Source organism: Xenopus laevis, chromosome 1L, assembly GCF_017654675.1.
Source record: "Xenopus laevis strain J_2021 chromosome 1L, Xenopus_laevis_v10.1, whole genome shotgun sequence".
NCBI classification, from domain to species: domain Eukaryota; kingdom Metazoa; phylum Chordata; class Amphibia; order Anura; family Pipidae; genus Xenopus; species Xenopus laevis.
Genome location: NC_054371.1, coordinates 26,531,076 through 26,664,085, shown reverse-complemented (window position 1 = coordinate 26,664,085; position 133,010 = coordinate 26,531,076). Strand labels below are relative to the sequence as shown.

Sequence of the window (133,010 nt, the reverse complement as noted above, 5' to 3'; positions counted from 1 at the left end):
TTTTTTTTGGGGTAACCGGGCTCCCCCATACATTTTCTAACATTTGGAACATTAACTATACAGTGGGCTCATGTGTAGGGAATTATAACAACTCTATTGTCTTTATTAAGGTTCCCTGGACTTGTGCAGTGTAATGTATTTGCTGCAACATATACGTCCATTAAACATTAAATTTCCCGCCATATGCAAATTAACCTGAACGCAAGACCTCTAGCGAATTTGCTCTAGCCAGAAATTAACCCTAGCGCATCTTCGCTTTCAATTTCTAGCAAAAAGTCGCCAGCGTTCGGTGTCCACGGCGAAACTCTGCATTTGAGAGAATTTGCGTTGTCTGAGCAAATTTTTGCCTGGTGAAGTAAAGCGATGGGTGCGTAGCGGTTGCTGGCGAATTTTTGCCCTCGAGTAAATCTGCCCCATAGACTTCCACATAGACGGGAAGGCCATCTCACATAGGGGCAGATTTACTAAAGGGCAAAGTGGTTAATGCTAGCGACTTTTCGCCAGTGTTGCTACCACAGGTTTACTAATGGGCACAGGCGCCAATTTGCTAGCGAAAGAGACTGACGCTAGCGCTCATTCACACTCTATCACCAGGCGACTTTTAGCTCTGGCAAATGGACGCTACTCCACAAATTCAATAAAATGTGGATTTTACTGAACATTACCTCTTTCGCCTTCGCCACCTCAGACCAGACGAAGTGCATTAAAGTAGCTAGATCTTCCTCAATCTTCTGTCACTTTTTCATTATATTCCGTGAGCCGAAAATGCAACAAAGTCCAAAAAATGCTGGCGTCTTTTCCTTTTTTCAGCCTGATTGCCTGCATAACACCTAACAAACTTTTTTGGGGTAACCGGTTTTCCCAATTCATTTGCAAACATATGGACCATTAATTTTACAGGGGGCTCATGTGTAGGGCATTAGAATAACTCTATTGTCTTTATGTGTTTTTAAAAGTGTAATGTGTAAATATATGCACCAACATTTAACATAAAGACGTCCATACAACCTTAAATTTCACGCCCTGTGCAAATTGACCTGAGCTCAAGATTCCTAGTGAAGTTTCACTAGGCAGAAATGAACGCTAGTTCATCTTCACTATCAAATGCTCTCATTGCCGAAGTAATGCCCGGGACGAAACTCCGCATTTTAGAGAATTAGCGTTGTCTGAGCGAATTTTCGTCTGGCGAAGTGTTGCGCTGTGTGCGAAGTGGGCGCTGGCGACTTTTCGACAGAAAGTAAATCTGCCCCATAGACGGGAATGGCCATCTCCCATAGGGGTATATTTATCAAAATTCTGCCACTCTCCATTCATTTCTAATGGATTTTTAAGAGTATTTATCAATGAGTGAAAGTAAAAGTTCATCCTTTTAAAAAATACGCCTTTCAAAATCCCATAAAAAAGAATGGAGAGTGGTGGAATTTCACTCTAGAGGACTGTGGTGATCTCTAACTTCACTTTTTGATAAAAATACCCCATAGTCTCCATTCTAAGTAAATAATATTTTTTTTTTTTTTTTTTTAAATTATTTCCTTTTTCTCTGTAATAATAAAACAGTAGCTTGTACTTGATCTCAACTAAGTTACAATTAATCCTTATTGGAGGCAAAAAAACAAACCTATTGGGTTTATTTAATGTTAAAATGATGAAGTAGACGTAAGAAATGGAATTATGTAAAGACCCCTTATCCGGAATACCCCAGGTCCCGAGCAATATGGATAACAGGACCCATACCAGTATTACTAAAATGGGTATGTGCAACTGAGTTGAGGGTAGACAATATTATATATATAAGGACAATATTATAAGTGACTTTTTATGTAGTGTTTCTTATCCATTTTATTAGAATAAAACTATATTTTACTAGTTTAATCCCTTTAAAATGTGTATCTGTGTAGCCAACTTCCAAATGGATCAGCTTAGATGCCACCTGCAGCCAACCAAAGCATTAGAATATTTACTTTTCAAAGCATTCAGAAATATATGGGATATATAAATATGCTTTTACAGCAAATTAGATTCCTGCATTAATCTTGTTTATCTTGGCATCGCTGGAAGCTAATAGACTCCCGGCTGTAAGTGTTATTATGGCAATGTGAACTCAATTAAATTCTCCCATTTTTGTACTGATGCTCAAATGTAATAATTCCAGGCCTATTGTTATATCACTTTTCATGTTTCCACACACTTTAACCAGTCTGATGTACTGAATTGTGCAAAACAATATGGCTGATGATGTTTTCTGATTTTCTCTTGCTTAATTATAGGCTTGGTTATTTTTTTCTGCCTTGTATTTGACAAAGAAAGCTGATTTCGGTTGGATGAAAATGTAAAAATATTCTAATTTGTAGACGTTAAATACAATTTTAGACTGGGATATAACTTTATTATATGTTAAAATACCCATAGAGCCTTGGGTGGCTGAAATCTCTGTATCTAAATCTCTGCATACAACATACATGGTTCACCTTAAATTAACTTTTAGTAGGTTAAAGAATCACTAATTGTAAGCAACTTTTCAATTGGCCTTCATATTTTCTTTTTTATAGTTTTTTTTTTAAAATTATTTCTCACTAGGGTTGCCACCTTTATGTCTTGCTGAGACCGGGCGGGCCCATGACATCAGTGGGCGGGGCTATGACGCACCGTGTCAATCAAGGGAATCCCACCCAGTTTTCCTTATTTGGAAAACCGGGCAGGAAGTATAGACGCGGGCAGCCCCTCAAAATACCGGGCTGTCCGGGTCAAAACCGGACAGATGGCAACCCTATTTCTGACTCTTTCCAGCATGAAAATGGGGGTCACTGACCCCATCTAAAAAAATAAATGCTCTTTAAAACAACATTTTATTGTAATTGCTTTTTTCACTACACATTTTTTTCTGTGCAGGCCCTCACTTATTCATATTCCAGTTCAAATCAATGCATGGTAACTAGGGTAATTTGGACCCTAGTTACCAGACTCTGGAAATGGCAATCTGTAGAACTGCTGAATAAAAAGCTAAATAACTCAAAAAACACAAATAATAAAAAATGAAAACCAAATTGTCTCAGAATATCTCTCTCTACTAATAGTTAATTTAAAGGTGAACAACCCCTTTAACACAGCTATTATTTATAGCAGTATTTCATGGTAGAACAATAGAGGGTACACCCCCCTTTCTTTGAGAGAAGAAGGGGATAGTGAAAAATAATTGCTATCAGATAAATGTGATGGAGGGAAGACACATGGAGATTAGTGCTGGAGCAAGAGGTACTTGAGACCAAGGAGCACCATATAATAATTGTCCAACACCCGTAGCTTTGCCCTAGACAGCTGCCTATACTGCCTACCCCATAGTTTTGGCCATGAATGGGGCATGCCTTTGGGAGGGACAGGGGTCTCAAAAATATTTTGGCAGTACTCTAGGTGTACCTGGGGACATTACTACACCCCTGTAGAATTGTATTATTTCACAATTAAATTACCTATTCAATCACTGTATAGCTATGTGCTTATTATTATTATTATTATTAATAATAATAATGTAAGTTTAAATGAATAAAACGACAGTAACCATGGTGAAAACAAACGTGCATGAAATTTGCCTAATCAGCACTGTGGCCTTTCCTTCTGGTGTTTAGTTAAACAATGACTAAATAATTCATTCCCATGACAGGTTATATAAACCATCGCAATAAGCCATGTATTCAATTTCTACTGACCATAAAAATGTGTGGTAATAATTGATGAAACAATGAATGAGGTGGTTGCAGCAGTGCGATCTGTTCTTGCATACGTATTTCATTGTGGCGGCGCTGACGTCTGGTATCTGAGAACCAATTATCCTTCATTCAAGTCAATCAATAAATCAGTGCTCAGAGTACAATGCAATTCAGCACATCCCCGGCCCTCAGGAGAAACATGCAGTTCCCTGCAACCTCACTATAGCCACACTTGGTAATTAATATACTAATGTCATGTTTTACTTTACTTAACAGCTCTCAAAAGTATAATTTGGAAATCAGTTTTATTGACATGTATGTCCATATGCAATAGCAGGTATAGTAGGGAGAGACAGTGCCTTTAGTAACAGTGGGATAATAGTCTCTGGGAAGGGAGTGTGACTGTGGGATAGCAGGTATAGTAGGGAGAGATGGTGTCTATAGTAACAGTGGATAATAGTCTCTGGGAAGGGAGTGTGACTGTGGGATAGCAAGTATAGTAGGGAGAGATGGTGCCTATAGTAACAGTGGGATAATAGTCTCTGGGAAGGGAGTGTGACTGTGGGATAGCAGGTATAGTAGGGAGAGATGGTGTCTATAGTAACAGTGGATAATAGTCTCTGGGAAGGGAGTGTGACTGTGGGATAGCAAGTATAGTAGGGAGAGATGGTGCCTATAGTAACAGTGGGATAATAGTCTCTGGGAAGGGAGTGTGACTGTGGGATAGCAGGTATAGTAGGGAGAGATGGTGTCTATAGTAACAGTGGATAATAGTCTCTGGGAAGGGAGTGTGACTGTGGGATAGCAGGTATAGTAGGGAGAGATGGTGTCTATAGTAACAGTGGATAATAGTCTCTGGGAAGGGAGTGTGACTGTGGGATAGCAGGTATAGTAGGGAGAGATGGTGCCTATAGTAACAGTGGGATAATAGTCTCTGGGAAGGGAGTGTGACTGTGGGATAGCAGGTATAGTAGGGAGAGATGGTGCCTATAGTAACAGTGGATAATAGTCTCTGGGAAGGGAGTGTGACTGTGGGATAGCAGGTATAGTAGGGAGAGATGATGTCTATAGTAACAGTGGGATAATAGTCTCTGGGAAGGAAGTGTGACTGTGGGATAGCAGGTATAGTAGGGAGAGATGGTGTCTATAGTAACAGTGGGATAATAGTCTCTGGGAAGGGAGTGTGACTGTGGGATAGCAGGTATAGTAGGGAGAGATGGTGCCTATAGTAACAGTGGATAATAGTCTCTGGGAAGGGAGTGTGACTGTGGGATAGCAGGTATAGTAGGGAGAGATGGTGTCTATAGTAACAGTGGATAATAGTCTCTGGGAAGGGAGTGTGACTGTGGGATAGCAGGTATAGTAGGGAGAGATGGTGTCTATAGTAACAGTGGATAATAGTCTCTGGGAAGGGAGTGTGACTGTGGGATAGCAGGTATAGTAGGGAGAGATGGTGCCTATAGTAACAGTGGGATAATAGTCTCTGGGAAGGGAGTGTGACTGTGGGATAGCAGGTATAGTAGGGAGAGATGGTGCCTATAGTAACAGTGGATAATAGTCTCTGGGAAGGGAGTGTGACTGTGGATAGCAGGTATAGTAGGGAGAGATGATGTCTATAGTAACAGTGGGATAATAGTCTCTGGGAAGGAAGTGTGACTGTGGGATAGCAGGTATAGTAGGGAGAGATGGTGCCTATAGTAACAGTGGATAATAGTCTCTGGGAAGGGAGTGTGACTGTGGGATAGCAGGTATAGTAGGGAGAGATGGTGTCTATAGTAACAGTGGATAATAGTCTCTGGGAAGGGAGTGTGACTGTGGGATAGCAGGTATAGTAGGGAGAGATGGTGTCTATAGTAACAGTGGATCAGTGTCGGACTGGCCCACTGGGATACCAGGAAAACTCCCGGTGGGCCCAGGGGTCAGCGGGCCTCTTGCTTCTAACCATTTGGCTTTTTTCATGGTCATTTCCTATTTCTTTATGAGAACTAGAGATGTCGCGAACTGTTCGCCGGCGAACTTGTTCGCGCGAACATCGGGTGTTCGCGCTCGCCGGAAGTTCGCGAACGTCGCGCGACGTTCGCCATTTTGGGTTCGCCATTGTTGGCGCTTTTTTTTGCCCTCTCACCCCAGACCAGCAGGTACATGGCAGCCAATCAGGAAGCTCTCCCCTGGACCACTCCCCTTCCCTATAAAAACCGAAGCCCTGCAGCGTTTTTTCACTCTGCCTGTGTGTGCTGAAGAGATAGTGTAGGGAGAGAGCTGCTGCCTGTTAGTGATTTCAGGGACAGTTGAAAGTTTGCTGGCTAGTAATCATTTTGATACTGCTCTGTTATTGGAGGGACAGAAGTCTGCAGGGGTTTGAGGGACATTTAAGCTTAGGTAGCTTTGCTGGCTAGTAATCTACCTTCTACTGCAGTGCTCTGTATGTAGCTGCAGTGGGCAGCTGTCCTGCTTCTGATCTCATCTGCTGACTGCTGCAATAACAGTAGTCCTTGTAAGGACTGCTTTTATTTATTTTTTTGTTGTTTTACTACTACTACTACTACTACTATAAGAGCCCAGTGCTATTAGTCTAGCAGTGTTGGGGAGTGGGACTGGTGTGCTAATCTGCTGCTCCTAGTAGTTCAGCAGCACCAACTTTAATTTTTTTTTTTTAATATTCATTTTTTTTTTATTTTACTTTTTTTATTTTACTACCGCTGTAGTAGTGTATAAGTTGACCTTTTAGGCATTATTTGCCCTGTAGGCATTATTTGCACACTGTTTTCTTCAACCCGCCATCTAGCTGTGTGACCTTGTTCACATTCTGTCTAAATATCCATAATATTACCGTCTCCAGAAAAAACACCGGAGTGACTTTTTTCAAGCAGCCATAATATATTTTACGTAATCCGTATCCACCGCTGTAGTAGTGTATACGTTGACCTTGTAGGCATTATTTGCACAGTGTTTTCTTCAACCCGCCATCTAGCTGTGTGACCTTGTTCACATTCTGTCTAAATATCCATAATATTACCGTCTCCAGAAAAAACACCGGAGTGACTTTTTTCAAGCAGCCATAATATATTTTACGTAATCCGTATCCACCGCTGTAGTAGTGTATACGTTGACCTTGTAGGCATTATTTGCACACTGTTTTCTTCAACCCGCCATCTAGCTGTGTGACCTTGTTCACATTCTGTCTAAATATCCATAATATTACCGTCTCCAGAAAAAACACCGGAGTGACTTTTTTCAAGCAGCCATAATATATTTTACGTAATCCGTATCCACCGCTGTAGTAGTGTATACGTTGACCTTGTAGGCATTATTTGCACACTGTTTTCTTCAACCCGCCATCTAGCTGTGTGAGCTTGTTCACATTTTGTCTAAATATTGATAATATTATCGTCTCTAGAAAAACCACTTGAGTTACTTTTTTTCAAGCAGCATTCATATATTTTACGTAATCCGTATCAACCGCTGTAGTAGTGTATACGTTGACCTTGTAGGCATTATTTGCACACTGTTTTCTTCAACCCGCCATCTAGCTGTGTGTATTATCGTTTCCAGAAAAACCAACTGAGTTTTTGTTGTTGTTGTTGTTTTTTTAAAAATAATGCCAGGCAAAGGCAGGCCGCCACGCAGAGGCCGTGCTAGGGGCCGTGCTGCTATGCAATCCTGTGGCCCTAGCAAATTGCCCAGTTTTAAAAAGCCAATGACCCTGAACTCCCAAAATGCTGAAGAGGTAGTTGACTGGCTTACACAGCACACCCCATCCTCTACCGTTTCTAACTTTACCACAACATCCTCCTCATCCTCCACTGCTATGGCCACCCCACGTAACACTTCCTCCACCACCGGTGCCCCTTCTTCACTGGGGTCAGAGGAGTTATTTTCCCATGAGTTTCTTGAACTGAGTAATGCGCAACCATTATTGCCAGAAGAAGATGAAGGAGATGAGGACCTTACACCAGATTTAATTCTGGCAGAGAACACGATAGAGATGGACATAATGAGTGATGAGGAGGAGGTCCCCGCTGCTGCTTCCTTCTGTGATGTGTCAGAAGAAATTGATGCATCTGAGGAGAATGATGATGAGGAGATTGATGTTTTGTGGGTGCCTAGTAGAAGAGAGCAAGAGGAGGGTAGTTCAGATGGAGAGACGGAGAGTCAGAGAGGCAGTAGGAGAATAAGACTTAGAAGAAGCAGGGAGGACAGCCCGCAGGGATCAGTAGGGCAACAACATGTATCGGCACCTGTGTTCAGCCGGCCAACGCACCCGCCATTGCCGCCAATGCCGCCAACTTCTACTGTTACCGCCAGATCGCACACTTCCAAAAAGTCAGCAGTGTGGGATTTTTTTAATGTGTGTGCCTCTGACAAAAGCATTGTAATTTGCAATGAGTGCAGTCAGAAACTGAGCCTTGGTAAGCCCAACAGCCACATAGGTACAACTTCTATGCGAAGGCACATGAGCGGCAAGCACAAAGCACTTTGGGAGCAACACCTCAAAGGCAACAGGCAAACTAAAAGCCACACTCCTTCTGGTCCAGCATCTTACTGCTCTACCTCTGCTCTCCTTGACCCGTCTGAACCACCCTCCACTCCGCCTTCCACCTTGACCACCTGTTCCCATTCCCAGTCATCTGCCACCAGCCAAGTTTCTGTGAAGGCCATGTTTGAGCGTAAGAAGCCAATGTCTGACTGTCACCCCCTTGCCCGGCGTCTGACAGCTGGCTTGTCTGCACTCTTAGCCCGCCAGCTTTTACCATACCAGCTGGTGGACTCTGAGGCCTTCCGCAAATTTGTAGCAATTGGGACACCGCAGTGGAAGGTACCCAGCCGCAATTTTTTTGCTAAAAAGGGAATACCACACCTGTACCAACATGTGCAGAGCCAAGTTACCGCATCTCTGTCACTTAGTGTTGGGCCAAAGGTCCATATGACTACAGACGCATGGTCCTCCAAGCATGGTCAGGGCAGGTATGTCACCTACACTGCCCACTGGGTGAACTTGGTAATGGCTGGGAAGCAGGGAATGGGTAGCTCAACAACAACAGTGGAGTTGGTGTCACCGCCACGGATTGCACGCGGTTCTGCCACCACCTCTACTCCTCCATCGCTCTCTACCTCGTCTTCTTCTTCTTCTTACTCTGCTGCTGGGTCCTCCTTCTCCTCCTCCACACCTGTGCACCCCCAGCTCCCCCTAGGCTATTCGACGTGCCAGGTACGCCGTTGTCACGCTGTCTTGGGGATGACGTGCCTGGAAAGCAAAAACCATACCGGATCTGTACTCCTGTCATCTCTGCAGTCACAGGCCGATCGGTGGCTGACCCCACACCAACTGCAGATCGGAAAAGTGGTGTGTGACAATGGAAGCAATCTGTTGGCAGCGTTGAGACTAGGCAATTTAACACATGTGCCCTGCATGGCACATGTGTTAAATTTAATAGTCCAACGTTTTGTCTCCAAGTACCCAGGATTCCAGGACGTTCTCACCCAGTCCAGAAAGGTGTCGGCCCATTTCAGACGTTCCTACACAGCCATGGCACGCCTTGCTGACATTCAGCAGCGCTACAACATGCCAGTCAGGCGTTTGATTTCTGACAGCCAGACTCGCTGGAATTCAACGCTCCTTATGTTGGAACGTCTGCTGCAACAACAAAGGGCCGTCAACGAGTACCTTTTTGAACTGGGTGGTAGGACTGGATCTGCACAGCTGGGGATTTTTTTCCCCCGTTACTGGGTGCTTATGCGCGATGCCTGCAGGCTCATGCGACCTTTTGAAGAGGTGACAAATATGGTCAGTCGCACCGAAGGCACCATCAGCGACCTAATACCCTTCACTTTATTCCTGGAGCGTGCCGTGCGACGAGTGACAGATGAGGCTGTAGACCAGCGTGACGAGGAGCTGGAAGCGCACGATTTCTGGTCGGAATCACCAGAACGAACCCAGGCACCTGCTGCAACGCAGGGAGAGGTGCCAGAAGTGGAGTCAGAGGAGGAAGGTGGCTTTGTGGAGGAGGAGGAGGAGGACCAACAGGAGCAGGCTTCCCAGGGGGCTAGTGGTGACCTTTTGGGGACCCCTGGTCTTGTACGTGGCTGGGGGGAGGAGACCGTGGATGATGCAGTCCTTGATAATGAGGAAGCGGAGATGGATAGCTCTGCATCCAACCTTGTGAGAATGGGGTCTTTCATGCTGTCATGCCTGTTGAAGGACCCCCGTATCAAGAGGCTTAAGGAGAAGGACCTGTACTGGGTCGCAACGCTACTAGACCCTCGGTACAAGCATAAAGTGTCAGAAATGTTACCAACATACCACAAGTCCGAAAAGATGCGGCATTTACAAACCAGACTGCAAAACATGTTGTACAATGCTTTTAAGGGTGATGTCACTTCAGGAACTCATCAACATTCCAGGGGCAGAGGTGCCAGTAATCCTGCCACGAGCACACCTGCAAGGACAAAGCCCTTTGGCCAGTCTGTAACGTCAGACATGCAAATGTTTTTCTGTCCAAGGCAGCGCCACAACCCTTCTGGATCCACCCTCAAAGAACGCCTCGACCGGCAGGTAGCGGACTACCTGGCATTAACTGCAGATATCGACACTCTGAGGAGCGATGAACCCCTGGACTACTGGGTGCGCAGGCTTGATCTGTGGCCAGAGCTGTCACAATTTGCCATGAACCTCTTGTCTTGCCCAGCCTCAAGTGTGCTCTCAGAAAGGACCTTCAGTGCAGCAGGAGGGATTGTAACTGAGAAGAGAACTCGCCTAGGTCACAAAAGTGTCGATTACCTGACCTTTATTAAATGAATGAGGGGTGGATCTCGGAGGGTTACTGCACGCCGGAAGACTTGTTCTGACTTCTATGCAGCTGTCCTTCTCTTCAAGCCTCATGACTCCACACACAGCTGTCCTTTAGCGTCCTCCTCCTCCCTCCGCCACCGTTACAAACTAGGGTGCAAACCCTACTGGTTTAATTTTTTCTGGCCTCTGTGCTTCAGTGGCTGCAACCAAAAAAACTGGGCAAACAATGTCTACAAGGTCAACGTATGGCAAAAAATGACTATTTTCAGCATTTATATGGCATATTTTTTCTGGCAACTGTGCTTCAGTGGCTGCGTCCAAAAAAATGCATATTTTCTGCATTTATATGGCATAATTTTTCTGGCCTCTGTGCTTCAGTGGCTGCAACCAAAAAAATGCATATTTTCAGCATTTATATGGCATAATTTTTCTGGCCTCTGTGCTTCAGTGGCTGCAACCAAAAAAATTTATATTTTCAGCATTTATATGGCATAATTTTTCTGGCCTCTGTGCTTCAGTGGCTGCAACCAAAAAAATGCATATTTTCAGCATTTATATGGCATAATTTTTCTGGCCTCTGTGCTTCAGTGGCTGCAACCAAAAAAATTTATATTTTCAGCATTTATATGGCATAATTTTTCTGGCCTCTGTGCTTCAGTGGCTGCAACCAAAAAAATGCATATTTTCAGCATTTATATGGCATAATTTTCTGGCAACTGTGCTTCAGTGGCTGCGACCAAAAAAATGACTATTTTCAGCATTTATATGGCATATTTTTTCTGGCCTCTGTGCTTCAGTGGCTGCGGCCAAAAAAACTGGGCAAACAATGCCTACAAGGTCAACGACGTTGACCTTGTAGGCATTGTTTGCCCAGTTTTTTTGGCCGCAGCCACTGAAGCACAGAGGCCAGAAAAAATATGCCATATAAATGCTGAAAATAGTCATTTTTTGCCATACGTTGACTCAACGTATATGGCAAAAAATGACTATTTTCAGCATTTATATGGCATATTTTTTCTGGCAACTGTGCTTCAGTGGCTGCGACCAAAAAAACTGGGCAAACAATGCCTACAAGGTCAACGTATGGCAAAAAATGACTATTTTCAGCATTTATATGGCATATTTTTTCTGGCAACTGTGCTTCAGTGGCTGCAACCAAAAAAACTGGGCAAACAATGTCTACAAGGTCAACGTATGGCGAAAAATGACTATTTTCAGCATTTATATGGCATATTTTTTATGGCAACTGTGCTTCAGTGGCTGCGTCCAAAAAAACTGGGCAAACAATGCCTACAAGGTCAACGTATGGCAGTTGTTTAAAGAGAACAGTAGATTACTAGCCAGCAAAGCTACCTAAGCTAAAATGTCCCTCAAATCCCTGCAGACTTCTGTCCCTCCAATACAGAGCAGTATCAAGCAGATTACTAGCCAGCAAACTTACTATCATCTGTCCCTGAAATCACTAACAGCTCTCCCCCTACACTATCTCTTCCAAGCACACACAGGCAGATTTTTCAGATACATTTTTGCCCTTGATCCCCCTCTGGCATGCCACTGTCCAGGTCGTTGCACCCTTTAAACAACTTTAAAATCATTTTTCTGGCCAGAAATGTCTTTTCTAGATGTTAAAGTTCGCCTTCCCATTGAAGTCTATGGGGTTCGCGAACCGTTCGCGAACCGCTCGCGTTTTTGCGCAAGTTCGCGAATATGTTCGCAAACTTTTTTTCCGACGTTCGCTACATCCCTAATGAGAACAAAGAGCCTTAATAATGGAAGAATAGAGAATGTATGTAGAGAAAGGGCCTAGGAGAATAAAGAGGTTGAGTCACGAGAGGAGGTATAAAAGTTTGGAAAGTGGGCCCTCAGTCTAAGGTTTTCTGGTGGGCCCCTGGCATCCCAGTCCGACACTGCAGTGAATAATAGTCTCTGGGAAGGGAGTGTGACTGTGGGATAGCAGGTATAGTAGGGAGAGATGGTGCCTATAGTAACAGTGGGATAATAGTCTCTGGGAAGGGAGTGTGACTGTGGGATAGCAGGTATAGTAGGGAGAGATGGTGCCTATAGTAACAGTGGGATAATAGTCTCTGGGAAGGGAGTGTGACTGTGGGATAGCAGGTATAGTAGGGAGAGATGGTGCCTATAATAACAGTGGATAATAGTCTCTGGGAAGGGAGTGTGACTGTGGGATAGCAGGTATAGTAGGGAGAGATGGTGTCTATAGTAACAGTAGGATAATAGTCTCTAGGAAGAGACTGTGGCTGTGGGATAGCAGGTATAGTAGGGAGAGATGGTGTCTATAGTAACAGTAGGATAATAGTCTCTAGGAAGAGACTGTGGCTGTGGGATAGCAACGGGGGGCAGGGTGAATTAAGGGAGTTAGTGACTAGGGAGGGGGGCCCTGAAGTGATAACCCTGGTGAGCTGTTAAGCCACTCTTTAAGGCATTAATAAAATGTGCTATTAAAACATTACCCGGCAGAACTTATAGTTCTACAAAATTTTGTATCATCTGAGCGAAGGTGTATTCTCATAGTTAACCAGCGATACTGCTAAGATTCATTAGAGATTTGTGTTCCTTCGAGTGGGCTTGCCGCCGGGATAGGAAGAGCAGACTGAGCCCTGTGTGAATGTGTCAGGTACAAGACTCTTCATACAAATATGGAACTTATGTTGGTGCTTTTTCAGTATCATTAGCTGCACAGTAATCTGAACATTTGTGACAGTTCCTCATCCATCATCCCACCAATGAGAAGGGAAAAGGCTTGAAACTTGTTGACAAACTAATTACTTTTTTTTCCTTTTTTCACTGTCCCAGTGCCCCCCCTCTTATTAATTTCTTTTACTTTCATGATGTCATTAACTGACATTAGAATATATCAGATATTCTGCTCTTTGACAGTTTATTGGATGAGTGTCTAGTATCCAGTTTGTAAGGGGTATCCTAACACTTCACTGCATTTATAAAAGGCTTAGGACCATCCCACTGAGGTCTTGAGGAAGATGCAGAGAAGGCCTGTCAAGCAATTTAGTACAGGTATGGGATCCCATTATCCAGAAAGCTCCAAATTATGGAAAGCCTGTCTCCCATAGAGTCCATTTTATCCAAATAATTGGATGATTTCCTTTTTCTCTGCAATAATAAAACAGTACTTTGTACTTAATCCAAACTAAGATATAATTAATCCTTATAGGAAGCAAAATTAGCCTATTGGGTATGAAGATCCAAATTACGGAAAGATCTGTTATCTGTAAAACCCCAGGTCCTGAGCATTCTGGATAGCAGGTGCCATACCTTCAAAATGTTGCAGCCTGGGTTTGGAGTTCAAGTCCTCTTTTAACCTGCCATCTGTCACTCATAAAAGAATTAAAGATATAAAAACATTAACCACAATAGTATAAATGTTAAGACTATATAACTGTGTTTATCTCAGATCTTGCTTCACACTGACAGCCCATAATCCGAGTACCATAATACAGCGCAGTAAATGTGCCACCTTGACAAAGAATGTTTCCTTTCAAACAAGGAACCCGGAGAACAGAAACATACCTGGAAAAGATTAGTACAGTCCTAAGGTAAAGGAGTTGGTGCAGTGGTGGGTCAATCTTTATGCAGAGAAACCAAAAAATATGCAAACAACAATACAGAATAGGGAACGTTGGGACACAAAATTCCCAGGGGATATATCCATGCCAAGGCTGTCAGAAATGGGAAGGGGTGGAAGGGGTAAGATAGTAGATTTACTCAAGGCCATCTCCACGCGGGACCACCCACATTTTATCCAGTTCCTTGATATCTTAATTTCCCCACAGGCTACTGTATGAATGAATACACACAAGATGTAGCTGACAGCCCTCCCACCTCTATGTGGAACTTGCAACACCCCCAGCTGCTCCTATTTCCAGCCCCCCCCCCCCATTCTGCCTAAAACTGACCCTCTGTCCTTGCAATAATCTCCATAATTACAACATCTCATTAAATGAATACAGAAGCAGTTCTGGCCAAGATGAATGATCCACAGGGTTGTACTTACAAAGCCACAGAGGCCCAGCAGACCACAGACCACATGGTATACTGCCCCACGCGCTTCACATCATGAGTGAGTGCCAGGAGGTGGGAAGCGCGTGTGGCGGAATACCATGTGGTCTGTATGCCCAATTTTTTAACATGATTTTTGAATAAAGAGTATTTTTATATAATGTTTAATTTTGGGAAAAATTTTTTTTGTTATTTGATGGCTAATATATGGGGCCCCTTAGCAGGAGGGTCCTGTTGTATGGGGCCCCATGATTACTGAGAGCAGCCTGCGCACTCACCAGTTCACATCATTAACTAACAAATATGTTAAAGGGGTGGTTCACATTTAAAGGACATGTAAAGTCTAAAATAGAATAAGGCTAGAAATGCTGTATTTTGTATACTAAATATAAACATGAACTTACTGCACCACAAGCCTAATCAAACAAATAATTTATGCTTTCAAAGTTGGCTACAGGGGGTCACCATCTTGTAACTTTGTTAAACATCTTTGCAAGACTAAGACTGTGCACATGCTCAGTGTGGTCTGGGCTACTTAGGGATCGTCATCAACAAAGCTGCTTGAGTTCTGCATGGCTGGGAAGTAAGGTGGGGGCTCCCCCTGCTGTTCATAAGTATGATTGTTTCCCTGCTCAGCAGTTAGGGACCATCTGACAATTCCTATCCACAGCAGTAAATGAAGGGAGAATTTCACTGCATACAGTCAAGTTTCTTATAAAAACGGTACACATTTTTTAATTAAAGTATATTGGAGATAGGTTTCTTTTTCATTGAAGAAAGTAAAAATTGGATTTTATTTTTTTGCCTTTACATTCCCTTTAAGCTAACTTTTAGTATGTTATAGAATGTTTAATTTTCAATAGGCCTTTACATTTTCTTTTTTTTTTTGTTTTTGAATTATTTGCCTTCTGTCTCTTTCCAGCTTTCAAATAGGGGACACTGTCCCCAAGTAAAAAAACGAATTTTCTGTAAGGCTACACATTTAGGGGCCGATTCACTAAGCTCGAGTGAAGGATTCGAATGAAAAATACTTCGAATTTCGAAGTATTTTTTGGGTACTTCGACCATCGAATGGGCTACTTCGACCTTCGACTACGACCTTCGACTTCGATTCGAACGATTCGAACGAAAAATCGTTCGACTATTCGACCATTCGATAGTCGAAGTACTTTCCCTTTAAAAAAAACTTCGACCCCCTACTTCGGCAGATAAAACCTACCGAAGTCAATGTTAGCCTATGGGGAAGGTCCCCATAGGCTTGCTAAACTTTTTTTGATCGAAGGATTTTCCTTCGATCCTTGGATTAAAATCCTTCGAATCGTTCGATTCGAAGGATTTAATCGTTCGATCGAACGAAAAATCCTTCGATCGATCGAACGAACGTTTAGCGCTAAATCCTTCGACTTCGATATTCGAAGTCGAAGGATTTCAATTCGAGGGTCGAATTTTCGAAGTATTTTTTACTTCGAAATTCGACCCTTAGTGAATCTGCCCCTTATTGTTATTGCTACTTTGTAATACTCTATTTTATTTTCTTCTACTCGATGTAACTGAATGTGTGGTCATTTGGACCCTAGCAGCCAGATTGCTATCACAAATGATAAAAAATTAAAACTAATTGCAAATTGTCTCAGATTTTCACTTTCTAAATCATGCTAAAAGTTCATTTAAAGGTGAACAACCACTTTAATTTGTCTAATGTATTAACCTGACACCACATAAATATATGGTAGCCGTCTCTGTTGTTACTTCCACACTTGCATTAATCCTTAAAAGGATTCTGTCATGATTTTTATGATGTATTTTTTACTTCTAAATTACACTGTTTACACTGCAAATAATTCACTCTATAATATAAAATGTAATTCCTGAACCAGCAAGTGTATTTTTTAGTTGTAATATTGGTGTGTAGGCGCCATCTCAGGTCATTTTGCCTGGTCATGTGCTTTCAGAAAGAGCCAGCACTTTAGGATGGAACTGCTTTCTGGCAGGCTGTTGTTTCTTCTACTCAATATAATTGAATGTGTCTCAGTGGGACATGGGTTTTTACTATTGAGTGTTGTTCTTAGATCTACCAGGGAGCTGTTATCTTGTGTTAGGGAGCTGCTATCTGGTTACCTTCCCATTGTTCTTTTGTTTGGCTGCTGGGGGAAAAAGGGAGGGGGTGATATCACTCCAACTTGCAGTACAGCAGTAAAGACTCACTGAAGTTTATCAGAGCACAAGTCACATGGCTTGGGACAACTGGGAAACTGACAATATGTCTAGCCCCATGTCAGATTTCAGAATTCAATATAAAAAAATCTGTTTGCTCTTGAGAAATGGATTTCAGTGCAGAAGTCGGCTGGAGCAGCAGATGCGTTTTGAAAAAAAACATTTTTCCCATGACACTATCCCTTTAAAGAAACTGCTGTTGGAATCCTTGAACTCCTGCTATGACATCACCATGATTGTTTCTGCATAGTTTTATAGCTGATTTCACTTTGTATAATCCATTACATTAATAAAAGATATGTTATTCTAAGGAAACCACCACGTTCATCTTTCTTTTATGTGTTACTGTGACATCACCTAAAAGCTTCCTGAAAAATTAAAACTGGGTCCTTTAAGCAAAGCTCACGGATCAGCTTCATGTTGGTGATATGCTCCTTTAAGTCAGTAATTCAATGTTTCTTCCTATAGGGAAGACTTTGCCCTAAAAATTAGGGTAACACTCATGAACTTTCTGGAAACAAAGGAGGGAGACATTTTAATGGCTAAGAAAGTAAGCCTCTTTTGGTTGCTAGGGGTTGTGGGGGTACTACCGAAGCACATGAGTTGTATGCCGTATTCAAGGACACAGATTTAGTTTTACCATGGCAACAATAAGTGTCAGTCTCAGCCTTGGCCCGTTATTAAAAAAAAAAAGATTAAGTCTGAATATGGTAATTGGGTAGTGAGTCAGAGCTTTATCTTATCACTAGAATTTAGTTGTGGACTGTCTAACCTCATATAGTACTATCAAGTAGCCCCTTTTGTAATATATAAGGATATTGTAAGTTACCAAGGTGACTTCTAATATTTTGCTACGGGGGTACATTATTTATTATGATACACAAGTTTCAGTGAGTCATGTGACAGAAATGACATCACCAAGCTCCAATTATAACCGATGACATCACTAAGGTCCGATTATAACTTATGAAATCACTAAGCAACGTTTATAAGGATATAATTTACAGGATATTCATGGCTCTTGTGTATTATAATAAATAAAATATCCCCTCTTATAAATTATAAGGATTTTATTAATTACCAAGGAGTTTCGTGACCATATAAAAACACGAGGCTGAAGGCAGAGTGTTTTTATACAGGTCATGGAACTCCGTGACTCGTGAGTCATGTGACAGAAATGACATCAGAACTCACCGTTTATAACTGATGACATTAGAACTCACCGTTTCTAAGGATATAATTTACAGGATATTCATGGTTTTTGTGTATTATATATAGTGAATAAAGTACCCCGTCTTGTAAAATATAAGGATATTATAAGTTACCGAGGAGTTCGGCCTCGTGTTTTTATATGGGTCATGGAACTCCGAGGTAACTTCTAATATTCTCATATTTTAAAACTGGGGGTACTTTATTTATTATAATACACAAATTTCAGTGAGTCATGTGACAGAACTGACATCACTAAGCTCCAATTATAACCGATGACATCACTAAGGTCCGATTATAACTTATGACATCACTAAGCAACGTTTATAAGGATATAATTTACAGGATATTCATGGCTCTTGTGTATTATAATAAATAAAATATCCCCTCTTATAAATTATAAGGATTTTATTAATTACCGAGGAGTTTCGTGACCATATAAAAACACGAGGCTGAAGGCAGAGTGTTTTTATACAGGTCATGGAACTCCGTGACTCGGTGAGTCATGTGACAGAAATGACATCAGAACTCACCGTTTATAACTGATGACATCAGAACTCACCGTTTATAAGGATATAATTTACAGGATATTCATGGTTTTTGTGTATTATATATAGTGAATAAAGTACCCCCTCTTGTAAAATATAAGGATATTATAAGTTACCGAGGAGTTCGGCCTAGTGTTTTTATATGGGTCATGGAACTCCGAGGTAACTTCTAATATCCTCATATTTTACAACTGGGGGTACCTTATTTATTATAATACACAAATTTCAGTGAGTCACGTGACAGAAATGACATCAGAACTCACCGTTTATAACTGATGACATCAGAACTCACCGTTTATAAGGATATAATTTACAAGATATTCATGGCTCTTGCGTATTATATAGTGATGAAAGTACCCCCTCTTGTAAAATATAAGGATATTATAAGTTACCGAGGAGTTTCATGACCATATAAACTCATCAGAACTCACCATTTATAAGGATTTAATTTACAAGATATTCATCGCTTTCGTGTATATACAGTATTTATATATTGTACATATATATATATATGTTAAATAGAGATAGAGATATATGAGAGAAAACCTCTGTATGGTATAAGTTTAGTGCTCATTTACACAATTAAATACCCATTGATCCAACAAAGTAGCAATTAGTTCTGATAGTACAAAGCAACTGTCTATTGGTGCATCTACAAGATGAAGCCCTAGCAACCAGATAATGTTTCATAATGAATAGATGACTGAAACAGACTCTCAGATAGGCAGCAAAATGTTTCCAGTCACTGTGTCTCCCTGTTGAAGTGTAACATTGAACTTCACATGAACTAAGAAACCGAATGGGTCTCAGGCGACTATACATCTCCTTGCATTCCCACCATGGCGGCATTAATCACGAGCATGTTCCCTTGCCTTCATTTCCCCCTTGCCTTGTGCTTGTATTAATCAAGGGGGCCACAGATACCTTTATTTAAGGAACGCGTCCTATTGCTGTCGTGTGAATCTAAAATTGGGTTACTATGGTAACCTTAATGTGACCTACACAAAGGTGATGGAGGCTGAACCAGGGAAATCGTTAGGCTTGCAAACAGCAATTTAAAGCTCATTTATTCACCATTACAGATTATTATTATTATTGAGTATTTATATAGCACCAACATATTCCATAGCACTGTACAATAGAACTCTCTCTATGCCATTTGCGCAGGCTGATCTGGGGCCATTTTTTTTCTAGTTTTTCATTATGGGGCTTTTTTCAACTCACTAATTTGGAACAATTTTTTTATATCAGAGATGACACCCTTATTTATCTGGATTACACAGAGAGTTACTGAGCTGTATCAGAGAGACAGAGAGCCTGCATTAGCCTAGGGCATAAGGTTATTGCAAGACAATACTAGGGGCAGATGTATCAAAATGTGAGTTTAGATTTTAATAAATAAAAACGCACCCATGCGCTATTCATTCCTATGGGATTTTTAGAAGCGTATTTATCAATGGGGGAAAGTTAGAACTCACCATTTGATAAAAGCACTTCCAAAAATCCCATAGGAATGAATAGAGCATGGGTGCGTTTTTATTAATTAAAAGCTAAACTCGCATTTTGATACATCTGCCCCCTGGTGTTGAGGCTAAGGAATGGGAACCTTGATCATATAAGTACAGATATGAAATAGAAGCCAACGTCTGGCTTTATTAAAAGCAGTAAAATAATCAGTAGCAGAATATGAGGTATTGTTCAATTAAGGGCCTAATGGGCTTGGGCTGAGAAATGAGTGCATCCGTGCAGCATGTAACCAAATTAAACCCTTATTAGCCATTTAATGTGTAGTAAGTATCCAGGGTTACATGGACAGGTCTTCTGTTGGACACTAATCGAATTTCTTTGTTTCTCAATGTCTTGCTTTGGTTGTAACCCCTGTTCCCCCTGTAGGTAAATATCTGGCAGACCCACACCCAGATCCAACCAGACACCAGAGACACAAGCACTGGTGTACCGTTTTTATAAGAAACCTGACTGTATGCAGTGAAATTCTCCCTTCATTTACTGCTGTGGATAGGAATTGTCAGACGGTCCCTAACTGCTGAGCAGTGAAACAATCATACTTATGAACAGCAGGGGGAGCCCCCGCCTTACTTCCCAGCCATGCAGAACTCAAGCAGCTTTGTTTATGACGATCCCTAAGCAGCCCAGACCACACTGAGCATGTGCACAGTCTTAGTCTTGCAAAGATGTTTAACAAAGTTACAAGATGGTGACCCCCTGTAGCCAACTTTGAAAGCATAAATTATTTGTTTGATTAGGCTTGTGGTGCAGTAAGTTCTATTTTAGACTTTACATGCCCTTTAAGTTAATTTTTAGTATGTTGTAGAGTGGCTAATTCTAAACAACTTTTCAATTGGTCTTCATTTTTTCTTTTTTTATAGTTTTTTAATTATTTGCCTTCTTCTGACTCTTTCCAGTTTTCAAATGGGGGTCACTGACCCCCATCTGAAAAAAAAAAGCTCTATAAGGCTACAAAGCATTTTATTCAAATCGGTGCTTCATTGCTAGGGTAATTTGGACCCTAGTAACCAGCTTGGTGAAAGTTAAATAACTCAAAAAATCATAAATAATAATAAAAAAAAAAGTCAGGTTCTAACCAATGTAAATTTTCTGAAATTTTGCCTTAGGGAGCTAAATATATGGCTGAAGTTTTGGTGTAGGAATGAAGGGTTTTTGTTTTTACAGCACTGGGCTGATTTTTCCTTGGGGTACAATCTTTTTAGTCGTGCCGATTTAGCACATCCACCAGCCAGGGCTATGTTAGCATCCTTCACCCTGTTTTTAACTGGGGTATCTTAGTGAGATCTGGGGATTCCTGTCTCATATACTGCTTCTAGATGAGCAGCCAACCAATACAGAACCTGACAATATGACTGGACTGCTACAATCATTATATAATAAGAATAAAGCAATTAACAAAGCCACTCAGATGTATGAAATCTCTAGGAAGGTTAGTACATAGGGAGCAGGACTAAAAGGTCAAGCACTGTGGTGAATACGTTGTCTCATGTTGTGCTGCATATAACAAATAATATGTATTTTAATGGCCCAAGGGTAGCCATAATATACATAGACGGCCTTTCTGTAACCCAGAGCTTTCTGGATAACAGGTTTCCGGATAACGGATCTCATACCTGTATATATATAGAGAGAGATCCATTATTCGGAAATCTGTTATCCAGAAAGCTCCGGGTTACAGAGAGGCCGTCTTCCATAGATTTTATCATTTATCTACCATAGATTTTTATCATTTTATATTCAAATAATCCACATTTTTAAAAATGATTTCCTTTTTCTCTGTAATATATATATATATATATATATATATATATATATTTATATATATATATATATATATATATATATATATATATATATAGTAAATAATTCTTATATATAATAAATAATTCTTTAGAGGATCCCCTTCAATTCATAAGATTTCACAGTGGTCCACTTGACCTTTTAATATTAATTATCCCTTGATCCAGCTAATTATTCTTTATTATCATGGCACTGGGCTAATGCACAGCTAATATTCCTATGTGTAATTAAACCTGGTGCATGGTAGCTCTGCATTTTAATAGGTGACCCTTGACTGGCATTGAGCACTTATTCATTGCTCTTACAATATAATGGCATGGGCTATCTAACAGGACCTGGTTATGCTGCGACCCCTCTTCACTTCTTCATCTGCTGAAGCATCGACCACCATAATCTGCTGAAGCATCGACCACCATATATGTACCAGTCCAGTAATCATACATATTGGTATGTGTTTGGCCAGCTGGAGTGTACAGTCACTGAAGATTCTACTTAATTTATTATATATTCCATAGAGATAGTGGAGGCCTCCCTTAAATGCACCGTAATATGTCCTCAATGCCTATAATGATAAATGAGGAGCTCAACCCATTGTGAATTCACCTGGGAAGGTGTCAGGTGCTTATGCTGGAAGAAGCCCACCTTGTGTAGAGATCAGGGTATAGCTGATATACTGTGATACCTATGAACCATTATTTAGTGAATATAGTACCCCCTCTTGTAAAATATAAGGATATTATTAGTTGCCTCGGAGTTCCATGATCAAAGGGTTTTAATGCAGGTCATGGAACTCCGAGGTAACTTCTAATATCCTCATATTTTGCAACAGGGGGTACTTTATTTATTATAATACACAAGTTTCAATGAGTCATGTGACAGAAATGACATCACTAAGCTCCGATTATATAGTGAATAAAGTACCCCCTCTTGTAAAATATAAGGATATTATAAGTTAGCGAGGAGTTTCATGACCATATATCATGTGACAGAAATGACAGCAGAACTCACCGTTTATAACTGATGACATCAGAACTCACCGTTTATAAGGATATCCTTTACAAGATATTCATAGCTTTTGTGTATTATATAGTGAATAAAGTACCCCCTCTTGTAAAATATAAGGATATTATAAGTTACCGAGGAGTTTCATGACCATATAAAAACACGAGGCCGAAGGCCGAGTGTTTTTATACAGGTCATGGAACTCCGAGGTAACTTATAGTATCCTCATATTTTACAACTGGGGGTACTTTATTAATTATAATACACACATTTTAGTGAGTCATGTGACAGAAATTAGATTACTACTCACCGTTTATAACTGATGACATCACTACTCACCGTTTATAAGGATATAATTTACAGGATATTCATGGCTTTTGTGTATTATAAGAATATAATTTACAAGATATTCATGGCTCGTATGGATTATATAAAGTATAAATGTAATATGTTGGCCTTGCCTGAGGCTCAGTCTCTGAGACTGCAACTGGCTATGGGATAAATGTTTTACTTGGTCAGTAAGTAATTGTATTCTCCCTGCTCAGCAGTATCAATTTATTGCAACAGGAATTCCTGTCATTATTAGGAATCCTATTATTATTAGGAATCACAAGTTAGAAGAGGGATGTCCGGCCTGTCATCCTCCAGCTCCTGTTCAACTCCAGCCACAGGATCAAGACGACCAGTTTTAATTTATCTTTAAAGACAAACATTTATTTCAGATGTGGTTCCACTGCAGATGAAGGGGACTCAACAGTAAAATAATAAAATGTCACATGCTGGCCCTCATTTATCTTCCACTGCTTTTAATATCCATTGGTGAGAGGTGGTGAATGTTCCTCGTTAGCCAAATTATCCGTTGACCTTAGGCTCTGGCTGACAGAACACTAGACAAATTGTTTGCAATATGGGGCCAGTTTAATTATTTTCTCTAGAGAGCCAAATGTGATTCTCCGCATGGGCTGATTCCATAACCCTTAAGATCTTGATGTCCTACACATTGGTCAGCTTTTTTTAAATGAACAAGCATTATAGGTGTCTTTTATCACAGCATGAGAAGAGAACGGTGAAAGGGCCGCAAACACAGCCCTGACTGATAAAGGGGAATGTTTATATTAAAGGGGTTGTTCACCTTCAAACAACTAGTTGTTATCAGATAGATCACCAGAAATAACGACTTTTTCCAATGACTTTCTATTTTCTATGTGTCACGGTTTTTCTAATATTGAAGTATAAAGTGTCATTTCTCTCCTTCTGAAGCAGCTCTGGGAGGGGGGGTCGCCGATCCTGTAAACTGTTCCAAATTGATACATTTAGTTGATACATTTCTTATCTTTGTCCCTGCTGAGCAGAATCTCTGGGTTTCATTACAGGCAGCTGTTAGAATTGATACAATTGTTGCTAATAATCCAGAGATGCTGCTGAGAAATGTATCAACTAAATGTTGCAAAATAGTAACAGTTCAGAGTCTGCACCTGAATTACTGAGCTGTCAGACTCAAACACCAGAGACACGAACATTCAACTTTAAACTTATATTTTGGAAAAAACTTAAAAAATAAATAATGGAAAGTAATTGGAAAAAGTCATTATTTCTAGGGAACAATCTAAAAACAACTAAATTGAAAAAAGTGTTTGGAAGGTGAACAACCCCTTTAAGTTCATATACGAAAAAGCAAATACAGGTGTAGGATCCGTTATCCGCAAACCCTTTATCCAGAAAGCTCTGAATTACTGTCTGACAACGCTAATACAGATGGATTTGAGTGCAGATTGGGCCAAATACCAACTATACTATAAGTTTATAGTAGTTTCTACTAGTTACATAGTTAAATCGGGTTGAAAAAAGTCCATCAAGTTCATCCCCTCCAAATGAAAACCCAACATCCAGACACACACCCCTCCCTACTTTCACATAAATTCTATATACCCATACCTATACTAACTATAGAGTTTAGTATCACAATAGCCGTTGATATTATGTCTGTCCAAGAAATCATCGAAGCCATTCTTATAGTCATTAACTGAATCAGCATCACAACATCACCCGGCAGTGCATTCCACAACCTCACTGTCCTGACTGTGAAGAACCCCCTACGTTGCTTCAAATGAAAGTTCTTTTCTTCTAGTCTGAAGGGGAGGCCTCTGGTACGGTAGTCATGATTTTAGGCAGCGCCAGATTTCTTTGCCGGCCGCCTCTAGGTCGCACGGTCCGACCAGGCGGCCGCGCGGTCCTAGCGCCCGCCTACACTTCCCCTTCCCAGCGCGCCGGCGAAAAACTGCCGGTGCAGCTGGTGTAATTGAATGGGGATGCACACGTCCCCATAATGCGGCTGGGCGGCATGCCGTCCCTATTTTTTGCCGCTTTAGGCCTGGGCCTATGTGGCCTTGCCGCAAATCTGGGCCTGGTTTTAGGTGCTTATTGTAACTCTGTTGTAGTGATCCTACTGCCACTAGTCACAAAAACAGATGTTTTTACAGTCCAGACAAGCTGCCCTCCTACTTAAAATACTCTGGGCTCCTCTGGCAAGTGTATGACTTGGAGCAGCTGCTCAGTTCTGCCTGAGGAGTAATAGTTTAGAGCCAGTCCTAACACAAGGGGGCAGATTCACTAAAGAGCGAAGTGGCTAAGGCTAGCGACAATTTGCTGCCCACAGGGACATCGCCAATTCACTAACAGACACACTACCAGACAATTCACTAACAAACCGTCGCTAGCTCCGTTTTGGACCCTATCGCCAGGCATATTTTTGCTCCGGGGGAACGGGATCTACTCCTCAAATTCACTAAAGTGCAGATTTTACTGAACGTTATCTCTTTTGCAAGAGTTGACTTCACCGCCTTCTGTCACTTACATCATATCTTTTGTGCCGAAAATGCAAAAAAATTCTGGTGGCTTTTCCTATTTTTAAGCAGGATTGCTGCAAAAGTCCTAACTTAGACTTTTTTTTTGGGTAAGCGGTTTTCTCCAGACATTTTATATTATATGGAACATTCATTTTACAGTGGGCTCATGTGTAGGGCATTATATTAACTCTCTTGTCTTTATTAAGGTTCCCTGGACATGTGTAATAAAAAGTGGTAACTTCAAGTATTTGCACCATTTATAATAAAGACGTCCATACAACTTTAAATTTCCTGCCTTATGCAAATTGACCTAAGCGCAAGATCACCAGCGATTTTTCAGTAGGCACAAATGAATGTTAACGCATTATCGCTATGAAATGCTCACACAGCCGAAGTAACGCTAGCGAAAAGTCGACAGAGTTCGCCACCCAGGATGAAACTTGGCATTTTAGTGAATTAGTGTATTCTTAGCTCATTTGTGCCTGGCGAAGTGGTGCGAAGCTGACGCTGGCGAAAATTCGCCCGTTAGTGAGTCTGCCCCAAGGAATCTTCCGTCTCCAGGTCCTTTAGGCATATGTTTTATGGTGGGCACGGTGCAGAGTTCCAAATGGGGTAGCCTAGCAACTAAATTCCTCAGTGAGGCAACTAGATTGCTCGATCTGGACTGTTAGAAACAGGCTAGGGGTTCAAGTCCTGTAATTAGGGCCATTGTCAGGAGGATACAGGGGGTATTGTAATCAGGGGCCTCTTGGAAGAGAAGGTCCCAAAAGGATGTAAAAATGCAATTAGCAGATCACAGTTGGTCTTTGTTTTTCCATTAGGACCTCATTCTAATTGTTGGCAGGGCTCTCTACCAGGGGTCCAGGTGACCAATGAATTAATAATTGGGGCCTTCTTAGAAGGTGCACCCCGCTAACACAGTAGTATACGGCCTGTGATCCTGAAGGCAGTCTGTCTGCAGTGTAAATGTGGGACGGTACATGGTGCTTAGCAGTACTGCCATCAAACACCCAAATTATTGCTATTTAGTACTAACCATGGCTGAGGTCCTCAGCATCTATTACTGGTGACACCCATTAGGTTTTCACATGGTGATTGAATCCCTTATGGACATCCTTCAATTGGTTCAAGAGCAGCCAGAGGCGCCAGTCCAGAAACAAAGAAACATTGGGAGATGGATGTCCATCATAATAATAACTTAACCTATAACCTAGTCCCATGAAATCCATGGTGCTGACACACTGGCAGTTCCATGTCAAAGCTGTAGATTCTACAATATATGGTACAACAAGGGGCATTTCAGTTTTAGATTAACTTTTAGACTGTTATAGATGTACCAGTTCTAAGCAATGTATGAGCTGGTCTTCATGATTTCAGTTTCTGAATTATAAACCTACCGTCCAAGAGGGATCCTGGGCAGTGGTTATACCTGGGCAAGTAAAGACCTAAAAAAAAAAAAAAAATCTGTTCTGTTGGGAGAGAAAGTTTTAGTGCAATTGAAGGCATGACCCTGCCTAAAGCAGATGGTGAACCCAATGAGAGTCCAAAAGCATTTTGTTTCCAGCAAACACAAATACAAAACAGACTTCTGTCTTGAACCACTAGATGTCACGCTTCACTTATATAATGTAGATGCTATGCAGCTGTAACATTTCTGGTGCAAACCGAATAAAATGACACCAGATTAACATGCTGTGCTCAGTGTCTGGAGAACAACCAGTAAATGCCACAGTCCAATCAGAAATGTCATGGAACAGGGATGTAAAAATAAAATGTTTGTCTAAAGAAAGAAAAAAAGTAAGGCAAAGGTATTGTATGTCTGTCCCTTCTGCGCTGCTGGTTCTGTCTCTTGAAACAATATAGCAGAAGCCAGCTCTCCTCCAGCCAATACAGCAGTGTTAATCAGTAGGCTTCTGCTACATTATTTCAAATGTCAGAACCACCAGTGGTGTTACAACCATTTCTCTATATATTTGTTGCTAAGAGCCAATGAGATTTGACAAAACTGTAAACTGTAAAATGAGACCTGAGCCCAAAAAGACCTTAGCTATAGTCCCAGTGTGGTTTCCTTTTTGTTTTTGTCATCATTCATTAAAGAGGTGGTACACCTTTAAGTTAACTTTTAGTATGATTTGAATGATTTGCCCTTTTTTTCTTCTGACTCATTCCAGTTTCCAAATAGGGGTCACTGACCGCATCTAAAAAAGCAAATGCTCTGTAAGGCTAAAAATGTATTGTTAGTGCTACTTTTTATTACTCATCTTTCTATTTAGGTCTCTCCTATTCATAGTCCAGTCTCTTTTTCAAATCAATGCATGGTTGCTAGGGTCATTTGGACCCTAGCAACCAGATTGCTGAAAAGGCAAACTGGACAGCTGTTGAATAAAAAGCTAAATAACTCAAAAACCACAAATTATAAAAAATTAAAACCAATTGTAAATTTTCTTAAAATATCACTCTCTACATCAGTGATACCCAACCAGGAGCTCGTGAGCAACATCGTGAGCCCAACAACCCATTGGATGTTGCTCCCAGTGGCTTCAAAGCAGGTGCTTATTTTTAAATTACAGATTTGGATGAAACTTTTAGTTGCATAAAAACCAGTTGTACTGCTAATAGAGCTTTCTGTAGGCTGCCAGTCCACATAGGGGCAACCAAATAGCCAATCACAGCCCTTAGTTGGCATCCACAGGAACTTTTTTCAAGCTTATGTTGCTCCAAAACCCTTTACATTTTAATGTGACTCATGGGTAGGGGTGGGAGACCAATGTGCCTACGCCCTCCAGTCCCTCATGAATGTAGCGTTGCTGAATGCAGAGAGTCTTGGAGTGTAGAGACCTGCTCAATTTTGCAAGAGAGGAGGGCCATTGTGGCTGCACTTTTCACACTGCATTCCAGTTAATAAATGACCACTTACATGTGTGGTGTATGAGAGGGAGAGTGAAGGTTTGGAGTTTGCTCCATGTCTAGTAACCCATAGCAACCAATCATTAGGTAGCAATTGTTGTTCTGCTGTAAAAATGTTAGCATCTGAGCAAGTTGCCAGGTTAGGAGCAAACCCAGCCCATATATTGCATTATCTCCAAATGCCAGGTTTCTCCTTAGTGGAAATAATAGCTCTGCTTCTGTTGCATGGGGCTCTCTGTGAGTTTCCTTGGATGGTCTGCTTCACTATAATCTCCATGCTCACCTGAACTCCATTCATAAAACAGAGGCTGGAAAAAGATTTATGTATATAAATGATGTGGTCCAATTGGAATTGTGAACAAAACATATTCAATGGTGCCCTTTGAAGCTCCAGTCCTGTCCATTTGCTCGTGGAATGGGGTAATAAGAAAGGACAGTGATAAGGATAATATTGACCCCTGACCCTATACCCAGGGGAATCAGTTTACGCAGTTACGTTCATAAAACTCTGGTATGGCATCCTTCATGCTGAGTGGAATTGTTTGGAAAGGCATTGAACCACACAACTGTGGCCGAGCACATTTAGACTGGACAATGTCATAATATCAGATTATCTTTTGTGTTATACACACACTTAAGAAAGTCCAGAACAAAAAGGTGGGGCTTCAGCAGCAACATCTACCCTATTAATAAACAGAATGTGCACCAACTTTACCCAACACAATAAAGAGCTGAGGTCATATTTATTTTCAAATGGGTTTCATGTTTCATTCTTTATAGTAGTGACGTCACAATTAACAGGTTTTTCTTCAGGTGTACAGCATTTCATAATAAAAAAAAAAACTCACAGTACTTAAAATTCATTTTTTTTAATTATCCATATTTTCATAGATATACTAGAGTCATAGCAGGATTGTTTCTGTACAACAAGTGTTGAGTCCATTTAAAAGCAAAATTGTTACAAAACTCATAATAATATTAAATCATCTGGTGCTTTTGGCCCAGTCCCTGTAATTAAAAATAAATAGTGTGTCCCATTTTGGCAGTTGCAGAAGAGTCAGATGTGCATCCCATGTGCTCTTTTCAAACCCTAAAAAGCAAAGAGAATATTCAGTAGAAGCATTGTAGGGCTGTTAACTAAACAACAGTACATTTATATGATATGATCCATTTATATTTGTATAATGAATTATTTTATTTGGGACAAACTAGACATGGAAACAGGGATGAGGAGACTACTTCATCAACTTGCTTAGAATATAGCAAATGATTACCTTGATTAGTCTGCTACTAGTAAGAAAATGAAAGGAAGGCTGTGATTGGCTGCTATGGGTAATTGCACTTTTATTTCCCAAACAACTGGGGAGCTTGGCATTAAAGGGATGGTTCACCTTTAAAGGGCATGTAAAGTCTAAAATAGAAGAAGGCTAGAAATGCTGTATTTTGTATACTAAATATAAACATGAACTTACTGCACCACAAGCCTAATCAAACAAATGATTTATGCTTCCAAAGTTGGCTACAGGGGGTCACCATCTTGTAACTTTGTTATACATCTTTGCAAGACTAAGACTGTGCACATGCTCAGTGTGGTCTGGGCTGCTTAGGGATCGTCATAAACAAAGCTGCTTGAGTTCTGCATGGCTGGGAAGTAAGGCGGGGGCTCCCCCTGCTGTTCATAAGTATGATTGTTTCACTGCTCAGCAGTTAGGGACCGTCTGACAATTCCTATCCACAGCAGTAAATGAAGGGAGAATTTCACTGCATACAGTCAGGTTTCTTATAAAAACGGTACACATTTTTTAATTAACGTATATTGGAGATAGGTTTCTTTTTCTTTAAAGAAAGTAATCATGGAATTTTATTTTTTTGCCTTTACATGCCCTTTAAGTTAGCTTTTATTATGTTATAGAATGGCTCATTCTAAGCAACTTTTTCATTTGGTCTTCATTTTTTTTTATTTTGTATAATTTTTTAATTATTTGCCTTCTATCTTTGACTACTTTCAGCTTTGAAATGGAGGTCATTGACCCCAACAACCAGGGTCGGACTGGGCTGGCTGGACACCAAGTAAAAACCAGGTGGGCCCGTCAGCCCAGACCCGTGCCTACCTATGGGCCCCAATCACTGCGGTAACTACAACACAAGTAGGCATGGGGCCCCCGGAGGGTGGTTGTGGCTGGGGCCTCCAGGGTAGTGGCCTCAGAGGTGGGGGTGGGCCCTGAGGGGGATCGGGGGGCCCTCTTGCAAAAGGCCTCCAATCCAACACTGCTGCCAACTAAAAATCAAATGATCTGTGAGGCTACAGTTTCATTGTTATTGCTATTATTATTATTATCATTCATCTTTCTATTAAGGCCCTCTACAGTTTGTAATCGGGACCTTAGCAACCAGATCTTTGCTAAAATTGCAAACTGGGGAGCTGCTAAAATTAAACTACTCAAAAACCACAAATTATAAAAAATGAAAACCAATTGCAAACTATCTTAGAATTTCAATCTCTATATTATGTCAAAAATTAAGTCAAAGTTGAACAACCCCCTTAAGACCAACTAAAGTTAAAACTGAGGATGACTGCTTATTTACAGTCTTGTATATCACTGGGACTATAGAAGAGGGGCCATAATGAATTGTTTCATAAATATGTAACCTCTATGAGCTAAAATGGGGTCTGACCAAATGTTTCTTTGTCAGAGGGCCCAGAACCAAATAAGTCTGACGATCTCTGACCTATGATGGGTTAATAAATCAATTGCCATATGTTTTGTCCCATTTTAATTCACAACCCCTCAATTAATGTTGGATGAGGTTCATTCAGACTTAGCATGAGTTGGATGAGCAGATATTTCACTGAGCTAAGAATCAGATAGGCCCATGTATGTGGTCTGTTGTTTAGTACCAATTATGACTAATAACTGGAACATGGATCTACTTGAAATATAAATAGTTTAGAAAAAAAATTGCTTAATTTTGCAGCATCCCTAAGATTGTCCCTGAAGGGAATGTCCCTAAGAAGGTTCTAGACTGAGACTGAGGAGGTCTCAGGTACGGGAAACCTATTCATGGGGGTTGGGAAACAAGAACCAATGTGACCCATGAAACGTTAGATACAGAACTGTTATGGGGGCCCTCTTAAAAGTTCACACACTTTGGTGAAACACCCAATATCATGAGGAAGGCAGATAAAGAAGGGTTTAGTGTCTCCTTTGAAAATGTGTCTTCCTTGTATTGTGGTATGGCCAATACAGGTTTGGGAACTGTTATTCAGAATGCTCAGGACCTGGGGTTTTCCAGATAATGGATCTTTCTGTAATTTGAATCTTCATACCTTGTCTACTAGAAAATCATGTAAACATTAAATAAACCCAATAGGCTGGTTTTGCTTCCAATAAGGTTTAATTATATCTTAGTTGGGATCAAGTACAAGTTACTGTTTTATTATTACAGAGAAAAAGGGAATCCTTTTAAAAGTTTGGATTACTTGCATAAAATGGGTGACTTTCTTTCTGTAATTCAGAGCTTTCTGGTCCTTTATATGGAAAGTCATATATTTTAGCATATATTGGGGCAACAAAAACCATGAATTTTGGAAAAGCTAATTTTAGTGCCTTGAGGGCTGCCCTACAGAGTATTGATTGGGGCATTAAGTTTTCAGCTAAAAACACAGAACAGAAATGGTTGTCATTTAAAATTATATTAAATCATTACTGTTCTCAATTTATTCCCTTAAAGGGGTGGTTCACCTTCAAACAACTAGTTGTTTTCAGATAGATCACCAGAAATAATGACTTTTTCCAATGACTTTCTATTTTCTATGTGTGACCATTTTTCTAATATTCAAGTGTCAAGAGTCTTTTTTTACCTTCTGAAGCAGCTCTGGGAGGGGGGGGTCGCCGACCCTGTAAACTGTTCTAAATGGATACATTTAGTTGATACATTTCTTATTTTTGTCCCTGCTGAGTTCCCTCTGGGTTTCATTACTGGCAGCTGTTAGAATTGATACAATAGTTGCTAATACTCCAGAGATGCTGCTGAGAAATGTATCAACTAAATGTTGTAAAATGGTAACAGTTCAGAATTTCCCCCCAATTTACTGAGCTGCCAGACTCAAACACCAGAGACACGAACATTCAACTTTAAACTTAGATTTTGGAAAAACAGTAAAAAAATAAATAATGGAAAGTAATTGGAAAAAGTCTTTATTTCTGCGGAACAATCTAAAAACAACTGAATTGAAAAAAGTGTTTGGAAGGTGAACAACCCCTTTTCAAGAGTAAATATAGAAGCTCCAAGAATCATCCTGTGTGGCTTAATACAAATGTAAAGAAGTTAATGGGAAAGAAGAGAAAGGCATTTAAAAACTACAAATCTGTTGGGACAGAAGCTGCATTTAATGAATATAAACACTGTAATAAATGTTGTAAATCAGCAATCCGGAAGGAAATGAAGAGTTAATTGCGGTGGAGGTGAACTAACCCTAAAAAGCTTTTTAAATATATTAATAGTAAAAAGATGCAGGTTGAGAGTGTTGCTCCATTAAATAATGGTACCAGTATGGTTGTAACAGATACAGAAAAGGCAAATGTGTTAAATCAGTTCTTTTCTTCAGTGTATACAATAGAGGAGTCTGAGTTCCCAGGCTCACTTCATAGCTGCAGTAATGGCTCAGCTCAATCTAGTCAGTGGCTGACTCAGGATATGATTCATAAAGCTTTAATAAAAACTAATGTAAACAAGGCGCAGGGCTAGATGGCATAAACCCCCAGGTTCTACGAGAGCTTAGTTCAGTTTTAGACCAGCCCCTATTTCTGATTTTCTCAGATTCGCTTTCATCTGGTATGGTGCCTATGGATTGGAGAAAAGCTGATGTTATTCCAATATTTAAAAAGGGATTACGATCTCAGCCTGTCAATTATAGGCCAGTAATTTGACATCTGTGGTGGGCAAATTATTTGAAGGCTTGTTAAGGGATCACATTCAAAATGTTGTCCTAATGAATGGCATTATGAGCAACAATCAGCATGGCTTTATGAAGGATAGGTCATGTCAGACGAATTTGATTGGTTTTTATGATGAGGTAAGTAAGATTCTGGACAGTGGGGGGGGGCAGTAGATGTGATCTATTTGGATTTGTGGGGCATTTGATACTGTGCCCCACAAACGACTGTTTTCTAAACTAAGGCTTTATGAAGTCGTTTGCACATGGATAAGAACCTGGCTACAGTTTTGGGTACAGAGGGTGGTTGTTAATGGGACATTCTCTACTTAGTTGGGTCCCTCAGGGCTCGGCATTGGGTCCACTTTTATTTAACTTGTTCATTAATGACTTAGGGGAGGGTATTGTAAGTAATGTAGGTTATAATGTAAGTAATAAGTGATAGGAATTTATACAAAAGGCACGCAGCATAACAAATACAAACCATGTATATCTGCTGGAATTGATCGTCAAGGCCACAGAATGAATGCTAGTGAGAAAAACAAAAAAAGGAACAAAAACTATAAAATAAGATACAAAACAAAACAGAAAAAAGAAAAGAAGAAATGCTGTGAGCAGTGTAAAATGATTTGGCATTACTTTGTATATAAGATTGTTAGACATAAGAAAGGCAATCTTGCAAAGAACCAAAGAGCAAAATGGCTAGTGTGCATGCGACTGGACAGACGGTCTGTTTATTGGACAGACAGAAACTACTGCACATAAAAGACTTGTGTCCTACAGTACAAACAATCTCACTCTATCTGACCAATAGCAGCTCTAACCTTGGGAATCAAATGTTGAAAACCTCATGGACATCTTGACTTACTACCTTCTCCTTCCATACTTTCCATTCTTCCATTCTCTACTCCTTTTCCTTTTCTATAATTATATTTCATACTCCACATCCTTCCATCGTTTCCATTCTCTGCTCACTTTTATCTTCTGCTACTCCAATCTCCGCAACCTTTCATTTTCTGCTACAGGTATGGAACCTGTTATCCCCATCGGGACATGGGGTTTTCCGGATAAGGGGTCTTTACATAATTTGGAACTATATCATTTAAACATTATTTAAACCCAATAGGATTGCTGTTACTTTAATAAGGATTATTTGTATTTTAGTACATGGTACTATTTTATTATTACAGAGAAAAAGGAAATCATTTTTAAAAATTTTATTTATTTGATTAAAATGGAGTCTATGGGACATGGCCTTTCTCTAATTCAGAGCTTCCTGCATAACGGGTTTCCGAATAACGGATCCCATACCTGTATATTCCATACCCATTCTTACCATTTCCATTCCTGCTACTACATCCCATTCTCTGCATCCTTCCACTTTTTGGTACTCTGTTCCATTCATACACCTAGGGGCCTATTTACTAACAATTGAATTTTTTTCACAAATCAAATTTTTTCTTTAAAAATGTGTGTTTTTTTATTCCTCTAAAACTCTTACATTCGATATTTAAGAAGTGTAAAACCCACGAAAAACTCTAATACACAACTTTGGAAAGTAAAAGAAGTCATGGTCCTATCCTATCGGCAGGCCTGGATTTGTGGAAAGGCCACCAAGGGGGTGACATGCCGCCCAACCACACCCCCATTGGTTCAGAAACACTGGGGATGCGCTGGAGATACAATCATTTTTTTTAATTTCCTGTGCGCCAATCCCCATTGCTCCAGTCCTGATGATGAAAATATGAGCAAACAAAAAGGGAGGCGATGGGGGGCAATGAACGACAGTAGGCCTAGGGGCCCCCACTATGTAAATCCGGCCCTGCCTATCGGACATTTTTTAGCCATTCAGAGTTTTAGAAGTTTTCTTAATTGTTTACGCTAGTGATTGCCCTTCAATTTTTAGAAGTTTTCATAATGTTTAGAGCATTATTCAGTGGGTTTTTTTGTGCTTTTTAAATTAAGAGTCTTTTTTATAAATTACAAGGCATTGGTGATTTTAGAGAAATATAGTTTAATCATAGTTTTAAAAAAAGTGCCCCCATTCACTACTCCCTTCCATCCTCTACTACCCCGTTCCATTTTCAACCCATTTCAACAACCCATTCTCTATAGTCAAACAACCAAACCTGGTTCATTTTTTTTGCAAATTAGTTCTCATTTTATAGTACATAAAATTACACATAAATGACATAACATTATAGTTGTAACGTTTGCTCCAGGTCTAGTTACCGATAGCATTTGTCATTTTAAATAAAGAATACATCTCTATAGAGTCATATTGCTCAAAGTTCATAATTGATCAATACATAACCCCTGTTAGGCACATTACCTTAATATGATTATAATCAGCACAGAGCTGAATGAGTGAGTGTGTTTTTCATTTGCTAAGGAGAAAAGGTTTGGGAGCCCCATTCTTTATGAATGAAGCCCCACGTTTGTGCTGCTGTACTGTTTGGCCCTAAGACTGATTGATTTCTGTAACCTCATAAGGGGATTTTCATCTTCCTCTGACCCAGCTCAGCATTTATTTGCACAGTTAGTGCACAGAATACTGATGTGCCCCTTCCCTTCATTACCTGCTGTACAATACACAGTGACTTACTGACTATTCATACAGAACTGCTATCTGTGACTTCCCATATTCAACAGGAATTAATAGAGAACACTTACCTTTTCTTCTAGCTCTTTAAGTTGCCTTTTCTGAAACTCTATTTTGTCTTCAAGTTCCCGGATTCTCTGTGTAAACAGGAAATATAGAGCTGAATGGAGCCGCTTCCCCCAATCTCACAGCAATTAGGTCAAAGCTTCTTTAAAAAGACGGAGGCATGCAGCAAGGTTAGAGGATCACTATTCTGAATACTCTTGCTTGGGTTACAAAAGGCAAGTGGTTTTTTTGCACCTTGTCCCTGGAATATTCTTCTAACAGCAACTCTGAGGATTTTTTGGCCTCAGAATGTAGTGTAAAGAGATGCACCTAATATTATACTGTGCACTCAGTCGAGCTGCAAACAGAATCATACACCCATAGTCAGTTCCAGACTGAGAATTAAAATAGGCCCAGGCATTTCAGGTACACAGTGGCCCAATCAGCCCACACAGAGGCCTAGATAGCCCCCACCAGCCCACTAAATACTGACTTTCTATGGGACCTTATAGCAGCCCCTCTGGCATTTGCCAGAACCCACAGATTGCCAGTCCGGGCCTGCCCATAGTCTCATATGAGCACTTAATCCTGTCTGTCACATGACTTTCAGGTTACCAAAATTCTCCCAATAACCCCCAGGAAACCCATACCTTCTGACAATAGATTTTTCCTCCTCTTGAAAACTTTTAAAATGGAAGGGTATTCTATATAAATTAAAAATATGGGGTATGACTTAAAGCAGTAGAACACCTTTGAATTAACTTTTAATATGATGTACAGAGTGTTATTCTGCAATTGGTTTTCATTTTTTTTTTATAATTTGGTCCAAATTACTCTAGCCAACATCCACTGATTTGAATAAGAGACTGGAATATGAATAGGAGAGGCTCTGAATAGAAAGAGGAGTAATAAAAAGTAGCAATAATAAAAAATGTGTAGCCTTACAGAGCATTTGTTGTTCAGATGGGGTCAGTGACCCCCATTTGAAAGCTGGAAAGAATCAGAAGAAGAAGGCAAATCATTCGAAAACTATAAAAAATAAAAACTTGAAAAGCTGCTTAGAATTAGCCATTCTATAACATACTTAAAGTTAACTTAAAAATGAACTACCCCTTTAAGGTGCATTATAAATTTACTAAATTGAATGTCTATAGCAACCAAATATAAACTGTATTTGCTTTAATTTTCTTGGTACAGGTATGCGATCAATTATCCAGAAACCTGTTTCGAGAAAGCTCTGAATTATGGAAAGGTTGTCTCCCATAGACCCAATTTTATCCAAAAATAATAAAAAATTTAGAGATTTCCTTTTTCTGTGTAATAATAAAACAGTAGCTTGTACTTGATCCCAACTAAGATATAATTAATCCTTATTGGAAACAAAACCAGCCTATTGGGTTTATTTAATGTTTACATGATTTTCTAGTAGCTTTAAAGTATGAAGATCCGAATTACGAAAAGATCCGTTATCTGGAAAATTGCAGGTCTTGAGCATTCTGGATAACAGGTTCCATACCTGTAGTATATAACACATATGTAAAAATTATCTTTTACTATTCTATACTTTATTTGTTTAACTATAACTGCTCCTAATTTGACCAGAGCCCTCTATTATTATCGGGCAGTTCATTTTTAGTATGTTAAACTGTAGAATGGCTAATTCTAAGCAACTTTTCAATTGCCCTTCATTATTTCTTTTTTTATAGTTTTTGAATTATTTGCCGTATTCTTCTGAATTAGATTTCAAATGACCCCATCTAATACAAATGCTCTATAAGACTACTTATTTATAGTTATTGCTACTTTGTATTACTCATCTTTTCATCCAGGTCCTCTCCTATTCTTATTCCAGTCTCTTATTCAAATCAATACATGGTTGCTAGGGTCATTTGGGCCCTAACAACCTGACTGCTGAAACTGCAAATTAGAGAACTGCTGAATAAAAGCTAAATAACTCAAAAACCACAAATAATAAAAAATGAAAACCAACTGCAAATTGTCTCAGAATATCATTCTTTACATCCTACTAAAAAAATAACTCAAAGGTGAACAACCCCTTTAAGGGGTTGGTATTTGTTGTAATGCAGATCCCTGCTGCCAAGACATAGAGGTCAAATTTCGAATTCGTGTGAGTTTTTAAAAATGTATTTTAAAAAAAATTTAATTTCCTTAACTCGGGTGAATAGGATCAACCTGAAAACTCGAATCAAATTCGGTTTTAAAAACTAGATTCAAGTTTTTTCTCCGAAAAAAAACTTGAATGTCAGGAAGACTGTAAACAACTCATAATTCCCAGGATCTCTCCCATTGACTAAAACAGTCATTTATCAGGTTTTAGGTGGCGAATAGTCAAATTTGAGTTCTTAAAAGGCCAGTGTATTCTAAATCTCAAAAATCTAATTCAAATATTTTTGAATATTTTTGAATTTGACCGTTTTGGCCATAAAAAAAATTCGAATTTTCAATTCAACCCTTGATAAATCTGCCCCATAAAGTGCACCTGCTGCGCCTGCTGTAAAAGTTCCATGCGCTCATGTAGGATCTGGCAGTCAAACTCCCGGCTTTGCCTCAGGATCTGCCTTCGCAGCTTCTCCACTGCCGCCCGCAAGTCTTCCCTCTGGTTCTCGTTTAAGCATTCGCTGACCCTCCTCCCTGGCTCCTGCTGCAAAGCGTTATATAAAGTAGCTTCTAATTCCTGGATTTTCTAGCACAAGTCACACCATTCACAAGCGATTGTGCATTTTAGGGAGAGAAAAAGAAAATGTAAGGACAAATTAGTACACAGGAATATCACTGTAGGCAACATTCAACACAGTGCAGATATTCAATCACATTAAACCCTTTACCAAGTTACTTATTACAAGTGTTTGAGTTTTATATTCTCATAGAAATGCCCATGCATTGATTTGCTCAGCTAATAAAGCCGTTCCTCTTCTCACTAATTTGATTTTCAGACGACTGTGGCCAGTCGGCCAAAATGGTGTGGTTTTAATTCATTACCTAAGCAGTATAAAAAAATGGCAAATATCTTAAAAACCAGACAGCAAACTATGTAAATGGCAAAAGTGCTCAGATTTTACATTCATTTATCTACAGGGTTTTCAATTTCTTTCATTTGTATTTATGTTAATGTGTGTGTGTTAAAGTTTTTACGTTGCTGCACACTTTTGTAATAGTCATAACGCGTAAAAAACATGGCAGAGGTTCACCAGGAGGTTGATTGTGATCATAAAAGTAATAAATATAATATATAAATATATATATTCCTATGGGTAAATGAGATGATAGGACCCCCTCAGTTTGTGAAACAGCTAAAAAGGCCTACCATATGTGCTTGATCAAGTGCCTGCTTCCGGTAGTCCAGTTCTTCTTCTAAGTAGCCTTTCTGTTTGCTGAACTGGTCCTGAGCGTAACAAAAAGAGGTGTGATGTAAGTTTCCAACACTAAATATAAGAAAGCAAATTCTTAAATGTATCCAGCCTCATTTACTTAGAGGGAAAATGCTAAGGAAAAAAGGGAAGATGTTTTATCCCAGAATTCCAGCATCATTGCACCCTGGATGCTAGATACCACATAGACCAGGTGCAAGTGTCTTCTGTATGGCACAGTGGAGTTTTTTTGCTCTTTAACAACCACAAATATAAAAAGAGGTCTAGTATGTGAATAAGAATAAAATTCTGTGTATGCAGATTCCCCCATGAACCCCCCTGACTTCAATGGATTCTGTTCTTAAACTTTCCTTGGTCACTAGTAAACTGGCCTTGAGGGAAGAGCCACCTGTTTGGCTGAAAGACCAGTTCTTTGTTTTTCTGTGGTGTGGAGAGATATCTCTATGCTCTCCCACCGGTAACTCCCTTTTTACAAGTCTATAAAAACTCTGTGATTCCTTTCTTTAGGGTTCTGACTCTTTGTGAGTTCAGAATCCGTGGAGCTTGTGTCAAATAAAGTCAGAGGAATTAGACTGCTCCAAACTCACCCCACATGTGTGCTCCTCAAAGTGAACTCCACTGGATAGCCGGGGTGCTCTGCCACCAGCGTTTCCACGGTAATACACCGTACTTAAAGGGATACTGTCATGGGAAAACATGTTTTTTTTCAAAACACATCAGTTAATAGTGCTGCTCCACCAGACCTCTCAAAAGAGCAAACAGATTTTTTCATATTCAATTTTGAAATCTGACATGGGGCTAGACATATTGTCAGTTTCCCAGCTGCCCCAGTCATGTGACTTGTGCCTGCACTTTAGGATAGAACTACTTTCTGGCAGGCTGTTATTTCTCCTACTTAATGTCTCAGTGGGACTTGGCTTTTACTATTGAGTGTTGTTTTTAGATCTACCAGGGAGCTGTTATCTTGTGTTAGGGAGCTGCTATCTGGTTACCTTCCCATTGTTCTTTTGTTAGGCTGCTTGGGGGGGGGGGGTGATATCACTCCAACTTGCAGTACAACAGTAAAGAGTGACTAAACTTTTATCAGAGCACAAGTAACATGACTGGGGGAAGCTGAGAAACTTACAATATGTCTAGCCCCATGTCAGATTTCAAAATTGAATATAAAAAAATCTGTTCGCTATTTCGAAAAATGGATTTCAGTGCAGAATTCTGCTGGAACAGCACTATATCTGATGCGTTTTAAAAAAAAGATGTTTTCCCATCACAGTACCCCTTTAAAAAAATAGAGCAGGTGGTAATCCGGATAAAAAAAAGGTGGTTTATTGCAACAGACCAACATCACTTGACATGCTTCGGGAATAACTCCCTTAATCATAGGTAAGGAGTGCTCTATCTTTTTAAGTATGTTGTGTTAAATAAACTTGTCTTTCACCTAAAGTGATCTCCAGTTCCTAAAATTCCACAACAGTTCTTGGTGGAGTTAATGCTGCCATGGGAAGATCCATACTCCACTAGCCACCACAAGCCCAGAAAGTCTAAAAGGTTATTGGCCTGTGCCCTATATGATGTCCCTAGCACTGGTTACATGCAATGCTGTTGGTAATACAGGTATGGGACAATGTAATTGGTAATACAGGTATGGGACCTATTATCCAGAATGCTTGGGACCTGGGGGTTTCCGGATAAGGGATCTTTCCATAATTTGGACGTCTTATGTATACTAGAAAATCATAAAAACATTAACTAAACCCAATAGGCTGATCCAATAAGGATGACTTATATCTTAGTTGGGATCAAGTACAAGGGTATGTTTTATTATTACAGAGAAAAAGGGAATCATTTCAAAATTGGGTTATTTGATTATAATGGAGAGAAAGCCTTTCCGTAATTGGTGCTTTCTGGATATCGGGTTTTCGCATAACGGATCCCATACCTGTAGCAATTTGCTCCACCACCAAGTATCAGCCCACTACCAGTGCTCATCTGAATTATGTACAGTTGGTGCTATTGTAATTTGTACTCTGGCTCATATGGCATAGACAACATTTATTAATATGGGGAAAATGGCCCAGTTATGTCTGCCGGGAGCAGATTCACTATTGATGGTGGTGGCTTTATCTATACAATGCTAGGCACAGGTCAGAACCAAACAAGACAGAGAATTTACCTACAGTATTCCCCATTCAGTACTTCTAGTGAGCCACAGCCCTGGGGAACCAACAGGGAATTTTTGCAGTCTTAAAAGGAAAAATATACATGCAGAAAATGGCAGAGAACCATAACTTCTACTAAACCCATGTTGGAGGGCTGCATTGATTATATACATAGATTTTAATCAGTGTAACCCTTCTAGTTGTATTTTTAGATGTGTCTGTGATTTTTCAAGTCATATGGTAACCCTATATAATATCTTATAGCTCCCTTTGATATTACGTTTCTGATGTTTAACACTGAAGATTGTGCACCCTATACCCAGTGGTGTGTTTTCCAGTCTGGCGTCCTTGGACCAGTATCTATTGCAGGAGCAGGAGAGCCCATACTTTACTAATGTGAGGTCTGCTTTTAGTGATGCTCCCATTATGATCTACATCCATAAAAGCATTATTCGCATTCTGTTCCATAGAAAATATTACTTAAATATTGATTAATGAGTAATTGTGTATTGTTATATTTAAACATCTATTTCTTATGTAGCTCTAACGTAAAAAATATCTGAATGAAACAGATGGGTGATATAGACAAGCTGTGGACAGAGTCTTAAAAACTACTGATCACCAGCTAAAGGTCTAATGGTAGATCCCAATCTACCTTTCGGGCACCCCTGCTGTAGATACACACAAATTCTTGACCTCACCCATTGCCAGAGACTTCTATTGGTGCAATATAATTTCTGTAATGCCCAAATGCTGAACTGGTACCAGAGGGGCCTCATCAGAAGTTGGGTTTAGAGCAGCAGCACAATAAATGTCACTGGTCTTTATTGTTATATACAACTGGAGGGGATATACAGTAAGTTACATGTTTTATTTGCTCCCAGGAACCAGAATATCCAAAAACAATAATAAAGACAGAAGCATTAGAAATTTAGATTTAGTTTATCTTTCTGTGTGAAAAATGTCAACCCAACCAATTATTTTTGCCTAATAAAGTAAAACATAATTAAGCATAAAACATAAGCAGCTTTGCAATTTATATTCATTACAAGTGTTCTAAAATGTATTTGTATATGTCAATTAAAATTGGAGTAACTCCAATTTCAATTGATTTACTCTACACCTGAGGTGGGGGTGTACACTGAGATGGAAGAAGCCTATTAAACCACTCTCCCAGAGCGCAGTCACTTCTATAGTGTGGTATTTGTATATGTATTGCTATTGAAAGCACTGACTGTCCCTTTCTATTCTCTGACCTGATGGCTCGGACTGTTGATACAATGTAAGACAAGGCAGCTGATTAATAGACCTGACTTTGCTGGGGAACTAAGACTTTTGCAACATTGTTTAAAAAGTAACAACCAGGAGTTAAGCCAATGCTGCTTTCAATAGCAATTGTTTTAACAAATAACTTTACAAGCACTGAATTTTTTTAATAAATGTATATTGGAAAGTTGCTTAGAATTATGTTTTCTTTTATTAGGCACATTTTTATTTTGGGGTTGACTTGCCCTTTAATTAACCAGGGAAAAAGAAGACAGGGCAACATCATTTTCCCCAAGAAACGGTACCTTCCAGAATAAATGATGGCTTTTAAACCATTAGGAATTCAGAACATCCCTTTTCTGGATGAAAGGCTGTATTTCACCAGTTAATCTACATAAGGAATCTGGGATGCAAGGGAGACTGCTAACAAAGGGACGCACCCCAGAAACTTTGTTTGACGTTCATCCAATAAATCACATGGGGGCAGATTTACTAAAGGGCGAAGTGACTAACTATTAGCGAAAATTTGCCAGTGTGACGTCATTTCATTACTTCGCAGATTTACTAATTGGCGCTGGTGTAACTTCGCTAGCGAAGGAGACAGACTCTAGCGGTAATTTGCTCCCTTATGCCAGATGAAGTTGCGCTCTAGCAAAGGGACGTAACCACGCAAATTCACTAAGATGTGGATTTTACTGAACGTTACCTCTTGCGCCAGAATTGCCTTCGCCACCTCAGACCAGGCGAAGTGCAATAGAGTAGATAGGACTTCCTCAAAAAATAGCTGACAATTTTTCTAAATCCCAAAAAAAACGCTACAGACTTTTTATTTTTCAGGGTGATAGGCTGCAAAAGATCGTACATTTTTTCTGGGGTACCCTGCTTCCGCCCTACATATGGCACATAAACTATACAGTGGGCACATGTGTAGGGCAATATAACAACTCTATTTTATTTTATTAAGGTTCCCTGGGCTTGTGTAGTGTAATGAATTTGCTGCAACTTTGGATTTTAGTGAATCACCGTTGTCCTGGTGAATCTACGTCTGGCGAAGTGTTGCGATGTGAGCGAAGCGGACGCTAGCGCAAATTCGACACTTAGTGAATCTCCCCATGGTCTTGTCCTTGTTTTGCTACAGCCATGCCTGTATAGGTTTCTGTATGTATGTGGTACTTGCCCGAATGTACCATGCACTGATAAATGATCAGAAGGACGTTTACTGCTATTCTTACCTTCTCGTTTTCCAGGTCAATCATTTTCTGTGTGAGGGCAGCTTCTGTGACTTCTATCTGTTTCAGCCACTACAGACGGAGCAAACACAGAGACAAGAAATGTGTCATAGATAGGATTTGTCTTAATGGGTCTTTGTCTCAATGGGTTTTATTGAGTTTAAAACTAATAAGCAATTATAGTTGTGATAAGTGTGTTTTAGCATAGAAATGTCCAAAATATAAAGGCTGCCTTTCTAACAGGTGAATTGACTAAAGTCTGACAACAAGTGAGTAAGGATTAAATGGCATATGGTACAAGCCCATCAAACAAAGAATAAAGAAATTGGAAATGGTCACTGAGAAGTTACAGGAGAAGCAAATAAAGATCATTTTGCTCAATGTATGATAACCTGATGCGATTACTTTTTTTACATCACATTTAAGAGACTGAATAAAGGTCAAATATTTCCATTCAACCTTCTCAGAAATGGCATAAAATCATGTCATATTAATCAGTCTGGTCACTGACAGCAAATGTCACATGCACTGAAGTCCAAGTACTAAGTAGATGTCATGATATGGCCATGTAAGCCCCCTTCTAACACAGGTGCTACTATGAGAACCAACTGGAACGGATGGAGGGTCCACCAGAAATTCTAAAGCAGTGGACCCAACCAGTGGCTCGTGAGAATGTTGCAAAGAAGGTGCTTATTTTTGAATTCCAGGCTTAGAGGCAAGTTTTGGTTTCATAAAAACCAGATGTCAATCACATTACTTATTTTGCACTACCCAGGAACATATTTCATGCTTGCGTTGCTCCCCAAATCTTTTTGCATCTGGATGTTGCTCACAGGTAAAACAAGTTGGAGACCCCTGATGTAAAGTGTAGTCAGCTGGATAAGTAGCATAGTTCAAGGTTGGTCAGAGGTTTTGGAGGTTTTAGACAAGATAAAACTAGCTATGAAAAGGAAATAGTAACAAACAGCCCTGAGCAGAGACCAATGAGATTCAGTGCATATCTAGACAGATGTATGTATGTTCTCCCTAGGTCTCCCTAGGTCAAACCATTTAATCTGAACAGTGGCAAGAACCTCTGGGTAACAGGTGTCAGTTTAACTGATTTGATAATTACTGATATTTGTCATCATCTCAAGCCTCATTAGTTATTACTGACTAGACAAAATAATGCTCTGGTATATTCAATTCCACAAAAGGCAACTTAGGGGCACATTTACTTAGCTCGAGTGAAGGAATAGAAGAAAAAATACTTTGAATTTCAAACGTTTTTTTTGGCTACTTCGACCATCGAATTGGCTACTTCGACCATCGAATTGGCTACTTCGACCTTCGACTACGACTTTGAATCGAACGAATCGTTCGACTATTCGAACATTCGATAGTTGAAGTACTGTCTCTTTAAAAAAAAACTTTGACCTCCTACATCGCCATCTAAAACCTACCGAGCATCAATGTTAGCCTATGGGGAAGATCCCCAAAGGCTTTCTAGCAAATTTCTGATCGAAGGAATTTCGTTCGATCGATGGATTATTCCTTCGATCGTTCGATCGAACAAATAGCGGTAAATCCTTCGACTTCGATATTCGAAGTCAAAGGATTTAACTTCTATAGTCGAATTTCGAGGGTTAATTAACCCTCGATATTCGACCCTAAGTAAATGTGCCCCCATATGTTATCACAATCTTGCTGCTGTTAATTCAATAACCATTGATCAATATTTATCAAAGTGACACTTTCCTGGTGCATTAACCACAATTTGAGCAATTTATAACAAATTAATCAATGCGACTGAACTAATTATTCAATCCAAAACAGTTTTTGATAAACCAGCCACCAGTTTAAATCCACTATGTATTGCTGCAAAGCATGTTCTCTACATAGTAGTTCCCAAACTGTGGGACTGGAGAATTGAAAGGGGGCTCAGCCTACAGGCCAGTTGGGGCATGAGTTGGGAAGAGTTGGCCATTTGCTTTCTTAGATAAATATAAAAGCCCACCTTGAATATCAGAGTAAGATTTTATCTTTGTATCTGATGCCCTAATTCTATATTCCTTATGCTATGGCTGAATCACAACAATATAGTCTTATATTTGCACCAATTTCATGAGCTACTTGATGCCCTAACCAAAGGTTGGACCTTCAAGGAGGCCCTGGCCAAAGGTCAGACCTTCAAATGAGGCTTGAACTGAAAAAACTGGACAATAAATAGTCTCAGTTATAGAACATTTTGCCTGGTAAAGAATGAGGAAAAACCCTGCCAATCAGTGTATTTATTACATAGTACATTTCTTCAACAATGAATGCAAACTTGTCCGTAGCTCATCTGAAAATATAAACTTAAACGTGTCCAGATTTTGACTTCACTTCACAAATGGAGTGCCCCTTGGACCTGTCTCAGTGACTGGAGTTCGTTTGTAATCACAATACTTGAAAGCAACTGGTAGATGTGTAGCATATTTGGTATATCTCTATAATAAACCATTGATTTCGGGTATAAGATGCCACAGAGTAGTACCATGACCAAATACGTGTATGCTGACATCACTACACAACATAAATAACTGATGACATCACTAAGCACTGCTTTTAATTACAGGTTCTCAATTGCTCTTTTAAATATAACCTTATAATAGGTGCAAATGTTATCTTAATACTATGAACATATTATAAACTGACCATATAAAACTTTTTATTTAAGTACTTGTAAAAACAGCCTCCCATTTCCCTTGTATTCCTTTCCCCTGCCATTAGCAAGAGAAAGCAAGAAGTCCTGGGAGAATTCAGTTAGTCCAATTAGAGTGCTTAACTTTCCCTTCTGCAAATAAAAAGGCTGATTGAAGGCAGCTAAGCAACAAGCAGATGGCACCATTTTCCCTAAAGGAGATTCATGTTCAGATAAAGTCACACCAGATCTTCCTCTCTCAATGCTAATCCATAATTAGCTCCTAAATCACAAATAAGTGACTACAATTATACAATGAGAACCGCAAAAGCTGAGCAAAGCATTATAAACAAAAATATACCTTCCCTTTTCCAATTGGAATCATAAAGCACGGCTGATATTTCAAAAATATCCAAGATATGTAATAAGCACAATTCTAATAATAAGCACAAGTCTGCCTTTTAAAATGAAGGTCAACATAAAAACTATTTAGTGTATAAGTGCCATGGTGGAAACAAACCTAAGATGTAAACATATCTAAAGGGGGCCATAGACGTAACAATTACGATCTTTCTTGGAAAAGATCTTTCGTTTCAATACACACGTGTAGAGCTGAATTGTCAGATATACAGATAGAAACAATAGAATTCTACCTGTATCTGATGATTTAGCACAATGGCTGATTTTCAATTGCCTTTAAAGGTGTTCGATCAAAATTTTCTGCCCAGCCCGATGAGCCGACTGATATCCAAGTCTTCTGCCGATATCGGTTGGCTCTTTTCCCACCATACACGCACCGAACTTGGTGCGAAAATTGGTTTTGTGCAATATAATCTGTGCGTCTATGGCCACCTTTAGGCCAAATGTTCTGTGACTAAGGGTACTGGCACACAGGGAAAGTGCATGGGAAAGCATTTCATATAGCACAGATTTAAAAACAGGCAAAATAGACTAGGGATGCACCAAATCCAGGATTCGGTTCGGGATTCGGCCTTTTTCAGCAGGATTAGGATTCTGCTGAATCCTTCTGCCCGGCGAACCGAATCCAAATCCTAATTTGCATATGCATATTTTTTTCCTTAAAAGGATGAACACATCACAGACCATCCCTTTAGACTAGAGGAAAAGAACTTTCATTTGAAGTAGCATAGTTGGTTCTTCACAGTGAGGACAGTGAGGTTGTGGAATGCACTGCCGGGTGATGTTGTGATGCTGATTTTGTTAATGCCTTTAAGAGGGGCTTGGATGATTTCTTGGACAAGTACAATATTCAAGGCTATTGTGATACTAAAATCGACAATTAGTATAGATATTGGTATATATATATTGGTATGTATATATATATATATATATATATATATATATATATATACCAATATATATAGTTTATGTCAATGTATGAAGGGGTCGGTTTGAGTATGTTTATGTATGGGCACTGGGTTTCATTTGGAGGGGTTGACCTGGAGGTGTAACTATGACAAATTTCCCTATATGACAGTACCATAAATATCTAAGTAACACCCTGCTTGGATCAAGTTTTCCTTGTTCTTGGTGGTAGACTTAACAGTTACAGCAGAGTTTTCCTAATCTACTATTTAGATTTGAGAAAGTCTGCTTAAGGGTTGGGGCAGATTCGGGGAGATTTAGTCGCCTGGCAACTAATCGCCTCTTCTTCCGGGGCGACAATCTTCTCGAACTGCCTGCACGCACGGCACGGAAGTCACCAGAAGTTTCCTCGTGAGGCAACTTCGGAAATCGAAGCGCCGCGAGTGCATTAGTGCGAGCGATTCTTCATTCAAGCAGGTGGAAGGCAGTTCAGGGAGATTGTCGCCAGGCGACTAAATCTTCCCGAATCTGCCTTCCGTCTGCCCCAACCCTAAAGGGTCAGTAAGATAGATGTTAGATTTGCAATGAATGTTTTTTTTGAGGGGGGGTCCTAAATTGGCCCAGTTTAAAAGCCTATTAGAGAGATTAGGGGTGATCATATATTTGCTGTCATAGATATTGTTGGAGATACAGTACGGTGGCACAATTTGTTCCGATATCTGTATAGTTGTTAGAAAGAAAGGAAAGTCCAGATCAAACTTTATCTCAAAAAAGAAGGGCCTTAAGGTCTGACAATATGGGCATTAAAGTGAGTTTTTGTTGTACAGGTGGGTATGGGACCTATAATCCAGAATGCTCGGGACGTGGGGTATTTCTGTATTCGGATAATCATAGCTTAAGTCTACTAGAAAATCATGTAAACATTAAATAAACCCAATTGGCTGGTTTTGTTATATCTAAGACTAGATCAATAATTAATTTACATAATTTGCTTGAATGAAAGAGTATAATGTTCTATTATTTTGCCTATTCAAATGCAGCAGTACAACTCCTGAGTGCTTGAATGCCTCAGATCCTGGGAAATGTCTCTGGGCAAGGATTTATTGGTCATGGATTTTCTAGCATCCTCACTTAAAAATAATCCCTGATAATCACTTTTTGGTTTCCTCACAGGGCATAAATGAACATAGGGCTAAGCAAACAAACTGCAGCCTCTCTGGCTCAATGGGCTTTATAGTTCATTGACATAATCCCCAGGTAATGACAGATGGTATGTCCCCATGGGCACAATGGAGTTCTGATTTCACTGACAAACACTGGGCAGTATCAAGATTCAAGGACAGTTATTTAAAATAGAAATCACTGCCTTCTGTTTATATCATAATTGGTTAAAGTTCTTAGCAGGATAACTCATCCTATAGTGAAAGCATTAATGGTGAATATTATATTGTATTCACTCCGACGTGACAATGGGCAGCAGCCAAAGAGGTACAATAAGTATTGAAACAGTATTATGCATTGTACAGTAATATATACCTTCTCACAGAGAGACAGCACTGTCCCTGCTTGTATGACTGCCACCTGTTCCTCATTCCTCAGGTTCTGCAAATACAAATTGTGACAAATATATGATCTATACATATTGGGTAATGTAAGAATAGACAAAGTTGTACGAGGTCTATTAACCCAGAGGAATCAACGTGTTTACTGTTAACAGTAAATACTCCCTTCTAGTGATGAGCGAAATTTTTCACACTGCGAAAATGACGCCCACCTAATGGGTGAAAAAATTAGTAGCACAAGCCTTATTCTATTTTAGACTTTACTTCCCCTTTAATGCTCATATAAAAAGCACTTGCATCTAGATTCTTGCTTCTCCCTCTGTCTAGCGCCAACAGGTAAAGGACAAGGCAGTCGTGACTTTTCCAACTGCCATAGAGCGGTTGGTAAGTAAAGAGATTAGTTATGGCCTTTGCCAAAAAGCCAAATACGGGACTCTAAGTAATATAGGGGGAAGTGAAGTATAATATATTTACCCCATTATCTCCAAGGATATCAAGCTTCTTCATGAGTTCTGAGATATCCACATCCTGCAAAAGAGAAGCCAGACAATGAACAACTCAGTGTCACACAGAATAGGGCAATGAATGATCGTGTGAATCCATTATGAATGTAACACAATGCTAAGATTGAACATGGTGTGCTACATATGAGAAGACTATTAGTTAGTGCATGCAGTTACCCTAAAAAATTATTTTAACACTCGGTTGGCCAAGATCCCTACTGAGCCATGGATCTAGAGTATGGCCTTTGATATACAGTAGATGAGCATTTTTACTGACCTATCTGACACACAATAGCAACCTTTTTTTCATTGAAATGGCAGTGGTGCCATAGGCTTCATGAGATGCACCAATCAAGTCTGCTCTATTTGTAATGAAAAACCCAACTTCAGGTCCCCTTATATTTTAAACATCTGAAATATTAAGGCATTGGTATAAATAAAGGATATAAACAGTCACAGTATTAATTGCTATTAAATTAAAAAAAATACAATTGCGCAATTATGACCATCTGTTTTTGTTTGTAGGTGCCGAACCAATGGTAACTATCTCCATATTTCAGTGTATGTTTAATAAAAAGATGTTTAAGGTCAACTGCTTATTCCGTGGATGAATCAAAGCTACACCGATGGGAATGGATAGGGTGAGGAAACACTGTTGAGTCACTGGGGCTCATTTATCAACACTGGGCAAATTTGCCCATGGGCAGTTACCTATAGCAACCAATCAGTGATTAGCTTTCTGAAGCCAGCTGCAAGTAGAACAATGAATGCAGCAATTTGATTGGTTGCCACGGGTTACTGCCCATGTGCAAATTTGCCTAGTGTTGATAAATGATCCCCACTGATTTCTCTGATGTCATGGTATGCTCTACTGTCTGACAGCATGAGTCCGTTTTCTGGCTAGTGGGAAACAGATATTAAATATCCACTACAGCTCTGCAGATTTTTTTAGGTATTATTTTCCTTTTTAAACTATTATCCTAATCGACGGTATATTTATGTTTGATGTTGTCAACTTGAAACAAGGAAGGTCTCCATGCAACATTCATATTTGTCAAATTACTGTGATTGACTTTGGAGACATTTAGCTGTAATCCTAATGTATTCATTTAGGGTGTTATGTTTCATTCAAAGCCCTCCAGCTGTCAATTTACATTTACCAGATATACTAGAATGCTTGGAAGAGCAGAAGTTGAACAGGTGAAGGCTGGGGATGATGCCCAATATTGAAAACCCAATTGGTATTAATACCAGGCCCCGGATTTGTGGTGAGGCCATAAAGGCCTGGGCCTAGGGCAGCAGAATAATAGGGGCGGCATGCCGCCCAGCAGCTTAGTGCAGGCGTGCTCCACCGGAAGGGGGGTATGCGGGCGGGCGCTAAGATCGCATGGCCGGGCGCCAGGACAATGCGGCCTTGAGGCACCCACCAACTAAATCCAGCACTGATTAATACAAAATTGAGAATAATCAACTGGAGTGATAAGCTCTCTGAAATGAAGGATAATAATCACTCAAATGTTCTGACTATCAGGGTTGTAAATATATAAGGCCATGAATAAAGGTGGGTGGAAATGAAGTCCCAACCACAGTAGTAGAAGGACAAAGTTTTCTTGTTTAGCTGTTGAAGAATAAGCTGCCCTTCCTGCTTATTTAGATTTTTTTTCTTGCACTATTCCCCTGAAAAATTTGTCCAATGTAGAACAAAACCAATGTAATACTGTAGTATCAGCTAGATCTTTTAACTATGAGAACAAACTTCAACAAAACCCCTCAAAAAATGTATAATTGCTCAACACACTCTTCCAAGCATGTCTGCAAATTTCAGGATATTAGCATTTTTTCAATCAATATAATGCTATGGTCGGCTACGAGTCTCTGACCTCTCTCTAAGCAGAGTAACAGCACAAGATTTTCCTTTGCCCAGGAACTTAATTTTCATATAACTGTAGCTGTATAACACTGATTGTGTCTTCCTAATGATTGACAAGATACAATGGAAAGTTGCTGGCAGCTGTTGGGCATTTTGATTGAACTTCCACCAGCAACTTGAATGAGATAAATCAGCTGACTGTAGCTCTATACATCCATTGTTCTAGACCCACTAACCTCTAGGTAGGAGGTTTAAATCAATAATAATGGACTTTAGTTCTTTTAAAGCCAACATTTGTTCTATCTTTTAGGTAATAATCTACAAAACGCTGACAATGTACGTTGTACATAGGTACTCATAAAACCAAAATCGAGGTCCTGTAAAGTTGTAGTCATTACTCACTGCATGATGGGCTGTGGGTAGCACAACATGGTAGAAACAAGTAGGTGAACTTTTTGTGGAACACTGCAAGGAGTGGGTTTATTATTGACATGGAATCATTCATTTATGTATGCTAGGAATGTTTCTTTCACTATAGAAAAGCTCCGCCAACACACCTTTAAAATGTTAGGGCTTTTTCCTATAATAACTTGAAAAATTTAGGCCAACCCCCCCCCATTTCCTTTTAATGGAATATACTGAAAAACTGTGAATCCCCTAGATTAAAAAAACAACTAAATCTTGACACCTTAGACATGAAGTTGAACATGCACAAGAGTATGGAATGGGAAGCAAATTGTTTCCATCTCCTTAATGATGGCGGTTTCCCAAAGGGTTAATGACAATGAAACACAAGTAGGCCACTAGGTAAGTGAAGCTGCATCTACCTTAATTCCTTCCTGCTGACAGAAGAGCTGCAGAGCACTTCCACTGTTTTCTGGGAAGTTGGCTATTTGGAGGTTAAAAGCTGGAGACCTTCGTTCTCTCTCCTGAAGAAAAATGGGTTATTTTACAATTTTTGTTTCCTATGAGAAAACCTTGGATTGTGCACACACAGATATTACCATAGGTTTCCCCAGGTTCGTGCTAAAGACAACATTATCTTGCCGGATGGTAAACCCTACAACCCCAGGACTGTCGCTGGAGAACAAATACAAGTGGTAATTTAACCACCCCAAGGGTTTGCCATCCCTGTGATAATGTATCATGGGGAAGACCCTTGTCTATTTCAGAACCACTGTGCCGTTATCCTTATTTATGTCACACTTTGTGTACAGAACAATTAAAATCTTCATACCGTTGGATCCTGTTGTGCAATAAAAGAAAATCTACATAGACTGGGTAAACATTTGGTACAAAACAACAAAGGCAATGAATATAAGGAGTAAACGACTAGACACATAAAGGAAGTGCAAAACATTTAGGGATTTTGCAAAAGAAAAAGATGTAATATGGTTAATCATACCAAAATAGGTGCACAGGTTGTTACATCACAAGGCACAAGACCATCTGTTTGTGTTGCAGGTCATACCAAAATACCACTGTTGACAGGCTGGAGCAGCTATGGGTAACTAAGCAATCTCCAGCAATGCTCCACCTTCCAGCCTCTCACCAAAATCTGATTTCTGCCAGTTGCCCCTAACTAAACTGGAGAACTTAGGCCCACATACATGGAGAATTCAACATGTATCTCTTGTATAAGTAATTCCTGAATGGCAAATATTGGACAATTTACCTACAACATCATGTACCATCTCAAGATGTTGGAAGTCAACTGTCCAACTTGAAGGTCAGAGGACCACCAAGACAGATTAAAGGCCTTCAGCAATTTGTAATTTTTTTTGTAGACTTGAAAATTATTTCTTCTAAGAAAAAGATGTAATATGGTTAATCATACCAAAATAGGTGTTGTTACATCACAAGGTACAAGACCCTCTGTTTGTGTTGCAGTTCATATCAAGATGTTGGAAGTCAACTTTCCAACTTGAAGGCCAGAGGACCACCAAGACATATTTAAGGCCTTCAACCTGCTCAAGCAATCTGTAAATTTTTTTTGTAGACTTGGAAATGTCTTCTTCTAAGAATCTGCCCTATGAATGTGAGTTATAGTGGATAATCAGCCTATCAGCGTGGCTAAAGTTGGGACAGCATAGAACACAAAGCAACTTCTAATATCTTTAACATTGTTCATTGCTGGGTACATTATCTGTTACTTATACATGAGAATTTTTTATAGTTATAATAATCTGAGTTTATGTGTTGGCCTATGCGCTTCACCCTACAGTCAGTTTGGAAGACTCCAACATGAGGTGTGCTGACCAAGAATATTATCATTATGCCAAAAGTACTTCTCCAAACGTGCTCCAGTTTGATGATCCAAGTCTTCTAGCCCCAAGCATTTTATACAGGAGTATATTAGTTATCTCATCTCAGGCTACATAATTCCATAAATGAATCCTTACAGTATCACCATGCACCAATTCTAAATGATGAATTCACAATATGATCAATGATGACATCATAGAATTTTTTTTACATAGCATTTGTCTACTATATGCCAGTTAATCGAGGGGGAAAAAGGAAGGTAGAGAACCCCCATCTGAAATTAGCAAATAACATAATGGAGAGTTCACAGTTATACAATCTTTGTGCTGCAATTTCTCAAGATTTCCATCCAACATGAAACTATTGCTTTAAGAATATTCCTTTTTTACCAATTGTCGTTCTGACTTTACCCAGATTAACAGTTGAATGCTCCCGTGAGCAGCGTCTGTACTATAGGTCATAGCCAATTACTGCTGCAAGTTCATAGTATGTTAGGTACCTAACCCTTGTGGGTGGCATTGGATAAAGAGGGGATAGTGGCCTGGCATAACCAAACATACTTTATTATTGACTTCTAGTAAGGGGGTAGCTTGATAACAGACATTTGAGATTACTATTATACTTCCTTTAAGTTCTGTAGTCCAAGCAACTCAAAATGAAAGCAAGCTGTTACATTCTGTATAAGGTATATTACTGGTATGGGACCTGGAGTTTTCCAGATAATGGATCTTTCTGTAATTTGGATCTTCATACCTTAAGTCTACTAGAAAATCAGATAAACATTAAAAAAATAGGCTGGTTTTGCTTCCGATAAGGATTCATTATATCTTAGTTTGGATCAAGTACAAGGTATCGTTTTATATTACAGAGAATAAAGGGAATTTTTTCCAATGTTGACTATTTGGATAAAGTGGAATCTATAGGAGATGGATAACGGGTTTCCAGGTAATGGATACCATACCTGTATATTGTAAATACAATACTGCATATACAGGTATGGGATCCACTATCCAGAAACCCATTATCCAGAGAGCTACGAATTATGGAAAGGCTGCCCCCATAGATTCCATTAATCAAATAATTCACATTTTTAAAAAATGATTTCCTTTTTCTCTGTAGTAATAAAACAGTGATCCCAACCAAGATATAAATAATCCTTATTGGCGGCAATACCAGCCTATTGGGTATAACATTTTTTTTAAAGATTATCTTTGTTGATTTTATGAACACAGCATGAAGTAAGAAAGACTGAAAGAGGAGGAAAGAAAAGGGAGATAGATAGGAGGGTGGGCATTCCCTTTATGCAATAGATTGTATCTTACCGTACAAAACCTGGTTAGCAGCTTTCATAGTCCCTAATTTATATGGCTGCAGTGTCAGTTTGTGATTTGTGTCCCAAATTTTCTTGAACTTGTCTGGGCATAAACGAGTTATATATGTCAGTGTGTGGCTCGAAAGAATGTCATTGATAATTTTCATCCAGAATGCTAGGGTAGGAGGTTCCAGGGCTTTCCCTGTGAGCAAAACAGCTTTCTTTGCATAATGTAAGAGCTGCTGTAAACACAACTTGTCACAAGATGAAAGGTAAGACCCTCTAGATGTCCCAGTAGGTGTCCGAATAGCTGGGAGTCCCAAATTGGTATTAATAAATGCAAGAATTGCAGTCCAGTATTGCTGAATTTTAGGGCACTCCTAAAATACAGTACATGCAAATAAGTATCACTCAGCATTACATTTGAAACACAAGTCTGGGTACCCTTGGTATATTTGTGCCAGCCTGTGTGGGGTCAAGTAAACTCTATTTAGGAATTTAGTGTGTACTGTATGTAACGATCCTTTACAGATATGTTCGTTTCCGGTATTTGTTCAAGAATGTCTTTCCAAGATCCTTCATCAAAGGATGGAAAGTCTTGGGCCAATTTATGACAACTATGGTTTATAGGATCAAAGTTATCTTGTAGCTGAATAGTGTAGAAGCAGCTTAGGGGTTTGGAGAGTTCTGGCCTATGTAGGTAGCATTCTAGGGTCGATTGGGTAGTGCGTGGGGCGCCCTCTGGGAATTGGGCAAAAATGCATGCTGCAATTGGAGGAATCTGAAAAGCATATTTTAATAAAAGTTATATAGCCCATATTCCTCTTTCAGTTGGGCAAACTGCTTGCTCCCTTGTTCATGTTTTTAGTAGACTTGAGCTATGGAGATCCAAATTACAGAAAGACCAGTTATCTGGAATGCTCTAGTTCCTGAGCAATCTGGATAACAGACCCCCATACCTGGACACTACTAATTATAAGATAAATATATATAAATATATATATATATATATATATATATATATATATATATTAATAACGTTTAATCTTCCATATTTTCTTTTTATAAGCCATTGCTTAGAGAACATTAGAAGAGGATACAGTTAGAGAGTCTTCACTTTCTTTTTGAAAAGGTATGATCTGTATTAAAGGAGGAGAAAAGTTGTCTTGCACTTAGGCACCCCCAAGTGATTGTATTTACTTACCTGAAACCCCGGGCCGGTGCTACTATCAGCCCATAGTTATTCCAGCAAGCACCACGGAGCAGTCTTCTTACAGGTTCTTCTTTCTTCAAATTTCCCGGGGCAGACGCATGCGCAGTAGAGCAAAATAGCCAACTTTTTTGTTAAAGTTCAGCTTTCTGGTCTACTGCGCATTCACAGCCGTGCAAAGAAGGAGGAAGACGTAAGAGGATCGCTCCATGGTGCTCACTGGTATAACCAATGGAGAAAAGGGGAATTACCCTCGCACACCCTGGCCGTCCGAACAACTGCGAAAACCAGGTGCTCGGTGAGGAATTGGCAGCCTCAAACGGATGCAACGTTTCGGGGCAAAAACCCTTTGTCAAGCTTGACAAAGGGGTTACGCCCCGAAATGTTGCATCCACAATAAACAAGCAAGGCTTTTCCTGCTAGCATTTTTCTGTTTTCTTCCTCTATGCTCACTGGTATAACCCCAGGTCGGTGCAGTTTTCTGCTGATAGGAGCACTGGCTTTCCGGTAATTAAATACAATCAATTGGGGGTGCCTAACATTTGGCACCCCCAAGCGCAAGATGACTTTCCGTCTCCCTTAAAGGGCATGTAAAGACAAAAAAATAAAACCCCATTTTTACTTTTAATGAAAAAGAAACCTCTCTCCAATATACTTTAATTAAAAAATGTGTACCGTATTTATAAGAAACCTGACTGTATGCAGTGAAATTCTCCCTTCATTTACTGCTGTGGATAGGAATTGTCAGACGGTCCCTAACTGCTGAGCAGGGAAACAATCCTTACTTCCCAGCCATGCAGAACTCAAGCAGCTTTATTTATGATGATCCCTAAGCAGCCCAGACCACACTGAGCATGTGCACAGTCTTAGTCTTGCAAAGATGTACTGTATAACAAAGTTACAAGATGGTGACCCCCTGTGGCCAACTTTGAAAGCATAAATTATTAGTTTGATTAGGCTTGTGGTGCAGTAAGTTCATGTTTATATTTAGTATACAAAATACAGCATTTATAGCCCTATTCTATTTTAGACTTTACATGCCCTTTAAGGTATGATACATTTCCCAGTTGTCAGCAAACATCTCAAATATCCAGTGAATTTAAATCTGCACAGCAGCATTATCAGGCATATCTGCCATCTGTAGAATTTAAGGCCTCCTACAGAATTAATATTAATTAGCACAGAAATTGAAATTAACAGCCTAAATGAAATCAAAGAGGCTAAATAGATGGAATAATAGATTATAGTATTTAAAGAAAAGAGACTAGGAGAATAGAGATTGAGAGAGGAGAGAATAATAATACTGAGTGGGGGCCCTGGTCTAAGGTTTTTGGGTGGACCCTGGTGTCCCAGTCCAACACTGAATAGAATTCAATGGGAAATTCCTGAAAGCTCGATGATAGCCTGAAAATACACCTAGAACATTTTCAGACTACAATTGCCTGAAAAACACCTGTACAGTTTATGGGAGACAGCAGGAGGGGATTTAAGTCATGGTGCCATGCTGAAAAATGCAACGGACAGTGCCACAATTTCGAAGTTTAATTTATATGGAGCAAAAATCATCTAAAACAGGAAGAAGCAAAGCAAAGCGTCTAAATATGAGCGCTAAAGCATTCTGATGGAATCCATCACAAGAGCTAAGGGGATGAAGTTTCAAATATATAATGGTTTCCATTATTTAGGGATCTATGGTAGCCAAAGCCACATGAGTGGTTGGGTATCACCCCTTCCAAGCACAAAAAGTGACTTTAAAAAGTCAATCATTTCTGTTACAATTTTAATCTACCCAATATTACACAGTGTTTCAGTCAACATACAAACCAGTAAATCAGAAACTTTACTTATGAGCAGTGTATAGATTTCATGTTCCATCTATCAAGAGAGGATGGCTGGGCAACTGTTACTTAAGATATATACGGACTCATAGTCATACAGTTACTTAAACATTACATCTGACTTTATCATAGAAAAGCAACTTAGATATTAGTATTCATTTTAATTTTAATGAATATACATGCTTTCCACATGCATTCTTTACAGTTTTTACCAAATCCTTTCAGCCTAACAATGCAGGTCCCCATCCCCAAATCCAAATCCCTCTACCTACAAGTTCAATGAGCAAGTTTAATGAAAACACTTGTGTGTTCTCAGAGTTTGGGAATACGTATTTTTCATTGGGATTGGGAGGTTTGAGATCATATGCAAACAAAAGCAAATCTGGTCATTGGACATTATGTATTTTAATTCCGACAGTGAACTTAAAACAGAAAATTATTTTTGTAACATACAATTAAAAGCGCCCAGACTTTGAACCAGAGTTACTGGTACCTCTTATTCAATACAAGTATATGACCAGTTATCTCAACCCCTTGGAATGGGGGTTTTCCTGAAATTCCTGTGCTTTGTTTCAGGGTAGGACCACACTGACGTTTTTGGGGCGATCCGCCAAAACGTTGATCCGACGCGGCACAACTGTCGGAATGCAGACGCAGCATGCAGTCAGACAGTCGTGTCGCGTCAGATCAATGATGTGACTTCATCCAACAATGCATTCACTTACCTTATTTCCGTCGCATGCGATATGTCGCAGCGTGCCGCATCGCGCCAAAAACGTTCGCATAGTTCTACCCTAAATCTATTTTGGCATAGCCCTCACCAATTGGATAGACGTTTTAAAGTTATAATACCCATCTCCCACCTCTTTCCTATTATTCTGAAAAGGGAGAGGAAGATGAACAAGTCCATAACCACATTCTGGCAAAATCCCAGCTTTGGGAAAGTCAATTTTGAGAGCAGGTTAAGGACTCTCCAGGGCTGCAGGTTGTCGGAGCATTCTGGATACCAGGATGCTGGATAACTGGTCCATAACCTGTAATTTGTACTGTTGCTCTACATTGGTAAAACGGGTGTGTGTTTGCTTCAGAAAGACTACTTTAGTTTATTCAAATAAGCAGCTGTGTAGCCATGGGGGCACAAATTTCCTTGTTATAGTTTATACAGGAGCAGTGACCAGCTCCATGTTGTAGCTCCCACCCTTCCCAGCTATAGTCAGGTGATCCCACTGGTGTCTAATAAAAGGGCAGCCAAGTTTGGGAGTTTTACTTTGAAAGCAGCTAGTAAGTTGCAGGTAAAACTTAGTCCCTTTGTAAAATGTATAATGAAGCAATAGAATTCTTAATGAATCAGATGAAAATTGAGTGTAGGACTGGCCAGATATGGGATGACTTTGATGTAGTTGTCCAGCTTAAATATATTGCAATATATGGACAAACAATCCCTGTTTTGTTTAAAGGGTAAGGCATTTTTTAGTAGCAGTATGCACAAAATGTCGCTGTCTTAAATATATTGATAATGGGTTTAGTGCAGAGGACTCTTGCATTTGTCTAGCCATGAGGGCACACATTCAAGCTGGGTAAAAAAGGCTCAGGTTACACAGCACATAACAGATTAAACACCATTGTGTTAGACAGAGCTTATCTGTTATGTGCTGTGTAACCTGAGCCTTTTTTCCCCAGCTTGAATGGCTGCCCCCATGGTTACACAGCAGCTTGTTTATATAAACTATACTAGTCTTTCTGAAGCAAACACATAGCTTTTACCAGTGCATGCTAGCAGTATATTATATGTTAATTACTTTAAACGCTTTAATTTTTTGGTGTTACTGTTCCTTTAAATGGCAAATGCAATTCTAAGGGAAACTATCACAGAGCGCTTATACATGTTCCTATGTGCATTTGCTCCACCCGTTTACCTGCGAGACCACAGCCATCTACAATACTCCCAACACTAGTCTGCCAGAGATATTATTATGGAGGAGTCAACCTTAAAAAAAAAATATGTCAAATGCTTTATAGCCCTTTTCTCTGGTTTTGACATCAAAGCACTATCTGCTCATTAAAATGTGCGCAAACAGTGTAAAATTAAATGCCAGTAGAGGGGTTCATTTTTAGCACAAGACATATTTTTATGTTACTGCCTCATGAGGAATCCTAATCCTCCACTCAGATGGCAGGGTGTTTTAGCTACTTGTGGTTAAGATGTTGCCCAATGACAATGAATGGAGAATTCAACCCGTAATAATAAAAAAACAAACCCTCCCCTTACCCTGGGTAGACCCCCATCCCTCCTAGCCCCCCCCCCCCCGGGCAAATGCCCCTAATTTTTTTACTAACCCCTCCGTGCAGATTCTGGCCTCGGAGTTCACGGCAGCCATCTTCTTTCTTCGGTCTTTTTCTGAAGCTTTCGACGCATGCACAGTGGGAGTAGATTTCCGGTCCTGAACCACTGCGCATATGCCAAAAGTCACGAAATTTTTTTGGAAATTGTGACTTTCGGGGCATGCGTAGTTGTTTGGGACGGAAATTTACTCCAACTGCGCATGCATTGAAAATGCCGTCAATACACAAAGTCTACGGGAGAAGAAGAAGAAGATGGCTGCCATGAACTCTGAGGCCTGAATCTGCATTAAGGGGTGAGTAAAAAAATTAAAAGTATTTGCCTGGGGGGGAGGGCAGGTAGGCTGGGGGGGAGGAGTTTTTTGTTATTACGGGTTGAATTCTCCTTTAAGGTTGAATCAGAGGTGTGACGGGTAAGTGCTCTTACACACAAGCGGTTTTTACTGCACTCCCCTGTGTTGCACTTTCTTCCGTTCAGTCGCAGGGGAGCTCAGGAGTAGACGCAGTCAATTATTGTGAAGGGGGGTGTACTCACACAGACGCATGTAAGCGCCAAACGCAGGTTGGGACACAGCATGTTGCATTTTACCTGCGTTCGGCACATACATGCATCTGTGTGAGTACAGCCCCCTTCACAATAATTGACTGCGTCTACTCCTGCGCTCCCCTGCGGCTGAACGGAAGAAATCGCAACGCAGGGGAGCACAGGTAAAACTGCTCGCGTGTAAGAGCCCTAAAGCAGTTCCACATTAGTTAAAGGCAAATCATTAAGGTAAAAACGTGATAGTTTCCCTTTAGACTTTATGATTTTAACCAGTGTGTGCGGAAACTCATCCTGTGAATGTGCCACTGGGCAAAATGTAAGTTACAAACCAGGGTGGTTGTGAAATGAAACAGACAAAGTGTACCACAACCTGGTAACCTAGAGCAGCCATTTTTTAACTGCACTAGACCAGTAAAAAATGTTTTAAAAAGCTGCAGATTGGTTGCAATGGGTTTCTCCAAGGGGCATATTGTACATGTTGCTTTATAAGTGCCAAGTTTTAGATCTAGCATTTCAAATGAGTGCCAAAATGCAATGAAGTAAGAAAGTAAAAAAAAAAAAAACCAGCATGCAGATGGGCGCAAACTGTGGGCCTAACACAAAATATTAAATATACTCAGGCAATGAAATGGAAGAAAATGAAACATAAAGCCCAGTGCAAAACAAATATTTTTTTTATTACGTCATTATTAATATTTTTATATATTTTAAGAAAACAGAACTATAAAAAAAAAACACAACAGTTTCCCCCAGGTTTTGTAAATCATGCTGAACATGCAGGGTTGCACAAAACATGACATTAAAAAGACCAACATTCACAGTATGACACTGGTCACTGGTTAGACGTGCAGGAAATGACTGGACAGGAACTAGATCACACGTACAAACATTCAGTGCAGTATTGTGTACATTCTTGTGCCGATTAGTAACCTTTCCTAATTAAGGCATTGGATTATTGGTTACCCCCCAAGAAAGCAGAATTCCCGCAATATCCAAGTGCTTCAGTGCTTACACTAGTAAGCTAGTGCTAAATGTATTTAATTCGGGGCTGAAAGGAAAGCTCTCCTCCAGCAGACAGTTTACAGATAGATTCTCTTACTTCCAGTTCTAGAACTCTGAATTCTAACAGCTCATTCTGGTCCCTTGCATCCTGGATTTCATTTTTCATCTGTTTTTCTTCCAGTTCAATTCTGAAGAGCTAAGAGAAACAAAGAAAGTCTGAATGGGTCATGGTTGCAATGACTTGCGCGGGGCCATAATGTCAATGAATGTTTTCATCTGAAAATTTGTTGTGACATGGGGGGTGGATATGCCAGAAAGGTTTCTATACAGACTGCTGTTTGCAAGCAATGATCAATAGGGCTCATTTAAAAACTGGCAAATTTGCACCAGGGCAGTAACCCATGGCAACCAATCAAATGTTTACTTTGATTGTTGAACCTGCAGCTGCATGAGAATAGCCAGCCATTGACTGGTTGCTATAGGTTACTGGCCATGAGCAAATTTGCCCAGTGTTTATAAATTAGCCCCAATGCCTTAAAGGAGAATTCAACCCTTTAACAAAAAAAACCCTACCCCACGTAGACCCACCTCCCTTCTACCCCCAGCCTAAATGCCCCCCCCCCAGGGAAATGCCCCATACTTTTTATATTCCACTCAGAGCAGATTAAGGCATTGAATTTCCACGCAACCATCTTCCGGATCTTCAGTAAGCTGAGTGGGAGACCCGTGAAGCGGCGCATGCGCAATTGGAGCGATTTACCAACGACAACTGCGCATGCGTAGCAATGGACGGAAATTACAGACACGCCGACCCAGAAGATGGCTGCGGTGAACTCCGATGCCTAAGTAAAAAGTTAGGGGCATTTCCCTGGAGGGGCAGTTAGGCTGGGGGGAGGAGCGTCGGGGGGGCTACATGAGGTGGGGGTAGGGTTTTTTTTGCTAAAGGGTTGAATTCTCCTTTAAGGGGGAAACCAATATACATGTATGGGATCTGTTATCTAGAAACTTGTTATCCAAAAAGCTCCAAATTATGGAATACCCATCTCCCATAGACTTTAATCAAGCCAAATAATCCAACTTTTTGACAATTATTTCCTTTTTGGAAGCAAAACCAGTCTATTAGGTTTAATGTTTACATGATTTTCTAGTATACAAGTTATGAAGATCCAAATACGGAAACCAGGCACCGAGCATTCTGTACAATGGCAATTATAAGGATGGCACAAAACAGCTAAAAATAAGCAAGTCTTAGACCAAGGATGGCTAACTGACAATCAAGAGTTTTAACAGGTCCATAAGCCCAAGCATAAGTTGACTGAGCCCTTGAATTGGTCAGCCACGTCCTGCCTCTCCCTTACCTTCTCTAATAAATTCTGGTTCATCTTAAGAAGTTGCTGTTTTTCTTCCACCCATCTTGAATCCTACGGAAAAATATGGGAGAGAAACAGTTATTTATAATAATAGCAACAACTTTGAATAGAGCCATCAAATCTACGATGGATAACGATGGAACCTCAGCAGTTGGGAACTTCAACTTAATCATTTTTACAAAGCATATAGCATCACTAGCATTATCTTACCCCTGTGCCACCATTCTGTCCTAACATTGCCAGTAGCTCTATTTTACCAGTTCCTATAACACTAAATTCTTTAGAATGCTTTGCCATACCTGAATAAACAGTTCTAGAAGCTGTTTGTTTGGGATAGCAGCTGCCATATTAGCTAGGTGTGACATCACTTCCTGCCCGAGTCTCTCCCTGCTCACTTATAGATCTAGGCTCAGATTACAGCAGGGAGAGAGGAGCAAACTGAGCATGCTCAAGCCCTGCCCTGGAGGTTTAAGCTGAAGGCAGGAAGTCTGATACAGAAGCCCATGTGTACAAAATAGAAGGAAAGAAATGCTGTGTTTCTTTTGACAGAGTTCTCAGAGCAGCATTACTTTGAGGGTTTACTGTTGTATTTATATAGACCTTTCTGATAAAGTTTACTTACTTTTAACCTTTCCTTCTCCTTTAAGGACAACTCCCATATATACATGTTGGAAATTGCGGATAGCAAATTTTGCAAAAGGAAGAATTGTTAATCTGGACTCTGGATCTGCAAGAGCATTACTTCTTTACTTGGTTATGATGGAACAGACTACTCCACCTGTCCTAGGCATTTATGTCATATATTTTTTAATTAAGGGAGAAACAATGTCTTGAGGCATCTCAACTACGCTCACAGGGGTCTGGTCTACATTGACTCAAACCCAGGGATGAATTCATCTCCCATGAGCATTTTATTAAATGATCTAAAATGTCATTATTCGCTCCCACCCTTATGCGCAGTACAAGTTGGCAACAGTTACTTCTGGTATATGTGAACCTAAAATTAAGGATGTTAGGATTTGTGAGCAATGAGCTTCTAGGTGTTATGGCAGCCGCACCCAGCAGGACACAAACTGCACAAGAAGGATAAAAGAAGGATACCATCCAGTAAGTAGACCCAAAGCTCTTACCTGACCTCTCTCCGACAAAGAATTTTCTAAGTCTTCAATTTTTGCTTGGCATCGTAATAAGTCGGTTTGCAGCTGCTCACGAGTCTGAGGATGATATAAATTCATTAAAGTGATACGGGCGACCTTAGGAATCACAGGGTCCCATATAACCAAGTTTGCAAGGCCCTCCCACCCAGGAGGAGACCCAGCCAAAAATTAAAAAAAAAATAAACATACAGATATAGGCTTTAATTTCACAGTTATTTTGTATTGCTTATATTTGTAATTAGACCCTTGTGACTTGCAGCTTGAATGCTAGAGTAATTAAGACCCAGCAATCAGAGAACTGTTAAAATCCTCAAGCCTTGAAGCTGCACAATGCAAAATAAACCCCAAATCATTCAAAACACACCAAACAGATAGAAAGTGAAATATTTTAGAAGACCAGTTTAACAGTAGGTCAATCAGAGCACTAGCATAGGGTCACCAGTATCACAGTAGGCCCTTGGGAAATATGTTAATAAAACAAAAATGATTACTCTTGCTTCTCGCTCTGCATCCAACGTTCCCCCTACTTGTTCCTGAAGAAGCGCGTATGCTCTCTGTAAGGCTTGGTACTCTCGCGTTAGCTGGCGGAACCTTAAATCCGATTCTTCCTTAGGCGTGTTCTTCAACGAGAAAAGGATAAAATAAGTGACATTCCGTGCACTGTATATTAAAAGCAAAAAACATTTCTCAGCCATACTGGTATTCAAACAAATGGCTCTTTCATTTATCATATCTTTTGTTGCAATGAGCAATGAACATGTAACACATAGATATAACACATAGGGGCACATTTATTAAGGGTTGAATTGAAAAATCTAATTTTCAAATTACTCTCAAATTCGAATTGTGAATTATCCAAACTCGATTAGACTTTTAATTTAAATTTTGAGGTTTATCATACTATGGCCCTTTAAGAACTTTATACTTTTTAAACTAACTTGGGCTTCATCTTCTCTCACTTTTTAGGGGGGTGGCAGACCAGGCTACTGGGGGAGATTAGTCGCTAAGTGACAAATCGCATTTTCTTCGGGCGACTAATCTAAATGCCTTCCCCCCTGGCTAGAATGCATACGTGGGATGGCACTGGGAACGCTTTGTTTTCCGAAGTTGCCTCACGAGAAACTTCGGGCGACTTCGGAAAAGCCGAAGTGATTCGAGTGCTATCCCGCCGGCGATTTGGATTCTCCACAAACACATACAGAAATAATAACACATCCGTATGAACACTCACTCAGTTACAAAGGGAGAACCCTTAGTTGACATGGGCAGTGTACATGAAAGTCACAAAATTAGATGGTGTTAGAGATAATAATTAACCGGAAGATCGCACAGAAGACTAAGGAAGAAACGTCTAACCCGCAACTTACATCCTCTATGTCTTCTTCAGGTGTTGCTGGTGTCCTGTCCGTTTTATCTGTCGCGTAGGAGGTGACTGAAGAGGTTTCAGAATCCACGGATTCCTCGTCAAATCCAAAAAACGTCTCCACAACATGCCTCTAAAATGTTAGGGATAAAGGCAGCACATCAGCACGGAATTGGCTAGTCATTATTCATTATCACTATGCCTGCGTGACTTGCAACATTTCTGGACCTGACCCATATGAAGAAAAAAAAAAAATCTTTCATATCAGTGCGTTAGTTAGCCAACATGTATATTGCTGCTCTCTAAAGAATTGCCTCCAACCTTAGGCGCACTATTCTACAAAATTATTTTAATTTTCTCTCTGGTTAAAGTTGATAAATACACCATAGAATATTCTCTACCCAATAAAAAGACATTCCCAAGGTGTGTGCACCTGAGGAAGGAATTGGGTTACACACCTCCTTGAAACGTTGTGTATGGTGTGCAATTTGCGGTCATGCTGAACTATATGGAATAAATACACATTTTCAGAAGAACAAGCGAGTCTCCAAACATTTTTTAGTCAATGATTTACTGGTAGGAAGGTACCAGAATTTCCCCTTTGTGCCCCATTGTTTTTTGTTTTGTATTACGACATTCACAAGGCAGCAAGGCTAATCTTACTTATAGCAATTGTTTCTCCTCACAGCAACCAATCAAATATCTGATTTCATTATACTGTGAGCATAAGGCCAGTTAAAACTAGCTCTTGATTGGAGCAGAACAATCACAGAAGGACTGTATTCTGCCCTTTCCAAAAATCAGTATTGCCCAGGTCCCAAACATTCTCAGAATAGTCCCATCATTAGTATTAGGGATAATGAAGCGTCAGTGTTCAAAACTCATCACTGCATCTTCCAGCGAGCACACTTAGAAAAGGTCACAGAGATGCTGCTTTTGCTTTAAGAGAAAAGTTGATTTTCCGCGGAGAAGTGCCGGAAACTTCCTACCTGAACCTAGCGGGAAGTGGGGTACTTAAAAGGAGTTGTTCACCATGGAGTTAATTTCTAGTATGATGTAGAGATCGATATTCTGAAACAATGTGCCATCGGGTTTTCATTTTCTATGATTTGTGGTTTTTGAGTTATTTCACTTTTTATTCGGCATCTCTTCGGTTGGCAAGTTCAGCAATCTGGTTGCCAAGGTCCAAATTACCCCAGCAACCATGCATCGATATGAATAAGAGACTGGAATACGAACAGGAGAGGCCTGACTATAAAGATGAGTAAGAAAAAGTAACAACCATAAATTGCGTAGCCTTACAGAGCATTTGTTTTTAGATGGCCCTCATTTGAAAGCTGGAAATAATCTGAAGAAGGCAAATAATTCAAAAGCTATAAAAAATAAACAATGAAGACTAATTGAAAAGTTGCTTCGAATTGGCCATTCTATAACATGCTAGAAGTTAACCTAAAGGTGAACCACCCATTTAATAGGTTTCCTGGTGTGAAGAATGGAGAAATGCCCTTTTCAGTAGAGATTTACAGCTCCCATGTAAAAACACAGGAATTCACAATCTCTAACAAAGGTCAGTTTCAGAACGTATGAAAAAAACGTAGAAGGGCACGGTGAAGTTGTGCATTAAATGGACTATATATGCAATATACGATCACGCAAACAAGAGGATTCTAGAAAATCCTTATCATACCACCCAATATGAATTCTTTTAGACGTCTGGTGAACTGAAAGAGGACAGATCTATAAAGGTAGCTAGAATATGCACAGGGCTGCTTCCCAAAGGGTTCATCAATACCAGAAGCCCCAAAACTGCTAGTCGACCTAACCTTGCAGAAGAAGAAAACACTGCTAAATGTCTGGGGGTACAAGTAAATTACATCTTTCAGAGATGCAACAGCGGTTTAAAAAAAAAAAACACTCTTGAACATTGAAGCCGTCGACAATGGATTCCCTCCAGCTCGTGATTCCTGGGGAAATGCAGCCAAGGACGTTCATTCTGAAGCTTCTCTACTGAGATTGTGCATAATAACAGCAACCCTGAATCAGACACACAAGGATTTCTAAATGATCTACATATAAACACATCTTTCACTTTTCAGAGGACACTCGCAGGGTTAGTATTCTGGGATAAAGGCAGATGCAAATGTGCCTGAAAGCCAGAGCGTATCCATGATACACACCTAATGAGATGGGTCATTAAGCCACAAGGGCAGACACTGATCACAGAAAAGGAGAGGATGGCTGATTAATAAGTGCCTGCACAGAATATACACTCGGCAATCAGCGCTGAAAGCTTCACAGTGACTTATGTTATTATGTTAAATGCCTTTTTTGGCAAGAAACCCACTTATTTTTGTTTCCATTGCACGCTGTTTATACATTTAGGTTAGGGCACAAGAAATGTGTTTACCAGCCTTTATGAAACCTGTCCTCATCTATGGCTGGTTCATAGTAAGTTCCTCAGAGGTTGCTGAGCTTATAAAAAATGTACCAAGAACCAATGATCAAAAATTTTTAAAAAATGGGGGGGGGGGGGGGTTAAGGATTGTTACTAGCACCTGTTAATTTTGTCAATCCCAAGGGGATTCATTAATAATCATGAATTTCTCCCAGAGGGGAAACACATATGATTGTGCTTAGCTCATCTCTGCTACCATGGACATTAAAGGAGCAAAAATGTAAATGTATTACAAACCAGGGATGCACCGAATCCACTATTTTGGATTCGGCCGAACCCCCGAATCCTTTCTGAAAGATTCAGCTGAATACCGAACCAATATCCTAATTTGCATATGCAAATTAGGGATGGGAAGGGGGAAATGCTTTTACTTCCTTGTTTTGTGATAAAAAGTCACAACATTTCCCTCCCCGCCCCTAATTTGCATATGCAAATTTGTATTTGGATTCGGTTCGGCCAGGCAGAAGGATTCGGCCTAATCCAAATCCTGCTGAAAAAGGCAGAATCCTGGCCGAATCCCGAACCAAATCCTGGATTCGGTGCATCCCTATTACAAACCTTCATCTCACTGGAATAAGACACTTTCTAAATCAATTGAACATTCTGTACTGTTTATGAAATAATCAAGTTAATCTTCCTCTGAGCAACCCGTCACTGTTCATGCAGAGGTCTTGGTCAGATTTTAAATTAACTGGTAGGTGTTAAGCTGGCCATAGATGCAAATTCGTACGATCGGACTTCCCCATCTCCTGACCTGCCACTAACCATTCAGATCAAATAAAGTAGAAAAGAACAGATCAGCCGATGTTCTGCCCCTGTTATGTCCGACAAATGCTGATGACAGTCTCCCACTGAAAATCGTCAGATCGGCAATACATGCAGAGATATTATCGGCAGCGACAGAAATCTTTTAACCCGTCCGATCGACCAAAAGACCGATCTCCACCGGACGAAAAATGTCGGGACTCTCCACACACGTCCGAAAATCGAATGAATCCTCGATTCGAATGTTCAGATCTTTGCGTCTATGGTCAGCTTAATACATCTTTAAGGGGGCTTCCTTTCCTAGTAGATGTTTTAGAGCCAACTTAAATAACCAACTCCAGCACAAACAAAAGAACCGACTCCGACACACACACCCTGCATGCAGAGAAACAGGATTTCCATGTTATTTTGAAAAAGTGAGCTCTAACACATCTTTTAGCCTAAGGCCATCCTCCCCTAGAGTCCTGCAGCGAAGGTACCCGCGGGTTACCCGTAAAAACCTGCGGGTTGCAGGTAGATGTTTTTGAGACTTTATAGTAACGTTATGGAATCTATTATCTATAATGCTTTTAACTTCTGTTGTCTGGAGCAATATAAAACTTTATTGCACACATTATAATATACACAGTCAAGCACTGGTTCTCACCTTGACCAAACTCTCCTCCAAGCCCCCCCCAAGTCCACTATAGCAAAAAAAACCACACATTTCTCTCAGTGGGACATACAGAACCTTGCATTATTATGGATGAATTCTCTCTCAGCAGTTATAACATATGTACAAGGTAACATTGTCTTATTACAGGTATGGGATCAGTTATCCGGAAACCCATTATCCAGAAAGCACCAGATTACTGAAATGCTATCTCCCAAAATCTTCAGTTTATCCAAATCTAAACTTTTAAAATTGATTTCCTTTTTTTCTCTGTAATAATAAAACAGCACCTTGTACTTGATCCAAATTAAGACATAATTCATCTTTACTGAAAGTGAAACTATTGACTATTGGGTTTATTTAAGGTTTACATGATTTTCTAGCAGACAAGGTTGAAAGTTCCAAATTACAGAAAGATCTGTTATACAGAAAACCCCAGGTCCCAAACATTCTGGATAGCAGGTCCCATACCTGTACTGCAAATAGGGTCTATGCCAGTAGTGCCTATACTTTACTAAGCGAGATCTACTTTCAGTGATGTTGTCCCATTATGATCTACATCCATAAAAACATTGTTAGCATTCTGTTCCAGAATACTTAAGTATTATATTGATTTATAAGAGAATTTATATTGCTATATTTAACAACTATTTCTTATGTAACCTTAACATACTAAATATCTGAATGAAAAGCATGAAACAGGAGGATGATATAGACAAGCCGTTTGTTGACAGTGTATTGAGATCTACTGATCACCAGCTAAAGGTCTACTGGTAGATCCCGATCTACCTTTTGGGCAACCCTGGTCTATGCTGTATTTGGTGGATGCTGGATAATAAATACTATACCTGTAATTGTAGCATAAAGCAATGTTAAGAGCAAAAAAAAAAAAAAACAAAAAAAAAAAAAAGGTTATTCCAATGTTATATTTATTTTTGCCAGTTTGCATCAAAACCAAAAATAATAGCAAAGGGGACACATTGAATTTATTTATAACAGTAATTTTACCAAACCTGGTTTTATAGTGAGGAAAAAAAAGATAATATTTTTTTGGTAATAATGAAAGAATATCATTGCATAGTAAAAGAAGCAACAGATAAGGTATACAATAAAAACTGCCTGACCAGTTAAAGTAATATCATGGCACAATATCTAGCCATTTGATCCCTAGAAATAGCCTTACCTTCATGCTTATAAGTCAGCTCCTGGCATCCAGAGAAATACAGACACACTAATGCACAGAGGCAAACGAAGAAAGAGAAGTAAACAATGAGCAGCAAGTCTTCCATTGTCTGAGAGCAGACAGGAGAGAGCTCTTCTTCAGCCCTACTAGATGTATCCCAAGTAATAAGGTGCTGCGTCGGAAGGACAGACTTGCCGGGCTGCACAATTTATAAAGCACAAGTGCTCCCCTGCTCGGCACAAGGAAAATTAATTTTCTCTGAAATCGCCAGCTCCGTACTCGTACCTGCTAGCTGCCTTGCATTACAGTTCAGGTGGCTTTGCAAGTTCTATGTGCGTCTCATATCCCTAGATGATTTCATGTGAGCTGTGCAGAGCTAGCAACAGTATCCCAGCGCTCTCATCCGGCATCAACAAACAGCACAACTAAAAATATGATTAAAAGGATCACTTGTGTTGGAATGAAACCCACTTATGGTTGGAATGCAGGAATATAGAGTGGTACTTCAAAACTCTTTATATTTTATGGAACTGTGCACAAGCTCGCTGCTGTTTTTGGGTTCTTTTTTTAGTATCTCTTAATTTGAGCACTAATCAACTCTATAAAAATGAAGCAAGGTTATAGAATTAACTTTAATTGTATGTAGATGTCATGTCATGCCATGTCATGGGGCTTATTTTACTTGCTCCTTTGTAGCTCTCCATTTAACAAGGTCATAAAATAACACAATTGAAGATTATTTTAGAATGTAATGATCGGGACCAGAGGCTTTCCAGATTAGCGGTCTTTCTGTAATTTGGATCTCCATAACATAAGTCTACTAAAAAAAATAATTTTAAACATTAAATAAACCAGATAGGATTGTTTTGTAACATAGTAAGTCTCCGGGCCATTGGGGAAGGCTATCCCATTTAGGGCATCTGTTACATGCGCTGGGACTTCCTTGGCCATTAGGCGATTTAAAGGAGAAGGAAAGGCTAAAACTAAGTAAGCTTTATCAGAAAGGTCTATATAAATACACCAGTAAACCCTCAAAGTAATGCTGCTCTGAGTCTCTGTCAAAAGAAACACAGCGTTTCTTTCCTTCTATTGTGTACTCATGGGCTTCTGTATCAGACTTCCTGTTTTCAGAATAAACCTCCAGGGCTAGGGCTTGAGCATGCTCAGTTTGCTCCTCTCCCCCTCCCTGCTGTAATCTGAGCCCAGAGCTATGAGTGAGCAGGGTCAGAACAAGCTAATATGGCAGATGCTACCCTAAACAAACAGAGAGCATTTCTAGAGCCGTTTACTTAGGTATGGAAAAACATTCTGCAGAATAATTGCCCTGATTATAATTCATAAGGACAGTATAAGCCTTTTTAATTGCAGCAATTTTTTGGCAGGCCATTGTCCATTATCCATAATTTTTTTTGAAAAGAAATGTCATCCTTGCTTCATTTATCTTCCCTTGTAATAAGATTAGCATTAAAGCAACTTTTACCATGTAGGAGAGTACATTGCCAGTAAGGGGGTGACATTAATCAGAAAATATATTAAAAGTGAAGAAGTTTAATGCTAGAAATTCCATGTTATGCTGGAAAGTGTTTCCAAGTAAAGGCATGGAGCTTTTAGAGGCATTAAACAGTGTCTCTTTAAGTAGCATTCCCAGGCTCCAGTCTTTTCAGCAGTGGTATAACTCGTCGAGATCTGCTTGTTTGGAGAGATTGCCAAATGAACATGTCTCTGCCCAATCAGGCCACTCACTAGCCCGGCCATTGGACTGATCTCACTGTGGGACCAGCATTATGTTTGCCATTCGTTTCAGATGGAGCAAGTGATAAGAGATGCCAGTTGAAGGCAGATACACACTGTGCTTTTCAAAAGCTTGCAAGCGGAAAGAACATACAAATATATGGATTTTTTTGGGATGTCCGACTGGTAAACTGCCACTTCCTTCCAGTTTATCCGTGGAGTTGTAGTTGTACAAATTGCAATACCACTATTTTTTTTGTCTGCAAAGGGTTGGGGGCTGGTAACAGCAACCTTTACAGTATATGAATCTGCACTAAAAAACTCATTATATTTAAAGGGGGAGATTTCTTATCCGGGAACTTGTTATCCAGCAAGCTCAGAATTACGGGATGGCCGACTCCCATTTTAATCAAATAAATTAAATGTAAAATAATTTCCCTTTTCTCTATTATAGTAAAACAATACAGGATTTATTATCCGGAAACCTGTTATCCAGAAAACTCCAAATTACAGGATAGTAACATAGTAAGTTAGGTTGAAAAACTGACACACGTCCATCAAGTTCAACCTTATTACTTTTTTTAACCTGCCTGATCAACATCCAGAGGAAAGCAAAAAAAAACCCATCCAAAGCCTCTCCAATTTGTCCCAGAGGGGGGAAAAAATTCCTTTCTGACTAGAAAAATTGTCTCCAATAAGGATTAACGTATTTCAGTAAGTTACAATGTACAGGTATGGGACCTGTTATCCAGAATGCTCTGGATACGGGGTATTCCGGATAAAACATCTTTCTGTAATTTGGATCTCCATACTTTGTTTACTTAAAAATAATTTACATTTTAAATAAACCCAATATGACTGTTTTGCCTCCAATAAGGATTAATTATATCTTAGGGGCCGATTCACTAAGCTCGAGTGAAGGATTCGAATGAAAAATACTTCGAAATTCGAAGTATTTTTTGGGTACTTCGACCTTCGACTACGACCTTCGATTCGAACGTTTCGAACGAAAAATCGTTCGACTATTCGACCATTCGATAGTCGAAGTACTTTCCCTTTAAAAAAAACTTCGACCCCCTACTTCGGCAGATAAAACCTACCGAAGTCAATGTTAGCCTATGGGGAAGGTCCCCATAGGCTTGCTAAACTTTTTTTGATCGAAGGATTTTCCTTCGATCGTTGGATTAAAATCCTTCGATCGATCGAACGAACGTTTAGCGCTAAATCGTTCGACTTCGATATTCGAAGTCGAAGGATTTCAATTCGAGGGTCGAATTTCGAAGTATTTTTTACTTCGAAATTCGACCCTTAGTGAATCTGCCCCTTAGTGTGTGATCAAATACTTGGTATTGTTTTATTATTACTGAGAAAAAGGAAATCATTTTTAAAAATTTGAGTTATTTGATTATAAGAGTCTATGAGAGATGGCTATCCTGTAATTTGGTGATCTTTTGGTCTGTAACCATTCTCACGATCCTCCGAATATGCCGCTCCTGTATTTTTCTTGGACTGCCAGACCTGGGTTTTACAGCAACTGTGCCTGTGGCCTTCCATTTCCTGATTAAATGCCTTACAGTTGAAACTGACAGTTTAAAGCTCTTTTGCACAGCCAGTTTTTGATTTAATTTCATACTTCTTCACTAAAAATCATTGTTCAGAAAACACCCCAGTACTCAGATGTTCCTGGGAAATGAAAGACATACCACGGTATCTTTTTTGTTGAAAGTGGAGTCAATTATTATGCAGGCTGAGAGGGGTTACCAAAATTTTTTATATGACTGTATCTTAGTTGGGATCAAGTACAAGGGACTCTTATTATTAAAGAGAAAAAGAAAATCATTTTTAAAAATTTGGATTATTTGATTATAACAGTGTCTATGGGAGACGGCGTTTCCGTAATTTGGAACAATCTGGATAACGGTTTTCCGGATAATGGATCCCATATCTGAAACTCTATGACAACACTGTACTGTACCGAGTTGTACTTCTGAGTGGTAAAATAAACCTGTGTTTATTGGTAAAGAGCCTTTGGGGTCCCATTATTCTGACTGGAGGAAAAGAGCATCATTGTTGCGTTACATCTCTCTGGCTGCAAGGGCCCAAGCAGGTCCAGACTGAGAATTAAAATAGGCCCTGGCATTTCAGGTACACAGAGGCCCAATCAGCCCACACAGAGGCCCAAACAGCCCCCACCAGCCCACTAAATACTGACTTTCTACGGCACCTTATAGCAGCCCCTCTGGCATTTGCCAGAACCCACAGTTTGCCAGTCCGGGCCTGGGCCCAAGCGAGAGACAAGGTCATCGTGTAAACATTCTCTGCTGCACAGGAAATACCTTGTTTTGGGGCAAGAATGGGTTACAAATACAGCACGGATAATATTTGTCAAACATTTACTACGTCTTTGAAGATCAGAATGCTTTGCAATGCCCTATGTTGAGTAAAGGCTTCATCTAAAGGAGCAGAATATTTGTGGGACCCTTGGTCCATATCTCTGGCTCTGTCAAGTTCTGCCAGTATCCACAAAACATTTTTAAAAATGTAAGTTTGCATTGTTTTGTATAATTTGCCATTTACAAGAATTAAATAATAATTGACACGCTTATCAGTTTTCAAAAACGGGGAAAAAAAAGCAAGCAGAAAAGAGAAAAACAAACCGGAAAGGAACAGATTTTTCTTCACGCTGTTAAAAGCTCTTTTGGATTCCAATCAATTTCTCCCATTGGTAAACTAATTCAGGCTGGGAAATAGAAATTCAACTGAAGTGCCACAGGCTGACACTTCGCAGAAGCAAAAAGAATACAAAGATGCAAAGATCCAAATAGCGACGAGCACAGAAACAGGAAACAGAATGTAACATGCAGCGTATTTACTTTCTCCTGAAGCCCATGCACATTATAATGTTGGGGTGGAATAACCTATAATAACGGAGTAGGACACCTGAATGTGGCAAGACAAATCCAGTAGTTTTAGCAAAATTGTATTTTCTAAAGCAATTTAAAGGGCATGTAAAGTCTAAAATAGAATAAGGCCAGAAATGCTGTATTTTGTATACTAAATATAAACATGAACTTACTGCACCACAAGCCTAATCAAACAAATAATTTATGCTTTCAAAGTTGACTACAGGGGGTCACCATCTTGTAACTTTGTTAAACATCTTTGCAAGACTAAGACTGTGCACATGCTCAGTGTAGTCTGGGCTGCTTAGGGGTCGTCATAAACAAAGCTGATTGAATTCTGCATGGCTGGGAAGTAAGGCGGGTGCTCCCCCTGCTGTTTTGCCTTTACATGCCCTTTAAGGGTAAGTCAGGCAATATCCATGTGCATTTTTGTTATAACCATGCTCTCCAACAACTTGAAACAATGAGATTGAAAACTTTATTAAAGGGGAACTATCAATCATCATACTGAAATAAGAAGTTTCTTAATATTATCAATTAAATATTCTGTAACGTTTCTGAAATTATCAAGTTTATCTTCACTATTCCTCTCTCAGTATCTGTTTCTCTTTATTCTGTCTTCAGGCAGGAGTTGGATGTCAGATATTAATTGAGATGAGGGGGCTCCTTTTGCCTAGAAGATGTATTAGAGCTCACTCTATTAAAATCACCAGACATCATGTCTCTCCATGCAGAATTTATACAAAAGACAGTTATTTTGATTTTGTTTGTACTGGAATCAGTTATATGATATAATACATCTGCTAGGAAAGGATCCCTCCTATAAGATATAGTGGATTATTCATCTGACACCCAACTGCTGCATGAAGACAGAATGAAGAGAAACAGATGCTGAGAGAGGAATAGTGAAGATAAATTTGATTGTTTCAGAAACAATGCAGGATTTTTAATTAAAATTTCTTATTTCAGTATGATGACATTTATTTACATTTTCGTGATAGTTTCCCTTTAAAAAGAAAAGAAGGAATAGCTGCATTAGCAAAGCTCCATGGGGTAGGGGGTGAAACTGCATGGATGCCAATATTTTAACAGTTGTTAAATATCATATATTGAATGGCACCTGCTGGTTCTTTTGAATGGCACCTGCTGGTTCTTTTGGTGGCTACAGTCAGCTAAAAATGTAGTTCCTATCATGTGATGTTTCTTTGCTTTGAAAATTAAGGTGAGCAGAGGAGAGTCGTGCAATGCTTCTTTGGTCAGTTCTTAGCAGAGCAACATCACAAAGCTTAATTTACCTGCCAAAATGGCCGTTTTTTTAAATGCATTATATTAGCAGTATAAAAGCTATACTGGAACAGGCCCAAAGAAGAAATCTCCCTTTAGTTGTTGCCATCCATTTGTGTCACAGTACAGCCTGCCAAGAAAAGACTAACTCTGATCCAAATACTGCACAAGAATAGTCAAGTCCCTGTTTTGCCTTCCCAATTCATGCCTGCCAATAAGGAATTACCTAGTTGCTAGGCTTCATGATGAACAGGGAAGACCACCGCATATTTGCTTGTACAGCACAAAATATTAGTCCAGGGATGTCAAACTGCGGCCCTAAAGTTGCAACGTCAAAATGACGTTGAAAGTAAAGTTGACAGACCTGCTGTGGTTAGTTTTCCTAAGCAATTTGTGCCCTGTAAAAATTGTACAGTGCAATGTACACTAGTGCCATTATACAAATAAAAATATTCAACCATACAAATGTGTGCAGCTACAGCCCTCTAGTGGCTCACTGCTGAACTGTCTGTGCAATGGGCAATCCCAAAATAAGCAGCAAAAGGGGAATGACAAGAGGAATAAAAATGTGCAGGAAGAGGAGGACATGGTTATCTGAACACTGAAATGTCTCCTTAACCATCAAAGCTGCCCCCATGGCATTCTAAGTTCTGTAAATCTTAAGTAATGTAACTACTTTAAATTAATGGCAAATACAAAGTGCTTGCTTTTATATTATAAGAGTGTACGCTGTCTGTGTACATGAGCTGAACCTTCCCAACGAGAATACAAATAAGGATTTATTGACTTTTATCAGGAGAGGTTCCTTGTACTATTTTACACTATTTTTAACATCTTCCCTATATCCTGCTAGTATGTCGGTACCAGAAGACATGAGCATACTGACTGGTAGGGTTTGAGAATACCAAACTAGTTGCACACGGGTAACACCAACACTGAAACACATACTAACCCTTGGAGGCTTCAAGCTTTTCCTCTTCGGCCTTTTGCAACGCAATATTCGCTCTTTCTCCTTAAGAGGAAAAAAAGGGGGGGGATGTCAACATCATGTATAAAGTAAATATGCAAACACAGACTCAATAGGGAGCTAGGAATTACAAGGGAAAAATGACTTGTTCCTTCTGAGAGCAATTAATGATATGAGATTAAAGTTAGCCATACATGCAGATATTTATAACCAAGGAATGAACCAATTGCTCCCTATACAGAATATTGAATCATTAACACAAAGATTGCTACCAGGATCAGTTGGAGGAATGTCCATGTATGTGAATATGCCAGCCTGAAACTAGTCAGAAATATTATACTTTGCCACTCAGACCGCCTACACCCAATGTGATAACATCTGAGCCATACTGGCTAAATCTTTCAATCCTTCCGATTCATTAAAGCCAATGATATCCATGCTTGTCCTGACAATTGTTTTAAAAAAAATGGGAAAGGGGGAATCCGGTTTAGAGGGACAGGGGTATCCAGTTTAGAGGGACAGGGGGATCCAGTTTAGAGGGACAGGGGGATCCAGTTTAGAGGGACAGGGGGATCCAGTTTAGAGGGACAGGGGGAATCCAGTTTTGACGGACAGGGGGAATCCAGTTTTGACGGACAGGGGGAATCCAGTTTTGACGGACAGGGGGAATCCAGTTTTGACGGACAGGGGGAATCCAGTTTAGAGGGGCAGGGGGAATCCAGTTTTGACGGACAGGGGGAATCCAGTTTTGACGGACAGGGGGAATCCAGTTTTGACGGACAGGGGGAATCCAGTTTTGACGGACAGGGGGAATCCAGTTTAGAGGGACAGGGGGAATCCAGTTTAGAGGGACAGGGGGGAATCCAGTTTAGAGGGACAGGGGGAATCCAGTTTAGAGGGACAGGGGGAATCCAGTTTAGAGGGACAGGGGGATCCAGTGTAGTGGGACAGGGGGATCCAGTGTAGTGGGACAGGGGGATCCAGTGTAGTGGGACAGGGGAATCCAGTGTAGTGGGACAGGGGAATCCAGTTTAGAGGGGCAGGGGAATCCAGTTTAGAGGGGCAGGGGAATCCAGTTTAGAGGGGCAGGGGAATCCAGTTTAGAGGGGCAGGGGAATCCAGTTTAGAGGGACAGGGGGAATCCAGTTTAGAGGGACAGGGGGAATCCAGTTTAGAAGGACAGGGGGAATCCAGTTTAGAGGGACAGGGGGAATCCAGTTTAGAGGGACAGGGGGAATCCAGTTTAGAGGGACAGGGGGATCCAGTGTAGAGGGACAGGGGAATCCAGTTTAGAGGGACAGGGGAATCCAGTGTAGTGGGACAGGGGGATCCAGTGTAGTGGGACAGGGGGATCCAGTGTAGAGGGACAGGGGGATCCAGTGTAGAGGGACAGGGGGATCCAGTGTAGAGGGACAGGGGGATCCAGTTTTGACGGACAGGGGGAATCCAGTTTTGACGGACAGGGGCAATCCAGTTTTGACGGACAGGGGGAATCCAGTTTAGAGGGACAGGGGGGAATCCAGTTTAGAGGGACAGGGGGAATCCAGTTTAGAGGGACAGGGGGAATCCAGTTTAGAGGGACAGGGGGATCCAGTGTAGTGGGACAGGGGGATCCAGTGTAGTGGGACAGGGGGATCCAGTGTAGTGGGACAGGGGAATCCAGTTTAGAGGGACAGGGGAATCCAGTTTAGAGGGGCAGGGGAATCCAGTTTAGAGGGGCAGGGGAATCCAGTTTAGAGGGGCAGGGGAATCCAGTTTAGAGGGGCAGGGGAATCCAGTTTAGAGGGACAGGGGGAATCCAGTTTAGAGGGACAGGGGGAATCCAGTTTAGAAGGACAGGGGGATCCAGTGTAGAGGGACAGGGGAATCCAGTTCAATCTGTTCTTTTAACCCATGCTAACAGGAGCATGCTAAATCCATATGCCTATAGATGAAATCCCAACACAGGAGCATGAATAGTGAGAATCATTACAGTTGGTACATTTATTCAACTCTGTCACCTGTATTGGTCACTGGTGGAGTAAGTAACCAAGACTCTGAGTAAATCTGAATGTCCTGTCTGTCACTTCTGTTTGTCCTCGTCATTAACCATTGCACTCAATTAATTTTTAATGTGATTTTGTTTCAATGACAGTATAATATTATGCAAAAGACAGCACTGCGGCACCTATACTTTATACCCATACTACTGGGGTGACAAGGTGCAGGTGGAAGCGATGGCCCAAGCAAAACAATAACAGAGCCAAGGAACCTTCATTCTGCTTCTTAGCTGTACAGTACATGCTCCTATTAGGCCATAACCCTTCAGCTTCTTTGTCAATCAGTTCCAGTAAACATGGAAGCATTTCACCTCAGACAGCTCTGCAGCTTTTCCCCAAACAGGCAGAGACCCACAGGAAGATGAATGTATTACCACTGTAATGTCATCAATAATTTGCTGCTGCTCCATCACTTGTAAGCGGAGGAATTCGATTTCTTGTTCTTGTGCAGAGCTCAGATTATCCAGCGAGGCGTGGCGTTTCAGCGAGCTATGGGCTGATGCCTTCTCTTTCTGCAGGAGAGGAAAGCACACGGACAGATAAAGCAGCAGGAGAGGTCAGGGGTGTGTTGATGTACCCTCCTTTAGGGCCATCCACAAGAGAACTGAGCATACACTTGCTTAAAGGAAAAATATACCCCCAAAATGAATACTTGAGCAACTGATAGTTTAAGTCAAATAAAGTGGCATATTAAAGAATCTTGTCATACCGATATATTTATTTAAGTAAATATTGCCCTTTTACATCTCTTGCATACAGCCACCATTTCGTGATGGTCTGTGTGCTGCCTCAGAGATCACCTGACCAGAAATATTGCAGCTCTAACTGTAACAGGAAGAAGTGTGGAAGCAAAATACAGGACTCTGTCTGTTAATTGGTTCTTGTGACCTAACATGCATTGTATAGTTTGTTTGGTATGTTTGTGTGCACAGTAACTCATACGATTCCAGGGGGCTGTACTTTTTTAAACTGGCAGTTTTCTATTTATGATTACCCAATTGCACATACTACTAAAAAAGTATATTATTATGAAAATGGTTTATTTACATGAAGCAGGGTTTTACATATGAGCTTTAAGCCATATATCTTTATAGAGACCTATATTGTTTGAGGGGTATAGTTGTCCTTTAATATCCTTATAGCTACCTGAAATAAGGTGTCATAGGGTTAAAGCAAACCCCTTTTTATTTCTAGACAGAATATACCCTATGGGCATGTATCAGATTTTAACTTAAAAGGGTTGTTTACTTTAAATTAACTTTTAGTATGATGTACACAGACATCTTATTCTGAGACAATCTGCAATTGCTTTTCATGTTTTATTATTTATGATATGCAAGTTATTTAGCTTTTAATTCAAGAGCTCTCCAGATTGCTATTTAAACAATATAGTTGCTAGGGCCCAAATTACCCTAACAACCATGCACTTTGAATAAGAGACTGGACTATGAACAGGAGGGGATCTGCATAGAAAGATGAGTAATAAAAAGAAGCAATGATACATTTGTATCCTTGCAGAGCATTTGTTTTTTAGATGGTGTCATTGACCCCCATTTGAAAACTGGAATGAGTCAGAAGGAAAAAGACAAATGATTAAAAAAAAAAAACTATAAAAAAAATAAAAATGAAAACAAATGTAAAAGTTGTTTAGAATTAGTCATTCTATAACATACTATGGGGCAGATTTCTCAAAGGGTCGAATTTCGAAGTTAAAAATACTTAAAAATTCGACCATTGAATTAAAATACTTCGACTATCGAAGTCAAAGTTTTTTCCATCCAATTTGGTCGAAGTAAAATTGGTCGATCGAATGATTAAATCATTCAAATCGAACGATTCGAATGATTTCAGCGATCGATCATACGATTTTACTTCGACTTACAAAAACTTAGAAAAATGCTCCAGAAGGTCCCCATAGGCTAACGTAGCACTTCGGCAGGTTTAATTTGGCGAAGTATTGAAATCAAAGTTTTTTTTAAAGAGACAGTACTTCGATTATCGAAGTCGAATATTCAAACTAGTTTACTTTGAATCGAATTCTAGGTCGTAGTATCCTATTCGATGGTCGAAGTATCCAAAAAAATTACTTCGAATTTTTTTACTTAGAAAATTCCCTCGAATTCACTTCGATCCTTGATAAATCTGCCCCTATAAGTACTATAGATAGGAGTCAGACATACCAGCTGTGAAACAAAGGGAATGAAGAAGGAGGTGGCTGCACATTCACTCGTGTTTGGCAACTCTATGAGAAGCCAAGTGTTCTGCTTCTGTGAATGTGCCCATGGCATGTTTTGTGAGATGAGATGTTGTGATCAACAGAGAAAAAACGGGATGAGAAGGGGCTTGATTTTGGATGGCACTGCACAGCTATATATGTGAGGAATATTATCTATACATTTCTTCTGTTTATAGTTGCTTTTATTCATTAATACATTTTAAACCCTAACAAAATGTATCTGTATTCATATTAAAACAGACCTATTGCATTCTAGCAGTAGATTAAGCAAAGGTCCCAGAAATTTACAAAACAGCCCTCTCAGCATTTTTATCAGACCCATCTCTTCACTACAATCTCTGTAGACCTATTAAAGGAGAACTAAATCCTAAAAATTAATGTGGCTAAAATTGCCATATTTTATATACTGCGCTTATTGCACTGGCCTAAAGTTTCAGCTTGTCAATAGCAGCAATGATCCAGGACTTCAAACTTGTCACAGGGGGGTCACCATCTTGGAAAGTGTCTGTGACACTCACATGCTCAGTGGGCTCTGAGCAGCTGTTGAGAAGCTAAGCTTAGGGCTCGTCACTAATTATACAGCAGAAAATGAGGTTGTTCTGTAATATAAACTGATGCTACAGGGCTGATTATTAAATTCTGATGCTAATTGCACTGGTTTCTGTGCTGCCATGTAGTAATTATCTGTATTAATTACTAATCAGTCTTATATTGTGACATTTCTATTCTATGTGTACTGTATATTGTGAGTGGGTCCCTAAGCTCAGTAAGTGACAGCAGCACAGAGCATGTGCAGTGAATCAGCAGAAAAGAAGATGGGGAGCTACTGGGGCATCTTTGGAGACACAGATCTTTACTGCTAAAGGGCTGATACAGAAGCCCAAAACATAATGTACAACATTTCTACCTACTTCTTTAGTTAGGCTTTAGCTTTAACGAGATACTATCATGGGTACACAATATTCTCTCATAGGCATTAGTGACTAGCGCCTGCAGAGAAAATACCAGATTGGTTGGACTTTGTGACGAATGGCAAATGGCTATAACTACAGGTACAGGTGGTTGTGCATCATATTAATGACAGATGGCACTAGGAGTTTTCGCTTTTTCATCCTCAGTGGAAGATGGCTGCAGCAGAAAACAGATCTGATTTTAGCCTAAGGGGTATACAGGAGGTAAAATAGGAACACTAAGCAACACAGTTGTGGAGGGTACAAGGCATGGAGTTACAAACAAGCCCAATGTGAAAGAATAAACACACTAAAGTCCACACACATACACTAGCGACATGTCTGTCTGAAAACACAGGTAGTAAAATGAAAACATTTTATTCTTCCAAAACATTCCCTAACTGACCTTCAATCTGGGATTTCATGTGTAGATGTATCTAAAAGAGCAAATGGCTATTCTTCACAATTCTTACCCAAACTGGCCGTTAGACATTCAGCCATTGCTGCAAACTTCCCCCCACCTCGGGGGGGGGGGTAGCCACACAATCTGGGAGGCATGGCTTTAAAGGGGTGGTTCACCTTGAAGTTAACTATTAGTATGTTATAGAAAGGTCAGCGGTAAGAAACTTTTCAATTGGTCTTCATTTTTTATAGTTTTTTTAATTAATTGCCTTCTTCTGACTCTTTCCAGGTTTCAAATGGGGGTCACTGACCCCAACTAAAAAACAAATACTCTGTAAGGCTATAAATGTATTATTGCTACTTTTTATTATTCATCTTTCTATTCAGGTCTCTCCTATTCATATTCCAGTCTCTTATTCAAATCAATTCATGGTCGCTAGGGTAATTTGGACCCTAGCAACAGACTGGTGAAACTGCAAACTGGAGAGCCGTTCAATAAAAATAACTCAAAAACCACTTATAAATAAATGAAACCGATTGCACATTGTCTCAGAAAATCATAGTTAACTCAAAGGTGTACAACCCCTTTAAGGCCTTGGTCTGCAGTTGACATGATAGTGTTCCTAAGAAATCAGAGGCCCAGGGCACATGAACAACCCCTTACCATCTCTGCATTCTCCCTGGACAGAGTTTTAATCTTCTCTTCCATCCTTTGTATAGTTTGCAGTGTGTCCTCATTTTTTTTGTTCATCCTTTTATTCTTCTCAACGAGAGGCTTTAGCTGGTTCTCGGTTTCTCGGACACGCTTTAGCTGGGGGGGAAGTAGAAAACCTTTTTTAAATTAAATACAAGATACACAAAGAAGAGTTAAAGGAGAACTAAACCCTGAAAATGAATGTGGGTAAAATGCCATATTTTATATAGTGAACATATTGCACCAGCCTAAAGTTTCAGCTTGTCAATAGCAGCAATGATCCAGGACTTCAAACTTGTCACAGGGGGTCACCATCTTGGAAAGTGTCTGTGACACTCACATGCTCAGTGGGCTCTGAGCAGTTGTTGAGAAGCTACGCTTGGGGGTCGTCACAAATTATCAAGCAGAAAACAAGGTTGGTCTGTAATATAAGCTGATGCTACAGGGCTGATTATTCCATTCTGATGCACTGGTTTCTGTGCTGCCATGCAGTAATTATCTGTATTAATTACTAATCAGCCTTATATTGTGACATTTCTATTCTATGTGTACTGTATATTGTGAGTGGGTCCCTAAGCTCAGTAAGTGACAGCAGCACAGAGCATGTGCAGTGAATCAGCAGAAAAGAAGATGGGGAGCTACTGGGGCATCTTTGGAGACACAGATCTTTACTGCTAAAGGGCTGTGGTTGGCTTGGGCTGGTACAGAAGCACAAAACATCATATACAACATGTCTACCCAATTCTTTAGTTAGGTTTTAGTTCTCCTTTAAGAGTACTGTGAAACAATCACCTAGAGATGTGCTTACTTTGGAATGTACTTTCACTGATTATTTTTTATAAACCTGACCACTCACTTTCGCATAGAGCAGCAACTATCTAGAAAATGAAGGTTCTGAACAAGCCCTATCTCCATAATGTCACATTAAAATGAGGTGTAAATTCAAAGCATGACAAATTCTTGAAAAAAAGTCCCAATTTCTGTCCAATCTCATGAACGTACCAGCTCATTTCTCTCATCAGACAGAAGAGTATTGCGGTCCTCCAGCTTTCTTATGACAGCGTGAAGCTCAGCGATTTTAAGCTGAAATCTTCTAAGGTCTCGGTCATCGACATGAGGCTCCTGGTAAGTAGATAAATGTGACATGTTAGCCGTTACACAGTCTATGAAATTAAATAGTATACTTATAAACCTTTGAATGGTGAACTACTTCACAACAGTGCTGTTCAAAGAGTGGTGAATTACCCAGGTCCCAACCAAAACAGAGCCATGCAGAGTGGCACTAGTAAGAAGGGTAAGTGGGGGGTATAGTTAGCCAAAATGGTGAACGTTCACCAACAGTAACACTTTATAACAGTGTTTTTCTATAATGTTTCAGATATAATAATAAATGGGAATTGCAGTTCAGCAACAGCTAAAAGACCAGCGATATGTTGACTATAGCACCATTGAGAAGACACAATATAGTGGAAGTGCAATTACTCCAAAGACGATTGGGTGCAGTATTCTGCAAGAAGTAATATTATGGGTGGGCTCAGTACACAAGACTTTGAGAGAGCCCCACTGCACTGAAAATAAACTGCAAGTGGTAATGTTTGGCTAAAAGAGAACGTTGGAGTATAAATATAGATCTTTATAAAATAAAGATATATGCTAGGAGAGGCTATTTAGTGTTTCCTTTGTCAGCAATATCAAAAGCAGACCATAAGGTGGAGCTCTTATTCCACCAAGTGTTCTGTTCACGGACTAGTACTGTATATGGTAAAAAAAAAAAAAAAAATCAGCCACTGACCCCCCTGTCATAGTAAAAGAGGAGAGCTCCATTAAGAGCACATCCTGTTCTTATTTTGCATTATGTATGGCTCTTGGGAAGCTGCCTTTACTCTGCTAGCGATTTATTTATTTTTTAGTGGCATTTGTAACTCTTTTTGACATTTTATATATATATATATATATATATATATATATATATATATATATATATATATATATATATTTTGAAATCAACATGCTTCATGGTGAATTAGCCATTCATTTACATCTATGCTGCAGACTGCACTCGTATATCTGCCACTATGCAGTATGTATCAAATTACAAAGTAAATGTAAACCCAGAAATCGGGTGGCTAATCAAATTGCTGCTACAGGTATGGGATCCGTTATCCAGAAACCAGTTATCCATAGAGCGCCAAATTATGGAAAGGCGTCTCTCATAGACTCCATTTTATCTAAATAATCCAAATTTATAAACATTTTCCTTTTTCTCTGTAATAATAAAACAGTAGCTTGTACTTGATCCCAACTAAGATATAATTAATCCTCATTGGAAGCAAAATCAGCCTATTGGGTTTATTTAACTTTTACATGATTTTCTAGTAGACTTAAGGTATGAAGAGCCATTATCCAGAAAACCCCATGTCCCGAGTAGAATGGATAATAGGTCCAATACCTGTACATTTCAAATCTTCACTGGTTTTACAGGTATTTAACAACTGCAATATTTGCCGTTTTCTATTCTGTTCTTCTAAAACTAAAACAATGCAACAGAAGCCAGCTGACTAATAGAACGGCAAAAAATCATGCAAGGGACAGACAAATACTGGTTGCAAAAGCAAATACATTTACAAACATTGTAATGCATATTGGAAAGTTGCTTTCATTATGCAAAATTTCTCCTGAGGAATCTATGCTGCCACGCCCCCATTTTGTTCATGTAATCCATCCCATTTCCTTGATTCGGATTCCAGTTTATTCTTAAAGGGATTGTTCGCCTGTAAATTAACTTTTTGGTATGATGTAGAGAGTGATATTATGAGACAATTTGCAATTGGTTTTCATTGTTTATCATTTGTGGTTTTTTTTAGTTATTTAGCTTTTTATTCAATAGCCCTCCAAATTGCAATTTTAGAAATCCAGTTGCTAGGGTCCAAATTACCCTAGCAACCATGCAACGATTTGAATAAGTGATTGGAATATGAATAGAAAGAGGAGTAATAAATGTTGCTATACGGATACATTTGTAGCTTTACAGAGCATTTGTTTTTAGATGGGGTCAGTGGCCCCTATTGGAAAGAATCAGAAGAAGGCAATTAATAAGAAATAAATAATGAAGGCCAATTGAAAAGTTGATTGGAATTAGCCATTCTACAACATACTAAAAGTTAACGTTAAGGTGAACCACCCCTTTAATAGAAAGATGAGTAATAAAAAGTAACAATAACAATACATTTGTAGCCTTACAGAGCATTTGTTTTAGATGGGGTCAGTGACCCGCATTTGAAAGTTGGAAACAGTCAGAAGGAGGCAAACAATTAAAAAAAAAAAAAAAAAAATCAAAAAGAAAAAAAATGAAGACCAATGGAAAACTTGTTAGAACACTGTTGCAAGAATTAGGAGCCCGTTTATGATAGGGCAATGAATAGTCAAATCGAACACTTCCCAGGTACCCATGATTATATAAATTGCATTGTGTGCTACAGTCTGTATATAAATTGCACTGGAACCCATTATTAGAACAGGCTACATTTCTTAACACCGAATACAAGTGATAATGCAAGACGGCAAGCAGACATCAGCTTAACTACTGCCAGACACATGAAGTGACATTTTGGTTAAAGGAAAACTATACCCCCAAAAAGTGTAGGAATCTATAAAAAGATATTGCATAAAACAGCTCATATGTAAAACCCTGCTTCATGTAAATAAACCATTTTCATAATAATATACTTTTCTAGTAGTATGTGCCATTGGATAATCATAAATAGAAAATTGCCATTTTAAAAAATAAGGGCCGCCCCCTGGGATCGTAGGATTCACTGTACTCACAAACATACCAACAAACCATACATATTAGGTCACATGAGCCAATTAACAGACAGAGTTGTGTCTTTTGCTTCCTCACTTCTTCCTGTTACAGTTAGAGTTGAAGTATTTCTGGTCAGGTGATCTCTGAGACAGCACACAGACCATCACAAAATGGTGGCTCAAGGCAAGAGATGTAAAAGGGCAATATTTACTTAAACATATATTCCAGTTTGGTAAGATTCTTTAATATGATATGAACTATCTGTTGCTTAAGTGTTCATTTTGGGGGTATAGTTTAAGAACATGGCACCCTAACTGGAACTGCACAAGGAAGTGACATCCCTTGAAAGAAGAAGGAAGTGACATCACTAGAAATGTACACCTAAAGATTAATGGGATGGAAGGCTCTGTAATCATAATATAACCATTAACATTGATTAAAATCCATATACAGAAATGCACTGAAGCAAAAGAAGTTAGGATATTGTTGTTACCCCGTTTACCAGGAGCTCAGAAATGTCGCCAACACCTGCAGGCAACTCTTTCTTTGGGCTGCTGTGGTAGCGTTCAGCCTCTTTAGCGTGAACCAGCTGTTCATCCAGGGCCTCTTTCTGCAAGAGCAGCTTCTGTGTATGGCCCGCCTGCACCCCCACCTCCTTCTCCAGAGCCAGGATCACTCTCTCTTTGGCTTTTATTTCTTCCATCTGAAAACAAAATGACAGCCACGTTAGAAAAATATACTGAACAGAAACAAATGGGCAGCAACGCCAGACTTCTGCTTAGTCAAGACTGACCAAACTCTGGATTAAATGTGAAAAATGATAAAGATAAATCTTTTCGAGAGAACTGGAGCAATATCTGGCTGTGGAACAAAGAATATTTGTGAAAATAAAGCAAGCAGACTTAAAAGTCTTATTCAGTTTGTCAAATACATGTTGCTATGTTACCTGACAAGTCAAATCGAGCAATAAACAAAATGTACCAAACAATCTGCTTGACTGAAAACTTAGGATTCGGTGAATAGTTGCCAAATGCCAAGTCGCTATGGTAACCAGACTCTGAGATGCAGGAACTTCCTTGGATTTGTGCAGTTCTATAAATTGCAGGTTGTAAATCAGTCCTTTTACTCAGGAACGGGCAATAGTTCAGTTTATGTCAAAGTGTCAGGGTAGATTGGAATTGAAAATGCCAGGCGATCAGCTACAAACACAATTTAGAAAGAACCTCTGTGCTGAGGGGACATGATTCATGACAGCAACGTAGGACTGTCATCTCCAGCAACATCACAAATTATGGGCATATCCCAGCTAAACTTAAACTTATTTCTCATGAATTTCCCTTACGGTAATGTCACATGATGAATTCCATTTAGTGTTCGAGCAAACGATAGAACCGGACAACCTGGGCCCACTTTTACAGCAATTATATTTAATGCCAAAATCATAGGGTTTTATATATAGGACCATGATGGGAACGGTGCTTAGCTGAAGCCCACCAGGTGACCTGGAAAGCAAATCTGAGGCCACTCCCACGCCCAGGGTTGGACTAGCCGATCTGGATAAAATCCCGGTGGGCCCTCATCCTGCTGGACCCCTCTCACTTGCCACAGTCCACCTCCCTGCCCACTCATTGCCAAACTAGGTCAACCAGTCACGCACAGCCCACCTTCCTTCTTTCAGGCACCACCGTGTGCATGTCTAGGGTTAATGTGTTTATGGTTTATTGTCCATTTTCTGTGCTGATCTAATATGCTGATTGGCAGTTTCATCCTGCCATGTGTGGGGTTAATATGCTCATTGGCCATTTTTGCAGTGATGCTACGTGTCTGGGTTATTAAGGATTCAGGCTGTAGCAAATGGCCTAAAAAGTTGGCACCAAGTTCTGAGCTTCCCTTTAACAGTAGGCCCCATATTTTGTTGTGACAGCTTTGCTTGTATGTGTACATTGTGGAGGGTGACAAAAGCTGTGAGGGTGGTCGTATCAGCACCACCACCATCCCTTCGGGTGTGATTTTCTGGTGGGCTCCAAGTACCCCAGTCCAACAATGCCCACACATGATAGATGATAGAACAGAAGATACTATTCTATTAAATCTTAAAATGTTAAGGGCAGGTAAAAGCCCAAATATAAAAGTCTGTTTTTTATATAATTATAGAACTGATTTCACAAACTGCCATCTGCCTTCAGCTATAACTTCCAACATCCCTCAAGAGCCTATAGCTGTCCAGGGATGCTGGGAGTTGTACTTCCCCACTACAGAAATGGGAACCTGAATGGTGGAACGAAAAAGGGAGGTGCTTATTACCAGCAAAGAGAAGTATATGGGGGAAGGTTTTGAGTCTAACTGTCCAGGGTCAGGATGTAGGCAGAAATGTCCTCATTTTTACATGTTGGGAGTTTTATGTATTTGTCACAGTTTATTGATTAAACCTCTGGGAAAAAAAATATCATTACTAAACAGGTTACTTCACAGATAGAATATAGCATTAAACACAAGTAATGTGAAAAAAGTGCTAAAGAAAAGAAAAGAAGAGGAAAAAAATGCCATTAGGCATATTAGAGAGTATCCTGGTTTCTACAGCACTATTAGATCTGAATAAGCAATTTTATTCAATTTGCAAATGGCTGTTCTGGAGCAGCTTGCAGTTAGTAAATACCAGATGTCCAGCTCATACTGGAACTGTGTTTTCAAAAAAAAAAATTTTTTTAGTTGCTATGTAAAATGCTTCAGTTAGACTTACATAAGGCACAACTGTGATTCAGACAATGTGCATTACCCACCAACTAGTGCACAGACAGATAAGCAGACATACATTATGTAGGGGAAATATCTGCACTCTACTGGTAATGTATTATCTACCTCACAAGGACCAAAGATGGAGAAAGCTTCGGTTTCCTGATTTAGGGTGGTGGCAGATGGTGAGATTAGTCTCCCAGCAACAAATCTTCTCTACTAATCTGTTATGCTTTGGGTAGCCGAGGATGAGGAGAGTATAACAGTGCTTTATTAGCAGAGTCAGTGTAAGGGGCCCGGAGGCTCAGCCAGAGGTAGCGGACCAAGGAGGAAGCACAGTCTAACCAGATCGAGGTATCCAAGGGGTTAAGAGAAAGACGAAGTCAGGTCCAGGCAATAAGGTCGGTACAGGCGGCAGAGATTCAATATACGGTTAAACAGGCAAAGTCAAGATCAATATCAATACCTGGCGTCCTCACGTTGGCGTTTCGACTATGGCTTTCAATCCGACGCTGACGCTTTGGCGATGGCGACCAATCCGACGCCAGCGACGCGATTGTCGCTGGCGTGATGTCACAGAGCTGCGCCCAGGAGGAACCGCATAGGAGACGCCGCCATCTTGGGCGCCGCCATGTAAGTCTTCCTTACAGTACCCCCTTTCTTACGGGGGGCCTCAAGACCACCACAAGAGAGATGGAAAGTGCCTTGCACAAGGATCTCCAAAACTTGGAAATAAACTGAGAGCCTCTGCTTGGAAACCCATGAAGACGGAAAATTTAACGTATGAAAAGTTTTGAGAGTTCTGGAGCAGAGGGCAACATGCGAAGGGGAATGAAATGAACCATCTTGCTGAACCTATCCACCACCACCCAAATAACTGTATGACCCAGGGAAACAGGGAGATCAACAATAAAGTCCATGGCCAGATGGGTCCAGGGTCGAGAGGGAATGGGCAGGGGAGGAAGAAGACCTTTCGATGGAGAATGTCCCGACTTAGAAGCTGCACTGGTAGCGACGAAATCTTTGACATCCTTCCGAAGAGAAGGCCACCAAACGAGGCGAGACAGCAGGTCTGTAGTCTTTCGAATCCCAGAATGGCCAGCCTGCTTGGAACTATGAGATTGTTTAAGGATAGACTGACGAAGTTCAGGCAGAACAAATGCTACCAAAGGTGCTGAAGACTGTGCAGACAGCAGTTGGGAAGCCACAGAAGAAGTCAGAACAGCCACAATCTTGGTAGAAGGCACAATAGGTTCAGCGTCCCCACAACTGGATTCTTCTGGAAGGAAACTCCTAGACAAGGCATCGGCCTTCTTATTTCTGGAACCAGGACGAAAAGACAAGACAAAGTTGAACCTGGAAAAGAAGAGTTCCCACCGGCTTATCTGGGATTTAAACGTTTCAGGGTCTGAATATATTCCAAGTTCTTATGATCAGTAAAGATGGTCAATGGAACAGAGGAACCCTCCAATAAATGCCTCCATTCCTCTAAGGCCAGTTTTACAGCCAAAAGTTCACGATTCCCCACATCGTAGTTCTGTTCAGTGGAAGAGAATTTTTTAGAGAAAAAGGAACAGGGGTGTAATTTTCTATCATCATCAGACCTCTGAGACAGGACTGCTCCAGCCCCCACATCCGAGGCATCTACTTCAATAAAAAACGGCTGAAGAAGGTCTGGATGTCTTAGAATTGGAGCCGAGGAAAAGGAGTTTTTTAAATCTTGAAAGGCTTCCAGTGCCTGTGGAGGCCAGCAGTTTGGTCTTCCACCCTTACGAATGAGGGAAAAGAATGGGTGCAATCTTGGAAGAAAAACCTTTGATAAACTGCCGGCAATAGTTGGCAAAGCAGATGAAATGTTGAATGGATTTAGTACTGGTTGGAAGGGGCCAATCTTGTATGGCGGATGTCTTGGCTGGGTCCATCTCGAAGCCTCTTTGGGAGATGATATAACCTAAGAAAAGGTATTTTAGAGGTTTTAAAAGAACATTTCTATAATTTAGCAAAGAGAGCGTTCTTCCTTAAACGGGAGAGGACCTCATGTACTTGAAGCCGATGTTCTTCCAAGGATTTAGAGAAAATGAGGATATCATCCAAATAGACAACACCACATAGTCCAAGAAGATCTCTGAAGATATTGTTTACGAACTCCTGGAAAACTGCGAGCACATTGCAAAGCCCGAATGGCATGACGAGGTATTCGTAATGTCCATCATGAGTGTTAAAAGCAGTTTTACACTCATCACCCTCACGAATGCGGATCAAATTATAAGCTCCGCGTAGATCTAACTTTGTGAAGTGACTAGCTCCCTTGAGTTGATCAAATAACTCCGAGATGCGAGGAAGAGGGTAGCGTTTTTTGGAGGTAATTTAGTTCAATCCCCAGTAATCAATACAGGGATGAAGACTACCGTCTTTCTTCTGGACGAAGAAGAACCCTGCTCCTCCTGCTGGAGATGAAGAGGGGTGGATGAAACCTCTTAGAAGATCCTCTTGGATGTACTCCTTTATGGCCTTGGTCTCGGAGGAATCTATGACCGGATTGTGAAGTCGGAGCCAAGGCACGCCTGAGGATCACCACCGTAGAAAGGAGGCGCCGTGATTCGTGGCTCGGAAGTGTGGACTGAAGACACCGGAGGTGGAGCCAATGGTGGAGCCGGGGTTGCCAGAGAGAGAGCAGACAGCTTATCCAGAATGGTCGTTAGAGCAAGGCCAAAATTAGACTGCTGAGCTTCATAGGACTCCATGCGGTCCGTCAGTCTACGGAAGTCTCTGCCGAAATCCGATTGGGCTTCCTCGGAAGGGTCCATGGCCCTACAATACTGTAAGGGACCCGCAGGCTCAGCCAGAGGTAGCAGACCAAGGAGGAAGCACAGTCCAACCAGATCGAGGTATCCAAGGGGTTAAGAGAAAGGCAAAGTCAGGTCCAGGTAATAAGGTCGGTACATGCGGCAAAGATTCAATACACGGTTAAACAGGCAAGGTCAAGATCAATATCAGAAGACTATAGCGCACCCAGGAACTCACAATGTGGAACCTATTGTAGGGCAAAGTCAGCAGTGCTCCATTGTCTTTAATACACCTTCTTAGGCGCCAAAAACGGATGCAGTGATGTCATGACGCCGGCGTCCTCACGCTGGCGTTAAATCCGTCACAGACGCTTCGGCGCTGGTGACCAATCCGACATGGCGACGTGTCTGACGCTGGTGTGATGTCACAGAGCTGCGCCCAAGAGGAACCGCATGGTATACGCCTCCATCTTGTGACGCCAGGTAAGCCTTCCTTACAGTCAGACAGCCATTACAAAACAGTTACTTTCACTTTTAAGCTGTCAGGAAGTATGCACAGTATAAGTCTGGGCACAGTGACATCTACAGGCCATTTGTATAAACACCACATATTCGCCCTATAGTAGGAAAGCATTTGGGCAAATGTAATAAACAACAACAATGCATCTTAAAGCAATAATATACATTGTTCACATCACATAGTCCTGGGTCCATGCAGGTAGTATTCTGATTCTCTCAGTACGCCTTATAGGTAAACTTTCTTCAGGCCTATTGCAGTTGGCATCAGGAGTAGGAAAATGTCCTTCATCAAATGGAGCTTCTCCAAAAGTCATATCTAACAGGAGCAAGACAACTTGCATTCCATATGCGTCAATCAGACAGTTCATATGTGTATGGTCCTTGCTGGCGTCTCACTTCAAGTGGTGTAGTAAATTTAGATTGTCCTTGTTTCAGTATTCCTGGTTTCTTAATTCTGACTAATTATCCAGGCTGAAAGTGTACTTCTCTGGCACCACGTTTTCTGTCAGTATAACCCTTGCATTTGGCTTGTTGACGTTTCACAATGTCAGCAGTAGATGATTTTATAGGCACAGTATTTTGTGGAACTTTGGTGTCTGCAACATGAAACTTTTCATTTCTTTAGCATTTCATCTGTTAGATTCACAAACTCACAGGTAACAACCAGCTCTCTCAAAGCTGCTACAAATTTTTCTGTGGATTCACCATTACGTTGTCCACATTGGCGGAATTTATATCTTTCAGCAACCACATTCACACTTGGCACGAAAAAGTTCTTTATAGCAGTAAGAGCAGTTTCATAAGTATCATCAGGAAATGGTAATGTATAGAATATACGCTGTCCCTATGCTCCTAGGCAGTGAATAAGTAAAGCACACTTTCTAGCAGCAGAAATCTCCCCTTGGTCAGCAGCAATAATATAATTTTCAAACATACAGATCCAAGCAGTAAAAGGTATGGTAGGCTCCCCAGGGTTTGGAAGAAAAGGTGCAGGCTGCTGCAGAGGTAGACGAGCCATCCTTGTCGCCATTTGCTATGCTTTGGGTAGCCGAGGATGAGGAGAGTATAACAGTGCTTTATTAGAAGAGTCAGAACGCGATTACGCAACAGTAACTTTCGCTTTTAAGCGGTCAGGAAGTATGCACAGTATAAGTCTGGGCACAGTGACATCTAAACACCACATAATCTATCCAAAATGCCTTCCCGCCGGCAAGAATATGGATCGCCGGCAGGGTGGCATACAAAACGCTTAGCTCTTTTTTTTTTTTTAAGATTAAAACAATAAAAAGTATGTTCAGCACAAGCCCTATTTACCTCACTCATGTTGAACAAGGGGAAATACTGCCCCCTCACGTCCCCAATTATTTACCACATGCCATGCAATGGTAGAAAGTGCATCAAAATTAAAATGACATTGAATGCAGATTATCTATGGCTCCCAGACTGAATAGATTGGAGTTTGTGTGTACTAGTGATGTGTAGGCTGGCTAGATACCCGCAGGACACGTGGGTTTATTCAACCTCAGCACTGTAGAATGGCATCCATTATATAATCTATGCAGAGCTGCTACTTGATACAACAGCCATATAGTTATACAGTTAATCAATGTTAGTTCCCCTTTAACATGAACATAATATTGGCAATGCATGCAGCAGCAACTTCCACACAGGGATTGACATTTTGACTCTGTGTAGAATTCTTCTCTCATTCATTGAAAATCTGCTACCTTTAATCAATATCCTGCCTTGCTAAATAGCAATTAATTTAGATACATTTTTCAAGGCCACACAGATAACCGATATAATTACGTAATATGCATCCAAATAAAATTACTAAACTGACTGTTTGGGATCTGTTATCCAGAAACACATTATACAGAAAGTTCAGAATTATGGCAAGGTCGTCTCCTGTAGTGTCCATTTTAAAGGCAAAGGAAAGGTTAAAACTAAGTAAGCCTTATCAGAAAGGTCCATTCATATATACCAGTTAAACCCTTCGAAGTAATGCTGCTTTGAGTCCCCTGTCAAAAGAAACACAGCATTTCTTTCCTCCTATTGTGTACATGGACTTCTGTATCAGACTTCCTGCCTTCAGCTTAAACCTCCTTGCACCGGGTGTGAGCATGCTCAGTTTGCTCCTCTTCCCTCCCCCCTCCCTTCCCTGCTGTAATCTAAACCCAGAGCTATGAGTGAGCAGGGAGAGACTCAAGCAGGAAGTGATGTCACACCAAGCCAATACTGCAGCTGCTATCCTAAACAGCGTTTTACTCGAGTATGGAAAAACATTCTACAGAATAAATATAGCAGTCTATCTTACACTATTGCAGCTAATCTATTCAATAAATAAAATGCCTCCATAGCTTTCCTTCTCCTTTAATCATATAATTCCTTTTTCTAAAAATTATTTCATTTTTTTCTCTATTATTATAAAACAGTAGCATGCACTCGATGGTGACTATGCTGCATAAATCAATATTGGTGTCAAAAACAATCCTATTGGGTTTATTTAATGTTTGAATTATTTTTTTTAGCAGTCCTAAAATACGGTGATCCAAATTATGGGAAGACTCCTTATCCTGAAAACCACAGGTCCCATACCTCCATCTGTTTTTGCAAGGGTGAGGTGACAAGCCTCGATAAAGTGTTTACAAACAGTATGAGGGATTGTATTTGGGAGCTCCAGAGCTACTAGCAGCAGCTACTTTTGCTAGCTACAATATATCCTGCCATAGACAATACTGAGAATTGTCTCCACCAAAAAACACGTAGTGGTCTTAGCAAAGACAATTTTCACTATTGTCTATTTTGTAGCCATGACAAGTAGCTGCTACTAGTAGCCCTGTGTGTCTTCACCCTGTTACTTCTCCTTGGAATTACATTTTAGTGTAAAATGGTGTAAAATTTGGGAAAATGTAAAAACAGGTAAATTATACATAATATACAGGTGGGACCAAAAAAAAAAAAAAAAAGAGGGAAACCTTAAAAATCTGGTGATATAAAATTGAGGTTTCGCTGTAAATAACGTGAAAAGTGAGCCATTATTTTTGTCATTGTTCCATATGTAAGTTTGTGTACAATGAGCAGAAATAACATTGTACGTTTAAGTCCCCTACATACCAGCCTACGGATATCCTTTTCAGATTCCCGCTTTATCCTAGCAATCTCGTCCTGGTGAGTCTGGTAAGCGATACGCAGGTCTGTGGCCTTCATCTTGTCCGCTTGCATAACATTGCCCAGGCTCTCTTCCATTTGCTTCTTCTCGGTTTTCAACGCCAGGATTTCCTGTTGTAACTTGGTTCTCTCACTATCGAAGGCCTTCCTTGCTTCTTCTCGGGCCTCATTTAGCAGAGCTGTCTTCACCTTATCTGCAGTCCCATCCCGTAGCACATTTAAAGTGCACTGTAAACGTTGGATTTCACTGTCCTTAATTTTTACCACGCGAGCTACATCCTGTTCATGCTGCCTTATTAGGGACTCCCGGACAGACTGGACTTCTCTCATTTTATCCTCATGGAGCTTGGCTTTCAGTTCAGAAATGTGCACCTTATGCCGATGCTGCTCTTGCTCCCTTTCTAGTCTGACATCTTGAAGTTTTTCTCGAAGCTTCCCAACCTGAGGAGAAAATCATATATATATACATAATAATGTAAGAACTATGCATAAATATAGATAATTGGGGAGGTTCAACAGATGGCTTAATTATCTACTGACTATGCTCTTGTTTATATGTGTGTGTATATTTTGTTAATGTAGACATGCCTACTGATACTTCAGGTAGAAACGTGTGGTTTCTATTCTAGCCGGTGGAACCTTCCTGGTAGCCCAACCAAAGATGCCAGATCATATAGATCTCAGAGTAGCACTAGATGACCAGCAGGATCAGGTATAAAAAGATAGACCTGGAAGGGATCTGCTTTATCAACTACCCAACATCAGTAGCAGGAGAAACAAAGCCTGGCTATATCAAACTGTAACCTACAGCACCTAATATCCCCCTATTTGTGTCTGTAAGTTATCCTCCCATTTAGATAAGCTCTACAGGGGCCTCCATCCTCGTCTCCTTGACACTAATTGTTATTGTACTTTTACAGACGGACATCGGCTAGCATGGGGGTGAACCAGTAAGTTACACAGTCTTAAAGGCAGGCAGTGTATTCAGGGATTAAACAAGAACTAAAGCTCCCCATATATCTAACCTAGACATTCTTTCATTAGTTTCTGTATCCTTTTAGGCAAATAACACAAGCCATGCCATGAGCAGGCAAGTGGGTAAATGAATAATCAACATTACTGTTACCAGGTTTGTGTAAATTGCTCTCAGCTTATACAGATAGAGATTTACCAACACTCTAGCATAGTTCTCCTGTACTAAGCATAATTAAGCAGGAACATCCTCTGGTATAGTTTTTGCATCTGCAGCATGTATTTAAGCAGGACTATTTTCTTCAGATCTCTAGAGGGTCGCCAAAGCGGATACCCTACACATTTTTTAGCACAAACATAACAGGATTATCCTACACATCCTGACTGCTTCAATGGTTTCTATAATCTATATACACGTCATAGATACTAGAAAACTCTGCCTGGGAAACCTTATAATAAACATGCTATTTGTACTGACTAAAGCTGAAAGATAAATAGCATATATTAAACATGTAAGAGCTGCCATTCTACAGTTATTCTTACATTAATAGTCAAATTAGGAGCCTAGAGCGGCCTGCACAGTCCTTCCTTTCTGCAAATGCCCCAGAGTCTACAATCTAATGCATTATTCATGCTCATCTACAATCCTTGTCAAAGGAAATTCTACTGCTAGATCTGCCCAAAATCCTCTGTCCTCTTTTTCAAGCCTTAAATACCTTGTTTTTTTCTTGCTGATAATCTATTTGAATCTGTGTCAGCTTTGCCCGTAGTTCCTCATTAGCAGCCTGGAAAGCCTCCATCTCAACATCACACTTCTCTCCTCTGGATCGGTTTTTCTTCGACATTTTGTTTACTGCCTGGCTACAACCAGTTTTCTCCACTGCAAGTTTTCTTTGGCATAAGAGTATCAACTGTATTTCAATTCACAATGTCTCTTCTTGTGGCCCTTTGCCATTCTCTTTTCCTCTTTTCACCTAGCGTGGGGAGAAATACGCATTAAACATAACCATTAAATAGAAAACATACTTATCAGACAAACATGAGAATTGGTGCTCATGTCAAATAATTCAGCGTTGTCCATCTAATGTCAAACAATAGAAAAAAAAACGTATTTTTGTAAGATATAAAAAAATCCTTGGAGGGTTACTTTCAGTCTTCCAGCCTCGGGGAGGGGATGCTTGTCTACAACAACCTAAACATAGTAAAGATTTACCATTTGCAATTGGTAAAAGCCGATGACCCTTTTCTACCCAAAGTTAAGCTTAAAGGACAAGTAAAGCACAAAATTAAAATTTGCCCAATAAAAGAAAATTCAATGCAACTTTCAGACATCATATGTAAAAAAACAAGAATGTGCCAGTGCATTAAACTCTTTTAGATTCAGAAGGAATGTGCTTTAGAAAGTTGTGTTTCTGGTTACTTTATTGAAAATTTATGCAATACCCCTACTAGTCACACCCATTGGTTTCACTTCCTGCTGCCTCCTTTCCCAGGCTGTGCAGGGAACATTTTCAGTGCTTTTTAAAGTTATGTGTATAAGCATTTGCTATTGAAAGGAACATTTTGCATCCTGGTTGTTACTTTTTAAACAATGCTGCAAAAGTCATTGTTCCCCAGCAAAGACAGGTCTGTTAATCAGCTGCCTTGTCTCGCATTGTATCAACAGTCTGAGCCATCAGGGCAGAGAATAGATAAGGACAGATACTGTTTTTAATAGCAATACAATGCAATCAATGTATATTGCAAAGCTGCTTAGAATTAATTTGTCTTTTATTAGGCAAAACTTTTTTTGCATTGATATTCCCTTTAAGGGCAATAAAGCTGCTGGTTATTTATAACCATCAGTAAAAACTATGAGCAGGCCACCATTAGTGATGATTGAGTTTCAGAAAATAAAATGAAATTTAAAGCAGCCTTGGGTGTTTTGAATTGATGAGAAATGGCATAAACCACATACTCTCTATATCAGTGGCGTAAGCAGAGGCTTGCTAGTTCCTTTATAGTTACGCCACTGCTCTACATGTACTGCTCAAAACACCCATACCATCATCATGATACTGTAGGGACCCACAGGGTTAATGTACCCCTAAAGCTTTAAAGGAAAACTATACCCCCAAAATGAATACTTAAGCAACAGATAGTTTATATCAAATTGAATGACATATTAAAGAATCTTACCAAACTGGAATATATATTTACATAAATATTGCCCTTTTACATCTCTTGCCTTGAGCCACCATTTCGTGACTCTATCTGTGCTGCCTCAGAGATCACCTGACCAGAAATACTACAACACTAACTGTAACAGGAAGAAGTGAGGAAGCAAAAGGCAGAACTCTGTCTGTTAATTGGCTCATGTGACCTTACATGTGGTTTGTATGTGTGCACAGTGAATCTTACGATCTCTGGGGGCGGCCCTTATTTTTTAAAATGGCAATTTTCTATTTATGATTACCCAATGGCACATACTACTAAAAAAGTATATTATTATGATAATGGTTCATTTACATGAAGCAGGGTTTTACACATGAGCTGTTTTACTCAGTATCTTTTAATAGAGACCTACATTGTTTGGGGGGTATAGTTTTCCTTTAATTCCTTGTAGCTAATTTGTAAAGATGTATTATTGGCCAGGAGGCGCTGTGACCATGTCCTGTCACACTCTGGTATAGTGAGTGAGAAGGGGGTGGATCTCCCTCTTTGGCTGCTCCAGCTGGGTGTGTCCAGGGGAGCCTGGGTACAGCAAGGCCCAGAAAGCCATGTGCCTAGAGGGACCGGGTCCTCTAGTGTATAAGTCGGGGAGCAGGCAACCCCTGTGCATGAGGTTAGATAAACAGGGTTAGTTCTGTCATAGACTCTCTAGGAGAGTAACAGATAGTAAGAGGATAGATAGTAAGAGCAGTTGGAGCTCCATCGAGGATTGTAGTAGGGAGTAGCTTCCCAAGGCTTTTGAATTGCCTAGAGTGAAGGGGCCACAGTGGATAGGGTGTCAGGATTAGAAAGGTGTTCACCCTGACCACTCCACTGGATGGGAGCCGGATCACTTTGAGGTGTATTGCAGAAGAAAATAGATGTACTAACTGACTACCTTGCCTGATGGGAGTCACGGTCTCTGCTGTGTGCTGTAACCTGTTTCAGCCTGCTGTGTAGCATTGTGTATGCCTTGTACCTCTGTAAGTAAACCCTGGGCTCATTTGTCTTGGTTTATCACAAGAATCTCCTGTCGCCCATTATTTCTACTTGGTGTAGCAATGTAGCGCGAGAGTTGTAGTTAAACTACTCCACCTGGGAAATCTCCCATGTAGCGAAGGCCCTAGCCTGAAGTGTTTTGAGTGTATCCCATGCTCTAACAACTAGCTGGACATGAACCCCTTTTTGGTCTGCCTAGTCAGATTGGCGTTACAATACTATGGGGATTGCTATATTAAAGGAAAACGAAACCCCCAAACAATGCAGGTCTCTATAAAAATATATCACATAATATAGTTGGTATGTAAAACCCTGCTTCATCAAAATAAATAATTTTCATAAAAAAAATACACCTTTTTAGTAGTATGTGATACAGGGTAGTCCTAAATAGAAAATTGCCATTTTAAGTACTAAGGCCGGCCCCCTGGGATTATACAATTCACAGTACACGCAAACCATACATGTTAGGTCACATGAGCCAATTAACAGACAGAGTTCTGTCTTTTGCTTCCACACTTCTTCCTGTTATAGTTGTAATATTTCTGGTCAGGTGATCTCTGAGGCAGCACACAGACCATCACAAAATGGTAGCTCAAGGGAAAAGATGCAAGGTCAATATTTATTGATTATGTTCCAGTTTGGCAGGATTCTTTAATAGGCCATGTCTGTGATAACCCAGTGCAGGGTGTTGCAGAACTAGAAGAATCCACACAGATAGGTTAGACTGCAGGGTAGAAGTAGGGTTGCCACCTTTTTTAAAATGTTTTACCGACTGCTGGGGGGCGGGGACACAAAGGGGTGGGCCGTGATGTCAAAAGGGGCAGGGACACGCCACGGACGCTAGAAGAAGTAAAAGAAAAGGTAAGTTCCAGGGGATTGGGGGCAGGCCGAGGGCTCCTTTTAATCGTATTACAAATTTACCGGCAGCTACATTGCCGGTAAATTTGTAATACCGGCCCCGCCCTTGGCAGGTATTTTACCGGCTAGGCCGGTAAAATACCGGCCGTGTGGCAACCCTAGGTAGAAGTCAGCTTTATTCCTGGCTGCTCTCTTCACACTGTCTGCTCCATCTCCTTCATTGTGTCCATAACCTCGCATTACTACACCCAGTGCTAAGCTGCTAATGCATATTAACATGAATATTTGACATGAATGGCTGGCACAACATTACAGGCCACTTAATAGGAAATAAACTATTGATTAAATATTCTTTCTGGGTGTATACTTTTCCTTTAATGGAGAAGGAAAGGCATCCTGCACTGGGGGGGTGCCAAATGTTAGACAGCCCCAAGTGAATATATTTACTTACCTGAAACCCCGGGCAGGTGCTCCTATCAGCAGAAAACTGCACCGGCACCGGGTTATACCAGTGAGCACCACAGAACGATCCTCTTCCGGCTTCTTCTTCAAATTTCCCGGGGCAGGCGCATGCGCAGTTGAACAAAATAGCCGACAGTTATGCAATTCGAGTGTTTTAGAAAACAAAGCCAATTCTCAGTATGGTCTATGGCAACCGCTGACAAAACATTGGCGACATATAGCACCCTTGTGTCATCACACTAAAGGATTTATTATTTTGCTCCTTGCCTGTGGGGAGGGCTTCATTCTTCTAGCAGACAGGAGGAATTGCAAACGGAGCACAGCAATGATTGTCAGTTGTCAGAGCTAAAAAGTGTAGTTCTTGCAGCAGGTTACCAATAAATGTTTTGTAACATTATCAGAATTGGCCAGTAAATATGAATTAGGATCCCCACTGTAAGACGTTTCTGCAATTCCGTATATGGTAGTAAATGTAATGTTTTCTGTGCTCGGTAGTGGAACTTATGCAGAATACATTCATGTAAAATTAGTAGGGATGCACCGAATCCAGGATTCAGTTCGGGATTCGCCCTTTTTCAGCAGGATTCGGATTCGGCCGAATCCTTCTGTCCGGCCGAACCCGAATTTGCATATGCAAATTAAGGGTGGAAATCACGTGACTTTTTGTCACAAAACAAGGAAGTAAAAAAGGTTTCCCCCTGCCCGCCCCTGGATTCGGATTTGGTTCGGTATTCAGCCGAATCCTTCGTGAAGAAATCGGGGGTTCAGCTGAATCCGAAATAGTGGATTCGGTGCATCCCTAAAAATTTGTGTTACTACGCAGGACTGAATCAAAGTGCAACACACACATTCTGTAATATAAACAGATCAATGTATACTTGTGTAACAGCCTGTACATCTGTATGATAAAAATCCCTTAGGAACAGGGCACTGACAAGTAAAAATACAACTGATCTAATTATCTTCGGCATCTCTATCATTTCCAATGCCTATTAACCATATTTAGGTTTAAGATCAGGTTCCTGCTGTATGAAAAGGTCCTTCTAGCGGTTTAAGCATGATAGCTAAAAGTTCCATGTCCATATGATACACAAAAGCCAAGAAGAATCTATAGGATATTTCCCTAAAAATGGTGATAAATGGCTTCATCAGTTACACTCACTTCTTTGCATCAATTAATTGGAAAAAAAAAGCTGAATTTTTGTAACGTGCACATTATAGAACGAATATAGATTACATTTTAAGTACAGGTATGGGATCAGTTATCCGTAAACCTGTTATCCAGAATGCTCCGAATTATGGGAAGGCCATCTCTCATAGACTCCAATTATATTAAAATAATCCAGATTTATAAAATTGATTTTCGTTTTCTTTGTAATACAGGCATGGGACCGGTCATCCAGAATGCTCTGGACCTGGAGTTTTCCGGCTAACTAATCTTTCCGTTAAATCCTTAAAATCTACTAGAAAATTATATAAATTTCCAATAAGGATTAATTATGGATCAAGTACAAGATACGGTTTTATTATTACAGAGAAAAAGGAAATCATTAACAATTTGGATTATTTGGATAAAATGGAGTCTATGGGGGACAGCCTTTCTGTAATTCGGACCTTTCTGGATTATGGGTTTCCGGATAATCGATCCCATACCTGTAATAAAACAGCATCTTGTACTTTAACATCTGAATGGCCGTAGGTTGGCCCACAAAGAGCCGCATGACTAGTAAAGAGAGCTTTGCTCTATGGACTGTTTCTGCCAGAGTCTCTTGGACAAGGTTTGCTTATTTCTGCCTAAATAAATCCAAAGCACAAGTTGTTTTTTCCATTCATCTGTTCCACAAGCCATGACGCACAAGCAGACAGGGAAAGGGAAGATGGTTTGCACTGCCTCTCATGCTGAAAGAAAGGTGAAGCGCTTCAAGTACTTCCAACAAAGCGAAGTACAAGATGGCCTCATGCAGACGGAGAACTTCACTTGCACTTATTCTGGAAGCAACCTCTTGCAATTTGTACCCTAGCAACCCAATTGCAGAAATTGCAAACTGGAGAACTGCTGAATAAAAAGCTAAATAACTCAAAAACAACAAACAATAAAAAATGAAAACCAGTTGCAAATTTTCTCAGAATATCACCCTCTACATCAAACCAAAAGTTAACTCAAAGGTGAACAATCCCTTTAGGACTGTGTGTCCCAACATTTTGAAAATAGAAAGAGGGACAGAAAGTTTTGCCGAGAACAGCGCAGCGAAAATCTTTGACCATGCCCATTTTATGACCACACCTCCTAATTACCATGTCCATTTTACAAAATTTGGCAGGCTATGGAAAGTTTGAACACATTTCTAGGAGTTTTAGGGTTGGGTTTTATGTGATATTACAGTTTTGCTAATGGAGGTAAATTGCCCTTTAAGCTGCAAGTCACAGTTTCCCCAAGAGACCTGCTTATCTTAAATAGTTACAATTGTTTTTTTTGTTAAATTGTAACAGATATATTTAAGTGCACCTGCCATGTTTTCTATGCTTTCTGCCAAAAGCCAATTAAGATTTAGAAACTTTGTAACTTTTTCTGGCTGTTCAGTGCAGGAGATGAGAAAATCAGGACATTCTAGTAACAATCCAGGACTGTGGGTTGAGCTGTCAAAACGGGACTGTCCCGCGAAAAAAACGGGACATTTGGGAGGTATGTGTGTGGAATGCTGCAGGTGGCATTTACAAAGCAATAGCTGCTTGCCCAAGAACATAAATTGACCAGACTGGCACTTGACACCAATATATGGGGTTAGCCATTTACCCAGCCTCTACCAACAATAGGATCAAAGAGGCTCAGACTATCCAACTGCCCCCAGTTCAAGGTAGCCAGTTGGTACCAAATGAGGGTGCATCAGTTAGGCAACCTGACTGCCTGTGTGACCCTAACCTTTTTGTAATAGTACATAGTTCGTGGCTCGGAAAGTGAAGCAATGGAACATGATGTGCTAAAAGGGACCCACAGAGAAGCAGTTATTGGTGGACAGACCGGAGGAATAATAGGTGCAGAATGGTTTTGTCTATGCAAGTGCAAATGCTATCCCAAGGCAAAAGTCACAAAACAATCCATTTGTCATAAGAATTGTGCAGATCCCGGAGCTCAGTGCACCACGCCCTGTAACTTAATAGCTGCTGACAAAGTCCCCCAAGCAATGAAAATATGGTTTCTTCCCAGCAGCTCCCAACTGGCTCATGAATACATGAACAAAGAAAAGATTGGCACTTTTGTCGTCGTCATAATAAACTGGTTCTACTGCATGACGTAGAGAGAGATATTCTGAGACAATTTGCAATTGTTTTTTATTTTTCATTGTTTGTGGTTTTTGAGTTATTTAGCTTTTTATTCAGCAGCTCTCCAGTTTGCAATTTCAGCACTCTGGTTGCTAGGGTCCAAATTACCCTAGCAACCATGCATTGATTTGAATAAATGACTGGAATATGAATAGGAGATGCCAGAGTAGATTGCAATTGGGTATTCTATAACATACTTGAAGTTAAGTGGCACTTTTTATTTCCGAAAGATTTAGCAACTGCCTATCTAAATTCTATATTCCAGCAGCCATAAAGCAGATTTTTTTTTTAAAGGGGGGGCGGTTCACCTTGAAGGTAACTTTTAGAATGTTATAGAATGTCCGGTTCTATGCAACTGTTCACTTGGCCTTTATTATTATTATTATTATTATTTTTTTTTTTTTTTAATTATTTGCCTAGTTTTTCTGACTCTTTCCAACTCTCAAATGAGGGTCACTGACCCCATCTAAAAAAAATAAATGTTTTGTAAGATCATAAATGTATTTCCATTGCTACATTTTATTACTCATCTATTCATATTCAAGTCTCTTATTCAATTCAATGCATGGTTGCTAGGAAAATTTAGGCCCTAGCAACCAGACTGCTGAAATTGCAAACTGGAGTGCTAATGAATAAAAAGCTAAATAACTCAAAAACCACAAACAATGAAAACCAATTGCAAATTGTTTCAGAAAGCAAGCTCTACAACATACTAAAAGTTAACTCAAAGATGAACAACCACTTTAAGGTCAGGCCACACAAGCAGATTTGGGGGGGGGGGGGGATTAGTCGCATCAGCAACAACTCTCCTCTTCTTCGGGGCAACAATCTACCCGAACTGCCTTCCCCCTGCCCTCCGCCGGCTAAAGGGCAGGGGGAAGGCAGTTCGGGGAGATTGTCGCTTGAAGAAGAGGAGAGTTGTTGCTGGAGCAACTAATCTCCCCGAATCTAGTGTCAGACTGGCCCCGACCCTTAATGGGCCCCCGTCTGGCCAGTCCCCTCTCCTGATTGGAAAAAAAAGGGGGCTTTTTAGGCGCTGCGCAGCGCCACCTATGCATTAACACAGGTGCGCCAAGCGGCCTATAGTGTTAATAGTGCCTATAGTAGCACTGGGGATAATAGTCTCTGGGAAGGGACAGTGACTGTGGGATAGCAGGTATAGTAGGGAGAGATGGTGCCTATAGTAGCACTGGGGATAATAGTCTCTGGGAAGGGACAGTGACTGTGGGATAGCAGGTATAGTAGGGAGAGATGGTGTCTATAGTAACAGTGGATAATAGTCTCTGGGAAGGGAGTGTGACTGTGGGATAGCAGGTATAGTAGGGAGAGATGGTGCCTATAGTAACAGTGGATAATAGTCTCTGGGAAGGGAGTGTGGCTGTGGGATAGCAGGTATAGTAGGGAAAGATGATGCCTATAGTAACAGTGGGGATAATAGTCTCTGGGAAGGGAGTGTGACTGTGGGATAGCAGGTATAGTAGGGAGAGATGGTGTCTATAGTAACAGTGGGATAATAGTCTCTGGGAAGGGAGTGTGACTGTGGGATAGCAGGTATAGTAGGGAGAGATGGTGCCTATAGTAACAGTGGGATAATAGTCTCTGGGAAGGGAGTGTGACTGTGGGATAGCAGGTATAGTAGGGAGAGATGGTGCCTATAGTAACAGTGGGATAATAGTCTCTGGGAAGGGAGTGTGACTGTGGGATAGCAGATATAGTAGGGAGAGATGGTGCCTATAGTAACAGTGGGATAATAGTCTCTGAGAAGGGATCATGGAATAGTAGATGTGGTAGGGTTATACAGAATGTGTGGGTAAGACAGCCTCTAGGCAAGTATGGCAGATAGAATTTTGCAGCTCCACAGCAAATGGAGCAATATTAGCAAGACGTTTAGGCAACTTCGGGCGACTTTGGAAAACGAACCGCCACGTGTGATTAGCGCAGGCGTTTTTTAATTTTAGCCGGCGCAGAGTCAGGGAAGGGGTTTGGGGAGCAAAAACGAGGCGAAAAACGAGGCAATTAGTCGCCAAGTGGCAAAATCTCCCCAAAACGCCCTGTGTGGACTTACCCTAAAGGGGTAGGCAGAATTAATACACAAATGCGTCACATCAGTAACACCAGGAGCAACATGCACACAACTGAACTTTGCCGTGCAATAAAAGAAAATGACAACGTACCTTCAGCTTTTTTCTTCTTTCATTTTCTCAGTCAATTCGCTTCATTACACTTCCTATGTACCCGACCACAGTGCTTCCTCTCTATCTGACTAAAAGTGCATCTCCTGCAATAGCTTCTGGGTACGGCAGAATGTTTACAGACGATAGCACCACTTATCTCATATCACCACAAATGCTTTGCTGTAACTCGACACTAGAGAAACAGAAACCTCTATCTATAGTTTAACAAAAAAAAAAAGGTTGTCTACAAAAGTCTGTTCCTGAAGGGTAAAGAGCTGCTGCTTCAGTCTTTTATCTAGGTAATAACGCCCCGCCCTCTTGTGAAATACAGTATAAGGATATTAGAAACCACAGAGAAACTCCGTGACAATGTAAAGGTCGTACAACTCTAAGGTACCTTCTGAAATCCTCAGAATTTTAATAATGCACAGCGTATTAACTGTTAAGTAACACAAGGGACAGGAGTACCAATTAGAATTTATATCACTTAACAGAGTTAATCTAGTGAATAAAGTACCCCCTCTCTTGAGGAGTTTCATGACAGGTCATGGAACTCCGAGGTAACTACTAATATCCTCATATTTTGCAACAGGGGGTACTTTATTTATTATAATACACAAATTTCAGTGAGTCATGTGACAGAAATGACATCAGAAATCACCGTTTATAACTGATGACATCAGAACTCACCGTTTATAAGGATATAGTTTACAAGATATTCATGGCTTTTGTGTATTATAAGGATATTATAAGTTACAGAGTGTTATATCCCAGTAATGTAGGCAGGCTGTTACCAGTTCACCATCTTTACTTCACACACACAGACTAGCTTCCCAGTCTCCTCCCACTATTCCCAAGGCTGCAACATTCTAACATCCTTCAAAAGTAATTAACTTTGTAAAGCTTAATCCAGTTTATGCAAATACACAACACAGACCTAGAGTCCTGCGCGGGTCCATTTTTTTGTAACCTGTACCCGAAACCTGCAATCCGCAACCCAGACCCGCATTCTTACCCTCTTGGACCCGCTACCCGACCCAACTAGGGTTGCCAAAAATACCGGCCTTCCTTTATATTTAACTTTTTTCCCTATTAATAACATTGAGATCAACCATCATTTTTACCGGCCAGGTGGCAACCCTAGACCCAACCCGCAAGTACCTTATCCTCAACCCGGACCTGCTGACCATCAAGAATGAGGAAGTGCTGTCATTGTAAATGTGGAAGTGACATCATTGGAAGTAGGCGTGATAAGAAAAAAGGAGTTAAAAAATAGCTAATGAGAAGACCCCCAACCCGACCCGCAAACCCGCAGAACCGCCATCTATACCCGCACCCGGAACGTCTACCCGCAGGTTTTTGTGGATAACCCACAGGTACCTGACCCGCTCAGGACTCTAACACAGAGGAGTTTATACTGTACAGGTCATGGAATTCTGAGGTGACTTCTAATATCCTCATATTTTGCGACAGGGGCTACTTTATTTATTCTAATGCACAAGGTTCAGAGTCATGAGACAGAAATGACATCACTAAGTTCTTATAACTGATTACACCACTAAGTACTGTTTATAAGGATAAAATTTACAGGATATTCATGGCTCTTATGTTATAAGGATTTATACCATATATAATATGGAGCCTGTTATCCAGAATGCTTGGGATCTGGGGGTTTTCTGGATAACGTTATCGTTCCATAATTTGGATCTTCATCCCTTAAAGGAAAACTATACCCTTCTTCCTGTTACAGTTAGAGCTGCAGTATTTCTGGTCAGGTGATCTCTGAGACAGCACACAGACCATCACAAAATGGTGGTTTAAGGCAAGAGATGTAAAAGGCCAATAGTTACTTAAATATATACCAGTTTGGTAAGATTCTTTAATATGCCACTTAATATGATATAAACTGTTGCTTAAATATTCATTTTGGGGGTATAGTTTTCCTTTAAGGGGCAGCTTTATTAAGGGTCGAATTGAAAGTTCTAATTTTCAAATTCTTTTTTATGGTCAAAACTGTCAAATTCAACTAGGGAGTTATCTGAATTTGATTCGAGTTTTTAAAATAATTTCGATTCGATTTTCGAGATTTACCATATTCTGCACATTAATGGGTAAATTTATCAAAGAGTGAAGTTCCGCCACTATAGTGAAATTCCTCAGCTCAATTCATTTCTATGGGATTTTGAAAGGCGTATTTATCATTGGGTGAAGTGAAAGTTCACCCTTTGATAAATACGCCTATAAAAATCCCATAGAAATGAATGGAGAGTGGCGGAATTTCACTCTAGTGGCGCAACTTTGATAAATATACCCCTAAGAATGACATTTCCTGCCTAAAACCTGCCGAATTGCTATTTAAGTCAATGTGAGAGGTCCGGGGATCAATTTGGAGATGTTTGCAGCCTTCCTGACATTCAAGTTTTTTCGGAGAAAAAACTCGAATCGAGTTTGATCAAATTCCAGGGTCATTTCAATTCGCACGAGTTTGATATATTTGATTTTAATAATTTAGATTGGTCAAATTTCAAATTTATGTGAGTTAAGGGGGGTTTAAAAAAAAAAAAAAACCCTCGCATGAATTTGAAATTGGACCTTTGATAAACGTGCCTCTATGTCTACTTGAAAATCGTGTAAACATTAAATAATCCCAATAGGCTGGTTTTGCCTCCAATAAGGATTAATTATATCTTAGTTGGGATCAAGTACAAGTTACTGTTTTATTATTACTGAGAAAAAGGTAATCATTTTTAAAAATCTGGAATATTCCAATAAAATGGAGTCTATGGGAGACTATTATTCAGAGCTTTCTGGATAACAGATCCCTTACCTGTACCATCATACCTGTAGATGTTACAGTTAAGTTCCGCCGAAGTTCCACTAAAGTCATGGCAAAACATACTTCATTATCAATCTTCCCATGCTCAGCACCAGGGCTGCCATCAGAGGGGCACTGGGGGTACTGCTGTATCGGGCCTGGGCCTGAAGGGGGGTCCGGATGTGCTGCACTTTCAGAAATAGCCGGGCCCCCTTGACCACGCCGAAGCCATGCCGCCTCGCCTCTCCTGAAGTGCTGAACAGTCAAAGCCGCGAAAAGACCCGAAGTCAGGAAAACAGACGAAATTGAAGTCCTGAAGACCCAAAGTCACTAAAACTGCTGAAATTGAAGTCCAGAAGCAGCAAAAAGACCCGAAGTCCACCAATTAAAAAAACAAACAAAAAACAACTCAAGGGGGGGCCCTGGTGCCACAGTTTTTAACTTATAAGGGGGCCCTGACCATAATAGCTTATTATTGTGTGTGTGTGTGGGGGGGGGGTGTTACCGTTTTTAGCGCTGATGTCTGTGTGGTCTTTTAACTGTGGTGTGGAGTGGGTGGGATCTGGGGTGGGCTTGGGGGGCTGGGACAAGGGGGCCCCAAAAGTTTTGTTCTATGGGCCCCAGTGATTTCTAATGGCGGCCCTGCTCAGCCCCATTCAACATTAACATTTATGTATTAAATCAGGCCTGCGGGCCTCATTCAGTAGGAAACAGAGAAGGGGAAGAATATCAGCAAAACCTTATGTAATGCCGCATGTAGCCACAGCAAGCTAAATTATACAACTACTAGGATATGAACACACCAAGTCTTTAACATAAGCAATTTAACCGTTTTAAAACAGAGTTTAGTCACCCTCTGGCTATAACTTAAATACAGTCGACCTTGAATTCACAGAAACTAAAAGAAGAGGTGCTTTACAAATCCCTTCTCCAGCCAACAAAATTACATTACATGTAATGTTCCATAAGGAACAATTTAATGGGTTTCATTTATCAACATTAGGAAGAAATGGAGAGAGTAACCCAGGAAGAGAGTCCCATTACAATCACTCGTTCTATGGCGTTTGGGATAAGGCCCCAGTTTTTGCTGCTTATGCACTCAACTTAAAAACTTCCCCGTCTGATGGTATTAAAGGAGAAGGAAAGGCTAAAATTAAGTATATAAATACACCAGTAAACCCTCAGAGTAATGCTGCGCTGAGTCCTCTGTCAAAAGAAACACCACATTTCTTTCCTTCTATTGTGTACACATGGGCTTCTGTATCAGACTTCCTGTTTTCAGGATAAACCACCAGGGCAGGGCTTGAGCATGCTCAGTTGGCTCCTCTCCCCCTCCCTCCTCCCATCCCTGCTGTAATCTGAGCTCAGAGCTGTAAGTGAGCAGGGAGAGACTCAGGCAGGAAGTGATGTCACACCAAGGATATATGGCAGCTTCTATCCTAAACAAACAGTGTCTAGAGCTGTTTACTCAGGTATGGTAAAGCATTCTGCAGAATAAATATAGCATTCTAGCTTGCACTATTGTGGCTAATATGTTGGCAATAAACTGTCTTGGGGCTTTCCTTCTCCTTTAAACAGTCTATTTATTATCTAGTATTATTTACGTGGGCCAGGGCTGGACTGAGAGTCAAAACAGGCCCTGGCATTTCAGGTACACAGAGGCCCAATCAGCCCACACAGAAGCCCAAACAGACCCCACCAGCCCACTAAATACTGATTTTCTATGGCACCTTATAGCAGCCCCTCTGGCATTTGCCAGAACCCACAGATTGCCAGTCCGGGCCTGACTTGGGCTATGCACCAACCATGACAGGGAATTCACTTTTAATTCAATTGCATATTAAACAAAAGCCTTGAACGGCAAATGCCTTCTGCAGCAACCATGGCAGCAACAATTATCCTTGATCTATGCCAGAGACCTTTCATAAGTTGCCTTTGTGTTGCTCACTTGGTTCTTTTCGTTCTGTGAGGCATCAGTTGTACCTGCCTGCTTTCGCATGCAAATATCATGTATTTTTATAAGACTGACAGCATTTTGGAGCAATCTATAAAAAGGTGGGAAGGACACGTCAGGGTCAAGAAGGGAGTCTGGCTACTCAGCAACTGAAGCTGAACAAATGGAATAAATAATGCAGGTCATGTTTCTGGCAGCATAATAATCCCGGAAATAAACATCCCCCAGCACCGGGCAGTTTGGCTCACCTGACACTTGCCTGCAGCTCTATTTTTTCTCTTATGTATGATACAAAGGCCACAGCTGGGGCTTAATCTGCTCTGACACACAGGTGGCTGCAAGGGTATCATTCACAGGCTATTAAAAAATAATACAACCTATAAAACCTTCTTGATGTGTTGAGGAGTTGGAACAACTGGATCTCGGAACTCAGCCCTCATTATGGGGGTTGTTTGCCTTTAAATTAACTAACTATGATGTAGAGAGTGATAGTCTGAGATGATTTGCAATTTGTTTTTAGTTTTTATTTGTGGTTTTTAATTTTTTAGCTTTTTATTCAGCAGCTCTCTAGTTTGTAATTTTTGAAGCTATTGGTAATGTTTTTCATTCAGCAGCTCCCTAGTTTGTAATTTCAGAAAGCTGGTTGCTATGTTTACCCTAGCAACCATGCATTGTTTTGAATGAGAGACTGGAATATGAATAGGACAGGCCTGAATAGAAAGAGGAGTAGAAAAAAACAAATACATTTGAAAGCTGCAAAGAGTCAGAAGAAGGCAAATAATTCAAAAACTATGAAAAAGAAATTTCTATTGAAAAGCTTCTTAGAATTTGCCATTCTAAAGTTAGCTTAAAGGCATCACTCATCGGGTAAAAGCACCCTCCCTTGAAGAACGAACGATAAAACTCTATGACATAGCGATAAGGAAGATAAGCACTCCAATGTTACTGGTCAATAATCTTTTATTCCACTGTGCATACCAACGTTTCGGTCCAAGTTTGGACCTTGATAAAGAGTGCTTATCTTAACCCAGAGGATGGGAAATGTCCCAATTTGAAAATCCGGCATCTCAGACCTATCGAGGTTGCATATAAGTCAATGGGAGAAGTTTCAATGATTTTTTGATGTGCGCTGGGTTTTTGGCAATACCTTGACGTTTTCTGGCGAAAAATCCGAGAAAAAAATTGTGAAAATCTGAAGAATAATCTGGATTTTTTCCCAGTGAAAAATATTTTCAGGAAAGCATATTAAAAAATAAGACCACAAAACTCGTGTGGATTTGGTTGGAGTTTTTTTCAGAAAATATGGAGATAAATTCGGACTTTGATAAATAACCCCCAAAGTGTCATCATCCTTGTCATCATATTCTACTCAGACACTGATAACATTTTGAGTGACATATTTGCTGGCAAACAGCCTGGACAGAGTTAGCAGCCACGATTTGATTCACAGTGTCCGATATAGTAACAACCTGGCCATTTCCAGTCAAGTCAAGAGTGAGTTTATTGTCATTTCATCCATATAAGTTTGTACAGTACACAGTGAAACTAAACAACGTTCCTCTAGGACCATGGTGCTACACACAACATAGATGTACCGACAACAGACAAAAAGTGCAAGTGCAAAAATATGCAACTCCTGCAAGACAGGACAGCATAGTGACAAGACAGTGCACACTCAGCAGATGTAATATGTTAAGTAAATAATGCTAAACATCAGATATGATGGGTGTATCATTGTGATATGACAGTAGTAAGAACATGATAAAGAACATGACAAAGTGCAGATGTGCTCATAGGGAACAATTGTATCCAATGGCTATTCATCCATACAATGGCGTACAGTGGCTGTGTAACGTTGTGGTATATAGTAAGGTCAGATGGAGTGTGTGAGAGAGATCTGTCCGGTCCCTGAGTATTCAGGAGCCTTATGGCTTGGGGGAAGAAACTGTTACAGTCTGGTAGTGAGGGCCCTAATGCTTCGCTACCTTTTTCCAGATGGCAGGAGTGTGAACAGTGAGTGTGAGGGGTGTGTTGGATTAGCCACAATGCTGGTGGCTTTACGGATGCAGTGAGTGGTGTAAATGTCCGTGATGGAAGGAAGAGAGACACATAGCTATGATCGTCTCTGCTGTCTTCACTATCCTCTGTAGGGTCTTGTGCTCCATGACAGTGCAGTTCCCAGCCCAGACAGTGATACAGCTGCTCAGGATGCTCTCGATAGTCCCTCTGTAGAAGGTTTTGAGTATGGATGGTGGGAGATGGGATTTCCTCAGCTTGCGCAGGAAGTAGAGGCGCTGTTGGGCTTTCTTGGCTAAGTAGGTGGTGTTGTGGGACCAGGTGAGGTTCTCCGCCAGATGGACACCAAAGAATTTGGTGCTTTTGAAGATCTCCACATTAGAGCCGTCGATGTACAGTGGCAGATGGTCAGTCTTCCTAAAGTCAACAACCATCTAGGAGAGATTTAGGGGATTATGCTCCAATCATTTGGAGGGGTTGAACTTGATGGAGTTTGGTATTTTTTTTGGAGTTGGAGTTGCTTCCCCTATTTTTTTTTTTTTTTTTTAACTACTGAATTGCTGACATTTTCTTATAGTACCTGCATCCCAGATAGAAGTTAACCAGGGTCCATAACAAAGGTTGGTTCTCTAAGGGCATTCTGAACCTAAAAAGTCGAACAATGTTAAAACATATAGGTAATCGGTAATCTTTTTTTGGTTTATTTTTATATTTTGCTCTCACAAGTCTAACCAAAAAACATCCACAAAGTCACAGCTTCCTTTAATTGTAAATAAATGTCTTATAAAAGGAATGGGACCCATTATCCAGATGCTCGGGACCTGGGGTTTTTTTTGGATAACGGACCTTTTCATAATTTGTATCTCAACTTAAGTCTACGGAAAAAATATTTAAACATGAATTAAACCCAATAGCACGGTTTCTCCTCTGATAAGATTTAATTATATTCTAATTAGAGAGAAAAAGGAAATCATTTTAAAAAATTTGAGTTGATTAAAATGGAGTGTTTGGGAGACGGCCTCCCTCTAATTCGTAGCTTTCTGGATATTGGATCTTGTACCTGAAAGAGTTACAGTTCTCTGCTGCTACAGTTACTTGCAACACAACTGGTTGTAAATGGGTTTCATGGATATATATACACATATACATATACATACACACACACATACATACATACACACACACATATACTGATAAAGGCCTGAATGAGGGCCGAAACGTTGGATGCACAAGAATGAATAAAAGCTAATATTTCACTGAAAAAGGAGTGCGGCTCCTTTGGAAATTTTATACAGAATATTTGACCCAGGACCCACAAGAAAGAGAAACTGTTTTCACATATTCATATTAAGAAAGTCCTGTGAGTAAGGTCATTTTGCTAAGACTGCCTATGTAATAATTTGGATCCAGCACCCAGGCATTACCTCCGGGTTTTCGTAGTGCACCGGTTTTTGGAATTTGTAGCTTTTATTCTAATATAACCTACTAATATAACCTACTACTTATGGTTCTGCCAGAGCCCTATATCTGTACTCCTGCCTGCCCTACTTTGAAAAATTTCCTCTGCACACAAATTGTTTCCGGGAATGACTGCTTTTATAATAAATAATTCATCCATTCCCACACAGGCATAATTAATATAGCAAAATGCAAGCTGAGTGATAATCCTAGGATTAATCTAAGTTGGCTGTTGATCCAGAGATGAGGATCTGCCTCAGCACCAAAGACACTTAAGGTTTACACCCTACAGCATCTTCCATTATCATGAATAAAATTAAATAAAATCCCATTGATATTATTCAGGCCTTATTTTTACACTTCACAATGGCCACTGAAGCATTCAGATCCGGCAATCACTCCCCATCAGAAGAATGCGGCATCCGTGGATGGAAACTGCGACTGAATACAAACAGGGAAGGTGCTGTTTTACAAAACAGGAGCATTTGCAATGAATGCTACAAATCAATAAGGAAACAAGTTCATTTCTGTCCCTATCTGAGAGCAGATTTGATCACATCAGGAAATCAATAGAAAGCCTTATGGGTTGTCTGGAAAACACTGGACTCTGGAACCACGGAGATAAAACTCAAATGATAAACTCAATCAAGAGGAGATCTGCTTAAAGGGCCACTGTATTTTACATTTTTTTTTATCATTTTAATGGAGGCATTAAAGGAGGTTTAAAGCTTCAAAACAAATGAATGTAAAATTGCTCAGACCGTTCTTTTAAGCACTATTATTTGGTCTAGCTTTCAAGATATTTGCCGTTTTAAACTGCCCGCAAACGAATTTGAAAGAGTGCCGCCTACTCATCATTTGGCTGCATTTGTCTACAGCCAGATGAAATTTGATTTCCTGGGAAAGGAAACATCTTATCATATTGCTCTGCTTAGAACTGACCAGAAAGCATCAGTTAAGTATTTTCACAAGATGTTAAAGGAGAAGGCTTAAAACAAAGTAAGCTTTATCAGAAAGGTCTATAAATCCTCAAACTAATGATGCCGAGACCTCTATCAAAAGAAACACAGCATTTCTTTCTTTCTATTGTGTACACATGGGCTTCTGTATCAGACTTCCTGTTTTAGCACAAACCTCCAGGGCTAGGGCTTGAGCATGCTCAGTTTGCTCCTCTCTCCCTCCCTTCTCCCCTCTCTGCTGTAATCTGAGCCCAGAGCTATGAGTGAGCAGAGAGAGACTCAGGCAGGAAGTGATGTCCCACCAACCTAATATGGCAGCTGCCATCCTAAACAAACAGGGAAAGCTTCTAGAGCTGTTCAATTGGGTATGGTAAGCATTCTGCAGAATAAATATAGTGTTATAGCTTGCACTGTTATGGCTAATCTATTGGTAATAAACTGCTTCGGTAGCTTTCCTTCTCCTATAAACTTTTCTCAGGAAAATAAATTTTCAGCCAACGACACCGCCCGGTGACAAATCTCCTCTTCTTCGGGGCGACTTATCTACCCGTACTGCCTCCCCACCGGCTCAAATGTAAATTGCCATGGGGATGGCACTTGGAGTGATGCCTCACGAGATGTTCCTACCTATGGATCTCTATTGAGGAATATTAACTGTAGTAATTGCTTAGCAAAGCCCAGTGGTTCCTAGGTACCACTTAATCACGGCGCATACAGCAGCACCGCCCATATTGGGAACACCTAAATTTCCTCTCTAGATCTCCGTTTGAATGGTGGGAACATAAAGGCCTCATTTCAGTACCCACCTTATTGACAGCAAGGGGTGCATACTCCATGGGGGCCCTAAAGGGGTTGTTCATTTTCAAATTAACTTTTAGTATGATGTAGAGAGTGATATGCTGAGACAATTTGAAATAGGTTTTCATTTTTTATTATTTATTTCTGAGTTATTGAGCAGCTTTCCAGTTTCAGCAATCGGGTTGCTAGGATCCAAATTAGCCAAGTAATCATGGACTGATTTGAATAAGAGACTGGAATATGAATAGGAGAGGACCTGAATAGAAAGATGAGTAATACAAAGTAGCAATAACAATAAATGTATAACTTTGCAGAGCATTTGTTTTTAGATGGGGTCAGTGAAAAGCTAAGAAGAATCCAAAGAGAAAGGCAAACAGAAAAAAAAAAACACTATAAAAAATAAATAATGAAGACCAATTACAAATTAGAATTGGGCATTTTATAACATACTAAAAGTTACTTTAAAGGCGAACCACCCCTTTAACAGAGACATTCACCCTACCTCCTAATGAAAAGTTTTGGCCCTAACAAATTTTACATTTATGAAAGGTGAAGCAAGATAAGTGTAGTTCCCATAGGTGCAATTTCGTTACTATATGGACAGTTTAACACACCTGAAAATAGAACAGGTTTAAAATATATTAGTAGTTCCCTAAATACAAATTCTCTTTAGAGGCTGGATATAAGGTTTTATTCCGATGGTACCTTCAGGGCTGGAACTAGGGGTAGGCAGAGTAGGCACGTGCCAAGGGCGCAAAAGCTGGGGTGGGCACCTGGCACGTACCTCCTCTGTTGTCTACGCCATGTTCAGCCCCCTCTCTCCGACTGTTTCATTTGCCTGCATACGTGTGCTTCCACGAGGTTGCCTGGGGGGGTTGCCTCTTGCCTGCCTGGCCCAGCTCTGGGTACCTTACCCCAGCTAGAACAGCCAGGATCTGGGGGCAAATGAGAATTGCTTCCGGGGGTGTCCCGCTTGTGTGACAATGGTCCACATTTGGTGGAACTGCGCCAAGGTGGTCCATTTCTGGATACGACTGTACAATTTGATATTTTCTATTTTACATATTAATCTAAAAACGTGACCCCTTTGTAACTCTTTTAGGCACTATCCCTGAGGAAGTGCCTAAAAACCAAGGACGGTTGCTAAATAGTCATTGCATTTTTTTTTTTTGATAGGAAGCCTTACTCTTTGAATATTACACAGAGTAAACAGAAGATAAGAGGATGAATTAAATCCCACTCAGGGAGCAGCTGTAAATGATACCATTAAAACACATACATTTGATTCCATTAGCCAATTACTAGGCATGAGATGAAACTCATGCCTATATTATCCAACTGAAGAATGCTAAGCAGCCTCTAGCATATTATTTAGATTACCAAGTACAGGAAAGGGACCTGTTATTCAGAATGCTCCTGACCTGGGGTCTGTAATTTGGATCTTCATACCTTAAGACTACTAGAATATCATGTAAACATTAAATTAACCCAATAGGCTGGTTTTGCCTCCAATAAGGATTAATTATATTGTGGTTTGGATCAAGTACAAGGTACTGCTTTATTATTTTTAATTTGGATTATTTGGATAAAATGGAGTTCATGGGAGATGCCTTTCTGTAATTCGGAGCTTTCTGGATAACGAGTTTTCAGATAACGGATCCTATACTGGTACAATACTAACCATGGAAAGGCCAAATACACATATGCATACACCACATAATAAATATGCCCCTTCTGGTATTGTGGCTATATTGGAATAAAAAATATTATTAAATATATTTTAAATAATTTTGTTTTTTGTAATTTGTGTTATTTTGATAACTTATTATCCCCCCCAAAAAAAAAAAGATTTTACATTAGCCAAAGGATGAACCCGAGTTTATTGCTTTGTTTGAGTCAGACCCCAGTAATGAGAAGATATTTTAATCGTTAAAACGCTTCATAAGAGGATGAAAATGAAGTATAAAGCTAATTAAGCTATTTAGCTTGGAACAGACACAAAAGTCCTCATTGTACGAGAACACAAGGTTTCTTAATTTGAGAGCAAGCCCACTGATCTCATAGCAGGGGTTGGATGGGGATTAAAGTAGGCAATTGCAAACTACAAAGTGAAAGGAAAGAAGACTGGGGGCTTTGTTGCTGTCCCCACTTTGCAATCAAAAACAATATCAAGTAATATCAAGAAAAATGCAATTTCTGGGATAGGCAGCAGTTAAAAGGTATGTGTCTGGCGCCCTCCAAGCTTTGCGCCCTAGGCACGTGCCTACCCCTAGTTCCGGCCCTGACTGGACCTCTCCCATTGACTTTTACATGAACTCGGCAGGTTTCATGTGGCGAATAGTCAAATTAAAATTTTTATAAGGGTCAAGGTTTGATACATCTCAAAATTTGAATTCCTATCAAGTTAGGATTATTCACAATTCAAATTTGAGCATTTTGACCAAAAAATAAATAAATAAAAAAAAGTCGGAAAATCTAATTTTCAATTCCACCCTTAATAAATCTGCCCCTTAAAGTGGACCTGTCACCCAGACACAAAAAGCTATATAATAAAAGACCTTTTCAAATTAAACATGAAATCCAACTTCAATTTTTTTATTAAAGCATTCATAGCTGTTGTAAGCTCATTTAAAAATCTGTCCTTAGGCATAGAGGCGGGGCAGACACTTTCACTTTCCATTCAGCACTTTCTAGATGTCACTGCTCCCCACATTCCCCAGTTCTCTTCACCATTTAATTGTGTAGCCAGGGCATGGGGATGGACATCAGCCCCCCATTCTGGTGCACAAACAAGATTCTGAGATGATACAAGGCTTGTCTTAATAACAGTGTCCACAAAATGGCTCCTGCCTACTTGTTATAATTATGAATTCACTGATTAAAGGAAACAAGGTTCAAATAATTTATAAAGTGAAATCAAAGTTAATTTGGCTTGACTATATTGTGATAAAATAGGATTTTGAACAATTATTTTGGGTGATGGGTCCCCTTTAAGCAAAGCAAACCCAGCCTATTGGGTTGATTTCATGTTTTCAAGATTTTACTAGTAGACTTAAGGTATGGAGATCCAAATTATGGAAAGACCTGTTATCCAGAAAACCACAGGTCCCAAGTATTCTGGATACCTTCTACGCACTGTACAGTCAGTGAACACTAGGATTTTTGAGCCAAAAAACTTGGCATTAGCAGTCTAAAAACCACTAAAAATTAGTGGGAAATAACACTAAAAATAGAACAAAAAAACAACAGCAAGACAAATTAAACTTTAAAATTGCGAAGTCTTTATTAAGAAATAACTTGCCGAAACTCTGCTTGCACTCCTCTTCAAAAAGCGATCAGGCGATCCATCATGCGGCTCTCGATTTCTCATCCCTGCCTTCCTTATAGGAGACCGCCAGGGAGGAAAAACGATCGAGCGTCGCACGATGGATGGTCCCTTTTCTGAAGAGGAGCAGAAGCGGAGTTTCGCTAAGTTATTACTTAATAACGTTTTTAAAGTTTTAAAGTTTTATTTGTCTTGCTGTTTTTTTTCCCAATGTATACTAACAAATTTTTTTTAAAAAATTGTTGATGTTATTGGTCTTTTAAAAAAAAACCAGGGCTCTTGATTCAGTAAGCCACTTGGGTACAGACCCATATAATGTGTGGCCTTGCACCTTCATATGAGGTACATTAACATTGTTATTTAAATCTATTTACTGGCTTACTAAATATATTTTCTTTGATAGTTAATTTAAAATTCATTTAGTACGACTTTAATCCACATATACGATAATGGGCTGATGGAAATACCCAGTAAATCTCTGTGTGACAGCCTAATCTTGCCTTCTTATTGGTACCGTGAATGCACAATTCATGCAAAGCAATTTAGCTAGTTAATCAGAGAGATTAAAGGGCCGTGGTTCCCTGTACTCACTGATAGCGAGAAGCGGTTAGACTGCTTTCTAAAAGGGATTAATTCAGTGTGCGGCCGAACAAAGTACTATAGCATATACAATGGGCTTCTGCTGTGACTCGCCATGTGGGAGCCACGGTGGCCGTACAGGGTATTAAGGGTTAGTCCACATGAGGAGATTCAGGGAGATTTTGCCACGGAGGAAACTATGGGCATTGCCGTGTCTGCTTTAGCACAGGTGACTTTTCATTCTAGCCTATGGGAAAACACGATGAGGCAGTTCGGGGAGGTTGTCGCTCAGAAGACGAGACGATTAGTCGCCAGGCGACAAAATCTCCCTGAATCTCCTCATGTGGCCTTACCCTATGAGTCGGAAATCCTATTAGCACGGATTTGAATAAGAGACTGGAATATGTATAGGAGAGGCCTGAAGATGAGTAATAAAAAGTAACAATAATAATTTGTAGCCTAACAGAGCATTTGATTTTTAGATGGGGTCAGTGACCCCCATTTGAAAGCTGGAAAGAGTCAGAAGAAAAGGGTAAATAATTCAAATAAAACTATAAAAAAAAATAAAGACCAGCTAAAATGTTTCTTGGAATCGCCCATTCTATAACATACTAAAAGTTAACTTAAGGGGGATCACCCCTTTAAAGGAGAACTAATATAAGCTTCCTCATACTGAAATAAGAAACTTTCTAAATAATCAATTGAAAGTTCGGTATTGTTTTTGAAGAATCTATTTTATCTTCACTATCCCTCTCTCAGCTTCGGTTTATCTCCATTGTGTTTTCATGCAGAAGTTGGTCAGATGTTCATTGACAAATCCAAAATATCTTTTGGCGGGGGCTCCCTTTCTTAGATGTATTAGAGCTCACTCAAATAACCGACGCCAGCACAAACAAAATAACTTTGGCACCAACCCCGAAAACAAGATTTTTTGTGATTTTAAAGGGTGCTCTAAGACATCTTCTAGGCAAAATGAGGCAACCCCCCCAAAGGCTGTATTGGAATTTAACTGTCATTCAAAAAAATCTGATCCCAACTCCTGCATGAAGACAGAGAGATGCCGAGTGGAGAAGAGTGAATAACTTGATTATTTCAGAAACTGATCAGAATTTTGAATTGATTATATTTTAGTATGCTGAAGCTTAGATTAAGTTTTAAATTGTCACAATTGTTAAAAGGAAAATATTGTCCCAAATTGTGTCCCTATTATAACTACAGGCTAACACATACCCATCTCCGGTTGCTGGAAATGCACTAGCAGCGGAATCCCTATAGTGTCCTTCTTTGCCCCCCACCATGTTGCAACTTTCAATGTAGGCAGCCATGTTGGGCACAATCATTTGCACATTCAGCAAGTGTTTTATTGACATTTGTTGGATATACACATAAATATGACCTGGTATATGCCTATTGTTACACCCTGTCTGAGAATTCCAACCTCCAGTGTTGCCATACTACATACAAATCTAGTAACTATGGGTGTTGGGAGTCACAAATCTACAGCTTTTGTATGCCAAAATCGCCTTACCTTTAAAATAGGTTCTAAGTCCGTTTCCTTTGTTAGTTACTGTATATCTCATAGCCCTAACTGGATCAGAATTAAAAATTTTTAAAAGGAATATATTGTACAAAGTAATACAACAGTTATACATGTTTATAATCTCAGTATATCCCCCATCCAGTAATGCCATTAATATATCAGAGTGCAGTACAGAATTGCTATTATATATAAGTGCACCTACTTGTGCGATCATTCCTTGGAGCCCAAAACTAGACAGAGGCTCTACATAGAGGGAGTTAGTGTGTCTCTCCTAACTAATGAGCCAGCTTTATGCACCTGAAAGTCATTCCCTTCCCTAACACAGGGAAAGTTAACCTTTTTGGTGCAAGAGGGAAATAAAAATTCACAAAAAAAAATCATCCAGAGGAAGGGTAGCTTTATAAGGCTTATGATATATGTTGGATTTTGTTTGCCACTGTACTGCACTCATCGCTGTAATGTCCCTAAATTGTTGTCATAAATTAAATGTGTAAAAATTAATTGAGAGGTGTCTCATGGGAAACTAGAGTCAGCATCCGACCTCCCTGTAAGGTGAGTGGGTTGAAGTGGTTCCTGCGCAGTAACACAGGGCTTACTTGAATACAGGTATGGGATCTATTATCCAGAAAGCTCTGAATTATGGAAACACAATCCCCCAAATAATCCAAATTTCTATAAACGATGTCATTGTTCTCTGTACTGATAAAACAGTACCTTGTACTTTGAGCCACATATAATTAATCTTTATTGCAAGCAAAATCAGCCTATTGGGTTTATTTCAATTTAAAGGGCATGTAAAGGCAAAAAAATAAAATCCCATTTTTACTTTCTGTAATGAAAAAAAAACCTATCTCCAATATACTTTAATTAAAAAATGTGTACCGTTTTTAAGAAACCTGACTGTATGCAGTGAGATTCTCCCTTCATTTACTGCTGTGGATAGGAATTGTCAGACGGTCCCTAACTGCTGAGCAGGGAAACAATCATACTTATGTACAGCAGGGGGAGCCCCCGCCTTACTTCCCAGCCATGCAGAACTCAAGCAGCTTTGTTTATGATGATCCCTAAGCAGCCCAGACCACACTGAGCATGTGCACAGTCTTAGTCTTGCAAAGATGTTTAACAAAGTTACAAGATGGTGACCCCCTGTAGCCAACTTTGAAAGCGTTAATGATTTGTTTGATTAGGCTTGTGGTGCAGTAAGTTCATGTTTATAGTTAGTATACAAAATACAGCATTTCTAGCCTTATTCTATTTTAGACTTTGCATGCCCTTTAAATGATTTTCTAGTAGACCTAAGGTATAATGATCCAAATTATGCAAAGATCCACTATTCAGAAAACCCTAGGTCCCGAGCTTCAGAATAAGGGCTCTTACACGTGGCCGTTTTTTTTTCTGAGCTCCTCTGCATTGCGCTTTCTTCCGTTCAGCCGCAGGGGAGCGCAAGAGTAGACACATTCAATTATTGTGAAGGGGGCTGTACTCACACAGACGCATGTATGCGCCGAATGCCGGTGAAATGCAACATGCTGATTCCCACCTGCATTTGGCGCTTACATGCGTCTGTGTGAGTACAGCCCCCTTCACAATAATTGAATGTGTCTACTCTTGCGCTCCCCTGCGGCTGAACAGAAGAAAGCGCAATTCAGAGGAGCTCAGAAAAAAAACGGCCACGTGTAAGAGCCCTTAAAGGTTGTTTGTTTTTAGGTAGATACCTGCAGTGTGCCTTTGGGGTTATCATAAGGCCCTGGTTTCCATAATGAGCAGCACTAGAACTGAATGTAAGGGCCTTTAACACACAGTTGTTTTTTACGCATTAGAGAAACAGATGTGAACACACCTTAAAGCATGAGCTAACCAATTCCAGTTAGCAATTTTAGCAATCTGGTTGCTAGGATAAAAATCACCCTAGCAACCATGCATTGATTTGAATAAGAGACTGGAAAATGAATAGGAGAGGCTGAATAGAAAGATGAGGAATACAAAGTAGCAATAACAATACATTTGTAGCCTTACAGAGCATTTGTTTTTAGATCGGGTCAGTGACCCCCATTTGAAAGCAGGAAAGAGTCAGAAGCAGAAGGCAAACTATCAAAAAGAAAAAATTGAAGGCCAATTGAAAAGTTGCTTAGAATTAGCCATTTTATAACATACTAAGAGTTAACTTAAAGGTGAACCACCCCTTTAAATAGTGATATCTTACAACAGAGTCTGCCCCATGGTTCTATTCTATTCTAGAGTGCTGCTGAGTGTTCTTGTTTCTTGCTCCATGGATCCCTTGTGGTTACCCCAGACTGTGAGAAAAAATTTACATTTTACTTTACTGCACATGGGAAAGGCAAGAAGAGTACCCTGGGCAAGGTTTATTTTTTATAAGGAAAGAGGTTGTAAAGCGCTGTGTGTGACATTGGCCTTATCAGGGTCGGACTGGGGGGCCCGGGGCCCACCAGGACTGCCGTCCAGGGCCCTCCTCCAGCCCCCCTACTGTGATGCTCCGGTTCGGCGTGCATTCATGAGGTAGCCGCTCAACGTGCATGCGCAGTGCCGGAATTTTTTTTTTGTCAAATCCCAATATTTGGAGAGGGGGTCTGGCGAGGGCACATGAGGGTTGGAGCCCACTGGGTTTTTTCCCGGTGTCCCACCGGGCCAGTCCAACCCTGGGCCTTCCATAATATAGGTATAGGACCTGTTATGCTTGGAACCTGGGGTTTTACAGATATGGGGTCTTTCCATAATTTGGATCATCATGCTTTGTCTGCTAAAATTCATTTAAACCTAAATGAACCCAACAGGATTGTTTCACCACCAATATGGATTCATGTAGCTTAGTTACCAACAAGTAGGAGGTACTATTTTATTATTACAGAGAAAAACAAAATAATTTTTAAAAGTTTGGATTATCTGATTAAAATGGAGCCCATGGAACTTTACCTAATTTGGACCTCTCTTCATATCCGCTTACCAAATTATGCATCCATTACCTGTACATATTCATGAGCTACACCGCAACACAGGTATGGGATCTATTAACATAAAGTAGAACAAAAGGATTTTGGCCGCTCTAGACTCATCCCCTGTATGTTCAAGTATAATTGTAAGAAGCAGGACAAATCTAGTGCAGTAACTATAACTGCAAAGTGCTTTTATTGGGGAAACTTGTGACACAACATGTTTCAGGCTAGGCCCTTTTATCACCCCCTGTATGCTCAATTCATTGCAGCTCCATTATGATGAACCGGGTGCTCAGCCATCAGCGTTCCCACTGTAATCAATTGTGCAAAGGTATGGAAAGGCGGCACTCCGGTAAAATAAGAGGGTTGTTTATTGAAACAGGTCACAAACCAACATCAGGTGATGTTGGTTTGTGACCTGTTTCAATAAACCACCTTCTTCTTTTTACTGGAGTGCCGCCTTTCCATCCTTTTGCACATATGGGATCTATTGTGTATAAACCAATAACCAAGAAACATCTGAAATATTAATTATTTGCCTTTTTCTTTTGACTCTTTCCAGCTTTCAAATGGGGGACACCGGCCCAATCTAAAAAAAAATTCTCTGTAAGGCTACACATTTATTGTTACTTTTTATTACTCGTCTTTCTATTCAAGCCCTCTCTGATTCATATTCCAGTCTCTTATTCAAATTAATTCATGATTGGTAGAGCAACCAGACTGCTGAAATTGCAAACTGGAGAGATGCTGAATAAAAAGCTAAATAACTTAAAAACCACAAATAATAAAAAATGAAAACCAATTACAAATTGTCTCAGAATATCACTCTCTACATCATACTAAAAATTAACTCAAAGGTGAACAACCCCTTTAAGTAACATAAACTTTATTTGGAAAACCCCAGGCCCCAAGCATTCCGGATAAAAGATCCCAAACCTGTACCTGAAAAACTGCAGACATTGTCAGTATAATAAAAATATTATTCTTTTGAGAAATAGTGCCACATTTTCAGAAATGCAGACTTAAAATAGAGGAACAATGAGGCATTTGGCTTTGCCAAAAGGGTACTCCCCTGTGCTCCACTGGCCACTGTTAAGGCTTTAATGACATTTTTTACTTCCTGGTGTTAGTGGCTCAGGCCCAAAGGAAAACCAAACCCTAAAATTAATATGGCTAGAAATGCAATATTTCGAGTTCTATGTACCAAAGAAAAATACTTTTTTCGTGATATATAGATTTACACCAGAAAAAAATTTATTGAAAACAATTTAAGTGATCTGGAAGGCTTCATGTCTCTTGGGCGTGCCAATACCAGATTTGTATAGTTTCATGGAGATTTTTGACTTCTATAGATCAAAAACTCCCAGCAATAAATTGCCAAATTTTCAATGCACTACAGCAGAATGCGGCATATTTTAGATTCTAAATCGAAAATTCCTGGAACAGTAGGTTTAATTTCTGAAAACCGGAACAAAGCTTGCATGTTTCCCCCAGATTTTCTAAGATAACAACATAAAACATCATAGGAAGGGTTAAAACTAAGTAAGCCTTATCAGAAAAGTCCACCTAAATATACCAGTAAACCCTCAAAGTAATGCTGCTCTGAGTCCTCTGTCAAAAGAAACACAGCATTTCTTTCCTTCTATTGTGTACACATGGGCTTCTGTATCAGACTTCCTGTTTTCAGCATAAACCTCCTTGCCCCGGGCTTGAGCATGCTCAGTTTGCTCCTCTCCCCCTGTAATCTGAGCCCAGAGCTATGAGTGAGCAGTGAGAGACTCAGGCAGGACGTAATGTCACACCAAGCTAATACTGCAGCTGCTATCCTAAACAAACAGAGAGCTTCTAGAGCTTTTTACTCAGGTATCGTAAAACATTCTACAGAATAAATATAGCATTCTAGCTTGCACTATTGCAGTTAATCTATTGGCAATAAAATGCCTCCATAGCTTTCCTTCTCCTTTAAGCGCTAAGCAAAGCTGATTTCTCTCTGTGTGGGATTTTTGTGCCACACACTAAAGTGATTGTTCCTGTTGCCAATGGATGTAGTGCAGGTATGTGATCCGTTAACTGGAAACCCGTCATACAGAAAGCTCAGAATTTCACTAAACTAATCTACAGTTTATTTAAAAAAAACTTTTTTAAAAATGATTTCCTTTATCTCTGTAATAATAAAAAAGTACTTTGTACTTAACCCAAACTAAGATATAATTAATCCTTATAAAAGACAGCACAATCCTATTGGGTTTAATAATTGTTTAAATTATTTTTTAGTGGACTGATGGTATGGAGACCTAAATTAGAGAAAGACCCCTAATCTGGAAAACCCCAGGTATTGAGTATTCTGGATAATAGCTCCCATAATAGCTCCCATACTTGAACTGGCTCATTCACTCTAGTAACTAATGTGCAGTTAAGTTACAGCCAGTCAAGTAAATATAGAGCTATACAAGTGACTGCAGTGTGGTTTCCTGCAATTCCAATAGGGAAAGAAAATGCTGCAACTATTCCACATGCACCAACGCAGCATGCAGCAGCTCCCTGTTTCTTCTACTTCATATAATATGGTCCCCTCAGAGCAGTTGCTGTAAGTAGAAAAACTGAGTGGGATAGCAAGCATAGCAGGGCAAGATGGCAGCGGTAGTACAAGATGGCAGCAACACTTTATCTTGTCAATTAATTATTTTGAAAATGCCAAGGGCACATAAATAGACTTGTTGTTAAAAATGCAATGGAACATGAATACTTTGACTCAGGTATCTTTGGGTACAACCAGGTACCCAAAGATACCTGGTTGCGCTTTCTTCCGTTCAGCCGCAGGTAAGCGCAGGAGTAGACACACTTAATTATTTTGAAGGGGGCTGTACTCACACAGACGCATGTAAGCGCCAAAAACAGGTAGGGACGCAGCATGTTGCATTTCACCTGCGTTCGGCGCATTCATGCGTCTGTGTGAGTACAGCCCCCTTCACAATAATTGACTGCGTCTACTCCTGTGCCCCCCCTGCGGCTTAACGGAAGTAATCGCAATGCAGGGGAGCGCAGGTAAAAACGGCCGTGTGTTTTAAGGGCAACTAAACCTAGAAAGAAAAAGTTGGCCACAGGTTTACTGCATAAGGTTGCTGAATGATTACCAATGAACAGCAGCCCTATGTAAGTAATGTTTTAACCCTCTGCATTCCCAAAGGCACTTTTATCTGGCTGGTATCCATACTGGTGCCTTTGGCCAGAAGAGAGGAGGGCACTGGGAAGTTCAGTGGAAAGAATGGAAAAAAACAGCTTTATTTGCACAGGACTGCTGCACTTGAAAAGCAAAGTTCAACTCTAAATAAACCGGTTTTTGCACTACAAATCGAGCACACCCACCACCTTTGAGTGGGGAAAACGGTGTTTCTTTGTGTGCCAGAGACTTCGCTTAAACCAACTCCATCTCTGTATTTGCCCTTCTACCCTATTCTCTGGTTGCTAGAGCCTGTGACCTAAGCAACCAGAGGGCAGACCCATTGTGAGGCTAGAATGTTGCCATTTATTATTTCATCTATTCTAGACCATCTCCCATTCATCCGACATTCTCTCAATTCATGGTTGGTAGGGCGAGGATGCCTAGCAACCAGGTAGCAGTTTACAATTAAAACTGTAGAGCTATCAAACAAAAGAGCCAGAATATTACAAAACAAAAATTAAATCAATCTTCAGTCTTATGATGCAATTGTGAAATTCCTTCAGAGGAGAAAAAAGAGCATGCACCTATATGTGCCCACGATAATTAATAACCAGATGAATAAATGGGTTCCATGTTCCTATCCCTAAATTCTGCAAAAGTTGCCCCCATGAGTTATCCCTTCAAAGCAACGCAACTCTGAAAAATGGATGGTCGGCAATAATTCTGCAAAATGTTCAATACTGTATTTCTTTGAAATATTATGATGTAAATAGTCGGTTTATTGCTAGGCAACAGTTAAAGGTGTATACGGTAGAAATCAAATTCCCAGCAATACTGTCTTATAGTGCTCAGCTCACCCCACCCTGAGATCCGTACAATACGGTTCTGTGCAACTGTCAGTAAGCCTGAGAGACAAATTCGTGGCATACAGGCAGTCTCAGGCCCTCCGCCCATACGTCTGCAATATAACCATGCACCTGCTGCAGAACCTCTTGGTAGGCAGATCTACCCACCAGCAGCTTCCCAGAATGGTGAATTATAACCCGTTCCTGCCCAGATGTTCTGCAGCAGCTGGAGCTATTCGGCTCTACAAATGATTGCAATATGGGGCAAAAGCAAGTAAATCCATACAGTAGATCTGTTCATGTCCCCTACACAGAGCACTGTATATAGGAAGCAGAGACACAGCCATACTGTCATACCATGCACTAGTTTCCTTCTTTAGCATTGAAGGGTTAAGGGTGGATCCTTTCTCATACCCAGACTCCACCAGGATGGGCATAGACAGAAAGGATGGCACAGCATCCCAACAAAATACCCATGATTCACAGCTGATTAGCAATCAGTTCAGATCCATGCTGCAGGCTGCATTGATTCCTGTGTAATGTAACTAATCAGCAATGAGCAGTGTAGCATGTGCTTTTTTATCCTGCTCCATTAAATGGCTGATGTAGCAAACCCATCACCTCAATGATACAGAGATCTTATTATTATTAATATTATTATTATTATTATCCCCAGGCAGGTAAGTGCAGGCTGGGTGTCAGCACCCGCACCCCAGTAATACTAATATATACAGGCTAAATACATCTGATGTACTGTCAGGTGAGGGAGCAGGCAGTAGCATCCCTATACAGATCCTTATATACAAATCCCTATACAGATCCCTATAGAGATAATGCAGCCTCCCCATCCCCAGCAATGCCTCTGACCTGCACAGCTCTATCTCCACTCACTGGGACTGATGCAGCGAGGCTTGTGCTGGGCTCCAGGGCTGACTCCGGCTGAATCCTCCATGTACCATTCCGTGGGAGGCTCTGCCCCTAGAACCTGTGTCGATGCTGCTGCAGTGCTGTCTGTGGCCAGAGACTGGGAAGCAGCACACATGTACCACGTGCTGTTATACTATGATAGCACCACCTACTGGTACATTTGCAGAACACACCCACCTGCTCATTTTACTGTAAGAATTATAAAATTTAATACAGTGAAGCCTCAATTTTACATCCCCTGATTTTAAGTATTCCCTCATTTTACAGGATGCAGGTCTAGACTGGAAGTCAAAATAGGCCCTGGTATTTCAAGTACACAGAGGTCCAACCAGTCCCCCACCATTAAATAGTGATTGCCTATGGAATCTTACAGCAGCCCCTCTGGCATTTGCCAGAACTCACAGATTGCCAGTCCGGGCCTGGGTGGAGGGGGTTGCAGCACTGGTTGGACTTCACAGCTGGGGCGGAGGGTCCGGAAGTGGTAGGGTTGCAACCTTTTCTTGAAAAAAACACCAGTTTTCCTATATTTTTTTGCATTTCTCCTATTAATTACATTGGGCTGAAGCTTCATTTTTACCGGCCAGGCCGGTAAAATTTCGGAGCAGGTGGCAACCCTATGGGGCCCTTAGGCGGCATCCCAGCTGGGCCCTGGACCACTTAGGACATGGCATTTTTACGGTGCGTTTTTAAAAAAGCTCCGCCGGGAGTAAATGCACCACTGTAACCACACGCGACACTCCACATGCGTTTTTCAGCATTTAGGTTTCTTTTCCCAACATGCACTTCTCATTGTTCTTGTTCCCCAAAATTCCACTGGCAGGAAATAGAAAAGCTATTTAGAAATAGAAAAACGATTTACATGCAAAATGGAGCGGGAATGATTGTCAATACGCAACGTAA

General features: G+C 40.2%; 1 protein-coding gene across 9 annotated transcripts; it reads right to left on the bottom strand.

The window, feature by feature from the left end:
• Nucleotides 1-29,435: 29,435 nt before the first annotated feature.
• On the bottom strand, nt 29,436-132,202 carry jakmip1.L (janus kinase and microtubule interacting protein 1 L homeolog). Of its 9 annotated transcripts, none has more exons than XM_041579775.1 (22): nt 132,051-132,202; nt 99,493-99,750; nt 97,751-98,245; nt 89,089-89,298; nt 85,793-85,912; nt 84,761-84,907; nt 80,883-81,020; nt 78,455-78,514; nt 66,534-66,662; nt 65,658-65,786; nt 65,140-65,223; nt 63,998-64,060; nt 62,737-62,835; nt 52,956-53,057; nt 50,230-50,283; nt 49,730-49,795; nt 44,209-44,277; nt 39,491-39,568; nt 38,666-38,869; nt 36,192-36,257; nt 34,003-34,078; nt 29,436-29,672 (listed from the first exon to the last, which is right to left on the bottom strand). In XM_041579775.1, exons 2-21 carry the CDS (start codon nt 99,619-99,621, stop codon nt 34,028-34,030), a joined length of 2,493 nt encoding a protein of 830 aa, XP_041435709.1. In that variant the 5' UTR covers nt 99,622-99,750; nt 132,051-132,202; the 3' UTR covers nt 29,436-29,672; nt 34,003-34,027.
• Nucleotides 132,203-133,010: the final 808 nt, after the last annotated feature.

Coding starts and splice junctions, on each gene's coding strand:
- jakmip1.L (XM_041579741.1), bottom strand. CDS start 99,621: ATGTCGAAGAAAAACCGATCCAGAGGAGAGAAGTGTGATGTTGAGATG. Junction 81,021..84,760: donor CCAGGGAGAATGCAGAGATG/GTAAGGGGTTGT, acceptor CCTCTCCTGCAG/AAAGAGAAGGCATCAGCCCA. Junction 53,058..62,736: donor TCAGAGTTCTAGAACTGGAA/GTAAGAGAATCT, acceptor ATTTTTCTTCAG/GAGAGAGAACGAAGGTCTCC.